This window comes from Eumetopias jubatus, unplaced genomic scaffold, assembly GCF_037043125.1.
Source record: "Eumetopias jubatus isolate StellerSeaLion01/CBP00866 unplaced genomic scaffold, mEumJub1_p1.0 scaffold_3, whole genome shotgun sequence".
Classification (NCBI taxonomy): Eukaryota; Metazoa; Chordata; class Mammalia; order Carnivora; family Otariidae; genus Eumetopias; species Eumetopias jubatus.
The window spans coordinates 101,609,379-101,720,437 of NW_028274809.1; the positions used below are offsets into that span (position 1 = coordinate 101,609,379).

General features: G+C 44.4%; 1 protein-coding gene and 1 non-coding gene across 3 annotated transcripts; both read left to right on the plus strand.

Annotated features, from left to right (window-relative positions):
* The first annotated feature begins 5,751 nt into the window (after positions 1–5,751).
* Positions 5,752–96,466, plus strand: CFAP221 (cilia and flagella associated protein 221). 2 transcript variants are annotated; one of them, XM_088021763.1, is made up of 24 exons: positions 5,752–5,890; positions 8,311–8,411; positions 15,840–15,926; positions 16,049–16,147; positions 17,650–17,750; positions 37,867–37,970; positions 52,387–52,546; positions 55,712–55,832; positions 55,923–56,034; positions 56,235–56,343; positions 59,202–59,289; positions 63,472–63,561; positions 64,499–64,597; positions 67,903–68,008; positions 70,446–70,579; positions 72,982–73,079; positions 73,179–73,212; positions 73,640–73,747; positions 73,837–73,968; positions 82,989–83,147; positions 84,455–84,546; positions 90,037–90,129; positions 91,429–91,524; positions 96,358–96,466. In XM_088021763.1, exons 1-24 carry the CDS (start codon positions 5,752–5,754, stop codon positions 96,464–96,466), a joined length of 2,571 nt encoding a protein of 856 aa, XP_087877889.1. The 2 variants fall into 2 exon arrangements, with proteins under 2 accessions (XP_087877889.1, XP_027957178.1); XM_028101377.2 differs by lacking the exon at positions 73,179–73,212 and having other exon boundaries at positions 72,982–73,062.
* Positions 77,888–77,991, plus strand: LOC114207375 (U6 spliceosomal RNA). Its single transcript, XR_003608849.1, has one exon. It is a non-coding gene; the product is annotated as a U6 spliceosomal RNA (small nuclear RNA).
* Positions 96,467–111,059: the final 14,593 nt, after the last annotated feature.

Sequence of the window (111,059 nt, forward strand, 5' to 3'; positions counted from 1 at the left end):
ATATGTATATATAAATTTAGATCTCACTTGGCATAACTCATTAATGACTTTATCTACAAATATCTTGGAAGTTCTACCATGTGCCAGACAGTGTACAAGGTGATGAGTATACAGTGGTGAACAAGTCAGCCTTCCTGAACTGATAGTCCAGGAAGACAGACATCGAGAGGTAAGCCCATTGGTCTAGAACCACATTCTCCAGTAAGTGCATTGAAGGGAGAGCAGCCAGTGCTGGGAGACAAGGTGGTGGGGTAGGGCCTGATTTAGAAAGGAAAGCCAGGGAAAGCCCCTCTAAAGAAGAGATCCTTAGGCTGAGCAGGAATTAGCTAAGTTTCCGGTTATTTATCACTGCAGTTGTATATATGCCAAAGCCTGCAGGCTGGAAACAACAACCATTTTATTATTTCTCGTGAATGTTAGGGTCAGAAATTCAGGCAGAACTGGATTGGGCAGTTAAAGCAGTCACAGACCCACCCACATTCAAGGGGAGGGCACAGGGACCCCATGAGAGGAGCCTCAGAATTTCCAGCCAGCTTTAACCCACCACACCAGGCAAAGGGATGTGGTGGGGTGGAGCCTGTGGAGTGTGTAGTAAGAGAAGGTGGAGAGAGAAGGCCGTAAGTAACGTCCTGTAGGCCTTGCAAGTTTTGTTAAGGATTTTATATTTTCTTTTCTGTACAATGTGAAGACATCGAGGAGTTTTAGGCAAGGAACTTACCTGTTCCCCTTGTGCTTCTGAAGCTGACGCTTATAGTTTGTAGCTTCTGTGCCTGTTTTCACACCCATTTCATTCACTTAGTTTGGCAGAGCCTGGGATACCTTTGTATTCTTCTCACTGCAAACTCTCAGCAAAATAAATGAGAAATACATAAATGAATTGGTTAAATAATTGATCATTGAAAACAGCTATCATTGTAGGGCATCAGTTTAGTGATTCTCAAATTTTAATGTGTCTGTGAATCCCTGGGGGATCTTATTAATATGCAGGTTCTGATTCAGTAGGTCTGGGGTGACCTGAAATTCTGCATTTCCTTTTTTTTTCTTTTTAAGATTTTATTTATTTATTTGACAGAGAGAGAGACAGTGAGAGCAGGAACACAATTAGGGGGAGTGGGAGAGGGAGAAGCAGGCTTCCTGACTAGCAGGGAGCCTGATGCAGGGCTCAATCCCAGGACCCTGGGATCCTGACCTGAGCTGAAGGCAGACACTTAACGACTGAGCCACCCAGGCGCCCCGAAATTCTGCATTTCTAACAAGCTCCTGTGCTACAGTTCATACTTTGAGTAGTGAGTGTTTAGAAATCATTGTATCTCAGGGGCAGCTGGGTGGCTCAGTTGAGCATCTGCCTTCAGCTCAGGTCATGATCCCAGGGTCCTGGAATCGAGCCCCTCCTTGGGCTCCCTGCTCAGTGGGAAGCCTGCTTCTCCCTCTGCCCTCTTCTCTCCTCCTCTCTCCCCTCCCCCCCTCCCTCCCCTCTCTGCTCCTCCCCCTCCCGCTGCTCGTGCTCTCTCTCTCTCAAATAAATAAATAAAATCTTAAATAAAAAAAAAATCATTGTATGTTTTCAGTCAAAAAAAGAGATAATGGGATGTGGGTACCAGGCAAGCAGAGGTGAGATGATGTCATCCAAGTCCAGAATCTTCTTCCTGTCTCCTTGTTCTGCTAATCCTGCTCACCAGCTTCACCTTCACGCTCAGGCTTGCCCTGGCTTCTGATGGCTGCTGCACTTCCAAGGAATCACTTTAGGAGACTACAATGTCCAGTAAGAGAAAGGTACTGTATTTATGTGTGTCTCTTTCTTAAGAGAGAGGAAGCCTTTTCCAGAGGTTCCCCCAGAAGGCTTTCCCTAATGTCTCTGTAGCCAGAATTGGTTACATACTCAATGGTAAATCAGTCATTAGCAAGAGGATGGGGAGTTCTGTGACTGACATAGACTAATCAGCATCTATTGCTGGAAGTGAGGATCTGGGGAACTGGGGCTGGGGAGGGTCCCAAGCTAGAAGGTGGGAGTAGACAACCAGCAGTGTCCACTACACTATAATATGCAATTTGGTGAATTGTACAGAGACCTACATATTATACCTATATCTATATATCTATTTATATGTCTATCTTTACATATAAAATAGGGAATTAGGCACTTTTTCTAAGAAAAAAAATTTTAAGACAAATTAAAACGTGTTACCCAATACCCATTAACAAGTGTACGGAAACAAGCATTTGATGATTTCAGCGGGAGTGGAAAGGTCTGGGACTGTGGGAAACAAAGTCTTTGTTCTAAAATCTACAACCTTGTTGGGGCAACAAAACAGAAAGAACTGAAACAACCTACTATATAAGCAAATGGATTTTTTTCACGCACTTGTCCAACAGTTACTGGGTAATCACTATAAACAAAGATCTCTGTCAAGGGCTGTGGGAGATCTAAAGATAAGGCACAGTCCCCTTTTGATAAGAATTTCACAGTTTAAGACACACAAGTAATAATGGGTGCAACATATAAAAAGATAAGTGCCAAAAAAGATGCTAGAACGAAGTGTATGGAAACAGTCCTTTTGACTCGGAGGGCTATGGGGAGGGTAGAAGATATCTCCATACTAGCCTTGAAAGGGAGTTGTTTTTTTTTTTTAAGATTTTATTTATTTATTAGAGAGAGAGAGAGAGAATGAGAGATAGAGAGCACGAGAGAGAAGAGAGTCAGAGGGAGAAGCCCACTCCCCGCTGAGCGGGGAGCCCGATGTGGGACTCGATCCTGGGACTTGATCCTGGGACTCGATCCTGGGACTCGATCCTGGGACTCGATCCTGGGACTCCAGGATCATGACCTGAGCCGAAGGCAGTCGCTTAACCAACTGAGCCACCCAGGCACCCGAAAGGGAGATTTTTAATCAGCGCTGTTGGCATCGGGGAGGGACTGGAGAATAGGAAGATGGGAAAATGAGTATTCCCAGTGTGCGTGGGGGGGATCCACATACAGCACAAGTGATGTGGGTGTGGGGAAGGCAGATATTCTTACTGGATTCCTACTATAATGTCTTATCAACACGAAGCCATAAATAATATCAAGCAAGGGTCAAGGCATACAATGAAAAAAAAAAAAGAAACACATATAACAAACAAAGCATACAATGAAAACTCCTAGGAAAAGAAAAGCTTGAATCATCTGTGTAAGGAATAATGTCCGTGGGCGAGCAGGGTGGAGGAGACAGGACAGAAATTCTGGGGAGCAAGTTATGGTTTATGACTCCTAAATATCAGTATCAGAACAGAAACAGTTTCTTCAGTGAATAAATTGCAACAACAACAAAAAGATATGGACGGAGACTCTGTCGATTAAAAGACACCTAAAGGACATATCAGTCTATTGTAATGTGTGGGTTTTATTTGAATTCTGATTCATTCAACTCTAAACATGACATTTATGACATTCGTGGGGCCGTTGAGTATTGGGTATTTGAAGATGTTAAATTACTTTAATTTTTTAAGGCACTGGCATTGTGGTTATGTTTTTAAAGAACTTTTATCTTTTGGAGGTATATCCTGAAATATTTACGGATGAAATGATGCCTGGGATTTTCTTCAAAATAATACGGGGAGTAGGGGAAAGGTATAGAGGAAACAAGATTGACCGTGATTTGATCATTGTTACCGATGGGCGTTGAAGGTTCATCATACTATTCTGCCTACCTTCGTATATGTTTTGAAATTTACCACAACAGAAAACAAACTATACTTAAGTATTAAGTGAATCCGTGAACGAAAAGTCTGTGAGGAAGCTCTGCCCACGGAGCTGGGGAGGCCCCGCCCCTTTGGGCCAGCCCCTCTCCCGCCGTCGGCTCTCGCAGGGTTCCACTTTATAGTGTCTCCCGACTTTCTCACTTCCCCTCGGGAATCCATTGCCCTCGCACCTCATAAGTCGCTCTCTCTATTCTTCCCCAGGCCCCACAGACTGCTCCGAATCCCCAGAAGTCACCCGTGGCCCCCGGACCTCGAGCCGCCGCCGCCCGGCTCCTCCCTCCGCCCCACGTCCCTGGGGAGTTTGGTCGCGTCCCGCCGCAGGCCACCCCCCCCTCCCCGCCCTGGCGCCGGGAGCGCGTCCGCGTCGTCATGGCGACGCTCCGAGCTGGAGCTGGCGGCTGCGCCCGCCGAATCCCACCCCGGAACCACCTCCTGTGTGAGCGGCCTGGGACCCGGGGTCAGGCTTGGCCCCCTGGGCCGCCGCTGAGCAGGCTTGAGGCAGCCCGAACCCCGGGCGCGTGTCCCGCCGCAAGTCAGACTGGGCTGGGGTCAGAGGAGAGGTCAGGACTAAAGAGTTAAGTGAGGAGGGGGGTGCTCCGTGGATCTGGCGTCGACCCTTACTCCTAGCCCGAGATGGAGTAAAGGGGCGCTGAGGGGAGCAGGCGTTTGGCTAGGGGGAGAAGGCCTGCCGGGTAGAGGATGGGGCGAGGGGACCGAGGATGGGGGTGTGTGAAAAGAGACAAGGTTCACCCCACCCCGGAGGGAGTGAGCTGGAATAGGAGCTCTCGTGAAAATGGTTTAGCCATTGTTCCTGCCCGATGTACAGGCAGAGAACTTGAGGGAGCCAAGAAGAGGGAGCCTGAAAGTGAACTTGAGGCAGGTGTTGAAGGGATGGAGGGGAACGAAGCGGGCGGCGTGGTGTAGGCTGTGCTGAGGAGTGGGGAATCTTCAGAGATGCTAGGAAGGGGCGGGGGAGGTGGTAAGGGGAAAGGAGAAACTTTCAGAAAATGATTATTAAACATTTTCTTCTGTGTAGTCAGTGTATTTTGCTTGATGCTGTGGACTGTGGAGAATCTAAGGCTATGAGCCTTCTCCAGGAAAAAAAAAAAGCACATAAAGATCCACATATGATTTTACATTGAATCTCAGGCATTGCAGAGCAGCCCCCCAGCATGTACAAGGATCCCAAATTTAGAGACTTAGCTGTAGAAGATTGCAAGATGTATAGGCTTTGTAAAGTGCCGTATACAAGGCAATAATCATGAATACCCAATGAGTAGTAGGGGCTGTAATTGCTAAAGAATGTTGAAGGGTGTTGCGGTCAGTGTGGATTTTATGACGAGGGTGGAACTTAACGTGAATGTTAAGGAAAAGCAAGTCTGACATGAACCAGGACCCTAGATCCTATGACAGAGCTCCTAGGAATGTCTTTGTGGCGCTGGAGAAGGTCCATTGGCTACTCTCCCTCTTCATCACCCCAGAGACGGGCCCAGGAAGGTGGCCCAAGAATGCCAGTGTCTCCAAGTGTTAAAGGGTTTCATGGTCACCTGCAGCTAAGAGACTGATTTGGAGAAATCTCAGAAGAGGCCTGTTTAACTATTTACTTCAACCTTTTCCAATTTTATTTGATTGTGAGCACCTTTATTTTTCCCTTCAGGTGCCTCTCCTAATAGCTCGAGAGCATCTCAGGACTACATTTTGGGAAAAGCTCTTGAGGAGAGAGAATTAAGGACCACGGAAGGGTTTTGAGCAATGGCACGATATTGGGTTGTGATGTGTGACACAAGATTAATGGGACATCCCTGTGTGGGAATGGAATGGCTGGGAGAGGCAGGGAGGCAGGGAGGGCCTGGTCCACACAGTCACAGAGGTACATTTGTCAAAGATTGAGGAAAAAAAAATGTGTGTGGTTTCTCATACTGCTACTGTTTTTTTGTTGTTGTTGTTGTTGTTGTTTTTAACCCAGGAAATGACCTTTGGCTCTAAAAAGAAGACTCGATTTTTCATGATAAAATGGCAGTGGTGAAAACCCCCAGCAGAGAGCTAAGCAATGCTGAAGAACCATTTACTAACATATCCCCCCTACTTTTGAAGAGCCTAGTGGAGGAGCCTAAGAAAAGAAGAGAAGTACCTAATCACCTTCTAGAATCAAGTAAGTGAGTAGAAAAGAGATTTGCTTTACAATTTACATCTTCCCAGAGGATCCGAAGTCCAGAAAGCACAAAGGGATTTTTGGTGCTGATTTCTCTATATTGTTTTATGGGCTCACAATAGCTTTTATTATTAAGAAAAATGGTTCTATTTAGGTCCATCCACTCATGTGATGGATTCTTGTGGTGTGAGTCACCAAGTTCTGTTGCTTCTACTTCCTCAAATGTCTTACCCATCTGTCCACATTGCCTTATTCTTCATCCTCAGCAAGGTCACTAGGATATCCTGGTGCTCTCCTCGGGGCCACCCTTCATACTCCATCAGTTTCCTTTGTGCAGTCATGGCTGGCCCTGTCCCTATTCTGCTAAGATACTCTCAGTGGTTCCCTTGCATTTGGAGGAGAGTTGCAATTCCTTCACTTGAGATTTGGCCCCCTCTGCTGTGGAGGCAAGCCTGTCCACCCAGCTCCATCCCCACACTGTGCACCACTCATCCCCAGCTCCAATCACACCGTTACTCCTCCTTCAAGACCACATGCACTTTATAACTTCTTGCCTTTTTCTGTGCACATCCCTTCCCTGCCATGCACGTGGAAAGCCTAGTAAAATCCTGTAGTGATTCTGTAAGAGGCTAATCATTTGCCTACATTATTCTCGCTTAATCCACACAACATCAACGTTCTACTTTTATCTTACTGGTGGGGAAGTTGAGATTCAGAGAGGTCAAAGGAATTCCCCAAGGTGGCACAGGTGGGTGGAGAGGTGGTGTTCAGTCATGGTCGCCCGGTCTCCAGCTCTCTACCATCACATTAGGCTGCTCCTGACTCATCTTTCAAGGCCTATCGCAAATGCTGGAAATGTAGTATTTGGGTGTGGCTCTTTCGTCACCGTAGAACTTACTGAGTGCAAATTAGTATACTCGACTCTTTCTGGGTATTAACAGAAAAATACCTGTTTTAAGGTCCATTTTGTGGCACTAAAAACAAAAGCAAAATGTTCGGCATTTAAAAACTTTACCAAAGGGTGCCTGGGTGGCTCAGTCGTTAAGCATCTGCCTTCGGCTTGGGTCATGATCCCAGGGTCCTGGGATCGAGCCCTGCATCGGGCTCCCTGCTCTGCGGGAAGCCTGCTTCTCCCTCTCCCACTCCCCCTGCTTGTGTTCCCTCTCTTGCTGTCTCTCTCTGTCAAATAAATAAAAAAAAAAAACTTTACCAAATAATGTTCATTTCAATACTTAAAAAATGATCTAATAACGTATAGAGATTGCCCATCCCCCAGAAACAACCATCCGGACCCTATTCCAGCCCTCTTCGGTTTGGCCCAAAGCTGATGACAATGTCAGCATGTCAGGTCACTTGGTGAGGAGCAAGAGCTCCAATTGTTTCAGATGTTTACAAGAATCACAGTGGGCTAAGCAATGAGGAAGGGTGTCTGTGGCTCACGGGGTTTGGTGATAGCCAAAGGTGAAAGGTCATCGTTTTTAAGAAACTGAACAGTGCATTCGTATTGAGGGAGGCAGTTCAGTGGTTGGAATCGGACAGACCGGGGTTTGATTTTTAACTACCGGCTGTGGGCAGGTTGTTTGATCCTGTTGAGTCTCAGCTCCTTCACCTGCACAATGGAAATAATACCACTGCATAGGCCTGGAGTGAGGATTACGAGCAAAATGCCTGACGTAAGCACCAAAGGCACAGAGACAATTGTGTCTCAATTGTGTCAAAGTAGAAAAACAACACCAACAGGTTCTCGGTGCCTCCTCTACACATCTCAGCTCCTGCCTCATAAAGAGCTTGGAAAAGTTTTGTAGACCTGGACACTTTTGTGAGATCAGCTGTTTTAACCTTCTTCTCAGAACTGGAAGGGAAAAAAAAAAGACATTCACATTACGCTAATAGCAGTTGGAGACTTTACTGTCCAGAGCGATAATTATTCAGAGCTCTGCGATTATTCTATCACATTGTAATTCTATTCAGAGGAAATCCAATGATAACAGGTAAATACCCGGTAATGAAACTAAACACTTGATGTTTGGATTCTTTGAACTGCGTATTCATTACATCACAAGTCATCTCGGTGTGATACAGAGCAGCAAAGTTAGGGTGCGTGCTCTTGCAAGCTCGTGTTTTAGGATGAAGACTTGTACAAAATGTGAAGAGCAGAGTATTTTAGTGGGTAATAAACAATCCATGTGAATTTGTACTGTGATGATAATATCTCCCAAACGATGTGTAAAAATAGAGGGAGAAGCAGTACAGTTTGTTTGGCATAGATCATTAATCTTGTTGACATCTGTACCCTCTGTCTGAAGTTTTCATAGGCTTAAAATATCCTAAATTAAAGAGAGCCCACATTAATAGGATCTTCATTTATTTAATATTTTATGTCTCAGCTCATGGTGTACTTATCTACATTGTTTTTATAGAGATTTATGCAAAAGTTCTGAACAATAAGGTCATACAGGCAAAACCTGGCATACTGCATTTTGGAGGCTACAAAGTAGAAAAACAACACCAACAGATTCTGGTAGGTATTTTTTAAGTGGGGTAATTAATCATAGTAATGAAATGACATGAGTGTTCTGCATTTATATTACTCATTCATTTAAAGTGCAGCAGCATCCGCAGAAGCACAGATGTAAGTTGGGCCAGAAAGGTGGTTCTAGGATGAGAAATTTTAAAGCCACACCAGTGTCCTTGGACAAGCTACTTGCCCCCTGCCAAAGGCTCCTCATGGCATTCTTTCCAAACAGGTGTCATTGCTGACTGACTCTTAGGGGCTAGCAACTGTGCTTGCGGTGTCACAATGATCGTGTCTCACATGATTCGATTTCGTCCTTACCCTAGCTCTGTGGAGGTTGTACTATTATTCTCATTATATAGATAGGAAACCAGGATTCCAGAAGGTTCAATAGCTAGTAAGTGATAGGGACTGACTTTCACTCTTAAGCTGCCTTCTTCCAAACCAGGGCCTGCTTGCTCCAAGCCTACACCACCAGGGAAAGGGGTATCCCTTTCCTAGGAGGCTTCCGTAGGTGTTCTCTTTCACCTGCTCGGGTCCGATGCCCATGCCTAAATTAGTCATTCTGGCCAGAGAGATTCTAGCCAGGTCTGGGTGGCAAGGGTCAGTTCCACTGGACAGGCTTCAGAAGGGGCAGTTGAAAGGACGGACTGCAGTCCACACGGAGCTTCCTGGGTCCCCTTCATTGACCTGCAGGTGGGCTCAGGTGGCTACAGCATTCCTGATGCTATGCTTATTAAGGACCTGAACAGTTTTTTGTTTTGTTTTGTTTTGTTTTGTTTTAAGAGAGGAAATGGGGAGGGACAGAGGGAGAGGGAGAGAGAGAATCTTAAGCAGGTTCCATGCCCAGCCCATAGCCCAACACGGGCCTCAACCTCACAGCCCTGAGATCATGACCTGAGCTGAAATCAAGAATCAGACACTTAACCAACTGAGCCACCCAGGCGCCCCGGGACCTTAACATTTAAATCCCCTGTACAAGCTCGGTGACCTCACATCGATCCCCTAAAGTCACACTGAGCAGGACATCTCAGAACTACTCCCACTGGGCTCTGGATCTGAGCAAAATGACCTCTACGCATGGTTGGAGAGGGGTAGAGGCAGGCTCCCTTCCCATGAGCCCTCCGAGACTCTGGCTTTGTACACGATGTTCCCCCTCTGGCTCTGTCACCGGCCACCACAAGACTCTCTACTTTTGGAGAGGGGAAAGAAGCTGAGAAATGCTAATGCTGTCAGGAAGTGAAGTTAGGTTTCTATCAGGCACTCCCCGCAAACTAAGGATGCCGTTTCCATGCATCTTAGTGCATCGAAGTGGGTAGAGAGAATAAACCCAGAGAGAAACCTGTTAGGTGCCAAGTGTTGCCCCTCAGGAAAAGGGTTAGGATTTAAAATGGTGATTAGGAAATCCACCCATTAACCTGTAAGGATGCATTTCTTAGAACACAGCATGAAAGATCAAGGTTAATAAGTGATTTTGGAGCTTACTTTTTCTGGTATTAGGTTTGCTGTCTCAATGGTGATTGGGTAGATCTAAAATAATTATCTTTCATAATTGCTCATTGTTTATAATAAATAATGAATATAATGAATAAACAGTTCACTCCCCAGCCCCCAGCTCCCTTGCTATCCTTATTCCCCTACCCAGTCTACTCCTACCCTAGGCAACAATTCATTGGGTTTTTGTTGGTATAGATTTAACTCTTCTGGACAGTTCATGTAAATGGAATCTTATAACATGTAGTCTTTTGTGACTGGCTTCTTTCATTTAGTATAATGTTTCCCAGGCACCTTGTATCGTCTATCAGTACTTCATTCCTTTTCGGGACTGAATACTAGTCCATTGTATGGTTCTACCACGTTTTGTTTATCCATTCATCAGTTGATGGACATTTGGGTGTCAACTTTGATGCTATTATGCATACCACTATTATCAACATTCATGTATGTATTTTTGTGTGGACATATTTTTAGTTCTCTTGGATATATACCAAGGAGTAGAATTGTTGGGTTGTATGGTGTGTTAGTTTTCTATGGCTGCTATAACAAATAACCACAAATTGAGGATCTTTAAAAAAAGCAGAAATTTATTCTGGAGGCCAGAGTCCAAAATCAAGGTGTCGGCAGAGCTGTGCTCCCTCCAGAGTCTCTGGGGAGAATCTTGTTTTGCCTCTGGCAGCTTCTGGCCGGTGTTTCTTGGCTTATCTTATGGCCACATAACTCCACTCTTTACCTCTACCTTCACATGGCCTTCTCTGACTCTGTATCTTCTCCTCTTCTCTTAAAAGGATACATCATTGGACTAAGGCTACCTGGCTAATTCAGGATGATCTCATCTCAAGGTCCTTAACTTAACATCTGCAATGATCCTTTTCCCAAATAAGGTCACATTCACAGGTTCCAGGTGTTAGGATGTGAACATAACTTCTTGAGGCCACCATTCAACTCACTGTTTTTTTTTTTTTAAGATTTTATTTATTTATTTGACACAGAGAGAGAGAGTGAGAGAGGGAACATAAGCAGGGGGAGTGGGAGAGGGAGAAGCAGGCTTCCCGCCGAGCAGGGACCCCAATGCGGGGCTTGATCCCAGGACCCTGGGATCATGACCTGAGCCGAAGGCAGATGCTTAACGAGGTGCCCCTCACTATTTTTTTTTTTTTTTAAAGGAGAGAGAAGCTTATTGAATACACCACAGGGAAGTGGCAGGCAGGACACCAGAGGAGAAGCTGTCTGCTCAACTCACTATTTTATTTGTATTTTTTTATTTGCATGTTTTATTTGCATTTCCCTAGTAAATAAGGATGTTGAACATCTTTAGACCAGGAGCTTGTGGGTCATGATGTAAAAAAAGCTTATGGGAGCTTCTGGCTGGCTCAGTCAGTAGAGCATATGACTCTTGATCTCTGGGTTGTAGATTCAAGCCCCACATTGTGTGGAGAGATTACTTAAAAATAAAATCTTAAAGAAAAAAAAAAGTTTGTGGAGGAGAAGCCACTTGAGATAGCCCAAAAGGAAAGAGAAGTGGGCAGAAGATATTCAGGGCATAAAGGAAGTCGTTGAGAGAGGTCCAAGGTGCATGTTACATATTTGGACACTAGTGTACAATCTGGTTTACCTGGATCGTAGGGTTTGGCAAGGGAGATAAAAGCTTCATTCTGTTGAAGAATAGAGACCATCTCTTTGATACAGCATGATGCCTAACACATAGAAGGCACTCAGTAAACACTTGTGAATGACACTGAGTTCACTTTATTGGAAGACAGTGCTTTGATGAAGACTCACTCACTCCAAGTAAATACAGTGTAAAGTCTAAATAATCATACTGCTTCTATCAGGCATTATAACAAGCAGGCACGGATAAAAGTACAAAATGATTTCATCTTAATAACATTCTGGGAGATCTTGGGAGGGTCAGCCTCCTTTATCCACCAGCAAATTTAAGCGGAAGCCTAAGGCAATTACCTTGAGATTCTTGCCAAACAAAGGGGAAAATCCAGCTCTGCTTTTATCTTGGTTTTGTTACAGGAAACTATGCAAATTGCCCAAGAATGGAATGATTGAATGTGGGTTTAAAACCACAATAAATTGTTCATTAACATTTGAGATTGATCCAGATCTGGTTAAAGGATTTAAAGCATTTTACGTGGATTCATAGTGAGATCAATGCTTTGACTTACTTTAAAATTTGAAAAGAGTGGTGCCCAAGTTTCTCAAAACAAAGACCTCTTAAATTCTTTTTTCCCTCTGCAGAAAGATTTTGTTTGTCTGGAAAACTATATTTATTAAGTAAATAATTAGTTAGGTTTCTCATGAGACAACCACTGTTGATGTTGCCAACCCAAAACAAAGTTGTTAGCCCGTATAGCCTTAGCTCACATAAATTAACAGTTTCTTTAGGCTTTCTGAAATAATGATATTAGTTTTCTATTCCCTATTGCAGCCTTTAACACCCCCCCCAAATATAGCCAAATAATAACATCTTTTATTATCATGAATGGGATCTATGTTGTTTAATTCTTTTTTAAAATTTTTTCTAATGATATATCTATCCATTTTAGAGAAAGAGTGTATTCGCACAAGCCGGCTGGGGGAGGGGCAGAAGGAGAGGAGAGAGAGAACCCCCAAGCGACACTCCGCTGAGTGTGGAGCTGGATGTGGGGCTTGATTCCAGGACCCCAAGATCATGACCTGAACCAAAATCAAGAGTCGGAGGCTCAACCAATGAGCACCCCCAGCGCCCCTTTAATTTTTTTATTTTTATTTTATTTATTTTATTTTTTTTTGAGAGAGAGAGAGAGAGAGAGAGAGAGCAGTGGGGGGGGGGGCAGTGGGGAGGGGCAGAGGGAGAGGGAGAGTGAGAATCTTAAGCAGGCTCCATGCCCAGCTTGGAGCCCAACACCAGGCTCTCGATCTCACAACCCGGAGATCCTGACCTGAGCTGAAATCAAGAGTTGGATGCTTAACTGACTGAGCCACCTGGGTGCCCCTATGTTGTTTAATTCTTTAAGAAATGAATTCAGTATTTCCTTATTGGTAATTTTTTATTCATTTGACAATGTAGATATTATCTACTGAATTCTAGTGCTCGTCCTGCAAATGAGTAGTGGGCATGTTTGAATTTGTTCTGCCACACTCAGGTTGGAGGAAGTGTCAGGTTTCTATTTTTTTTTTTTTAATCAGGATGTGGCCCAGCCATCACCCACAGGTGCTGGCTGCATCTCCAGTCTGGAGAGCCAGCTCCTGTCTCCTCCCTTGGGACCATTCAGGAATACTGGAACATCTGAGCCGGCTCAGTGGCTTTGCTGAACACAGACCTCTTGTCTTCAGCCCGTGACACTGCTTGTTGCAAATTGACCTAAACCCACGAACTTATTTCTAACTGTCAGGTAGATATTGAGAATCTGACCCTGATGGGAGGTGGGAGCCAAAGGTCCCCACCCAGCAGCCTTGCTACCAGGTATATCTGCGGTGATGAAAACAGGTCCGAGAAGAAATTCTGCCATGCATATGACACTTGCTAGCATGCAGGCAAAAAAGAATGATCATACTTGCCATCTCCAGGAAGGCCTAGCCATGACTCCTTGCAAGGGAGCTTTGCTGACCACAGATGTAGTGGCATCCATTGGTAGGATTGGCCAACCTTCCACCTGGCTGACAGAATTTTTTTGTGCTGTGCAAAACGCAAGACCTAAGGGAGCCCTGCATCTTTGAAGGTCACTCGAAAGGATACTGGGTTCTGTGCTTACCAGATTCTCAGATCCCTTTGGTTTAAAAGCGGGAATGCCTGTATGAAAGTTCTAGTTAGTACATCTATCCCGAACATCCTGTATGCTAATATTGTAGACCTTCTAGTACCAGTTCAATGAGGAGGATTGAAATGCTCTGAGTAGCCACCTCTAGAGTATGGACTCTGGATTAGGATCTTGCAGTGTCTACTGAGTACTCCGGGAGTGCAGATTATTGATTTCTTCTAAGGTTAAGCACCCTTGGGATACATATTAAAAGCAGTCCCGACACCCTTGTTTGTTGCCCTGTCCTTACTGGATTTTTTTTTTTTAAGTGACAACCAATATAACTGCCTCTCCTCCCAGTTTTTCCTGGACTCTGACTCGAGGCCTCCAACTTGAGGGTCCCCGTTGATGACAAGGATGGGGACAGAGTTCTCTGTCAAGGCTTCCAGGCCCTGGGGCTTCGTGGCTACCTCCCCATCCGCAGCAGGTCCCACCATCCCAGGATTCTGGGTGTGATGGGCACAGGCCCCAGGCATCCTGGGTCCCAGCATACCTGTCCCTCCCAATCTTTCTTGGAAGGACCATCTTGTGGGTAGAGCCCCAGGAGTACACCCCTTCACCAATACTGCCCCTGTGCAGGGCCCTTTGGTGTTCCAGAGCAGCCTGGAGAACTTTTTTTTTTAAGGCTTTTAGCTTATATAAAAAAAGAAAAGATATGCCAAAACAGGGTCACTTTAGGAATGTTCACAGGTGACAAATAAGAACTTTTAACAAATGCAAACACCACTGTAACCTCATCAGGAAATAACATCTGAATTTTAATTTTGGGCTTCAATGACCATGAGGCCTTGGGCAATGGGCCCCATGACAGGTCCAGCCTCTGGCCTGGACTTTGGAAACCAAAGGCCTCTTAACTGTCCCCTGGCCCAGATGAAGCCCAGATCCCCAGATCCCGAGGTTCTTGGTCCCATCTGAAGCAGAGGGGGAAAAAATCCTCTATCTAGAGACACAGTTAATTTATGCAGCAGGTTGTCCTGCCTCACAGGGGTGGCCTTCTGTCACCATAGGAGAACTCCTGACTTCTGACTTCTTTTCCATTTGCCCCAGGGATGGATTGCAGGCTGCCCTAGCCACACTTTTTCCTGATTTTTTGACCACCTTAGTGTCACCGGTCCCCAGGGTAGGTGGCATATAATTTGAGAAATTGTGGGAGTTGGTGGGTGGTTGACTTTTTAGTTGAATCACAGGATGAAATGGAATTGTGAAAATTCATTAATGAAAGGAAACCTGGTTCATACTGGAGTTGGTTGGCTGTCACACCCCACCACTCCTCTGTGATTACAGACCCAATAAGTAGAGATGTACCTTGCAGGTCCATACTTTAGGTACTGCTTTATTACCCCAGTGGGAGGAAGGAAGGTTTTCCTTCTGCCCTGGCAACAGCCCAGCCAATGAGAGACAGTCACAGCTCAGCCATTGAAAAGTCCTTATACTTCAAACTCCCAATTTACTGCAATGGACTTTTTGTTTATAATAATCCCCACTCCCTTCCCCCCCCCACTCCCTTCCCCTCCCTTCCCCACTCCCTTCCCCCCACTGCAATGGACTTTTTGTTTATAATAATCCCCACTCCCTTCCAAGTCCCTTGGTCTGGGACTTGTCTATGGTTTTGCAGCAACCCACTTGTCCTGGTTTGCAATTCTCTGCTGTTCCTGAATAAACCCACTTTTTGCTAGCAGAATAACTGGCAGTTTTTGTTTTGTTTTGTTTTTCAAAAAGGCACACGTGTTAACTGGTCAGGATTGGGACAAGCGGTGTGTAGATGAGATACAGTCTGGGGGCTGCAGGCTCTGGTAAAGTCCCTAATCTGGGCAGAAGGCACTTGGGTATGCTTTATTATCCTTTAAAGGGTGTTGTTTTCAGGGTACCTGGCTGGCTCAGGTGGTAGAGCATGTGACTCTCGATCTCAGGGTTGTGAGTTCAAGTCCCACATTGGGCATGGAACCTATTTAAAAAAATTTTTAAGTAGTGCTGTGTTTATTTTATTATTCTTTAAATGATATATGATGCATTTCAGATCTTCTAAAAGTTAAACAATAAATTCTATCTCTTCAAATCCCTTTAGGTACAAGAAGAGAGATAAATGAGGTGAATATGCAGAGAGCTAAAACAATGTTTTCTCTGAGTGCTTCTCTTTCTCTCACAGTATCTGGTCAATATTTCCAATGAAGATGTACATGTGCATATTTTACCCCCTCAAACCAAATACTTTCAGATCAAGTATGTGAAAAAGGTAAGCATGGCCCGGTTGCCTGTTCACCATGGTGTTCTCTGTTGGGTTGTGGCTTTCTGTGTGGTGGGTCTGCTTGGGACTGATGTGTAGTGTGCTGTCACCATGGCCCACTTGTCTTCTAGGAACACTGCCTTGTCCCCGGCTTGTCCCTCACAGTCACCATTACGTTTTCTCCAGATGAGTGGCGATACTATTATGACTGCATTCGGGTTCACTGTAAGGTAAGTTTTTTTAAAATTGGTTTTTTAGGGGTAAGGGACAGGACGATGTCAAAACTTATATCCTGAGGGAAGAACAAAGGGAAATGGAACATTAAGTGTGAAATTTCTCACCCAGCACGTGTGCTCCTTGGGCAGCCAGCGTGAGTGGCATGGAGGATCCATGTCCGATGACGTGGGTCCCGGGTGTGAGAGCCATCAAGAACCAGGGCAGAGCCATGAGATATCATTTGCTTCAGATTTCCTGCCTGCCCTGGCCCAGAAACCTTACTTATCATGACGTGCTAAGAGTTGATAAAGACTTATTCAAATAGCTTAAACAAATTCCTTTAAGTGCTAGGCTACCAAATTAGCAGGACCCCTGAATTGTGATTACAAACCCAGGGACTGGATGGTGTCATGTGGGAATGTCCTCAGAGGCAGCCCTGGGGCTCTGCAGGGAGGTAGGAGCCTGGGTGGCCTGACCCCAGATGGCTGGGCCGTGTAAGTCCCTGTGAGCTTTTCTAGGTCACGGAATTCATCCTGTAGCCTCCAGCCACGGCCAGCTCTCCATGCTGTCAATCCCTCTCTTCAAACGGTTCCCCCTATGCTTCCCTTTGCTCTCCTAGGTCCCGGCTCTTGCAAGTTGAGAAGCCTTAAGGGGAACTAAATTTAATTTTTCAAAACTAGAATGGAAGAGTATGCTTTGGTAACCAATGAGTTTCAATCTTTAAAAAGAAAATTGAAAAGCTAAACTAAAAACAAAAATTTTCAGGCCATCATCTGCCTTGATTCTTAAAAATACCTTTATTTTTTTAAATGTTTTAAGTTTTTAAAAAAGATTTTATCTATTTATTTGAGAGAGAGAGAGCATGAGCGGGGGGCGGGGGTAGAGGGAGAGGGAGAAGCAGACTCCACGCTGAGCAGGGAGCCTGATGCGGGACTCGATCCCAGGACCTGAGCTGAAGGCAGATGCTTAACTAGCTGAGCCACCCAGGCACCCCTTAAAAATACCTTTAAAATAAGGCAGAAGTATTCCCATTTTGCAAAGGAAGAAACAAGGCTTGGAGGGGTCTTGTTTGAGGTCAAATATTAAGCAAGATGGCCAGCAGGCCTCTGTGCCTGATGTCAGTTCATGGTTAACTATTCAGTGCTATCTGGATCAGCTGACTCTCTGATGGTTTCTGTTTCTCTCAGGCTACTACAGATTGTGTTTGCTTATAATTTTCTCAAATAGAAGCAAGTAGATTACTGTCTTTGTATCTACATGAAGGCATCATTATCTTTAGCTTTCCCGGATAATAGTGAATATCACTTCAAGGAAATGTACTTAAAATTTCTTGCACTTTGTTTATACTTAGGAAAGCTCAATATTTCTAATGCTATATGTAAGCCCTCAGGTTTCTTAAGGAAATGTTTTTTAGTGATAGAAAACAACATAAGAAATAAAGTATCTAGAAATTCATTTTTGAAAATTATAGCCTCCAGTATGGTAAACTTGACTTTCCCCCCGCCATTAATTTTAGGGAGATGACACTTTGCTTATTCCCATCCATGCCTATCCTGTCGTGAAAACATTGGACTTTCCCTCATTTATAAATCTATCCAACGTTTTCCTTGGTGAAAGGTGAGTTACCAAGATGAACTACCAAAATGTCATATTGTGAAAAGTTAAGAGATATGCATATAGGAACTTAGATTTGTAATCTTACTAATGGCAGGTTATGCTTATAGCTGAGTTAGACTGGACTTATAGTTGAAAAGGCAAAACAAGGGGCACCTGGGTGGCTCGGTAGGTTAAGCATCTGCCTTCGGCTCGGGTCATGATCCTGGGGTTCTGGGTTAAGCCCTGCATCAGGCTCCCTGCTCAGCAGGGAGTCTGCTTCTCCTTCTCCCTCTGCTGCTCCCCCTGCTTGTGCTCTCTCTCTCTCTCTCTCTCAAATAAATAAATAAAATCTTTTAAAAAAATTTTTTTAAAAGACAACACAAAAGCAAAAGCCCATGTCAAAATATCATGAGCAAGAAAGAGAATTTATTGGGCCATTTAACTGAGAGGTGCAAAGTGGATCTTCAGTCATGCCTGGGTCTAAGGGTTTAAATCAGCTTGCAAGAACCTGACTCCATTTCTTGGTTCTGCTTCTCTCTCTGCAGGCTTCTTTCACAAAAGGCTCCCCCATCATGGGGGTAAGAAAGCTGCCAGAAGCTTCAAATACTATTGGCAACAAGGGTTGGAGGGGTTGGAGGGATTGGGGATGTTCAAGCAAAAGTCCCAGAATTGAGTCTTATTGGACCAACTTGGATCCCATGCCCATCCATTAACCAATCTCCATTTTGAATGAGAAAGCAGAGAGAACAGAAAGTCACTACCCAAGCCAAATCTCAGATTCCTCACCTCTGTCTTATTGGAAAAATAGTTAAAGATTCCAATTGTAATTTAAGATATGTCTTGGTTTTTTTGTCACTAAATATTTATTAAATACCTACCACTTGTCTCTAGAGATAGAAAAAATGGATATTGAGCTGTTAGATAGAGATCTATAATGGCCATGCCAGTTGTTAATACTTCTGTACTGGCTGGGAAATACATACTGTCCTGGGCTCCCCTCCCTCCATCCCAGCTGCCCTGGCCCCTGTCCTGCCCTCCATGCTACCTCTCAGTGATTCAACAACTATTAAAACCTTGCAATCGGGGGGTTGGGGGAGGCATCTGCAGGACACAGCCGCAGCCTTAGAGCCACTCTAATTGAGTATTGCCCAAGAGTCCCAGTTGATTGATACTTTGAATGTTACCCATGGCAAAAAAGATAAATAGACAAAGATTCTCATTCTGAATGTCTTAGAGTCTAATGGGGATGGAACCATGGCCTCAGTTAATTACACCAATTGCTAAGTGCTCTATGTGCTAGTGGCAGACACCAGGTCCTGTATGGGCCCAGAAGATGGAGCTGACTGGAGAGATGGGGTGATCACTCCTCACTCCTCTGGGGGTGACATCTGGTTATCCTAAGAGGACTCCATAGAGTGCTGGAATGTGAGGATGACATTTGAGGCAGGGAAATAGTATGGTGGCATAGTAATAGCGGAGAGCATGAGCATGGACTGTATCCTGTAGGTGTTACAGCCACCGGAGGATTTTAATCCACCCAGGACCTGGCAAATACCAGGCGTCTCTCGATACAGGCCCAGATAGTGAGCAAAGACTAGGCTTCAGCGTGCTTTGGGGGTGAAGGCAAGTTCAAGTGCCCACAGCAGCACTGAGCCAGGGGGGTACGATTTACTAATGACCAGACAGCAGGATTAGATGGAGAGAGAGCTGGCTGAACCCTTTGGGATGGGGTAGGGGGTGCCTATGGACTAAGGTGTATGAGCTTTAGGGCCCTTCCTTTTTAGTTCTATCTATTCCAACTTTCTATCTAAAGTGAAACCCCCTATTCTGGAACAATTGCCTTAGTTCAGCGGATGTGTGACCCTCCCCCACTGCCGCACACATACCTTCCCATGACCTTCTGACTCTTCACCTCTCTTTACTTATTTTTTCTTTGACAACTCTTTAAGAACTATAAATAAATAATACATACAAAAGGATATCTAATCATTTGTAAGGTTTAAACAGTAATAATATAAAGAACACTAGCTTTAAGACATAAAACATTACCAGTAACTTTGTAGCTACTATTCGGAATTTTATGATAATCTTTTCTTTGATTTATTTTAATAGTTTTGACACATACCTACGCACCTGTAAATGACAATTGTTTTCTCTTGCCAATGTGTGCTCTTTATATAAATGGGATCACACTGCATAGAATTTCTTTTCTAACTTGCTTTTTTAATTCAACATTATGGTTTGTGGTTTCAGTCATCACTACTGTGGTGTCCACTGAATAGATTGACCACAATTATTTTTTCTGCTTTAGTGCTAATGGACCTATGGGTTGTTAACACTTTTTTTTTTTGGCTGTGACCAACACTGCTGTTGTATATTCCTGTTCATGGTTTGGGGCATGTATTCTGGAGTTTCTCCAGGGTAGACATCTAGAAGTGGAACTGTAGGTCTAGCACAAGTTCAGTGTTACTGTATAGTGCCAAATTGTTTTCCAGAATGGTTGTACCCATTCACACGCCCACTTTCAGCGCGTGAGAATTCCCATTTTCCTACGTCACTGCCAACAATGGGTATTATCAGACTTTGACATTTTCACTAACATATATTTTTGACCCCTTGCTCTCCCATCCCTGTATTTATTTTGCCTCCTCCCTCCCCCTCCTCAATCTTTCTGTTTTCATCTAGGCCTTGTCAGTAGTAAGTGGTCTGCAAAGATGAGTCCCTCCTGGCAGGACCCACTCACTGTGCATTTTGAAGACGACCATAGCTATGTCCTTTAAATGGGTAAATATAGCAACTTTTACAAAAACAGAAGTGGCAGGAAACAACGAACTTCCTAGTTCATGATTCCTTCCTTTCTCCTTCCCCCCCTCGCTTCCTTCTTCCTTCCTTCCTTCCTTTTCTTTTTTCCCTCCACAAATTTCAAATTACTTTTTGTTTGGATAATAAGCCAGGCTTAGGAGTTGAGAACAATGGTTTAATAAACTGGCGGAAACAATGTGACTTATAATGCAGACGTCAGTCTCGGTTCTTAATACATAAATCTACCAACTTCCCTAGAAACTTCTCCCAAACTATTTTGTACATAATTCCCTTTATTTATAATCAGAATGAAAATCTCAGCTAAATAGTTTATGAAACCGAGTTATTGTGTATAATGGTGTGAGATTTTTAAAAATCCTTCAAAAGATAAGCATGCTTCTCTTTTCTTCCAAAAATTCTGGCAGCAGGCAATGTCTTCCCAAGACTTTATGCACTTTCCTTAATGGCTTTTGACCAAATCTTAACCATCCAAACTGTCCTAGACTGCATTTACTCTAAAAAATGTCGGGTAGCAGGACAGGAGGGAAGCATTTGAAAGGGCTTTCACCTGAAATGTTCTCTGTTCATCCGAGGCTACCTTGAAGGTTGAAGGTATCATTTGAGTGGGTTCCTTATTCAGCATTCACTCATTCATCAGACGTTTACTGAAAGCCAGTATGTGCCAGGCACCATGTTAGGTCCTGAGGACACAGAGATGCCTGAGAGTTGATATCATGACTAAGCAGACAATCCTAACTTCTAATGTGGTGTATTCAGAGGAAGAACACCTAACCCAATGCAGTGGGAAGTAAGCTGGGGACAGTTGGGATGGGGGAGCTGAGATACCACTTCCTAGAGGAGAACATGTCTGAACTGAGTTTTTGAAGGATGACTGGAATCAGTCGGCAGAAGAAGGGAGCAGAATAGGAGAAAAGAGGGGTATTCCAGGCAGGGCAGTAGCTTGGGTTTAGCCTATCTAGAACATTTGTGCAACTAGACGTGGGTTACAAGATCCATGGCAGGGGAAGCAGGGTGGGGGCTGAGCAAGAAAGACCTCACAGGCTTTGCTGGGCAATGCAGATTTTACTACTGAAATATTTAAGCAAACAAATGGCACGGTCAGATCTACCTTTCAGAAAGCTCTCTCTGGTGACTGGGCCTGGGGAAGAGAATTGCAGGAGGCGTGGCCAGGACACCGGTGAGCCAGGGCACCTGGGACAGTTCATACAGAGGCAGTGGTTGCAAATATGTAAATATAGCAGGAGGGTCTCAGGCCAAGTTTCCTGGAAGCAGAAACAAGGATTCATTGCACATGACATATTAAGGCATAACCTACCAAAGAGTGAAGGATGGGGATGGGAGGGTGCCCAGCCCCCAGCCAAGGGCACTTCCCTGGAGAAAGGCCAAGCAACAGCAGTCCCAGAGCTGGGTGGATGGGTGCACCAGCTAGGGAAGGAAAGTGCCAACAGCATCTACTAGAAATCTACGGCAAGCACACTGGCCCTTGATTTATACGTCCACTCATCAACACTCCATCTGACTTCATCTAGCTCTGGAGCTGCACTGCTGGATAGGGGTTTGGATTCCATGAACAATTGAGCTGATGGAGGTGTCTCCCGGCATAGGTGACAGTCTCCTGGTGGACTATGCCGGGATTGGATAGTGCACGAGGTCAGCTGTCTCCGGCTGTCTTCCCTCCCCAGGACAGGACAGGGCCTAGGAAGGAGGTGGCACAGCAAGACGTGGGTATTGGTCTCACCACATAGAAGCAATAACATGAGTTCATTGTCTGCAGAAAAATTTTAAAGACAACAAAACCTTCTAGAAGTCAGTCTGCTTTTGACTATCACCATGCGCCGACAACTCTAAATATTACCGTTGATGAAATGCTCCTCCCTACAAGGGCGGACTTGCTCCCGGGCACTGCTCAGATGCAGGGGAAGAAGCGATCACCTCTTTTGTGATCTCCAGTCTCTGTGAGGTCTCATTTTTGTTCCTATCACAGTGTTCCCTCCTGGGAGACCCATCGGACCATCTTCGGTGGTGCTGAATTGCAGTGGGCTCCTGCTCTTGCTGTGCCTCAGCGTGAGGCCCTCCACCCCTATGCACACGAACACCCCGACCCCGCTCCGTTCATTTCTGCAGGGGCTGCTTGTGAGATCAGAGCACAGCAGCTCCTGTGCTGTGCTTGACACTTGTCCCAGCTGCCTGGCAGCTTCTGTGTTGCAGTTAGTCCTAGCCACCCACCCCACCCAGGGGCAACTCCAGCCATCATCTCCTTCCGCTTTGTCATTCATGTGTCACTGTGTCTTTTAGAGATGGGGCGCCTGGCTGCTTGCAGTCTTGCCTCTGGCTCTGTCTGCTCCCATCTTAGCTCCTCAAACTCAGTCTTTCCATTTGTACCTCCTCATGGAAAACCCAAAGCCCAGCATGGTGTTCTAAGGAAGTTTTAGATTGTTGGAAGACAATGAAGTGGTCCACCAAATCTTGTCTGTCGAAGGCTGTTTTTAGTCCCTAACTCATTGCTTCATTCATTCATTTATTCATGCCCTCTGACCCCCAATTTGTGGCTTCTGATGTAATGAAACTGCCGACCTGTTTGGTTTCATCCAGATGGTCGTAGCCCACACCATTTATTTATTTATTTTTAACCTTGAATTTGCTGTCAACATTTAAAAACCACAAGATTTCACGTGAAAATTTAGAGTTTTACTTTTCTTTAAAAAAAAAAAAGAAAAGGCAGATCCAGCCTTACGGGGCCTGTATTCCTGCATGGCCACCGTCAGTTCAGTAGGGATGAAACAGAAGATGCCTCTTTAGAGGGCAATACCTTTGCCAGTGCTCTGCAGTCCCCACCACTCCCTATCACCTCACATGCAGCCCTCTTCTCTCATTTCTGTTACCTGACTGGCTCATGAGGACTTTCAATAAAGACACTGAAAAGGAGACAAGGCAAATGAAGTGTTGTGTTTAACAGCATAGACCACTGAGGCTCTGGAGCTGTTCAGTCTGGATTCTAGTCCAGGCTCTGCTTCATGATGGCTGTGTGACCCTCTGTGCCTCCTAGAATCCTCTCTGTGCCTCCTAGAATCCTCATCTGTAAAATGCAGTTCATAAGAGTACCTACCTGGTAGGGGCGCCTGGGTGGCTCAGTTGGCTAAGTGTCCAACTCTTGATTTTGTCTCAGGTCATGATCTCAGGGTCATGAGATCGAGCCCCACGTTGGGCTCCGAGCTCAGCGTGGATTCTGCTTGAGATTCTCTTTCTCTCCCTCTCCCTCTGCCCTTCCTCCCCGCTCATGCGCTCTCTCTCAAATGAATAAATGTTTAAAAAAGAAAAAGAGTGCCTACTTGATAGAATTGTTCTGAGGATTAAACAGGTTAAAGTAGAACTTATCAATAGTTAACAATATTTGAATATTTGAATGAAGCAATATTTGAATGTTTTAATAATAGTAAAAACAGTGCTTAGCATGTAGCTACTGATTTAAATTAGCTATTGCCATCATCATCATCACCACCAAAGAGATTTTTACCTAAGTAATGTACAAGTGAGACCCAGACAGGTTGACTCACACTTTAGCCAAGGTAGACAACATATAGAGAAATTGCGATGAGAAACTTGGAATGGGAAGGCCGGCGGCCAAGTTGAAGGTGGGCTTCCAACACTGAGTGATGGGACTAACAGCTGAGGGGCATGTGTGAAGCTCCAGAAGAACCAGTCAGGGACTGTGCCCCAGCTGGGGAGAACGGCCCACCGGCAGGTCCGCAGCAGGGCAGGGCACAGAGGAGGAGGTCTTTTCTCTTGGCCATTGTACTTAAAAAAAAAAAAAGTTTTACTGAGATATAATTCACATACCATAAAATTCACTAATTTAAAACATACAGTTCTAACAATAAAAAAATTAAAAAAAAAAAGAAGTGGACACTGCAAAAAAAAAAAAAACAACAACATACAGTTCAATGGTTTTTAGTATAGGCAGCCATCACCACAATCAGTGTTTGAACAGTTTCATTACCCCAAAAGGAAACCCATTTCTCATTTCTCCTTCAAACTTCTAGTCTCAAGCAAACTCTAATTTACTTTCTGTCTCTATAAATTTGCCTATTCTGGACATTCGTATAAATGGAAGCATATGTTAGGAGGTCTTTTGTGACTGACTTTTTTCACTCAGCATAATGTTTTCCAGGTATCAGTACTTCATTCCTTTTTACCGCCATTTAATATTCCATTGTGTGCATATACCACGTTTTATTTATCCATCAGTTGATGGACATCAGGTTGTTTCCACTTTTTGGCTACTTTGAATTATACTGCTATGAACATTTGTGTGTATGTTTTTATTCAGATATATGTGTTCATTTGTGTTGGGTATATACCTAGGAGTGGAACTCCTAGGTTATATGGGAATTCTATGTGTAATGTTTTGAGGAACTGCCAGACTGCTTTCCAAAGTGACTGCACCATTTTTAATTTCTACCAGCAGTGTGTGAGTTCCAATGGCACCTATATTTGTAAATGTCAGAGGAAAGCAACCATTTCTATACCTAAAGAAAAATTAAAACAGACAAAGGTTATGGGAAAACACAAATCTAACAGAAGGTAGATTCAGAGAATGTGCTTTCTCTTTGCATGTAGAATCCATTCAGACAAAATTGCCAGAAGTTATAGGATCTACATTTAATACCACCAAGTCTGCTTTCTTACTTTGAGGTTGCTTCCAGGGAGAAGCAACTGTGGTCTGGGTAGTGCCTCTCAGAAGACTGGTTAGCCTTCGGTACCTTTCCCTACAAGATCATGAAGTAGACTTGTATATCTTCATCAACTACATTTTCAATTAGCCGGATTTGATGGTTGTAAATTTTCCTTGTTGAAATAAAACTCCATGTGGACATTTGCCATCTACCTCTAAACAACCATGGTGGCTTAAGATCTGGTAAAATGTATTTTGACAGCTTCTGTAAATAACAAAAAGTTGCATTCCAGTTTCTGTCCAACATCTCTAAACCAAACACTGTGGGATGCAGAGGACTTTCAGCTCTCTTTCCCTTTTGTAGGTTGAAATCCTGCTTTATAACTAGTCTAACCACCATGGCTGATTAAATTTCATAATCACTTTATATCTTAGGGAGTACTATAGATAAAATACAACTTTCCACTGGGGCACCTGGGTGGCTCATTTGGTTAAGTGTCTGCCTTTGGCTCAGGTCATGATCCCAGGGTCGTGGGATCAGGCCCCACTTTGGGGGTTCCTGCTCAGCAGGGAGTCTACTTCTCCCTCTCCCTCTGTCCCTCCGCTTGTGCTCTCTCTTTCTCTCAAATAAATAATTAAAATTTAAAAAAAATACAATTTCCCTCTTCCTATAGAAGCAAGTAAATAAGAACATGCTTCTATTAGGTGCTGAAATTTGGTATCTTTCCATTCCTATGGTTCTAAAAAGACTTGTATAGATTCATCAAGCTCTGTAGTTTCTCTAGCAGTGTCTACCTGGTACCAAATAACTGGCTGAAATCTCTAACAAACCCAGTCAGCTGACCAGTTCTCTCCATGGGGCGTCAACTGATCTTCCTTGCACCAAGCTGACCGTTGACTAGTTGGTTAGTGTGCTCTAGACAAGCTTACATGAAGTCACCTGGGTTCTCTCCTGGATTCCCTGTCACTTCTCCATTTTCCACTCTGGACCTGGTTGGTCCCATGGGCAAGAGAGTCATGTTGCTTCAAAGCAAGTGGAACTGTGAGTTCATTTCAGGGCTACAGATGCTGTGTAGACCACAGGGTCACATTAACAACACCAGCAGAACAGGTCCCTAAGCGACAGAAATACCCCACCTTTCACTACTGCCCCTGATACGCACATTCATTTGCTCTAGGTGCTGGCCAGACATTGGTGCTGCTCTGTCCCTTAGCCCCATGCAAACCAAGCGAGCAATTTTGCAAATCAAATTTGTACAAAATCTAAGGGAGAAAAAGTAGAGTATTACAATATTCAAGCCAGGCTTTAATAAGGTCAATAATGCTTTCCCCATTTTCAGTTTTCTAGCCTTTCCATCACTTTCTCCAGTAGTCAAAAGTCTAGAACTCAACATTTTGTAAGAAAAACTTACAAAAAAAATTATTTAGGGGCGCCTGGGTGGCTCAGTGGTTGGGCATCTGCCTTTGGCTCGGGTCATGGTCCCAGGGTCCTGGGATCGAGCCCCGCATCGGGCTCCCTGCTCGGTGGGGAGCCTGCTTCTCCCTCTCCCTCTCCCACTCCCCCTGCTTGTGTTCCCTCTCTCGCTGTGTCTGTCAAATAAGTAAATAAATAAAATCTTTAAGCCAGGATATTTTAGTCTCTGGAACTTTTACATTATAGTTTGAGAATTTACCAAAGGATACTTTTCTTTAGGCAGTGAACCTCATGGCTCATTTCAGAAAGGGTGGGAATAGCCAAGGTCAGAGCAGGATTGCCAAATGAAACCTAGTTCTCTCACTGCCCAATGGTTGAAAGTATATGGGCCACAGGAGAAGGTGCATCCTCAGAGTGGCACTGGGAGGGAAAGATCAACAGTGAGGGTGACCAGCATAGACAGCAACCAGGTCCTGTTTCGAATTGTGCCAGTAAAAAGCCTCTGTGTGAGGGGCCCATGAACCAGCTATAACTGGGTTAGAATGAAGGGGGCAGAATGACTACAACAGTGATCTTCAGAAGGATTTTTTTGAAGCCCTCCCTACTCAAAGAGAATAAATTCACATTGTTCAACTCATCCAGGGAAACACACTCCTTACACTAGGGACTCATTTTTTTATTTCCGAAAGTCCAAGCTGATCTAAAGGAGCAGCAGCATTTTAGGGAACTATTCTGACAAGGGTGACTTGAGCTCATCGACACACTTGTGCTCTATTTCAGTCTCTACTCGAGTTTATCGAGCAGCAGTGAACTTGTATTTCAAAATTGATATTCAGAGAAAAAAAAGTCATTGTCACTGAACAACAGCCTGAATTTTTACTATATGAAAAATTCTATCATATTTTATAGTTAAAATTGCTTTGATTTAATATCCCTTTGCTGACCTAATATCTTGACCCAGTCTCTTTTTATGAATTTTAGCAGGAAAAGAAAATCATCCCACTCCTAAACCTTAGGGATCTATATTAATGAAAGGGCATAAATGCTTCCCCCCTTCATTCAACAGAGGTGGGTGCCAACTTGAGACAGTCAACGAAGGGAACTTTCAATGGAAGGCCTAAATTATTTATTTTTTTATTTTTTTTAAAGATTTTATTTATTTACTTATTTGACAGACACAGCGAGAGAGGGAACACAAGCAGGGGGAGTGGGAGAGGGAGAGGGAGAAGCAGGCTCCCCACCGAGCAGGGAGCCCGATGCGGGGCTCGATCCCAGGACCCTGGGGCCATGACCCGAGCCAAAGGCAGATGCCCAACCACTGAGCCACCCAGGTGCCCCTAAATAATTTTTTTTGTAAGTTTTTCTTACAAAATGTTGAGTTCTAGACTTTTGACTACTGGAGAAAGTGATGGAAAGGCTAGAAAACTGAAAATGGGGAAAGCATTATTGACCTTATTAAAACCTGCTTGAATATTGTAATACTCTGCTTTTTCTCCCTTAGATTTTATACAAATTTGATTTGCAAAATTGCTCGCTTGGTTTGCATGGGGCTAAGGGACAGAGCAGCACCAATGTTTGGCCAGCACCTAGAGCAAATGAATGTGCGTATCAGGGGCAGTAGTGAAAGGTGGGGTATTTCTGTCGCTTAGGGTCCTCTAGTATTTGTTTTTTGTTTTTTTTTAAAGATTTTATTTATTTGAGAGAGCGAGAATGAGAGAGAGAGAGAGCACATGAGAGGGGGGAGGGTCAGAGGGAGAAGCAGACTCCCTGCTGAGCAGGGAGCCCGATGTGGGACTCGATCCCGGGACTCCAGGATCATGACCTGAGCCGAAGGCAGTCGCTTAACCAACTGAACCACCCAGGTGCCCGGGTCCTCTAGTATTTGTATACATACTTGGAATGATTCCTTGAACTCCATAGCATATACATTTTGTGACGTACGTGAAACTACCAAGCTGGTATCATGAACTAAGCAGTACGAACTTTTAAAAAATATATATATTTTATTTATTTATTTGAGAGAGAGAGAGAGCACAAGCAGGGGCAAAGGGAGAGGGAGAAGCAGACTCCCCGCTGAGCAGGGAGCCCAACACGGTGATCCCAGGACCCTGGGATCACAACCCAAACCAAAAGCAGATGCCCAACTGACTGAGCCACCCAGGCACCCCAGCAGTAAGAACTTTAAAATGTTCTACATTTTAAATTCTTCAAAAGAATATTCACTGGTCAGTCCCAATTCTGATATTTAAGAATACAACACAAAGAGTTTCTGGGTTTACCCAAAGCACATTCCTGGAAGAAGCAGAGACAAACACTGTGGCTAGTTTTCGGTGTTGGAGAGATGCCCCTAAATGGAAAGTGTTTTCTGGACACTTCTCCTCCTTGCTTGGTTTATGCAGCACATTTCACACCAAGCCCTGTCCAAGCAGCCACATCTGGTGAGCTCTGCTGCTGTTTTCCATGCTCAGCGTCCAGGTCTGTGATATCTGCATGTGTGCGCGCACACATGCACACACACGCACACACACTCACTCACACGCACACACAGTGGGCACATACATGTTCGCTTTTCACATGGTTTCTAGAGGGGCTCCTGGGTGGCTCAGTCAGTTAAGTGTCCACCTCGGTGTCAGCTCAGGTCCTGATCTCAGGGTCGTGAGACTGAGCCCAGCGTTGGGCTCCATGCTCAGCAGGGAGTCTGCTTGGATATTCTCTCTCTGTCCCCTCTCTCTCTCTCTCTCTCTCCCTCAAATAAATAAATAAATCTTTAAAAAAAAAAAAACATGGTTTCTAGAATGTGATTATTTAATGCCTGTCAGAATACGTAGGACAGGGGCGCCTGGGTGGCTCAGATGGTTGGGCGTCTGCCTTAGGCTCAGGGCATGATCCCAGGGTCCTGGGATCAAGCCCCGCATCGGGCTCCCTGCTCAGTGGGGAGCCTGCTTCTCCCTCTCTCACTCCCCCTGCTTGTGCTCTCTTGCTCTGTCAAATAAATAAATAAAAATCTTTAAAAAAAAAGAATACGTAGAACAGAGTAACTAGCGGCCAGTCAACCGAATTGTGACTCTTTTTTCTTAAATAGTTGCTTTCTCTTCAACATGCCCCAAATTTCTCACAAAAATTCCTTATCTACTACCATTTCATGATCGAAATTATTTGAATGTAAATTGCTTTGCTTTAAAAATTCATGTCTTACTCCTCTTCCGAGTGAGCTTTTTGTTCTAATAGCTGTTGGTGGGTAAGCCGCAAGACCAGAAGCTGGCAGCTCGGTGCCCTGCCGGCCGTGTCAGGCCGAACATGACAGGTCCCTTAGCTCCAAGGAGGTATGTTTTGAATGCAGTCAGCATGTGGTTCCTTGTGCCCTCTATTCTAAAAGAAGAAAAAGCCAGCAGTAGTTTTTAGCGTATCCTCTTATCTTCTCTGAATAGATGCTGTATTTTTCTCAATAAAAGAAGAAATCAGCCTGCAGGAGGCTTTTCATCTCCCTTCACAATTCAGTTGCTTCCTTTCCCTTGAACGTGACTTTCTTTCTGATGCCAGATGTAGTTTAGGAAAAGGTGGAACCCTAGGGAAAAACCCTAGGGAAAAAGTCCCTGTTCTCTGGTCTCGGCCAAAGGTCCTGCTCTGACTCAAAGGAGCCACCCCTGGATTTCACTCCTTACCCCATCTTATCCCACATTATCTGCAACTCAAGTAAGTTGTAAGGTGCTGTTTTCTCTAATATGTATTATTTATGTGAATACTTTCATTTTTAAGTGAAGTTAATGTTTAATTTTTCAAAGCTATTTTATATTGTATGAAACCACTTATATGAAGTACTTGGAGTAGTCAAATTCAGAGACAGAAAGTAGAAGGAGTCGGGGTTGCCAGGGGCTGGGGGAGAGTCAGGGAAGGGGGAGTTCGTGTTTACTGGGGACAGAGTCTCAGTTTTGCAAGATGAAAAGAGCTCTGGAGAAGGATGGTGGTGATAGTTGCACACCAGTGTGATTGCGTTTGATGCCACTGAACTGTATACTGGAAAATAGTTAAAATGGTAAATTTTATGTTATGTATGTGTTACCGTATTTTGTTAAGGTGTTTTAAAAAGAAAATATGAACAGGGCATGTGTTATCTCTGCAGATGGCAGATAGTATGTCATGCTCACCTCTAACTTTTTCTGAATTCAGTTCCATTCCAGCGCCTAGAGAAATGCCTTAGCTTCTTTTACCAAGATTGCAGAGCTGACCTCATTTAATTCTGGTTTTTCCCTAGGGTTCCACCTTTTCCTAAACTACAGAGGCATGAGTGATGGCGGGGAGTGGGGGCTTTTACCAACAGGGAGGACTAAGCATTTAGGTTGAGGAAAGAGTTGAACCAAAGGCAAGAAAAGAGCTCAAAGGCCAGGACAGCAAGGGAAGGACTTTGACCCTCCCTGAATCTTTGACTTCTTGCTCTTTACTTCCAATACTGGTCTAAGCTTAGGCTAAAATGAGGGTGGTGTTTAATTCTCTAGGCGTAAAGAAATAATTACATGCCTGTTCCTTTATGTAAATCTGTTTGTCTTTATTTGACTATGTCATTAAAGATCGTGGGTCCACTCTGCTTCTCGTTTGAGGTTCCAATCCTGGTGAGATTAATTGTGTCTTTGAAAATAAGATAAGCAGCACATGAAAGTTCATAAGAACATAAATTATCTTAGATAAAAGGGCATACTTTGAAATTTGAAGCATAATTTACCCTCAACTCTTTGTATCTTTTCAAATCGTTGCCTGTTTGGGGGGTTGGGGGTCTGGCTTATCAGGCAACTAATCATTTTGTCTGATTTCTTTCTGGTTTTGGGGTCACATTCTGAATACAACAATTTACATCTAAAGCATAAAGGAAAATAACTAGCCAGGCCCCAGATTCCTCCCTTTGTCTCTATGTGCATAGCAGTGCTTGAGAGGAGGTTGGTAATATTTGAGAAAAGGTCTTGGGATTTTATAGGCTTTTCTTGCTTATGGGATAATTAAAGGAAATGCCTTCTAAAAAGCTCAACAAATAAGGCACAAAGGGCTCAGTTTCAAAGAGAATGTCAATAGAGAAGAGGACTACAGTGCAAACAATGAGATGTCCTGAGCTAGTCCTTGATATTAGAGACCAAAGAGAAGTAATAAAGTATAGCTTAGTGAATAGCTCAGGATCTGGGGTACTGCCTTTAATTTCCACTCATCTCTTATGAACTGCATGCCCTTGAACTAGCCTGTAGGTCAGCTCATTTATCCATAAAATGGACATAGTACATATCGAGTTGTCAGGGGAGTTAACCAAAATACAAGCCTAGTGACTGGTACGTATGAAGGGCTAGTACAAAAAAAAAAAAAGACTTTAAAATTGCCAAATTAAGATTTGCAACCAGAAATGCGGGATAAGGTGATCATTCACTAAAGAAGAAGCAAGAAAGAGAGAATGCCGCTTGGGTCCATTTTCTATTGCTTTGTAACAAACCACCCTAGAAGTAGCAGTTTTAAAGAACAACAATCCCTCGTTTTGCTTGTGGGTGGACCACGTGGGCAAGGCTCAGTGGAGAAGGTCGTCACTCCATGTGGAGTCAGTTGGGACTACTCAATGGGGAGCTGAAAGATCCACTTTCCAAGATGCTGCACTCAGATGCGGGCTGTTATCTGGGTCCTCAGCCGGGCCGAGGGCTGGGAGCCTTGGTTCTCTCCCCAGGCTGCTTGGGCTTTCTTACAATATGGTCAGTAGGCTGCAGAGTGAGTATCTCAAGAGCAGCACGAGGTGCCTGTTTCTTAGGCTTGGCCTCAGGAAAGGAGTACAGCATTCCTTCCACGGCATTCTGGCAATTAAGCCATCCTCAAGTCCAGATTTCAGGGAAGAAGACCTAAACTCCCCCTGTCAATGGAAGGAGTGTGGAAAGAGTTCACAGAGTTGTTGTAAAGCTGCTCCAACCTGTGATCCCAAAGCGTGCCCAGATGCAATTTTTTCATGAGTCTTGTGCACATTTGCACGGGAAAGACTGTGACATGGATACGTCGTTGCTGCCCACATCTTTCGATCTATCCGTGAGCCTTCATCAATGAGCAGTTGACAGAGGAAAAGTCCTACAAAATTGACATGTGATGGTCAATGTTATAGTTTAAATTATCCATACGTCTCTCTGTGGGGAAGCCTCTCTTTAATCTCGAGGGTGTTTCCCTCAGATTTTATGCAGGCATTTATTGTGCCGTAGGAGTCCAGCATCCTGTCATAAGTTAGTGTTTGTCATGCTGTTGTCAGTTAACCTTCATTCTCCCAAAAGGAGTCAAAGCCTATGTTTGGCAAGGGCTTATTCCACTCTCGGCACACTGAGATTTTGGAATTAGGGAGGAAATTTGATTTTATGTTATCTACAAATTCACAAGACCATTCCTTCTCTCAAAAAAGCCTTGATTACTTCCTTCCTCAACAAATACAATATTAAATTTTAGGGTAAATGATAAAAAATAACATCAGACGAAGGTAGAAATAAATGTTATACAATAAACTAGAAATCAATGGGATATTTGGCCCTCTACTAGCATTTATTTAGAGAAGGGAGAAGGAGGAAATTTGAATTTATTTTTTATTTTTTATTTTTTTAAAGATTTTATTTATTTATTTGAGAGAGAGAGAGAACGAGAGATAGAAAGCACGAGAGGGAAGAGGGTCAGAGGGAGAAGCAGACTCCCCACTGAGCAGGAAGCCCGATGTGGGACTCGATCCTGGGACTCCAGGATCATGACCTGAGCCGAAGGCAGTCGCTTAACCAACTGAGCCACCCAGGCGCCCAGGAAATTTGAATTTATATTGTTATTTTATAATATCTAATTTCCATAAGGCAAATTTGTACTCTCTTCTCCTTTTTTCTTTTTTAATATATTTATTTATTTATTTATTTATTTATTTATTTATTTGAGAGAGAGAGAGCATGAGTGAGAGGCAGAGGGAGAAGCAGACTCCCCGCTGAGCAGGGAGCCCGACATGGGGCTCAATCTCAGGACCCTGAGATCATGACCTGAGCCGAAGACAGAGGCTTAACCAACTGAGCCACCCAGACACCCCTGTACTCTCCTCTTCTAATAGGCATACAACTTGTACATAATCATGATATAAGTCTAGTTTTTAAAAAGTTTGGGTTGGGAGGCACCTGGCTGGCTCATTTGGTGGAATGAGAACCCTTGATCTTAGGATTGTGTGTTTGAGCCCCACGTTGGGTATAGAGATTACTTACAAAAAAATCTTTAAAAAATGTGATATAATGAGCACTGGGTGTTATATAAGACTGATGAATCATTTACTGAACTCTACCTCTGAAACTAATAATACACTATATGTTTATTATTGAATTTAAATTTTAAAAATAGTAAAAAATAAATAAGTAAAAGGTTTGGGTGGGATTTTATTCAAAATAGGGAATAATTCTTCTAAAGTACTTGGTGTATTTTTATACATCATTTTAAAGTATATTTATACATAGCCTTAGTGTAAGTGATAAAATGTTTAAATAATAAAGTAACAGAGATAAAGAGTTGTGGTTAACTTCAAAAGTACCAGCTTCTATCTGCTTTGATATTTTAACTGGCTGCTTCCTATAAGTTAGAAGAACTCACGGTCCTGTTTGTGCCTCAGGAACCATAAGAATAAGATATGTATATTCAGGGGCGCCTGGGTGGCTCAGTCGGTTAAGTGTCTGCCTTTGCCTCAGGTCAGGATCCCAGAGTCCTGGGATCAAGTCCCACATTGGGCTCCCTCTCCTCATGGAGCCTGCTTCTCCCTCCCTCTGCCCCGCCTGCTTGTTTGCACTCTCTCTGGCAAATAAATAATCTTTAAAAAAAAGATATATATATTCATGTTTCTTCGGTGTAGATCACTTTTAATGGTATTTAGCATGGTTGTTTAGTTTAGAATCTCTAAGTCCCCTTAGAATCTAATGGGATTCTGGTTTTTTCAAATACGAAAAATTTCTAAATAAATTAACCTTTATATTTGTTGAAATTCCTTGTGACCAAAATTCTTCTAGACTGTGCTGGATTTATGATTATGGTGTTCATCCATGCTGATTCGGCATCCATAATATGAGCTGCAGTAGTGAAAGCAAATCTGTGTTACTTGCACTACTATGTCTCCTTCTGAAACAGGTTACTTGGAATTCTGTGCCCTTCAGGAATTGTTTGTTTTTCCAGACTGGTTAATGCATCAGGAACTTGGCTTCACATAATCATCACTAAACAAATACCCTGACACATTTTCTATGGGAATTATCAGAGCTCTGAAATTAGTTTAAAATTGGGCATATATAAAAAGCCCCAGCAGTCCTTTTTCGGTTTTAGTTCAGGAAAATGCAAACATGCAGCTCTTAGCAGAACATTCTTGGGCAGCCGGCTTTACCTTGCTGGGCAGCTCTGAGTCGACCACTGGGGTTACCAACCCAAGCGCCATCCAGCTAGCTCATGTGGTGGTGAGAGTCACTGGCCTGATCTTCAGATACCATGTTGTGACAATTTAGACTTCACACTGACCATCACCCAAGGCTACTCACTTCTTGAGGAGCGTATATGACTTGTACTGTTAGTTTTATCTCCCCAGTGCTGTGGCATAGCTGATGTTCAGTGGGGCCTGAGTGTCTATTAGGGTAAATTGCCTGAAAATGTAATGACCTTTATGTGCCCTGTGTTTCAGAATTAGGAAGCATCTCAGAAAGTTAAAATGGACTGGGTACTTCTAGAGAGCCTGAGTGAGGACAGAATTGATGAGCTTGGTAAAAAAACCTATGAAGGGCTGGTCTTACTGTTGGCTGAAGAGATTACTCTGTATAATGATCCTTATCTTAAATTTATATCACTGGATATAATTGACAAAATTAATATCCAGAATTTACAAATTAATAAGAGAACAGAACAACTTCATAGAAAAATAGGCAATTCATAGAAGCCAGAACCCAAATGGATACATATGAATAGAAGAAGCTCAACCTCAAAGAAATGAATATGAAAATAAAATGAGATACCATTTCACCCTCATCAGGTCAGAAGAAGTTAAAATGTCTGAAAACCCTGTGTTGGTAAGCAACAGAAGCTTTCATAGGCTGCTAATGGAGGTATACATTGGTAAAAGGGCTTTGGAGAGCATTTTGGCCATATCTAGTAAAGTTGACGATTTTACTTTACTAGTACCCAGCAATTCCACTTCTCAGGTATACCTAGAGTAGCTCTGGTATAAGGAGTCACACATAAGAATTGTCATTGCCACGTTGCAATAGTGAAAAAGTGCAAACAACCTAAATGCCCTTCGGCAAGAGAGTAGGTAAGTGGCAAGAGATAGTCATGGGATGGAATACTCATCACTAGTGAAATGAGTGAACAGTACTTCATATTATCATGGATAAAAATCGCATATCATGAATAAATCTCAGAAAGACAGATTGAGCAACATTAGCAAGTTTTAGAACGATATTGTTGAAAACAAATAATACAATATTATAGATTTTGTGAGTCCCTCCATATGTAATGGTATTATAAAAATGCATGGGAATGACGGACAGTGGAGACAGGGTAGGAGTCAGCCCAGGGGAGGGACAAAGTGGAGGAAGGGGAGAGGTGTATAGGGAGTTTCAAGTGTTCTGCAACGTTTTATTTTTAAACATTTTTAACATTTTTATTTTATTTATTTATTTATTTTAAACATTTAAACATTTTTGGTTTACCCAAAGCAGAAGATTTGAGAGCTTGGTAGTGGATAAAGGGATCTCTATTATATTATTCTCTGTATCTTTCTTTATATTTAGAATATTCCAGAAAGCCAAATAAAAATGCTCTTGGCATAATTTTTAAAGCCACATCTGAACTATACTGTATCCCCAGAACTACTACGGAAAAAGAGTTATTTTACTTTGTTCCAAAAAATATTTGTTGAATGTCCCCCTGTGCGGGACTCTGGAATTTTGTTGAGGTTATGCTGGAGAAGCAAGTAGACTCAGCTCTGCTTTCATAGGATTTAGAGTCTCCTGGGTAGACAGGTGCTGGGCAGGTAAGGAAGTGGGTCCTGAGGGAAAAGTCCCCAGGCAGACGAGGTCGGGATGGGCACCACCCAGAACGCAGCTTGCTAGCCGGCCTGGCAGCTCTGCTCAACACGATTTCAGTCACATTCTCCCACACAGCCTGGGAAATGGGAGGGAGAAGGGCAGTTGGCAGGAAGGCTCCCACCGAAAGGTTAAGAGGTAGAGACCAACTGCTGGGCAGGAGGGCAAGAAGGGCCATGAGGGCACGGGAGTTAGATGTAGAGAAGGGAGGAAGCAGAAGGAAATGCAGGGATGGAGGGCAGGGCTGAGTCTCATAGGGGAGGAGCTCAATGTCCAGCTGCTGAAAGGGGCCCAGATAACCACCCCAGCTCTGCGTCTGTGGGGATGCCAAGTGACAGCCAGAGAACTCAGCTTCTCCATGCCTCGGTCAGCCCGCAAACTCTGGCCCACCTGGGCTTGGCCTGATAGAAGGAGAGGACCTGAGGAGAAGCTCAGGGCTCTCTGAGCAACACCACAGCCGTAGCAACTCCTGCAGTACCATGAAGGACAACCTCAAGCACACTCAGAAGTCGGACTAGTCTTGGTGAGGGAGCGGACACTCTCCGGGTCCTCTACCGCTTGTTGGCCTTCTTACCAAATAAGGAGTCTCTGGCACACTTCCGTCAGACACAACCGGCAGTATGGTTTCTTCAACACCGTCTAGGTCCGAGCTGCGGAAAGACCAGGGGCTTCCCAGGCTTCTCTGTGTAAAGCCTGCTCATGCAGTGTTCCCTCAGTTCCCTGGGGCCCATTGTGTGGCAGAGAAGCCCTTTCCCTGTGACGGTGAGTGTCCACGGAATAAACCTGACAGTACTCGAGAAGCAGCGTGGACAGAGGTATTTGGAGTGTGGAAACTGGGCCCAGCTGACCTGCCTTGAATCCCACTTCTGCCACTAACTAGCCGGGTCACCTGGGGCAGGACCCTTAGCCTCTCTGGTGCTTTGTTTGCCTTGTCTGTAAGTGGGGATGATCACAGCGCCACCACATGGCACTGAAGAGTTAATAGCTGGGACATGGGTGTGACAGGTGGCGCCCAGGGGTTACTCTAGCTGCACTGACCATCGTCACTGTTGTGGTTGTTTATTATGTGACTTGAGTCTCTATTCCTTGATATCAAAAGAACTAATTGTCAAGAAATTTTTTTTTCCTTTTTTCTTTTCTTTTTTTTTGCAGCAAAAAATACATTATCCCTTTGCAGTGCAGCTGCCCTGTAGATTTCGAGTTTCATATCACTCTGATTCAGTCTCATGAAGCCTTTACTGTTGACCCGATATCAGGTAAGGAGAGTCAAGATTTCAAGTTTCCAATTTCCTTAGAGTTCTCAGATCAAAGAGGATTCAGAGAGTAGGTCTCAAGTTATAAAAGAGAATAAACTACATTTGAATATGGTATTTTCACATGTGTAATAGTAACAAATTTGATGTGTCTGACATAGTACAAATTGGGATTGGACACTTGAGAATGAGGACACTTTGGGATCATTTGTATCGTGCAGATAATTTGTAACAGTGTTCAGGTAAATTTCTTCCAAGATCAAAACATGAAATCAGAAGTTAATCCATTCCTCTTCTAATTTTGGCTCTTGGTGTATCCTTGGTGTATCCTTTTCACTCAGTTTCAAATAAAATGGGAATAGTATCTCTTACCAAGCTTTTGGGATGTTTTTGATGGCTTTCGGTATGGACAGTCTGTCTTTGCCTGCCCCAAAGGGTATAGATCCTAATGCTGCTCAGAACTTTTGAAAGTGAGAGCTCCATCTGAAGTGATTTCTGCTTCCCAGTTTCTGTCTCTTGTTGTTTGGGTTTGGTCTTTAAATATCCGTCCACGGTGTTCTGCTGTGAACACTAATGTAGTTTTGTTTTTGAATGTCTGGGTAGGTATCCATTAATCTCCTGATTTCAAGTGCATATATGAGTGCTCAAAGCAGAAATTTTGAATGACTTCTAAATTATGAGATGTATATGGATTATTTCCTAGAGAACCAGGAGCCATTCTGCGATTTTTGAAATACAATGTAGCTTACTATTTATATTGCAAAAAACCAGTACTTGATTCTCTTTCCAGAGAGAAGCTTTATTACTTTTAGGCTTTAAAGAGAAGAGAGAATAAGTGGTTACCAAGATTATACTAAATAAGATTATATTTCTACTTTTAATTATAGTCGGTGTTCTCACCGTAGGCCTTTTGGTAGAATAATAATAGTAGCACTTACGTAGTGACTCTTTTGTGCCAGACACTATTCCAGGTGATAGATATTTATAAATACATATATACTTAATCTATACCACAATCATGTAAGGTTGGTATAATTGTATGTCCATTTTATGGACATAGAAATGAGGCACCAAGGGCACTCAGGAGTAAGTGGCAGAGGTAGGATTTGAAACCAGTCATTCTGGTTCCAAAGTCTATGTCCTGCCTCCTAAAATACAAATTGAATTTTCACCTTAACTCTGAAGAGGTTATAAAAATTTGACCTACGAGGTAAGTTGGTAAAGTGAACTAGCTCCTGTGATCTTAGTCTAGACTCTACTTGAGAGATGATGGCAAGCCAGAGAAGGGACTCCTGTCCCGCACTGGGCCATCAGACTAGATGCTGAGACAGATCCAGATAAACCCCAGGGAAAGAGCATCAGGTCAGTGTAGGAACGGGGAGAAGAGAAAGGCACTGGAGGCAGGCCAGCTTTGTCAGTAACAAGAATCACTATGGTGTAAGGGTGCCTGGGTGGCTCAGTCGGTTAAGCGTCTGCCTTTGGCTCAGGTCATGATCCCGGAGTCCCAAGATCGAGCCCCACTTTGAGCTTCCTGCTCAGCGAGGAGCTTGCTTCTCCCTCTGCCCCTCACCCTGCTCATGCTCTCTCTCTCTTGCTCTCTCATCCTCAAATAAATAAAATCTTTTAAAAAATTGTTTATGAAAAAAAAAAGAATCACTATGTTGTAAAAAGGAATGGCCTTGGGCCTGGCAGCTCCTGGTGCAGCACCAAAGATGCTCAAATATGAAATTGGTCTCTTATCAAATAGCTAGTTCACCATCACTGAAGACTGGTGGGAATGTTGCAGAGGGGAGTCAGCAGATGGGGCTCAGAGTAGGGCAGTATACCCCAAGACGTTGAACACTTATGATAGCTATGAAGCCAAGGGACCCATCCCTGGTGATTTGCTCTGGGAATGGCCTGGTTTTCTGTACTGTTAACACGCACCTCCCAGTGATCCTGATGTGGACATTCCTCAGAGTGGTGTTTGGCAATCACTGGACTAGGTTCATCTATATGATCCTGCCCCCACTTGATGGTTTATAATTCTGTGAACCTCCATAGGCAGTAGGGAACCACTAAGATTTCTGAGCAATTGTGATAGGAGCTATTTTTTAGAAAGGTCAGTACAACTGCAATGTGCAGGTGTGACTGAGGCGGGTAGAGGCAGGAGACCAGGAAATCACTGTGTTGGGAATGAAATCATGTAGGCCTTGAAAGCCTGAACTAAACTGGTGTCAGTGGCAAGGAAAAGGCAGGGGGAATTGGAAAGAAAGCGAGAGGTTCTTACGGCCAAGGCGTACTTCTGCAAAGAACTATGTCCCAAGATACAGACTATTAATCTACTAAAAGGGTTTTGAAACACAGCCTAGTCAAAACCCGAGGACTACATACATAAGCAAATACAGTGTTGAGCATAGATGGCTGACAGCTATATACAAAACACTTAAAAATTATGCAGGCGTGTCTCTGAGCCCTCAGATTATAAATTGCACAGCCACATAATTCAGACAAATGGGTGATCCATGAGCACTTTGATCCATCTGATAAGCTTTCTAGTTGTTCCGGTGCTTTGTTTGTTGCTTGTCTTTTAAATTCCTCCTTTAAGTGAAATTAAGTTGAATATACCAGTTTGGAGATAGGAGAGAGGTATGAGCGAAGGACAGAAATTTCAACGTCACCTAGGTACTGATGGAATGTACAGCCGTGGGACAGAGAGGAGGTGGCCCAGGGAGTGGGTGTGGCTAGACAAGAGAGGTGGATGAAGCACTGAGCCCTGAGCACATGGGCCCTCAGAGGCCACCAAGGAGAAGTGGGTCTGGGACGGAGATCCACGAGGAAAATCAGGAGAGTTTGATGCAAGCGAAGTCATGAGTGAGGAAGGGAGCGAGGGAATGAATGAACGAACAAATGAGAACAAGCCAGGGCTCTTGAAGTTTGGGGACCCCACCTTTACGATTTGAAATGTTCTACATCATGTGGATGGCCTTGCTGATGTGGCTTTATAAGCCGGTCTCCTAGGCTGGACTCTTCAGCCTCCCCAGGAGCCGTTTTATGAGGCTTAGTGCAGTCCTCAGTCCACTGGTCTCTCAGGCATTTTCTTGCTTTGACTTCCCTTTGCCGATGTCTCCATGCATCTGGTATACGTCTCTGAGGCTACGGAATTTACAAAGACTTTTATTCACCTGCCCTAAAAAGCTCTGGCTGCACGGACAGTGAATGCAGTTAGGGTGGCACATAGCCCAGGCAGGCTCTGGGCTCTTCTGACTTGCCAGGCATCTGACTTGACTCATAGGTCTCATACAGTTGGACAGTCATGGATCGCTTTTTGGACAGTAAGTCCTTACTGCCTCCATTTTACAAATTGGGCCCCGACAAGCTAAGAACCATGGGCAAATTGTACATAGTTAGAATGTATACATATAGACACTCTTTGGGGCAAATCTTAGTAACTGTGGAGACATGCCTGGTCCACAGGGTTATAAAGCAGTGTCTTCTCTAGGAACTAGAAGCATCATTTATCCATGCCTTCCAGGCATTTTGTGCTCAGGCTTGCCAAATGAAAAAATTTGAATAAAGCTAATTCCACTTACAAGATATGACTCTGACATAGGGCCCCCAACTTTAACTCAACTGGCCATTTGCCCACTGGACATCCTTAGGATGCATGTGTGCTCTAGAGCTGTCAGAAACTGGATCAGTTAATGGTGCCAAGATCTTCCTGATACTGGGGAAAAGAAGCAAAGGATTTTATGACCTTCTTTATATTGCTGACAAGAAATTGTATACAATTAAAACATCAAGAACACTGTTGATAATTTTGGAAAAGCCAGCAATACATGACTTTGGCCAAGATCTTATTTGTGTTGGAGAACAGTCAAATGCCACAAAAATGGTTAAACTTGTTTACTTTCGATCACTTTGAGATTGTGGACATTCTCTTGATGTCACATACACCAGGAAGAATGCATGCATTCTAGCATGCAAATTGTAGCATGAAATAGCAAATTGTAGCATAAAATGGCTACTTAAGAGTTCCTGAGGACTATTGTCCAGAGTTCTTACAGAAAGTTTTAATACTTTTATTCTCTTTTTTCCCCAATTATGAGGAATATATCAGCCATTATAAATAATTTTGTATTTTGCATTTTCTTATGAAATGCCAATTCGTGACAATTTTATATTGATTTGGGAGTAATCCCAGAACCTCTACCCTTGCTTTGGACCCAGACTACTTTTTGGTTAATAAGCATTACCTGTAGGCCCAAGTCCACCAACACACCAGACAACACATCCTGGCAAAGAAGAGTTTCCTATCCCCTGGAATGAGCACTAAGACACCGTAAACACTGCACCCTACCTGTCAAAGTCCAAGGAACCTCCATACACCTCCTACTCGGGGGGGCCATAGGCACTTGACCCCTAGTCCAGTCATGTGATCTCAGTTAGATTCATTCACACTCCTGCAACACCTGCCCATACCCCAGCATTTACCTGTTTAGATTTCAAAAGGAAGTGAATGTTAACCCATTTTTTTTGTTTCTTTCTTTTTCAACCCCCCCCCCACTGAGGTATTTTATCATATAATAATCCTCACCAACAGGGTCCAGATGCCTTTGGGAATCCATGAGCAAACCCATTCCTTACAGACAAGAACATGAATAGGGAAGACTGCCCTGCTTCTCTTCCCCACCTCACTATACACCTGTGGATGGGTGAGACAGAAGAACCCCAGACCCCAGCACAAACTATGCAGGGGACAGATCAGGATTGTCAAGAGGATGGTATGACCTTTGGATCTTTGGCACACAAAAGAGGCCCCCATAAAATGTTTCTTATTGGTGGCTAAGACCATCATGGGTAGCTCACCCAGAAAATAATACTGATTTTATGGCTATAGAGAGAAATGGAGACATACAGATATGTCTTTGGCAAGTGATAGAAATGAACGAGATATACCAGCAAAGTGCTTCTTTCTGATCACCTTCCGGTTCAGCAAATTTGAGAAGAGCCAGAGGCCATATACCAGGTTGGAAGAGAATGCTTATGAGAAGTAAAATCAAGAGATTGGGTGTTTTTATGACTTTCTAAAGCACCAAACTTACTAGTGAGGAAGTGAGAACAATTAGGGACAGTTAATACATCAAATGCAAATGAGTTCCCTATGCCCTTTATGTAAGGGCGTATGTAACTGATTAATAGTAGCATACTGAAAGAAAGCAGGAAAACCTAGATAGGCGGGTGGCAATTCTTTATCCACAGGCCCTGAAGCAGCTCTTTCACGTTGGTAGCAATGCTACATTTTGCCTGACAGTCGGTGTATCCTTGATGGGTAGCAGTGGTTATACACAGGGTAGCTGGCATAATGCTAATAATCGCTCCTATTTACTAATTGTTAACCACGTGACAGCACTTCGCTAAGCCCATTGCATGCACCACCCACTGCATCCCACAACCCTACGAGGAGGGAACTAGTAGCACCACTTTTTATAGCCAACACCACCAAGACTCAGGGAGGCCAGATGATGTGCCAAAGGCAACAGGGTCTGTCTGACTCTAGACTCGAGCTCTCACCCCCTCCCCTAAGCTGGAAGAGTAATGATACGGGGACACCTTGAAATAGAGAGGAGGACAAATAGAATTGTATCACAGACTAAGAGTTCAGGAAAATTCTGTTTTGTGAGAGAAAAGCTAGGGAGATTAAGAATAGCTCTCAACCAGGCCTTCTGTATTCTTCTTGTCTTCAGGATGCCTAGGTATCTCCTGTTCAAGATGACCATTTGGTGGCATGTCAGTCTGGGCTGGTTTGAGCTCAGTTGACCAACAGCGTTCAGTGAACTTCACCCGGAGACCAATTCCTGTACCTTGACCAAGCTCTGTACCTCTGTTGCCCATCCAGAGGTGCAAGTCCTAGCGAGGCCCAGGGAGGGGCCAGGGATGGCTTGACCCAAGCCTTTCTCCTACTGGAAAATCCCATCTTCCAGGAGACTGAAAGGGAACTCCAGCTTTGCTTGCAGGAGAGCAGGACTTTCTGTGGGTCCCACAGGGCTGGTCCGAGAAAGGTGATATGCCCCAAACCAGGCAATAGCAACAACAGAGTTAAAAAAAAAAGAAAAGCTCTGGGTTGAAATAGTGTGGGAGATAGTGGGTTGAGCAAACATAAATATTTCTTTAAGAAGTGGCTTTATAAAAACGAAGTATGTTATACAAATATGTTTCATTACTTGTTACTGATTCACGAAAAAAACAGGTGAAGCCTAAGGAATTGATGAACTACATTGATATAAGTGATATTCTTTACAATTTACCACTACAATTAAGAAAAGAGAGTATAAAAACATAAAGAGGTCAGAGCCACTGCCTTGCACACTTCAACTTCAGCTAGAAACTTGGTGGTGCAGACGGGGGTGGGTAGCATCCATGCTCTGTCTCTCCCTCCCTCCTTAATGGCTTCGCCTTCTGTGATATTATCTTACCTTATCTGGGTTTATAGCATTTGCATTCTGTCTTGTGACCAGAAATAATGCAGTTACTTAGTTTCTGTTTCAGTGGAACCGGGGTGTCACCTCCATTCTTCGCTCCGCAGTTTCTCCATTCTAAGTTCTTTATGTCCGTTCTTTCCCTGGCTTGTCTGGAATGTGTAAGCCAGCAGCTTCTTAACCAAAGGTTCCTGGAGGCTACACACGGAGAATGCCTGCATGTTTGACCATGTCTCTGCTGCCTGTCATCTTGAAGGACAGCATGACTGGGTCGAAGAGTCTTGGTTTACAACTCTGTTCACCTCAGAACTTTGTAGACCTCGCTCCACTGCCCCTTGCTTTGAATTTGCTAGGAACTCAGAGGCTGGTCAGAATCTTTACCTGCCCAAGGTGAATTCTGGATGCCCTTAGAATTCTCTGTTTTTGTTTTTTTCAGTCTTGAGGTTAAGTAATTTGCCAGGTTATGTATTGGCATTGCTCTGTATCCTTTGTTTTCCTCGAACGTGCCATGTCCTTTTGATCTGGAGAAAAAGGGCTTCCGTTATTTTAGAAAATTTTTCAGCTATTAAAACTGAGTATTTTAATCTTCTATTTGCTTTGTTCTCTTGCTCAGGAACATAAATTGTGTGTATGTGTTAGCTACTCTTTGCCCTTGGTATCTGTTATCTTCCTTAAATAATTTAATTTTGTGTGGATTCCTCATCCCTGCCTGCCACGGGCATGTGTCCATGCACGTGCGTTGTATATGTGTGTGTGTTTTGTCATTCCTTCTAATGCAGTGTCTACTTCAGTGACCCTTCCTTTTCCTTTTTCTGTGTGTCTCCCGAGCCCACCGACTCCCTCTTCGTCTCCTTCTGGTGTGTTCTACCATTGCTTCCTTGAATCTGGTAACTCTCGCTGTGGCAAGGTCAGGCTGGCTGTCATTTCTTAAGACTCTGGTGAACCACCCGAGTTCTGAGGTCATCCCTCTTGTGATGTGTGTTCTTCACCTGCTTTTGCTTATGTCCCCTTCCTCCTTCAAAGTGTATTAATCTTTGAATTTGCAGTTTTCGTGCATAATACCTCTGTTGGTTCTACTCAGCACTTTACGCAGCTTTGAGTAGGGCCTGCTGCCGGCAGAATAAAGTGGGAAAGGAATGATGATGGTGAAAATAATTATAATAGTAGCTGATGTTTACCTGACACAACCTGTGCCAGACACCAACACCGCTCATTTCATACTCCCAGCGATGCTCGTGAGGCGATGCTCTTAATAGGTCCACTTTGCAGATGAGGAACCCAAGGCATGGGGTGTTGAGGGAAGTTGTCCAAGGGCAGAGCTGGGATTGGAAGCCAGGGTCTGGCCACAGTCCGTGGGCTCCCGCATCCTGAGAGAATATCTCATAACCGCTGTCCCAGGCTCACGAAGGCCAGATGAGTCATCTGTGCCATGTGCCTGCTGTTCCGGGGTCACCTGCTCCCCTCTGTGCCCATCAAGTCACCTCCAGCCTCCGGATCCTAGGTCTGAGGCAATAGAAATGTCAGGGCAACATAGTTACTTCTTCAGCTGCCTTCCTGCTATTCCAGGATGCTGAGGTCAGGTCTTTTCTGTCCTCATGCCCACTTCTCTAGGGCCCAGCCGCATTCCCTGTTTTGTCACTTTAATCAAAGCGTAGGTAGATGTATTTTTTCAGGGCTGTTCCCCTTACCTTTGGGGAAATCTGTTGCCTTCCCCGCTCTCCGCTCACTCCCACGCCTTACTGGATCCACTCACTCCCACGCCTTACTGGACAGTATTTGGGAAGCATGCTGCTTTGTCGGGCTTTGGAAGTAGAGTCATTTCCCTTGTTTAACAGATTTTCCTTCTCTTCAATTTTACCCATTTTTTTCTTGTTTTGGTGAGTTTGACAGGAGGGTAGTCAAGTTCAAATAGCTTCACTTGACCATCTTTTACCAGAAATGCTGCTGGGCTTGTTTGCCCTGCTGCTGGGTTGAGTCCCGCCCTGTGGCCCCACATTTGCTTTCCTTCTAGAACTAAGCACTCAGCGCCTGCTGTGCATCAGGTGCTATGATAGGCGCTGGGCTGCCCCAGGGAGCAAGACAGACCTGCTCCCTGCTCTGACATCCCAGTATGGGGGAGAGAGACAGGCACCCAGAGAGGACATTGCCTAGGGTCGACATGGTGACTGCTCTCATCTGGTGGTCAGGAACTAGGGAAGAGGATTTCAAGCAGAGGAAGCCCCCAATGCCATCAGGTTAGAATAGGCTTGGCAGGGTCACGTTTGAGGGACGTCCCAAAGCCCGGAGTGTTTGGATGGTGCACCCAAGGGGGAGAGGGTGTGCCCAAAGGGAGACCAAGTTGGAAAGGCCTCGGGGATCTGAGGAGGGTAGGAGTTAGGGTTTGGCTCTGAGCTGGGAGGGAGTCCAGTAGAGGGTTCTCAGCAGGGGCTGGTGTTTCGGCCTCATGATGCTCCTGAGGGGAGAGTGGAGCAGACTGTCCCCTTAGGAAGGAAGCCCAGGTTGGCCTGGATGGGTGCCGGCCATGGAAATGGCAAATGGTGGCATGGACAGGCTTTGCTGAAGGGTTGGTGAGGCTGGGGGCGTGGTCAGGGGGCAGCTCCTGGTGTCCCTGTGAGCCATGGGAGAATGCAGGTGCTGTGTGTGATGCTTCCTGCAGCTCTTGAATTCAGGATAAGCATTCCCGTGCAGTCTCTCTGGCCTCCCTGAGTGGTCCTTCCATGCTGGACAGCGCCCAGGAGAGGGGCATGTGATACCCGTGTGCAGGTTACAGGCTTGACGGAAAATGCACTGCTGACCTGGCTTGGCCCTCCCCAGCATCCTTCTACTCAGCTTCTACTCAGCTTCCCATCAGCATGGGCAGGGCCCCAGGCTGTTCTGCTCCTGCTCCCAGTGTCTGCATTTTGGGTATTTGGTGGACCAGGAGGAAAAGGAAGATCCCCGAAGACTCCATTTTACTGATTATTTCTGGCTTCAGTCACCAAGGCTTGCTGGGGGAGGGGAAGGGAATTAAAGATTAAAATAAGTGCTGGGAGGAGCACCTGGGTGGCTCAGTCCGTTAAGCATCTGACTCTTGGTTTCAGCTCAGGTCCCCATCTCAGGGTCCTGAGATCGAGCCCCCTGTTGGCTCTGCACTCAGCAGGAGTCTGCTGGGACTTCTCTGCCCCTCCCCCCACTCTTGCATGTGCGCAAGCACTCTCTCTCAAATAAATACATTCATTCTTTAATAAAATAAGTGCTGGGGGGCGCCTGGGGGGCTCAGTCGTTGGGCATCTGCCTTTGGCTTGGGTCGTGGTCCCAGGGTCCTGGGATCGAGTCCGACGTCGGGCTCCCTGCTCAGCGGGAAGCCTGCTTCTTCCTCTCCCACTCCCCCTGCTTGTGTTCCCCCTCTTGCTGTCTCTCTCTCTTTGTGTCAAATAAATAAATAAATAAATAAATAAATAAATAAAATCTTTTAAAAAATAAGTGCTGGCGTAATTAGCAGTCAGAATCTCTGTTGCGGCTGAACAAGTTGGTCCTTCCCTGGGAAACTTAGAAATGAGCTGGTAACTGAAAGCCTCAGGGCTCATATTTCACCCCTTTACAGAAAGTCCGAGACCTAAAATTTTTTTTTTTTTTTGAGAGAGAGAGAGCACGCATGTGTGCACTCATGAGCCAGGTTGGGGAGTGGGTAGGGGGAGTTGGGGAGGATGGGGATGGAAGGAGAGGCTTAACTGACTGAGCCACCCAGGCCCCCCATGGCCTAAATTTTAAAGTAGACCTTCCCAGAGGCAGCCCAGTCCTTGTCTCGTGACTGGTAGAATAGCCTGCGTTTGAGAAAGTCATCCCAGTGGCTTGGCATCATGAGGCAATTGTGTCTTCCTTCTTTAAAACTCAAATGGGTCAGGTACAGTTAACCCTTGACAACACAGGTTTGAACTGTGCGGGTCCACTTCTACACAGATTTTTTTTCAGTAAATACAGCACAACTGTAAATGTATTTTCTCTTCCTTATGATTTTCTTTATATTTTCTTTTCTGTGACTTGCTTTATGGTAAGAATATAGCATATAATATATAGAATGTGCATACAAATATGTGTTAATTGTTTGTTGTTGGTATGACTTCGGATCAATAGTAGGCTATTAGTTGTTAAGTTTTGGGGGAGGCAAAAGTTATACATGGGTGTTCAACTTCACAGGGGGTCTTTGCCCCTAATCCTCATGTTGTTTCATAGTCAACTATATAAATTTTCTCAAGAAATACTTCCTCTTCCTGACATTTTGTTTATTTTTTCAAGACTTATTGTAGAGAGAGAGAGAGAGTGGGGAGAGGGGCAGAGGGAGAGGGAGAGAATCTCCAGCAGACTACCTGCTGAGGCAGAGCCCGATGTGGGACTTGAAGCAGGGCTCAATCCCAGGACCCTGAGATCACAACCCGAGCTGAAATCAAGAGCCAACTGCTTAACCAACTGAGCCACCCAGGTGCCCCCTGAAATTTTATTTTTTTTAACTTTTTTTCTTTAAATAGGCTCCATGCCCAATGTGGGGCTCCAACTTACAACCCCAAGATCAAGAGTCACATACTCCACCAACTGAGCCAGCCCGGAGCCCCCTGTTCCTGACATCTTAATGATAATTTAATACACAGTAGATTATTACTCATATTATTTGGCACAAACACTGGGAAGGACACATTCATAGGACAGACGCTCTGTAATAAGTAAGCATTATCCCAGACCTTGTATACTCTTCTCTCCTTTAAACTTTGTCCCATTTTACAGATGAGAAAACTGAGCCTCAGGTAAAGTAACAAGCCAAGTCACAGAGCTCATGCAAGGCCCAGCGAGTCAGGGTCTGCATTATCTGCACACCCTGTGTGGTGGTCGCGGCCTGCGAGTGTCCCAGTGGGTGACATGTGACTCATGGTGGTGAGTCGGATGGGAGGAGCACTCTTGAAGCACCCCTGCTGTAATCCAGGGAATCCGAAACACTGAGTTCATCAACGGCTTGTTCATGGACAATTTTTAAACTATGCAGCCATTAAATTCCCACCCGAAACTTAGATTAAGAAATTTACCCAACACCACACAGCTCATAAAACCCTAAATCCTGGAAGATTAAGACCAATACTTGCTAACACTTCAAGCATGTGGCTTATATGGCTCTGTGATAATTTAGGGAGGATGATCTGTGCTTTCTGAGGATTTCACAGAAAAAGTTATTTTAAAAGTACAAGAATATTGTAATGATGCTGTATGGACATGAAAGAAGAAATGTTTAAAAAATGATCCCCGTCCTGAGCCTAACCACCCTAACAAATAACGTACTTTTATTTTTCCATCTCCTTTTGGTGACTGGCCATATTTATGCATACTTTATATAAATATCATCAAGGCAAAGATCCAGTGGTATTTTCTGATCATTTCATTAATCATTATAGCATTTTTCAGTGTTGTTACGTTTTCTTCATTATGCCCATTTTATTGATAGACTAGGATTTTCTTAGAAAGCCTTTAGTTTATTTCTCAGTTTTTCTCTCCTCTCTCCCTCTGCCTCACCAGCCTCCCTGCCCTGTGATTTCACATGATCCCGGCTGATGTTAAGGGTGGTGATCCGAAATTGGCCCCAGATGAAATTGGACTGAAGCCATAAAATAGTGGTTTGGGTTTTTTTAAAACGAAGTTGGAATTTGGGGGTGGGGGAGCCTTCTCACTTTTCAAACATGAGACTTGCTCTCCCTTCTCCCACCATTAGCTTTTGCCAAGCATCAGCTGCAGCCAAGTTCCGTTAACAGAGCCTTGCTGACTGCTATCCCTGCTAATGGAAAAAGCAGTGTACCCTGGTTGCCCGGGCTACCCCTCCAGTGTGCTTTAGGTATTAGGTGCGGGCTGGGAGCACTTAAAAATAAATCAGCCAGGTCAAGGCAAACATTAATCCTTGCTCCAGAGCTTGTTATTATTTTTTTAAGTTAATGAGCTGGAGCAAAAGCAATAGAATGTTCGTATTCTAAAGCCCCCAGTGAGCTGCAGGTCAGATGGTGTATTTTCTGACCTAGTGGGTGGTCGAGGTACTGAACTGCATGCAGGACACCTTGGAGTTTCTGTCCCGCAGATCCTAGGTTGGCCAATAGAACTGAGCTCTTCTGTTGATTCACTCTCCCCTGCAGTGAGCTCTTGGGTCACTAGTGGGTGTCATTTAAAGATTTGGACTTCAGGGGGCTCCTGGGTGGCTCAGTCAGTTAAGCATCTGCCTTCCACTCAGGTCATGATCCTGGAGTCCCAGGATCGAGCCCCACATCTGGCTCTCTGCTCAGTGGGGAGCCTGCTTCTCCCTCTTCCTTCTGCTCCCCCTGCTTGTGCTCTCTGGATTACTGTCTCTCTCTCAAATAAATAAAATCTTAAAAAAAGAGAGAGAGACTTGGACTTCAGCTCTCAGGAAGTTGACAAATACCTATTTCTGAAGCACTGCACTAGGGGTCCGGGAAGGTGAACGAGCTTTGGGGCCCGGTGTCAGCTCTAGGGGCTTGCAGTCAAGTGGGAGAGCTCTAAACTCGAGAAGGCAACAGTTCGGGTGGCACATGGTACTGCGGGGCTTACAGAAGTGTAGGGGAGTGAGGGCTCCTAGGGCTGGAGAGTGAGGAGGAGTTTCATTCACTTGTTCAACAAGTATTTATTGAGCGGGGAACATCATAATGGGCTTTTGTCAAACTGCATTTGAGTCTAGGGGAAAGCAGATGGCAAGATGGTGATTTCAGAAAGTAGGATTAAAAAAAAACCGAAAAGATCTGGAGAAAGGGTTTTCCAGGCTGAGGGAATAGCAAGTGCCAAGGTCCTGAGGCAGCAGGAGCCCAATGTGGGAGGGTTGGCACGAGGGTCCCTCTCCGCCTTCAGGTCTCGGCTGCAACATCTCACCAGAGAAGCCTTCTCTTCATCCTCTCTCAAATAGCACGTTACGTTTCACTTGCCTCCCCCATACCCTGCTTTACTTTTCTTGTTGGTATTCATGACATTCATTTTTTGTTTGCTTGCTTGCTGTCCCCAGCTAGAAAGTAAACTCTGTGAGATCTGGGACTTTGTTTTGTTTATCCCTATTCCTCAGGTGCCTAAAATGTTGCCTGGCACAGAGTAAGTACTTAGTGAATACTTGGATGGCCGAGTGAAAGGTTCATGTGGTTGAGCATAGAGAACGAGGGAGACAGCGGTACAAGATTCAGAGGAGGGCATAGGTGGGAAGGAGGATACGCGCAGCATTTGTGAGGGAATTGTGTAAGGTCTCTTTAGGGACCGTGCAAAGACAAAATGCCCAGGGCCATAAGAAATCATCTAGAAGGCAAACCAAAGAGCCGTCAGTGGAAATCAGAGAGAACATCAGCCCTCCTTGTACCTTCTACATTGATCCTTCCTTTTTTCCTCCCTCTTGCCCTCCTTTCCTTTCTCCCTTTTATTTTTCTTTTCAAGTTTGTTGAGCACTTAACTATGTTCCAAGCTCCGTTGGCCCCAGAGATACAAAAAGGAACAAATCATGGTGGGATATTTGACTTCCCAGGGAGCAGTGGTCCATCCCAAAGATTTGGAAGGAGAGCTTCAAATGACACCAAAATGTAGGGAACTGAATTATTTGGACAGAAACTTGTATGTGTGTTCCTAGCTTTTCTTGTTGCTCCCAGCATTAACACTGACATCTGGTAATTGGCTTAAAGATTATAGTTCTAGGAGTTTATGTCTGACGCACTAACGCTGATGGATGTGTATATATTTATATAACCGAGAGCCAAATAATTATTATAAAGAATTAACGTAGCGGTTGGCAAATAAGATCAATGTAAACATGCCATAGTTGATTCACATGGATTTAATGGAAAGATTATATGAAGATAATAGAAATACTTAGGCTTACCAGGGGAAGAATGTGTTTGTGTGCGTCAGCCTCTTTGATGGGGCTTCGCGGGAGAAAGAACCGTGTTGTCTAATTTCCTTCCCCTCAGGAATAATCCCGGCTAATGGGAAGGTGAACGTGACTGTCAAATTCACACCGTTCCAGTATGGGATTGCGCAGATAAAAATGCAGCTGTGGATCTCACAGTTCAACTGTCAGCCATATGAATGTGTCTTCACCGGAACGTGCCGTCCCAACATGGCTTTACCGTATGGCTGCTTTGGAATGTCTTTATTTCTTCCTAAAACTTTGTAAAAAAGATCCGAGCCTCCATGTCTTCCATTCTGTCTTTCTTTCCTGTAGCAGAATGCCATCAAACCATACTTAAAATGATGAACTTTCAGAAAATACTCTTTAAAATATAACAATAATGCATAGAATAGCTCTAGGCTTGTGGCAGTGTGTTGTTCCTGCCAAGAGGGGAAGAGATGGCCAAGAAAAGGTGGATGGAGGGATACTTGCCTTCACCGATTACTGCTGCTGTGCTGGTTGAGTTTTGACCATATGTATGTATTATATCTACGTATATTACATATACGTATATATATGACCATATGTATTACGGTCTTTCAAATTTATTTTTTAAAGATTGATTTATTTGAGAGAGAGAGAGAGAGCATGTGCACAAGTGGGAGGGGCAGAGGGAGAGAAAATCTCAAGCGGACTCCACACCGAGCACAGAGCCTGACGCGGGGCTCCATCCCACAACCCCGAGATCACGACCTGAGCCAAAATCAAGAGTCAAATGCTTAACCAACTGCGCCACCCAGGCGCCCCCCCTCTTTCAAATGTAAATCATAGGACAGGAACAGCATAATGTTTTTCAAAATTTCGATATAACATCATCCTTAGAGTTATAATTAACTGAGTGCCTGCTGTCTGCCATGTCCATTGCAAAGCCCCATGGGACACAGTCCACACTCTGAAGATGCTCACAGCAGAGGAGCCTGAATCAGTCATGGATCACGAGTGACTTCAACATAAGGCAAAAATGAGAACATGCCACATGGGAGGTTTTGTTGGATTTTTCTTTTTTAAGAATCCTCAGCATTCAAGTCCACATAAAGGTGTGAAATGGGATTAAGTTTTACTTCATAACAAATTTTTTCCGAACTCCTATTTCTATATGAATGTGAGCTTGTATTTTTATATCCCAATGTACCTGGTTAAAATGATAAGTTTTTCCCAATATGCATGAGTCTTATAAAAGCTAAAGGAAAACTTGTCACAGTATCAATCCTAATCTTGGAAAATCCTTACAGATTTTTGAAAACGATAAAGAAATAGCTGGCTATTCCTTTTCTCCCCTCACACATAGATACACATCACATATTAACCTCATTAGGCATATTAAAAGAAGAGTATATCAAAATATGAACTAACTCCATGACTTATTACATATTTATATCATGATCTTCCTAAAAATTCAAAGCAGCCTAAATCCACAATGGGATGTTAGTGTGGCCTGCTGAACTCAAATCCTGCAGGTAACCGTAGGAGAAATAAAATCATCCTGGCAATAAACAAGTAGCAGTGGCTATAAATAAAAGACAGTAGTAATTTTTCTGGTATTTTCTGGCCAAGAAAATGCAGTTTGCCCTGTCACATCATATGCTGCGATGTACAAATGACTTTCTTAAAGACATCACTTGAGTGGGATTTTTGCTTCCCACAGACATGTTCTTAAATACACAGGAGTGTTGTATGGAAGAAGCAGCACACAAATGCAGACATCCACTCTTTCTAAACTATTATGTTTGGGCCACCCAGCCGGAGTTTAATATCTTACTTAGCGCACTCTTGATGTTTTCAAGGACTCCATCTCAAGACCCGCATGTCTCCCCAGACTGCAGAATAGTGCGAGAACGTATGAGTTCCACCGTGAAGGAAAAAAATTATCCTGGCCACAGTGTTCTCTGAAAGTGTCACAGGTAGTGTTTTGCTGTTGTTTCAGAATACGGTGCTCTACTGACTGAGCCAGCCAGGATTCCCCCAGAATATGGTGGAACTTACTCAAGTTCCACGAGTAACTCCTTATTAAAATGTATCACTTCCCTAGACCCCTTCATTTCCGTTGTCAGCCTTAGATCCCTTAAGGAGCCTGTTCTTTTTTTTTTTTTAACACCTTCAAAAATTTTTTGTTGTTCCCCAATATTTATAGCAGAGGTGATGTCAAAGTTCTGATGATACGTGGGTACTGGACCACCACGAGCTTTGTAACCCAGTGCCTCCGCCCCGCACACTACAGCCTGTCAGTCAGTGGGTATCTCACCAAAGGACACATTCTCTCAGGTCATTGACCTTTCAGAAGACTCTTCCACAGATGATGTTAGGTTTGAGATTGCTGGCATGTCCCCTGTGTTGTGCAGTGGGGTCCGTTCAGTAGGTATTCAGCAAATGGTTTGTGACCATCAGAATGAATGAATGTTACTGTATTCATATTTCTGTAATATCATGGACATACGTAATCCTGCAAAACTAGTGTTCACATATTCTCACTTAAAGGAATGCTTCATAGCATTGACCATGATGTAGTTCTACTACATCCCATAATAAACGACTCCAGGAGCTTCTGTAGGCAGGGTAGTAGCCCTGTCTGTATGTCCATAAATGTCCAAAAACAGTTTTTAGTTGCAGAAAAGATCTCGAACATTAGTCTGAGTCACTTGGGCATAATCATTCTTTTTCTAGGAACATACATCAGTGGAGGAATTTTTTTAAATGTAGTAGATTTTGCTATTGAAAACCAACAGCCAAGAAATGAATCACACTAGACCAGGAGAGCATTTTTCAGCATGTCATATTGTCCATTTGTTATGTTCTTTGAGAAGGTAAGGAAGGGCCACCATTGGTAGACGATTTTGTCATACATGTTTATAGTCTGGTATACTAACATTACTTTTATTTTAGCAGACCACTGTTTTGGCACACAGATTTATTTTCAGTATAGTTATAGTCATTAATGGATTGAAAGTCATGATAGTATCAGAAGGAACATATAAAAATAGGAACCTTGTGGGACACCTGGCTGGCTCAGTCAGTAGTGCACGTGACTCTTGATCTCAAGGTTGTAAGTTTGAGCCCCATCTTGGGTGTAGAGATTACTTAAAAAGTCTTAAAAAAAAATAGGAACTTTGGGGCACCTGGGGGCTCAGTTAAACCTCTGCCTTCGGCTCAGGTCATGATCCCAGCGTCCTGCGATCAAGCCCTGCGTCGGACTTCCTGCTCCATGGGGAGCCTGCTTCTCCCTCTCCCACTCCCGCTGCTTGTGTTCTCTCTCTCTGTCAAATAAATAAATAAAACCTTAAAAAAAAAAAGTAGGAACCTTGAGTTGTTGGATTATATAGTAATTTAATATCTGTTTTAAACTATAGATTAGAAGAATTTGAAAGATTAAATTCTCTTTCTAAGAAAGTAGACGTTCCTCCAGGAAAGGCAATGACACACATACCTTTCCAGCGACCGCCACCCAAACAAAAGCCTCCAAAGATTAAGGTAACCTGGGCATTATGCTCAACATGACGATGACAGAAGGAATGATAGAGAAGCAAAATAATGAATTTTCCCTCCTGATTTTGCTCTCAGGAAATCGAATATCAGAACTTGAGATTTCCAGTAGATTTATCGAATCCATTTGCTGTGGCAACTGTTTTAAACCAAGAACCAGGAAAACTGAAGATTAAAGAATTAAGAGAAGGTAACCAGTTGATCCATTGTAAATCAGCCGCTGGCCGAATAGGGAAGAATTATTGCTTGTCGCATTTATACTATTTATGAACAACAACAGCAAAACTCAGTTAGATGGCTGTTATGTTTTACCATTAGAAATGTGGTTTTCTCTTGGCAAATGCTTCTGATTTGATTACTGGCATAATCATTGTTTGCTCTTGCCCTCAGTTTTGGACCAAGGCAATGAGATTTCAAAAACAAGACAGATGAAGGAAGCACTCTTTGAACAGAAAGTCAGACAGGACACTTATGGAGAGATCGAAAATCACCTTAAGTGGTAAATATTGAGCAATTATTTATATCAAGGGACAGTACAGTGTTTGTAGTAATGGCTTTTTATACAGTGAGACACGATGAAATGTAATCGCTTTTTGTGCCCTTTGGAAAGTTTGATTAATCCCTCTTCTCCCCTGGACCTTAGAAGTTTCCATTCGGCATAAATCACCGTGACCAAACCATATTCTTCCCTAAGTGTGACCAGACAGTGGCAGAACTGGAGTGAACTGTGGGAGACGTCGGGACACTGCTCCCTGCTGGCCACTGCTGTCAGCACCCCATCTCTCCCTAGGGGCCCGAATCTCACCACCCTCCCCCCCGCGCGCCCCTCAGCCCCATGTGCCCCAGGCTATCTGCTCCAGGCGCCTCTGGGGAGCCCAGCAGTGCGCAGGCTGGGGTGGGAGAGGCTCCGGGTGGAGGTTCCAGAACTCAGCTGTGAGACCTCTGTCTCGTGCTCCTGCAGTCAAAATGCAGCCCTGTCCCCAGGTTTTTACCGGATCATACCAGAAGTATCCGTGTGCACAGACTCCACTAAAGTAAACTTTAGAAACTCTTGAACCGAGCTAAAAAAGAGACTCTTAGAAAGAGTCCTGGAGAGGCCCCTTGCCCGTGCCCCACGGCCGCACTTCCCAGACAGAGAGAACACGCGCTGACCTCCCGGGCCTTCACAGATGTCCCCCAGCCCGCCACCCTGCTTGCTCAGGGCAGTGCCCTTCATGTCTCACAGAAGCAACCTCTCTTTCCACAGCAGCCTCTGTTCCTGGTCTGGCCCTGGTTAAATGGGAAGTACTCCAAGTCACTGCCGATCATTTTTTTTTTAAATCCTCTTTTCCCTATTATAAAAAATGGCCACACTGTCATTGTAGAAAACCTGAAAAAAAATATATTGTTTAAGTGGAGAGAAGGGAAAAAAATCCACTATAATGCAATGACCACTGCCAACACTGGGGTATTTCCTTCCTTCTTTGCTTTGTAGCACGCCTGAAATCACATCCTCAATTCAGTTTTGAAGATTCTGTCATTCGCTGAATATTTTCTCCCGCCTTTTTTTGTCGAAAGATTTTTAAACCTGCCAGCAACACCCATACACACTTGACATCAGTTCACTAGTTGTTGACATTATGCCACATAAACTTCCCCTGTCTACACACGCGCACACACACACACACACACACACAAAGGCACACTTCACACACACCTGCTTTTGAAGCATTTGAAAGTAAGTTGCAAGCATCACGAAGCTTCGCAATTAGAGACCTTAGCACGTAGCTCCTAAGGACATTCTCCAACATTAGCATCATCACTTCCAAGAAATCTAGCACTGACACCATAATATTAGAATCACTAGCCTATCTGCAGATTTACCAGGTTGTCTCAATAATGTCCTTTCTATCCGGGCTTTTTGTTGGTTTGTTTTCAGAGAAGAAGAAGCCAGCATCCAAACAAAGGTCAGACCATTTGTATTTAGCTTCCAGGTCTCTCCAGGCTCCTTTAGTCCAACAGTTCTCCAGACACCCTCTCCCCTTTTAAAATCATAGCTACTATTTATTTTGAACACGTGCCAGGCTCCATGATCGATATGTTACATACTAGAGTTTTCAAAACTGTGCTAAAGCTCACAAAGCACAAAATTCACCATGTTAACCATTTTAAAGTGGACAATGCAGAATTTTTTAGTGTATTCACAGGGTGGTGCAACTGTCACCACCACACAACTCCAAAACATTTGCATCACTCCAGAAGGAAACCCTATACCCATTTAGCAGGCACTCCCCATTCCCTGTCCCCTCCCAGCCCTTGGCGACCACCAATCTACTTTATATCTCTATAGATTTGCCGATGCTGAACATTTAAAATAAATGGAATCGTACATACATATGTGGCCTTTTGTAACTGGCTTCTTTCATTTAACACGGGTTGAAGGTTCATCTGCATCATAGTATCTATCAAGACTTCATTCCTTTTTATGGCTGCATAATATTCCATTGTATGGACCTACTACATTTTGTTTACCCATTTATCAGTTGACAGACATTTGGGTGGTTTTCACTTTTTGGCCATTGTGAAGAAGGCTGCTGTGAACATTTATATATGACCTTCTGTGTGAACACAGCTTTTCAGTTCTCTTGGGTACATACCTAGGAGGGGAATTGCTGGGTCATATGGTAACTCTATGTTTAACTTTTTGAGAAACGGCCAGACTGTTTTCCACAGCGGCTGCACCATTTTATGCTCCCATCAGCAATGTACAAGCGTTCCAGTTGGTCCACATCCTTGGCAATGCCTGTTATTTTCCTTCCTTCTTATCATCATCATCATCATCATCATCCTAGTGGGTGTAATATAGTACATCAGTCATTGTGGTTTTGATTCGCATTTCCCTAATGACTAGTGATGTTGGGCATCCAGATTTTTTTTTTACTCATAAATATTCAGCCTGAGGGCGCCTGGGTGGCTCAGTCGTTAAGCGTCTGCCTTCAGCTCAGGTCATGATCCCAGGGGCCTGGGATCGAGTCCCACATCGGGCTCCCTGCTCAGCGGGAAGCCTGCTTCTCCCTCTCCCACTCCCCCTGCTTGTGTTCCTGCTCTCACTGTCTCTCTCTGTCAAATAAATAAATAAAATCTTAAAAAAAAATAAAATAAATATTCAGCCTGCATGGCTAGGAGAGAAGCTTCATTTTGTAGAACACAGTCTTCATCTCAGTTATGTTGCTGAAGTCTCTACAACTTCTCTCCCCCGTGGCCCTCCTCTGGTATCTCTGCACCTCCCTTCAGTTGTGGAGAATCTAAGCTACTCCATCCCCCAACGGGCCATGGTATTCTGATGGGTTCTGGAAGCTGGTTTTTTTTTCTCCCCAGGCAGGTGCACCTTGGTAGAGATCCTATGTCTTTTAAATTTAGAAAAGACCTTACTGAAGAGCGGCAAAGAGAAAACACCAAATATAAGGTCAGAATCAATGCTAATTCAATGATGTTGATTGCACTAAATAGTTTGAATTCCTGCTATATGCAAGATGCCACATCAGAAGAAAGAACACATAGTTGGGAGGGGAGGAGGCTGATGACAAGTTAATTGCTAACCATAAATCAAGGCTAGCTGTAGATGTCACAAGAAACCTCTACTAAATATTGTGGGGAGTCAAAGGCCAGAGAGGAGAGAGAGCTCATCTAATTGGAAAGCTTCTTGGAAGACATGGTATGATTTTGGGAAAGGTAGTAAAGAGGACAAAGGCATTCAATTCAGAGGGAGGGGAATGCCTCAGATTCAGGGTGGAGTTCTGGTGTGAGGTACACCTGTCCCATGATCTGCAGAGCGTGAGAGTAAGAGGAACCCAAAGACAGAGACCAGGAGTGACACCAGAGCCAGAGAACAGTTCCAAGTCAGAGACGCTCAAGGGTTTGAGCAGAAAGGGGGACAAACTGGTTGAGGGGAGGTGCCCACGGCTGGGTTGTCGAGGCAGCACGTGTGGATTCAGGAGGGGTAGAGACGGGAGTGGTGGGACTGTGCCACACCCCTGGGCTCACCATGGCCTGTGAGACCTTGTTCCCTGAGGGCAGGTGCAGGGGACGCGGGGGCGGGGGGGACAGGCCCATAGTCACTGAAGCGCAGGACACACGTCAGCCGGAGGAGCTCAGCTGGGGCTTCCTGTCTCAGGGGCTCAGACTTGGTTGGTAGGACTTGCAGAATCACCCCGTGTCATATTAGTCTGCTTGGGCTGCTATAACAAAGTACCGGACTGGGTGATGTAAGCAACAGAAATGTATTTTCTCACCATTCTGGCAGCCCAAGATCAAGGTGTGTGATCTTCTAAGGGACATGAGGGAATGCTCTCTCTTCTTGACTTTTAGACCATCTTTTCCCGTGTCTTCACATTTTTTTTCCTCTGTCCAAACTTCCTCTTATAAAAGACACCAGTCACATTGGACTAGAGCCCTCCTCATTTTAATTGGATTACATCTTCAAAAACTGTATCTTCAAACACAGTCACTAACTAGTGAGCTAACTAGGGGCTAAGATTTGAACATAGGAATTTTGGAGGGACATGATTCAGCCGTAACACATATATTTAAGAGCTTAGGAGCATGAGCTTCCCATGCTCAGTGGCAGCATTGGGTAGGAGGGATTGTGGAAAAACATGTATCTTGTCAGATATGAATATATTTCTCATATAGAATACATTTTTCTTCCTAGATCTTCTTTCTGATTGGAGCCCAATCAGATATTTGAATAAATTTATCTTGCCTTTCTTTATTTTTTATAAGAGAGACAAAAGAATTAGTAAACCTCAGCATTTAGGGACGGCACATATTAGATGGGCATTGAAATTTAGTTTGATTGTAGTTCTGTTTCTCCGCACTGGATTTTAAAAACAAAATATTGAGTTTTCTGTCTACCCCACAATGGGATGATATTTTCTAACTATTCTAAAGATGAAGGTGACACAGACATGGCACGACCAGGTAGGTCAGTGTGACAGCGAAGTCTGGAATTGCCAGCATTTGGTCGCCAGGCAAACCCAATTGTGTGTTTGTTTCACAAGTGTGTTTAACGAGTGCCCTTTGTAAGACTCTTAGCTAGTGAATGAGCCACCGTCCCTGCCCTCAAGAAGGGCACAGTCCAGACGGGGCACAGAAACATTAAGAGAGGATTTAAAATGTGCCAAGTGCAGTGACTGAGGGGAAAGAAAGAGGGAGAATAGAATGGCTCCTAGGGGTCCAGCTTGGGTGAGCGCTGGCGATTTTATTTATTTATTTGTTTTTAAGATTCTGTTTATTTATCTGACAGAGGGAGAGAGAGCACAAGCAGGGGGTGGGGGTGGCAGGCAGAGGGAGAAGCAGACTCCCCGCTGAGCAGGGAGCCTAACGTGGGGCTCGATCCCAGGACCCCAGGATCATGACCTGAGCTGAAGGCAGACGCTTAATGACTGAGCCACCCAGGCGCCCCCGTGCTGGCGATTTTAAATGAGATCCCAAATACCAAAGAAGGGGGAAGATGAAAAGTTCAACTTGGGACCTGTTACATCTGGGGGCGGCTGGAGGGCATCCAGGTGGCGGCTGTAGGAACAAGTGTACCTCAGCAGAGAGGTAGAGAGTAGAGCACAGAACAGCGCCGTGACCTGGGGAAAACGAACGGCGTGAGAAGCCGGTAGCTCAAGGTGGGAAAGCCACAGAACCTCATGATTTGAGGGGAGAGCAGCAGATAGCGAAGGAGACAGAAGGGAAATGGTCAGGGAGGTCAGGAGAACTGGACGACACTAAAAAAGCAGATGGGGAGGGGTCCAGGTTGGCTGGGCCTGAGAAGTACACAGTGTGGTTGGCCACTTGGAAGCCCTTGTTTGCCTTTGCGATAGCAATCCCAGGAGAGAGGTGGAGGTAAAAAGCCAAATGGCCAATGGCTCAAGGAATGCAGGGAAGTGAGTAGCTGGTTTCTTGAGAAGTTGAGATGACCAGGGGCTAAGAGTCGAAGGGGATGAGGTGTCAAGGAGGGGGTTTCTAAATTGGAAAACTCGAGAGCACTTGTACACTAAAGGCAAGGGGCAATCGCAGAGGAAAGGGCTGAAGAAGTTTGGGAAGACGCCATGGTCGGAGGGGAAGATTGACCTTGAACAGGAGGAAGGACCATGGTGTCGTCAGGCTCACATGCAGAGAGGGGGCCATTGAAGGCTGCAGGTGGCCTTGTCCTTCCGAGTGCCCCTGGAGGCCAGGCCAGCTGCAGAGACAGCCATGAGCAGGGACTAGAGAGAGGACTGCAGAGAGGAGCGAGCAGTCACAAGGGTACCCAAAGGGCAGCAGAAAAGGAGCGGTCACGTCCTTAACATCACTCCCTGGGCCCCTGAGCCCCGGTGCAGGTGGACTGCAAGTGTTACGGAGACCCTATTCTGTGTGTCTGTGAGATCTCATCAGGCAGCTGAATCCCGGCAGGTGACCCAGTGGCAAGGAACACCTGGAGGCCCAGGCCATGTGGCAGAAAGCTGAGAAAAGAGAGCTGGGGAGGGGGAGCGGAAGAGGGAGTGGGAGTCACAGCAGAATGATGGGAGATGGTCATAGTAAATTTCCGAACATTCAACATAAATAAGTAGAATATCGATAAACATATAAGACCTCGCCCTCCTCTCTCTTCCAGCTAACAACCTATTTGCCAATCCCTTCTTTAAGGTATTTTATTTTATTATTTTATTTTATTTTATTTTATTTTTTTTATTTTATTTTTTTTTAGTGGTTTATTTTTCTGGGTCTCTCCCCACAAAATCTGTCTTTCGAGCTAAGGTCCACAGTCTCAGACTCAGCTCCCTGATAGGTGCAAATCAGAGCTAAACAGCTCACCACCTGATGACAATCATACAACTCTGTTGTTTCTCTTGTTAATGTGGTGATCCGAATAGATTGCTTCCAGTTAAGTCTTTAAAAATGATTGCGAACAGCGTACCTACAAGCCAAGCTAGATTTGAAAGTAATTTAACAAGTAATAAAAACCACAGATAGGTAAAAACTAACAAGCTTTTGCAGTGGACACAGCTCCTTTTTCCATGGAGTCAGGTGTATGCAGACACCAATCAAGCTCAGGCAGCCAGCCTTCCAGGGGAAGTGTCCCATGGCTCCTAGGGTATAGGACAGACAGCTTCAGGGCCCAGGGGAAGCAGGACGTGGGGGTGGGGAGCAGCCTGGAGGAGGACACTAACTCCAGGGAAGGGGTGGATCCCAATTCACCTGCACCATCCAGGAGAGGGGAGGAATTACGCACCTTTGTTAAACCCCATACTGGGGTAATCAGCTCCAAGGAGCTTGAAACTTTAAGTTTCTTTCTAAATGAAATCTCTGCACTCCCATGGTTACACAGTTTCTTAAAATCCTTCCTGTGAGTTTTAAATGCTTGGGAAATGATTTCCCAGAGCCACTGTCCGCTGGTGATGAAAATAAAGTTCTGGGTCTGCTCAGCTGTTACAACCCCCTATGTTTGAACAGTGAGTGTAATTATAATGGTCACTTTAACCCTCTGTCACCCACTCCCAACCAGACCTCACGTCTGGGTGTGACTGATCCTTTGATGGGTTTCTGTCAGTTTTAAAGAGATATACAGTTGTGTGTATTTGTATTCAATTTTAATATTTTTGGTGATTAAAAAACCCAGCTAGATAGAGGAGATCCTGTTTTGGATGAGGAATTTCAGCGCATCAAGACAGAAGTCAACCAGAAACGGGTTGTTCACAATCTAGAAGAAGTAGGTAACTTTCCTTTATTTGGGAGCTAATTATCAGCAGCCCTTTATATTTTTATTTTTAAAACACTAAACAATTTTATAGAAATGCTTTTACCAAGAGATATTTACTAAGTTTTAATTTACATTTTAATTTATATTTTTGGAGTGTTTTTTTATTATATATTTGCAAGTGAAACATCAAAAATCATAATTAATGTTTCCCTTGAAATCAACAGCATTAAATTCTTTGGCTCCTGGAAGCCCCTCTACTTTCACCTTCCTAAGTCTCCTTTTTGGTTTCCCTTTGCTCTCCAAGCCTCCGTCTGCAGAAGGTCCTGGGCCTCTGTTCCTTGCCCCCTGCCCTTGGCGGGAAGGACACACGACAGGAGGCCAGAAGCCAGAGTCCTGGTCCCAGCTGTCTCACAGATTTGGGACCTGGGAAAAGCCCTCTTAGCCTCTGTGCCTCAGTCTCCTCAAACATAAAATGGGGATAGTGCCCCCCTCACCTGAGCGTCCTCTGTCATGTGATAGTGTCTAAAACACTAATTTTTAATCGTGACAATGAGAAAATTTGAGAGAGAGAGAGAGCGCAAGAATGGGGAGAGGGGCAGAGGGAGAAGCAGATTCTTCGCTGAGCGGGGAGCCCGATGCGGGGCTCGATCCCAGGCCCCTGGGATCATGACCTGAGCTGAAGGCAGACGCTTAACCGACTGAGCCACCCAGGCGCCCCTACACTGTCAATTTCTTAAAACCCAAATCTCAAACCCCATTTCTAGCCCCCAACCCAAGAAGTATTCCCTATACCGCTATGTACTCTAAAAGTGTGGAATAAACGCTCGTTCCATGGCAGAACAAATCATCACTTGATTTAGAATCAAACTCAAGAACATTTTTATTAAATGCTCCTACCTGGAGTTAAAATTTAAATCTAAGATGTGCCTGTGTTCTGTTTTCACAGAGAATCAAGGAATTCCATCCTAATTTTGATCCACTCATTAATAATACCTGGGTCAACAGGTTCAGGGCACAAAAGCGCTTTCAACAAGCCGCACGCAAGGTAAGTCCCAGTACCAAACAGAAATTTTAATTTGTTTAGTCCTCAGCACAAGAAAATCGAAAAATGAGGGGTTTTTTTTAAACGGTTTTATTGAGATATAATTCACTTACCATAAAATTCACTATTGTAAAGTATACAGTTTGGTGGTTTTTAATGTATTTACAGAGTTCTGCAGCCATCACCGCGGTCTAACTTTAGAACATTTAAAAAAATTTTATTGTAGTTAGCACACAATGTTATAGGAGTTTCAGGTGTAAGACATAGCGATTCAACAATTAATTTTAGAACATTTTTTATCACTGCAAAGAGAAACCTGGTTCCCATTAGTGGCCTCTCTCCATACCCCAGTCCCTGGCAACCACTGATTGGCTTTCTGTCTCTGTGGATTCACCCTTTCTGGACATTTCATAAACATGGTATCATAGGGCACATGGCCTTTTGTAACTGGCTCTTTAACTCAGCTGGGTTTCGAGGTTCATCCATGTACTGTACCAGTACTTCATTTCTTTTTATGGATGGATACTATCCCATCATCCCATTGTGTAGATACGCCATATTGTATCTATTCATCAGCTGAAACATTTGTGGTGTTCTCGCTTTTCAGCCATTATGAATAATAATGTTATGAACATTCGTGTACACGTTTGTGGACATGTGTTTTCAATTCTCTTGGGTATATACCTAAGAGTAGAATTGCTGGGTCCTGTGGTAACTCTAGAACAATTGGATTTTGATCAGTTACTTCTAGAGAGAACTATTGAGAATTCCTGTGGGATCTTATCTCATCCAGGCATATGGCTTCCCCTTCAAGAAGTGTCATCTCACTGCTGTGGCTTTTTCACCCTCACGTTGGCTTTCCACCCAGCTCCTTAGAGCCTCCAATGGCTTCCTATGATCAGGATAAAAAATAAAGGGTGTCAAGTGACTCCCTGGTCTAGCGGCAGCCATACCTCTCTAGCTTAGCGCCACCCTCCCCCCACTCCCCAGCTCCATTCTCTGTGTCGTCCCAGCCCTCATCTCCCAAACACACCAACCCATTCCCTACTACAAACCTCCTCACCTTTCAACTGAGAAGACATTCCATCTCCCTCCATCTGTGCATACTTGTCCTTTGGGCCAACGCAAGCCTATTTTTTCTTCAAGAACTGGCCCTTATAAGCGTTAGCACTGAGCCATCTCCGTGGTGCCTCTTGCATCTTATGCTGCCTGTAGGTCTCTTGTCCCAGCCACTGGAGTGTGGCCGCCTCGTGGAGGAGAGCCGTACCTCAAGCAGGGCAGAGCAGTGGCTGAGACCTGGACTCTGGAGCCAGCCTGCCTGCCCTTAATTCTTTTTTTTTTTTTTTTTTTAAATGGGCGTATGAGCAGTGGGGAGGAACAGAGGGAGAGAAAGAAGCAGACGCCCTGCTGAGCAGGGAGCCCGATTCGGGGCTTGATCCCAGGACCCCGGGATCATGACCCGAGCCCAAGGCAGACGTTTCACCGACTGAGCCACCCAGGCAACCCTGCCCCTAATTCTTGATGCCACTTATGAGCTTTCTGATCTTGGACAAGTTATAAAACCTCTGTTAGTTTCCTCCTCCGTAAGGATCACAGTAAGACCTGTCTCGGAGTTGTTGTGAAGATTAACTGGGTGAATATGTATAAGGGACTTGAGAAGTTTATGTTACAGCTTATCCATCAAGCAGTGTTTTCAGTCTGGACTGGGGACAGTACAGGGGGAGAAAGGCAGAACTCGCTGATCAGTGACCTGCGCACCAACCTCCAGGGCCCTGGGGGACCCTGTCCCTGCCGAGGTCTGTCTGGGTGGGCTGCTATGTGCAGAAGAGAGGTGGCCACAAGATGCTCAGTGTGGGGAAGAAAGTGGTGGAAAGAGGCAGCGTAAAGCTGTGCTCCGAGGGAGGAGGGCACAGCTGTTGACAATGGGCCAACAGCAGCGAGACTGGCCAGGCGGGCTTCCCCACAAGTGGGACCACCTGGCCTTTCTGGGCTGAGCCCTCCAGTGTGAAAAAAGCATTGTCAGCCATTATGTGCTTTGCTCTGAGCTATGGCTCAGTCTTTCCCTCACATCCCAGCAAGACTGTCAGATCAGGGTGCAGATACGTCCCCAGCCTGATGGCTTCCTGTCATCTCCCCAGCTCAGCCACAGCCCCGTCACTGCCCCCCCCAACCCCGCCTGGACCAGTGCAACTCCCCCTGCCCTCCCTGCTTCCAGGCCCCCCATGGCAGCCAGAGTAGTATTCCCAAAGCTGGAAGGTGATGATACCCCTCCCCTGGTAAGCCCCTCCAAAGGCTTCCCATTGCAATTGGAATGAAGTGCACAACTTTTTTCATTCTGGACTTCTCTCTGTCCCTTAAACATGTCTCATCTCTTCCTGAAGCGAGATCTTCATCCCTGCTGGTTCCTCTACTCTGAATTCCCCGGATCATTCTCTCCTCATCATTCCAGTTTTAGATCAAACCTCACCTCCCCAGTGAGGTCTTCCATCATTACCCTTGCAACAGTGGCCAGATCACCCCCTTTCCCAGCTTCCCCGCCCCTGTCATGCCCTCATGCATTTACTCTCTTTTATTTTCTTCATGATATTTATCTTGTTGATTCATTTAAATGTTTATTGTAACCAGCCCCCAAACACACACGCGCGCACACCCTCACACACACACACGCACACACTTAGAACGTCAGTTCGGTGCCAGCAGGAACAACTCTGTTATGCCTTGAACAGAACAGGCCACAGCATTGGCACTTCATACTATTTATTTGTTAAATGAGAGTCCCTTACGGGATGGAAAGGGGTATTCATCGTGGACAAAATGGTCCTTCGGCCACAGCTTTGAGCACCGGTACCAGGCCCTTCCAGTAGCACGCACTCTGAACACAAAGCACAGTGGCATACAGTTAACATTGCTCATAATCCACAGCTCGATTCCTATAGAACCATCCGTTTATTTGGTCCCTGCACTCTGAAAATAACACGGCGGGAGCATTACTACTCAGATACACTGAAAAGAAGCAATGTGAAACTATTCATTTTTTCCACTCTGGAAATAGAAAAACAGGGCTCATAAATTGGGCGGGACAAGGCCAGATGACAACTTGGTCTTTTTTTGTATTCAGGCAAGTCAACATGGCCGAGACCTTGAAGTCCCCATGGCCTCCATCTAGGGCAGCTGGCCATGGTCCCTGTGCGTTCTGACTTAGAGCGGGGGCCTTAGCCCTTAGCCGTGGTTGGGGAAAGGGAATCAAGTTGAATGCCAAAATGAGCGTGTACCAATGAATACTTGGAAATCATCCCTTCTAATTCCAGGTCATGGTTCATCGAAGGTTAATCAGTATGCTGACTGCTATTCATAACATGGACAAGGAGACCATAAGCAGGAAGCTGAGCCGAGGAAGACAGTCAGTAATAACAGGTAGAGCACATCTGCCAAGTGCAGCAAAGTTTCGACCCTAAGTCCTCTGAGCATGACTTTCCTGTATAAGGAGGTTAGCTGTGTAGAGGTAAAATATTTTCATAAATCACATCCATTAGGTTTTTTGTTTGTTTGTTTGTTGTTATGGCTACTGTAACGAATCACCACAAACTTAATGGCTTTAAACAACACAAATGTGTTATCTCACATTGCTGGAGGTCAGAAGTCTAAAAACAAAGGTGTCAACAGGGCTGGCTTCTTCTGGAGGTTCCAGCGGAGAAGTCTGTTCCGGGCCTTTTCAGCTTCTAGAGGTCCCTTCCTCACATCACTCTGACCCCTGCTTGAGTTGTCACATTGCTGCCTCTGACTTTGGCCCCCCTGCCTCCTCCTCACATGGATCCTGTGAAAACATTGAGCCCACCTGGACTACCCAGAACACTCTCCCCATCTCCAGATCCTTAACTTAATCATACTGGCAAAGTCCCTTTCTTTGATCATGGAAGGTGACAGAGTCACAGCTATCAGGGACAGAACGTGGGCATCTTTGGGGGGGCCACCATCAGGAGGCCTACCCGGAACATAAATCAGACCTCCAGGCCAGGTTTGGCTGAAATGCCTGCCCAACTGATAGTTAGCCAGCCCGGCTGACCCAGCCAAGTTGTGACAGCTGTGGAGTTTGGCCGTGGTTTGACCCCTTGTTTTGTGCCCTCGGTTCTCTCTGGTCACCAGAGAGACTAGGATGGTCAACATTCATATTTGTTGACTCACCGGCTACATCTTGTGTTGTCACAATCTAGCATTTTCACATAAAGCTTTTTTTTTTTTTTTGAGTAGACTCCATGCCCAGCATGGAGCCCAACACAGGGCTTGAACTCACGACCCTGAGATCAAGAGTTGGCCACTCAATGGACTGAGCCACCCAGGTGCCCTGCAAATAAAGCTTTTTATCTCATATGATCTTTGCTACTTAAAGGAATTCCAGTCCTCGGATGCCTGGGTTGACTGGGCTGTTGATGGCACACTCTCAGTGGCTTTTGGGCTCCCATCACCCATCTTCTCTGCCCCACGTAGACCCATGGGCAGGTCCCCATCCTTCCAAACCCTGCCTGCCCCTCCCTAGCCTGAGCCCCAAGCCTGCCTCTTCATTCTTCCTCTCCTTCAAGATCTAGATGGGTGGTTTGGTTTGGTTTGGTTTTTTAAAACATTTTATTGCATTTTAATCTTTTTTTCCCCTCTTTTTGGCCTGATCCAGTGCTGTTTATTGAGTCCATCATCAGAGGCAAGAAAAGACTTGCCATTCATCACAAAAAGGGGTGGGCTGAGCTTCCCCTTTGGTACACCCTCTGAGGAGGGTGTACCAAAGAGGTGGGCTGGGGGACAGCAGGTGCAGGGTGTGGAGTCCTGCAGAGGACAAGCAGCCTGTGCAGCCCTTCCCTGTGGACATACCCGACATCCAGCAGGACCCTGTCCCTCCTCACAGATAGCACCCCCAAACTACGGCTGGGGCACAAGACCCACAAGGCCCCAAGGGAAGAAGGAGCTCTGGTGTCCCAGGCTCAGGCCCTGAGTACCTGTTCCTCGTCTTCCTCCCCTTCAAGATCCAGATGGGTATTTTGTTTTTCATAACCTTTTTTTTGCTCTTTAATTATGCTTTTTAAAAAATCCCTCCTATGTTATTCTTACGTCCAGTATTGATGTTCCTAATGAAGAAACGCTTGTTTAAAATATTGTAAAATTTATCTGTGAATTATGTATGGACCCCTGTAAAATGTCTTCATGCGCTTTTTTTTCTTTAAATTTTTTTGTTGTTACGTTAATCACCATACATTACATCATTAGTTTTTGATGTAGTGTTCCATGATTCATTGTTTGTGCATAACACCCAGTGCTCCACACAGAACGTGCCCTCCTTAATACCCATTACCAGGCTAACCCATCCCCCCACCCCCTCCCCTCTAGAACCCTCAGTTTGTTTCTCAGAGTCCATCGTCTCTCATGGTTCGTCCCCCCTCCGATTTCCCCCCCTCATTCTTCCCCTCCTGCTATCTTCTTCTTCTTCTTTTTTCCTTAACATATCTTGCATTATTTGTGTGAGAGGTACAGATCTGTGATTCAACAGTCTTCATGTGCTTTTTTTTTAATGTAATCTTTTTCTTTACTGACAAGGACAAAGAATATTCATTAGAGATCCTTTCATCTAATGAATTGTAGATTTTTTGGAAGTAAAAAATAAATCTTTAAAAACTGGAGAATGGGTGGGATAAAGAACAAAAGAAAGCTAGGAACGGGACCGGCTGCGCGCACACACGTATATTCCTTCCAAGACGGCATGTGGCAAGTGCCCACTGACTGGTGTATGGAAATATGAAACGAAAGATGGTGGTTTCACATAAAAATACTCCAAGAACTCCCCAGAAGTGCTCTTTTGTTCCCACAGACAAGAATGCCTCCAGATTCGTCCTGGCTCAGATCAGTCAAGATGATTATTCCAGCCGGTTCTCTGTATCACCCAAGGAAGTGCTGCCCTTCGCCTTCCCGTCCTACAGTCCTCCTCAGAGCTCCAACGAGTTGGTGGGTGATGTCAGGCTCTGGGGTGGGGACTGGGCACAATCAGATGGCTGTTAGGTGGAATCCCTAGCAAGACCTACCTCAGTCTCTGTGCTTTTGCTTCCTCCTGAGAGGCTCCCTGGACACCTGTGCCCAGGGACTTGTGATCAATGGGAAACCAGAAATCATCTACTGCCACCTGCCTGGCACCTGATTCACCTGTGCCGAGCTCCCTGGTAACCTGGGCAGGGTGCTTTCCAGCCTGGAACCCAGCAAGAGCCCCTCCTGACAGCCCAGGAACAGGACCTGAGAGCAAAGGGGCAGATGGAGAATCCGAGAGGTCCTGGACTAGGGAGGCGGGCTCTGCTCAGCTGGGCCCTTCTGCTTTATGGGCAAACGGAGAGGCCAGAGAAGGGTGGCCCCAGGATCTAATACTCTAACCCATGAGACTCACAGTTCTCTCTCTCTGGCAAGAGGTATGACAGTTCATTCTCTTGCCTTCTGGGCACAATGATGTGTTAAAATAAAAATAAGGGGCACCTGGGTGGCTCAGTTGGTTAAGCGTCTGACTCTTGATTTTGGTTTGGGTTGTGATCTCAGGGTTGTGAGATCAAGCTCCATGTTGGGCTACACGCTGGGTGTGGAGCCTGCTTAGTATTCTTCTCTCCCTCTCCCTCTGCCCTTACCCCCTCCCCCCAGCTCACACTCACACTCTCTCTCTTTCTCTATAAAAATAATAGCTAACTCTTACCATGAGTCAGGCAGTGCCTGAAGTGTTTCACTTGTATGAGTGCATTTACTCTTCGACAAATCTATGTGATAGGTTTATCATCTTATAGATGAGGAAGGAACTGAGACACAAGGTCACATGGCTGGTAATAAAAGGTTGCCTAAGCTCATGTAGTTAGCAATAAAAAGCGTGTTTAAATTGATTTTGAAAGCGCACATGCAAATTAATTTTTTAGTTTCAAAGAATAAACTTGCTGTGCACATCCTACATTATATATTACACATTGCAAGTTAATCTACTCAAGAATTGCAGGACCAACTTTAGATATTCCATGTGTTTTCTGCATTAGATCAAATGACTTAAGAGATCAGACTATGTTGTTCCTAGGGAATAATAAATCTGTGATTTTCAAGCATTGATAAACACAATTAACGGGGTGGAGGGGCACCTGGGTGGCTCAGTCGGTTAAGCGTCCTGACTCTTGGTTTCGGCTCAGGTCATGATTTCAGGGTCATGAGATTGAGCACCGCGTGGGGCTTTGTGCTTATCAGGGAGTCTGCTGCTTTCCCTCTCCCTCTCCCTCTGCCACTCCGCCTCTCCCTCGCCCAGCCACCCCTTACATGCACTCTCTAAAATAAATAAATCTTTAAAAAACAGATTCTCTCCCTCGGCCCCTCCCCTCCCCCACTCACAAGCGCACTCTCTCCCCTCTCTAAATAATAATAATAATAATAATAGTAACTACTAATGGGTCAAAAAGGATGATAGTGATGAATAGATCACTGTGCTGTGCAGCCCATCTCATTATTTTTAAGTAGTTCCCATCTTACACATTCATTTGGTGCCTTACTTAGTTCTACAAAGACTTCTCTGCTGTTCAGGACTGATGAAAGACAGAATGCCCAGCATTCCTGTCTATAAAGAATTTTGTAACCCATTCCATAGGTAGTTTATTTCATCAATTCTTTTTGTATTTAGCAGCTTCAAAATCGGTATGTGTCATATAAGAAATGGTATATTAGTAAGGCAGCATATTGATTTAATGAGGGTGTCTTAGATTAGGCAAAATACAGTATTTATTGAGGGTCCGTAGTATGTCAGGCGCTGTTCCAGGTTCTCTGGGTGACTGAGGCAGATGGCATGTAGGAAAGTAGTGCTTTGGGGATGAGCCCCTGTGGAAGGGAAGCAGCGGGAGCTGGGGTGGACAGGGAGAAGGAGAACGGCCATCCTGGACAAAGGCCTCAGCTGGACTCCTAAGGAGCCCCGAAGCTGGGATAGGGTGAGAGGACCCGGCATTTCTACCTTTGTTTCAACTGTGGGTGGAGGCAGGCTGCCCTAGGAGGGGCACATGACCTGGAGTGAGGCAGCTCCCTTCAGCCAAGGCAGCTCCTGAAGAGGGCTGACCCCTGAGAGTTGTTTCTGTCAACAGGACTCCTCGAGCGAGGTAAGGAGACTGAATCCTTTCAGCCCACAGGGGATTCTGGGTGGCACATGGCAGCACCCACAACTGTAGAAAATAAAAAAGGATCCCATACACTACGAGACAAGGAGGAGAGGTTGGCCAGTGGCCTCCATGCCCCACACGTCGGGTAGAACTGAAGTCACAGGAAGGTTACGGAATGTGTGACAGCAGAAGCACAGCGACTTTTGCTCAGCATTGATCATGTGTCTCTGTTTTTGAATTTCCACACTTTAGGCTCCTGATGGCCTTGGACTGGTTCCAATTAAACCTTCAGAAACTCAAATCAAGCAGAGTTTTTCCTTCCTCAGTCTGCAGGTCAGACCCGTCATACGGTATTCATTAATGGGTTTCTCATGAAGTGAACGAAATATTCTGGGACTTGAATTGTACCATTTTATTAATTTTGTTCTGTTGAACATTAGACACCATAGCATACTGTGTATATTTTTCTGCTGTTATTTTATGGTACGTGCGGGGTATAACATCTGTAGTTTCTGGAGACCAGGATCTTTACTCTGTGGATATATGATATATTATGCTTACACAAAGCTACCTGAGCTACATAGATTAGAAGCTTTAAGAAAAAACACAAGATGAAGTAAGCCAAAGTTAGTTGGCCTTCCTGGACGTATATAGCCACTCCTGGTTTTGAAAATATAAATATTTCAAATCCACAAACCAGTGTTCAGTGTATTTCTACAGGTAGGCCCTGTGGTAGAGGACAGTAATTGCAAATGCCCAACATGTGTACAGGGACCCAGAGCAGGGACCCGGAGCAGGGCTGGGACTTTTACCATCAAGCAACTCAAAAGTACGGTTTTTGAGAATTAGATCCCATTAATTGGTGACGGCTGTTTAAGAACATTCAATCGGTTGTCTTCTTTGACCTCAGGTTCCTCAACTGTACAGAATTAAAGGGTATCAGCCATTCTGTGTCCAGAAGTCGTCAACAAGCTACAAACCTCAAAAGCTTGCTCGAGCTCTGAAGCAAGGGGCTGAGGTAGCACATCCCCACCTTTAAGAATTGCTGTCGCGTTTCCCCTCTTTTTCCTGGCATCAAGGCCAACGCACCTCTTGGTCCCTTCATAGGATGAAGCCACCGTCATAACTCTGCCCAAGCAGGACGCCACACCTCAGCTCCCTGGCAAGACCTCAGTCTTGGGCATGAAACCACCTGAGGCCTTAGCTGTTTCTCCAAATTATGACCCGCTTTATATTTTTGTAAGTGACAACTGGCAGAAGTCTCATGTTCTATGTGCCTCTATTTCAAGCCTTATTTCATGAAAAAACAGAAGCATTAGTTAGGAATATTTTTCCGTCTTTGGAGTTACAAGCGTTAAATGGTATCTCACCTCCGAAGTTGCTTACCAGCATTTATCATTTGAAGAATATCAGTGCTTCTGTCTTTTTGACAATTCCGGCATTTATTTATGTTTATGACAATAGCTTTATGGTCCTTTCTAATTTCATATAATTATATATATGATATATATGTGTGTGTCTGTGTATATATACATACATATATATGTGTGTGTATATATATCTGAAGCTATCTGAACTACAGATATTCAAAACTTTAATGTATATTAATTTAATTATAGTTTAATATATAATATTTTATATTCATGTTTATATAATATATAATAATTACATTAATTTTTATTTGTGTGGAGAGAGAGAGAATGTGTTAAAAAAAAGAAGAAAAAAAAGCAAAAAGAAAATACAACAGAGAGAGAAAGTAAAGCAGCCCAAACCTCATCAGTCAGAGCTTTATTGATTCCTTATTCCATCCTTGGGCAGCGCATCCCTTCCATACTTATACCTCTGCCTCCCAGATTTCTCTGTTCCACTTTGTTCCTGTAGCCACATTTAATTAACTTCCCTGAAGCACATCCTAACCATGCCACTGTCCAGCTCCACATTCTTCACTGACTCCCCATTTTCTTCCAAATTAAGTCCAAGCGTATGTGAGGCCAACAACATAACCGCCGCCCTTCTCTGCACCCCTGCATAAGTCTCTGCCAAACTTTGTGCACTTTCCTCCTTCCCCAGGCCTTCACTTATGCCAATCTGCCCTCGTGGGGTCCCCACTCCTACCCTTATATTTCCTGCTACCCAAGTCCTAGATGAATGAAACCCAGACAGGACATCTGATGAGCTTCTATGTAACAGTGGGATCGTCCGTGAAATGCCACAGTAGTTGCCCAAGTTATGGTTGACGTTTTTAAAGACGGACACACACATACACACAAGAAGAACCTTAGATACTAGTTGAGAAAGGCTCCTTTTGAGAATCTCTGAATGAGAATCGGTATCTCTAACATGAGCAGAGATGCTGTTAGTCTCCCTCAAGGTCTCTCGGCCAGTCAGTGGGAGAGCTACGAGCTAGAGCCATGACAGAGAGCTGCCTGTTGCCTGGTTGTGTGCCTCAGGGACTCTTCATCTGAATTGTGCTGCTTTCCTACTGAGATCTTTGATGTTTGCTTTTGCCGTTATGGGGCGTTTTCTCAGAATTCTCCTTGGTTGAGAGGAGTGGTCCTTGGAGAGACTCAGAATCTTGGAGCTGGGATAACCTCACAGGATGTTTAATTCAGTGCTCTTCAAACTTCATTTAGTGCCAGAGCCCTCGAATCAGCTGAAACTTGACATAAAAAGTCAATATGTAAAATACCTAGAGTCTTACTTACTTGCTGGGATGGCAGTGGGTAGGGAGCTCTCCTGAGGAGGGTGTCCCTGCAAAACTGTGGGGTCCCCCACAGCAAGGTTTGAAAAACACTCTTCAATCTCTTAACCCCCCAGATTCACCATTACCATCCCCTCCCCATTCTAAAAGTGAAGAAACTGGTCTAGAGGAATTATAGGAATTTTCCAGAGTCACACTCATACTTCCTTGGAAAATATCAGTAGTTACTTATTAATTCATTAATTCCACAAACACTTAGAGCATGCCTTAGGTTAGGAACCTAAGGTTGGGGGCAGTTCATCAAGGGACACAACAATTCCAAATATTTATCCACCTAATAGTTTCAAAATACATGAAACAAAAACTAATTGAACTGCAAAGGAAAAAAAAATAGGCAAATCCACAATAATGGTGATTTCAACACCTCCCTCTCAATAATTGATAGAACAAATAAATAGAAAATCAGTAAGGATATAAAAGATTTAAATACCATTATCAATCAACTTGACCTAATTGTCATTGCTAGAACACTCTATCAGAAACAACAGAATGAAGATTCTCTTTAAGTATATACAGGTTTGTCAAGATAGGTCATATTTGGGGCCATAAAACAAGGCTCAATAAAATTGAAAATATTCAGATCATACGAAGTATTTTTTCTGACTTTGAAGAAGTTTAATCAGAAATGAATAGCATAAAGATATCTAGAAAATCCCCCCCCAAAAAATTGGAAGCTGAATTAAATACTTTAAAACAGCCTATAGTCCAAGGAAGAAATCAAAAGAGAAATTGGAAAGTATTTTTAACTTAATGAAAATGAAAGCACAAAAAATTTTGTGGGAAATTTATAATGCTATACACCTACAGTAGAAAGTAAGGGTGGGACTTAATGTCCTCAGCTACCCCTTTGAACTCAAAAAAGAAGAGCAGATAAATCCAAACTAAGCAGAGAAGAGAAATAATAAAGATTAGATTGAAAACCAATAAAATAAAAAAAAGATGGGGCGCCTGGGTGGCTCAGTCATTAAGCGTCTGCCTTCGGCTCAGGTCATGATCCCAGGGTCCTGGGATCGAGCCCCACATCGGGCTCCCTGCTCTGCGGGGAAGCCTGCTTCTCCTTCTCCCACTCCCCCTGCTTGTGTTCCCTCCCTCGCTGTGTCTCTCTCTGTTAAATAAATAAATAAAGTCTTTAAAAAAATAAATTAATTAAATAAAATAAAGAAAAACAATAGAGAAAAACTGGTTTTTTGAGAAACAACAATAAAATGGATAAACCTGCTCTAACTGATTGGGGGGGAAGGTAAAAGACATGAATTACCAATATCAGTATTGAGAGAGGTACCATTACTACAGATTCTACAAATATCAAAAAGATAATAAGTGGGCGCCTGGGTGGCTCAGTCAGTTAAGCGTCTGCCTTCAGCTCAGGTCATGAGCCCATAGTCGTGGGATTGAGCTCCCCGTCAGGCTCCCTGCTCAGCAGGGAGTCTGCTTCTCCCTCTCCCTCTGCTGCTTCCCCTGGCTCATGCTCTCTCTCTCTCTCTCTCTCCCTTAAATAAATAAATGAATTTTTTAAAAAAAGATAATAAGTTAATATTATGAAAAACTTTATGCCAGTAAGTTCAACAAGTTAAATGGACAAATTCCTTAACAGGCACAAACTTTTAAATCTTATTCAAGAAGAGATAGATAACTCCACTAGCTCCATATCTATTTAAAAAATTGAATTTGTGGTTAAAAAACTTCCCACAAAGAAAACTCCAGCTGCAGATGCCTTCACTGTGGAATTCTGTAATTCCTCTAAGGAAGAAATAATACCAAACCCACAAAAACTCTTCCAGAAGATGGAAGAGATTACTTCCCAACTCATTCTAGAAGTCAATGTTACTCTGATGCCAAAGCCAGACAGAGACATTACAGGAAAAGAAAAGGATAGACCAGTATCCTTCATGATTTATGAACATAGAGATAGTAGATAGATAGATAGATGGATGGATAGATATTAACTAACTTTATTCATCATACAAAAATAATGTATCATGAGCAAATAGGAACTTATGCCAGGAATTAGTTTAACATTCAAAATTCAGTGTACTTTACCACATTAACAGACTTAAAAGAAAAACCATATAATCATCTCAATAGGTGCAGAGAAGTAATCTGTCATTCCTGATAAATGCTCTCAGCAATTGAGATACAGAAGGGAAATTTCTCGACCTGATAAAAAGCATCTGTTAAAAACCTGGAGGACGCCTGGGTGGCTCAGTTGGTTAAGCGACTGCCTTCGGCTCAGGTCATGATCCTGGAGTCCCGGGATCAAGTCCCACATCGGGCTCCCTGCTCAGCAGGGAGTCTGCTTCTCCCTCTGACCCTCTTCCCTCTTGTGCTCTCTATCTCTCATTCTCGCTCTCTCAAATAAATAAATAAAATCTTAAAAAAAAAAACAAACCTGGAGCTGTGCTCACTTCAGCAGCACATATACTAAAAGTGGAATGATACGGAGATGATTGCGTGGTTCCTGCACAAGGATGACACAAATTTGTGAACCATTCCATATTTCATTTTTTTAAAAGATTTTATTTATTTATTTGCCAGACAGATAGAAAAAAGAGAGAGGGAGAGGGTATGTGCGTGCACAAGCAGGGGGAGGGGCAAAGGGAGAAGCAGGCTCCCTGCTGAGCAGGGAACCTGATGCAGGACTCAATCATGACCTGAGCCGAAGGCAGCTGTTTAACTGACTGAGGCACCCAGGCATCCCGCATTCCATATTTTTAGTTCACAATAAATGTGTTTAACACCAAACAAGCAAAGAAACCTGGAGCTAACATCATACTGAATGGTAATCGACTGAATGCTTTCCCCCTAAAATCAGTAATAAAGCAAGGATGTCTGCCCTTACTAATTCTTTTAAGATTGTAATTATAGACAGTGTAACAAGGCAAAAAAAAAAGAAAGAAAGAAAGAAAGAAAGAAATAAAAGGCATCCAGATTTGAAAGGAAGAAACAAAACTATCTTCACAAAATTATTGTCTATATAGAAAAGGAGGAATTTGGAAACCCTAAGAAAAGAAAAGAACAAGAAAAAAGGAAAGAAATACATGTCACGACTGGTAAAGCATTATAGCGAAGTCTTGGAATGATATTCGTGCATTCAGCCTGGAGGAGGAAAGGAAAAGTGCTCTGGGAGAGAAATATAGAGGGAGGGGTAGACTCCACACACTAACAGTGCAGTTGAGAGGATGGAAATATTCAAGGATTTTTTTTTTTAACATTGTGAAATATAACTTATTGAAGACAATATAAATCCTTGACACATTCAAGGATTTTATAAATGTCCATCATCCAAACAAAAAAAGAAAGGCCATTATAAACTCTTGGGGAAGGGGAATCAACTAAATCAACTAAAAATTGATACTAACTACACCAAACTAAAATTTGATGTGATTTTTAAGAGTTAATCGCAGGGGGGCCTGGGTGGCTCCGTTGGTCAAGTGTCCAACTCTTGATTTTGGCTTAGGTCATGATCTCAGGGTTATGAGATCGAGCCCCACACTGAGCTCCATGCTGGGCATGGAGCCTGCCTAAGATACTCTCTCTCCCTCTCCCTCTGCCCCACTGCCCCTCTAAACAAACAAACAAACAAACAAAAAAGAGTTAATGGCAAATAAAAGAAAAAATAGAATCCATTTAGCCTTACTACCACAACTCTTCTCTATCAGTGACCCGATATTGAACCTTTACAAAAAACTAATCTGAGCCTCTACTTGGCCTGACAAAGACATATATTTACACAGTTAAGACAAAATAAAAGCTCTTTACTAGTTTCCAACTTTCAAAGACAACTTATGAACAAAGCATGAGGTCTTGGTTGTGGTTCCAGAATGCAAATGTTAACAATCTCCATAACATAAAAGCAAAACTGTGGAAGAGAAGAGGAAAGGTACAAGAAAGCCTAGGAATGGTCATGTTTTCATTTCACAGGAGTGGGGAGTTGAAATACACACCTAAAGATGGTGAAATAAGAAATAGGGGTAGTAGTGCATCATTTCAAGTCACAAAGATAACTCACAGCAGAACTAAAAATAACAATGTGATTTTCAAAATTGGAAGGAGGAAGTTTGGAAGGAGCATTTGTGTACATGAGCAAAATCCTTATCTTGCATAGGAATGAGTCAATGGATACTGTCTGTCTGAGGTTGGTAATAGAGAAATGGAAGAATAAGCATAATGTTTAGAGTAGTGACCATCAGAGACACAAAACTCAGAAATAATGGAAAGAAACAGCCTCTGGGATATGGGCCTGGGGATAGGAAGTGTCCTCAGGAGCCCCATTGCTTTTCATCACATCCTTCCAGCCTGAGTGAGTCGCTACCACATGCATGCATTAGTTTGAGGAAAATGAAAATCATTATGGAATGACCACTCAGACCACGTACTCTGGTAGCCATGGCCTCCCAGGGGAATCTGAAGTATGGCGACTACTAACGACAGTGACATTGACATTTCCAAAAATAGTTCATTCAGCACACTTGACCCAAGGCAGATCGAGAGAGTTGGCCACACAGCAACTTCACACACCCTCAGTATAGGGGATACTCCTGAAGGCCACACAGCTAACTTCCCCTCCCCGGTGTTGTGCATCTTGTCCCCATCACCACCAGCCTAGGGTGCAGCCAGCCCCTCCCCCATCACACCGTCTCCTAGTCTCAGGGAGACTCAGCCCAGCTGGAGTCTAGGTCACTCCTCCCCCATTCCGTCCGTCCGGAGTCCCTTCCCAGGCGCATTCCTGATTGGCCTTTCATCACTTGGCGGGCTGGGGGACTCCTGGTAGTGGGAGTCAACAGTTATCAGATTGTTGCACTCCAGTCACTCCCCTTACCCAGGAAGTGGAGTTGTGTTCCTTTTTCCCTTCTTCAGTCCTGCGGGTCTCCCCCACTTCCTGGCTGGGCGTGGCCAAAATTCTCCTTGCTCTCCTGCTAGGCATCTCTGTGGTGTAATTATGCAGAGGACCTGGTCCCCCCAGGGAGGATGGGAGTGCTCACTCTGTCTTCTGTCCTTGGGTTCTCCTTCCATAATACACCGGAAAGGGAAATGTCCTCTACGTCCCCCGCCACCTCTTTCCTTGCCCTCCTTCCTCCTCACCCACCTTCCTGTATATTCTCAGACCTCCCTTGCTTTGTCCCCCTAGGGCCCCCACCTTTCACCTGGTTCCCTTCCCCCACTCCAGCCCCCATCTGGGCAAGGGGTCTTCCCTTGAGCTCCAGGGGGTAGAATGCAATGTTTACATTCTCTTCTGTCTCTGTCCCCACCCCCACGCAGTGCTTTGAGGAACCCGAAAAGAATCTGCTGCTGTCAAACATACATATGTGGATGTGTACCCTAACTCTTCCTCCAACTGCAAGTGCTCCCTGAGGGCTTTGCTTGTTTCTCCATTGCTGTGGGTGATGCAAACTCGGTCAGTGGGCATCCTCCTCTCCCTGCCCCCTGCCTTCCTTTGTATCCTCAAGTCCAGGCAAGGGCCCCCTCCCCATCTTCCTCCCTGGCTCTAGCCACAGGTCAGCCTCTGCACCAACAGCGGACACTCTCGCAGTGTTCTTGACGGGACCACACTTGATTCGAGGCTCTCCCACCCCCAGCATCTGGGTGCTGCAGTGCTCCTCCCCGCCCCCCCAGTCGAGCTGCATTTTCTTCGTTGTGGGAGACATTTGTTTCTTGGCAGGGAGATGGGGTTTCTATAAGCCATGTGGAGTTTTGTTGTTTTGTAAAAAAAAAAAAAAAGCCTTTAAAAATCATACGAATGAACAAAAAGAACAAAATGCCAACTTAGTGCTTCTTAAACATCTGATATGAAACAGCGGTGAGGGGCAGAAGCTCCGTTGTTGTGTGGGACAAGAGGGGGGTTTGCTGGACTAACCCCAGAAGGGACATTAAAAGGCTCTCTATTTTTGTGTTTTGATGTAATCGCTCTGGGCCTCTATCAGTTCTGTTGGAAAGTTAGGAAAAAACAGTCTCCCTTCAAACCAGATACTGCATCCAAATGGAGCCTTCCTGAATCAAAAACATGACCAAAACAATATTAAATGTTGGCATTTCCTGATCTATCAAATGTCACCCTCTTTGTCTTGTCGGTAAAGTAGTTTTTAAGAAGCTTTTTTTGTTTTCAAAACCAGGAGCTTATTTGCTTTTTATTTTTATTTTTTATTTTTTTATCTTTAAATTGTTTTATTGTTATGTTAATCAACATACATTCCATCATTAGTTTTTGATGTAGTGTTCCATGATTCATTGTTTGCGTATAACACCCAGTGCTCCACGCAGAACATGCCCTCTTTAATACCCATCACCAGGCTAACCCATCCCCCCACCCCCTCCCGTCTAGAACCCTCAGTTTGTTTTCAGGGTCCATTGTCTCTCATGGTTCGTCTCCCCCTCCGATTTACCCCCCTTCATTCTTCCCTTCCTATCTTCTTCTTCTTTTTTTTTTCTTAACATATATTGCATTATTTGTTTCAGAGGTACAGATCTGTGATTCAACAGTATTGCACAATTCACAGCGCTCACCATAGCACATACCCTCCCCAATGTCTATCACCCCGCCACCCCATCCCTCCCACCCCCCACCACTCCAGCAATCCTCAATTTGTTTCCTGAGATTAACAATTCCTCATATCAGTGAGGTCATATGATACATGTCTTTCTCTGATTGACTTATTTCGCTCAGCATAACACCATCCAGTTCTATCCACGTCATTGCAAATGGCAAGATTTCATTCCTTTTGATGGCTGCATAATATTCCATTGTGTGTGTGTGTGTGTGTGTGTGTGTGTGTGTGTGTGTGTGTGTGTATATATATATATATATATATATATATACACACCACATCACCACATCTTCTTTATCCATTCATCTGTCGATGGACATCTTGGCTCTTTCCATAGTTTGGCTCTTGTGGACATTGCTGCTATAAACATCGGGGTGCACATACCCCTTTGGATCCCTACATTTGTATCTTTGGGGTAAATACCCAGTATGCAATTGCTGGGTCATAGGGTAGCTCTATTTTCAACTGTTTGAGGAACCTCCATACTGTTTTCCAGAGTGGTTGCACCAGCTTGCATTCCCACCAACAGTGTAGGAGGGTTCCCCTTTCTCCACATCCCCGCCAACGTCTGTCGTTAGCTTATTTGCTTTTTAAAACTAGTTTGCTTATTTAATAAATTCCCCTAATCCATCAAATGTAAACATAAATACAGAACTTGAAGAGGTTTTAAGCCCTGCTTTCAGTGGTACTTGTATCCACAAGAACTTAGTAAATCCACATGGCATGTACTGAAACTCTTAAACCAGAAGAGTGAACTTTATGAATGACTGTGACTGCCAGTTTGAAGAACACTCTCTTCAGTGGCTTCTCTTTCCCGGACGAGCTGACAGGGACCCAGAGTGTTAGTGCTAGCGGGAGCCATGGGCGACAGTGGCTGTCGCCCACCTGGCCTGACTTACAAACCGGTAAACAAAAGGGGATTTTTTTTTTCTTCTCTCTCTCTCTCTCTCCTGCAGAATCCCAACCCAGGACTATTTGCTGTGAAGCACCCTCTGACCTACGCAGAAACCCTGATAGATTACCATCTGTGCCCTCACCCCAAGTACAAGTTCATCAGGGAGCCCCACAGGGGGTCCAGCATTCCTCTCACCCAAAAGCAATTTCTCCATCACACGGTAATGGCAGCGGCGGGCTCACCGGTGGAGCTGGCCCTGGGGCCACGGGGAAGGGCAGGGGGACAAGGGTGGAGGGGCTGGGATTGAGGGAATGGTACCTTCTCATACCGCCGGACTCGGCTCTGCCCTTGTCTTGCCCGGACCCCACCACGCAGGCTGCATGCGGCCCTTCCTCCAACCTTCTTACTCTCTTTTGCACTCGAAAGCTGTGCCTAATACTCATTTTAGTCCCATTTCCACCATGTAAAAAAATGATCACACGCCAGGCGAAACCCCATGATCTCACCTCCTCTTTCTTCGACTCCAAGTGTAACATCAGAATGGACGAGGTGCACAGTACGGGAGAGGTTCCAGAGAATTCCTTCTGCCCTGAGATGACCGACCTGACCTGAATGGCCAGAGTCATTTCTTGGAGGTAGCCCTCAGGCCCTGAAAACTCACTAAGTCCCTAACGGATCATTATCTCTGCCCTGCTTCTGCCGACCACACCTCATACCACCTGCTCTTCCTGGGCTACCCGCTCGCCTTTGTGATCTACATGTTCTTGTGCAGGGACCCACGTTCCTGGGATCCCTCCCTCTCCTTCTGTCCCCATTTCTACCCATCACCGGATCCCCCAGTCTGCCCCACACAGCAGCCGAATCTCCTACTTCACCCCATGGGCCACCACTGTGCAGTGGGCCCTCCCTGGAAGCCTGCCTTCCCTCGGCACAAATCGGGTCTCGTTTTCCAGTTTAAAAACCCCCAGTGGTTCCCGCGGCTCATGGGAGAGGCTCCAAGCTCATCGGCTTGGCCCACAGGAACTTTGTGCCCTGCCTGCCCGTGCAAACTCACTTCCCACCAGTCCCTGTCTGGCCCCGCACTCAGCCCAGCTGGTGGTCCCCTGACAGCGCCCTCCCTCGCATGTCTGTGCATTTGCAGGCACTTGGCCGTGCCAGGAATGCCATCTGATGTGCGAACGCCGCTTTGAATATCGCTTTAGCGTCACATTCACAAAACAGATTGTAAGGCCCGATCTGTCCTCCATCACCAGGCCCAGTTTCTTGTGTGCCTGATGAGTCAGGGGGAAGAAAATCTCTCCTTCGTCCCTGCTTTAGTTCCCTGTGGAATTGTTTGATGTCTTCTGCTAGAGAAGTTGTCTTTTAGCCTTAGAAAAATTCAGTCAAACTTAATGGAATTAGACACTTTGGAGCTAAACTTTGAAGACTGCCAAAAAGCCAGTTGAATGAAATGGAAGTCCTTCCTAGACTTGACCTCACCAAACAGTTCCCTTACATGTGGGACCCCATGCCTGGCTTTCACTGCAGGACATTATTCCTGGGATAATGCACTGGAAGAAGTTCCAGCCCCTGACTCTCTCATCCCTGCCCGAAACCTCGAAGACAGAGACAACACAGAGGTAAGCCATAGCTCATCTATTCGTCTTTCAGAGGTATGTTTGCCCCACAGATTACAGAGACTGTGACCCTCAAAGTTAACCACCAATATTGTGTCAAATCCTACTTTTGGGATTTTAGGGAAGTTTGCTAGTTAGAGAAGTATGATGATGTATCACTGATTCACATATTTTGAATTGTCCTTTTTTTAAATTTTTATTTATTTGAGAGAGAGAGAGAGCTTGTGCAAGAGAGTGCATGAGTGGGGGGGAGGGGTAGCGGGAGAGGGAGAAGCAGACTCCCCGCCGAGCAGGGAGCCCGACGTGGGGCTCGATCCCAGGACCCTGGGATCAGGACCTGAGCCGAAGGCAGACGCTTAACCGACGGAGCCAGGTGCCCCATATTTTGAATTCGCTTGAGATATACTTCTTAAAAAAATTAGTATCACAAGTGGCCGATCGTCCACATTTCAATAAACGTGGACAACCAATCCATATAATTCAGCTGAAATATTCATGGTCAATTTTTAACATTCTTGAATTGCCAAAATTAGCCTTCTGCGCCCTTCATATACAACTGCAGTGGAGCTGCTTCTCTCTCTGCTGCAGCCTAGCATTGTCTGCGAGGCCCCAAAGCTACCATCCTACACAGACGGAGCTCAGCTGCAGAAACGGAACAGGCAGATGAGCATATTGTTGGACCGAAGAAAGAAGACATCTAGAGTAAACACATTTTTGCTAGTTTGCTCATTTAGCACCTCTTCAAAGCCCTAAGATCTCAAACAAGGAGTCTGATGCCTTTTCTTTAGGACTCTGGCTGGTCAGAAATCCATTCCTGAGCCTCTGAATTTGCTTCTTTAGTCGGTTGTCCTTACAAACATTGTTAAATAGGTTATTGGCGAGTGGATGTGACTCGTATCTAGAACAATGGCCATCAGCAGTCACCTTTCTTTCAAGTCCTTTAATCCAAAATGAGGCCCACCCCCAAGGAAACCTGAGCTCCGCCCACTATGTGGGATCAGTAGGTGAGCTCTGTACCATCCCCCCTCTTTTCCTGGATCCTCTGAGGCAGGAACTCAAGCCCCTACCTCCCCAGAGTGCCCTCCCTGGCCTGCGGGAGCTGCGTGACATCAGCCACACCCCTCCGCCTCTTCTCCCAGTCTTCTTGTCCATTAAAACAAGGGGATGGACATGTTTATTTTAGTAGGAGTAAGAAAGCTCACTGGGTGTGCTGTGACCCTGTGTACACTAACTAACTACCCACCCTCCCCAGACATTTGAGGGGGTCGCTGAAAGCCAGTTTGTGACTCTAGAACACTGAATTTTACTTCTTCCTTCGTTGCCAGAGGAAAAGCTCCTCCTGAATTAAGCAACATTCAGCCTCCCTTCCCTAGGCGTTGCCACAGGCCCTCCCTTTCGGGCTATTTCCTTAGCCCTCCCAACTGCTGCCCTCTGCCTGGACATTTAACAGGAGACAAGCAAAAAGCACCCCAGGCTGGGGTTTGCGACCTGGTAGGAGCTCCAAAAAAATACGAGTTCCTTTTCTGTGGGTTCATCCATCCTTCATCCCTCCTGGAGCCATCTAGAAGCAGCTCAGTCTCTTTGTTCTTCACTTGAGCGCATTTCCAAAATCTGAAAGCTCCAGAATCAGGGAAGACAGTGGAACTGTAGAGACAATGAACACCTTGGGGGGCCTTGGAGACCTCCCCTGTTCCTCATGAGCTGAATCACCGGCTCTGGGTCCTTGGGAGAGTTACTTATTACTGAAGCCTGTTGAACAATACCTTTCTGGTCTGCAAAGCAGGGACAACGATGGCGTCCCCTCCGGGCTGTTGTGAGGATCAGAGGGACATGATGATGTGAGGCGTCTCACACCATCCTTAGTAACTACCTGCCCTCCTACCCTCCAACCCCCAGCCACTAAACCTTGCGGTGGTTCTGCTGCCACCAGATGGCGATAGTCTGCCACCCGCCTGCCTTCGCTGTGGGGGTGAGGACGCTTCAGCCCCCCAACCCCCAGCCCATCCCCCCACCCCCGTACTTGGTAAACCAGGCGTAGCTGGCTGTGGGGTACAGTCAGGAGACTGAATAAACAAAATGACAAATGGATAAATGGCGAAAAGTGGCCACCAGCTGTCGGCACGCAACATGCACAGGTCTCAAGAATTAAGGGGGGACAAATCCTATTATTTTTTTTTCCAAAGCAATGTCCTTAGAAAAATCTCCCGAGGCTGTTCTTTCAAAAAGCAGGCAGCATGCAGTTACCTTGGGCTTGAATTAACCATGAATTAAACATGAATTCTACATGAATTAAAGAAAACTCTCCAACTATGAGTTGTTACTTTCCACTTCTGTGCCTGAGTGCTCTGTTGGGCCAATTCGTTTCAAAATAAACCATAATTGCATAACAGATGATAAAATCAAGAGAGGATTCTACATTTCCTTATCATAGATTTCCAGGATGTAAGATTCTAGACCCTGTTTTTATTTTTTAAAGTAGTTACAAAATAATAATGGTATTCTTTCTTAAGTTCCTACAAATCCATTAATGATACTTCATCCTTGCGGTCATCTTGTTTGAATAAATTACCTATTACTTATGAGGCATTGCCTTTGCCCCTGAGAATTATGTGTTTGTTGTCAAACCATGCGATATAGTTATTTAGTATTTATTTATTCCAAGTCATTTTTGTATTCATAATAATCGAAACAGCTCACTTGGCTTCTTTGCTCTTTAATAAATTCAATGAGAACTTGAGTCTCTCTAGGACTTCCATAAAAATCTTGCAAATCAGCAGCGACAGAAGAAATTATCTAATCCAGTAGCACCCCGACTTTCAGATTTTATAGACGAGCAAAATGTCCAGAAGAATTTATTTTATTTTATGTAAAATCAGTTAATTAACATATAGTGTTATCCAGAAGAATTTTGAGGACCGTTTTAGGACCTTCAGCGTTTTGCTTTGCCAAGAAAAGCATTAAAACAAAGGAAAGCAAAACAAAGCTCCCAACAACCATCTACAGTCTCCGTGATTTCGATTTCAGAAGAACAAATTAACACACACATGCAAAAGTGAGAGGAACATGGTCTCAGAATTTACAACTTGGATAAGTTTAGTCTCAGGAAGAACGCTTGGTTGCTGCCTGGCTGTCTTCCCAGACCAGCCCGCTCTCTGGGGAGTGGTACGGCCTCTCCACTTCTCAGTACCTCTGCTTGGCAGGAATCCCCCCTGACCACCGCGCTCTAAAGTGGCAGTGGGCTTGTCAGGTAGGACCTGCACGCTTTGTCAGGACGTCAGTAAATAGGACTAATCGCAGAGTGGTGGCGCCCACTAAAGGTGGTTCCCTTTAGTGAGGAATGGTATTAAAACCAACACCTGGATCCTAGGAGGACACATTGCTACTCGGTGCATTATTTCTTGGCCTCCTCAGCAGACAAGCCAGACACACACACACACACACACACACACACACACACACACACGCGGGTGCATCCGCGTGCACACATAAGCACATATACACACACACATTTCAGAAATGATGAATTCACACCAATGCTTATAATTCCAGCCCACATCCATAAAGCTATCGCCTACTTTCCCCCATTCCGTATTTGTATGTTCCTTCTGCCACTGAGTTCCCTGGCTCCTAACACATTTACTCATTACTCAGTTTCATAGAATGTCCAAAGTAGTTTCACAATTGCTTCACCTATAACCATGTTAATAAACAAGCATGATAAATAGAGTTCAGCCTTATTTGCAGTTCCCCCCATACCCACATCCCACCCAAACTATGACTAGATAGTCAAATACTATATTTATAAGTTTCTTGGATTAGTGCTTTCTTTTCCTTTTTCTTTCTTTCCTTCCCTCCCTTCCTTTCCTTCTTTCTTTTTCCTTCTATGACTATGGAATCCATGTGAAATATTATTTGCTTCAGTTTGGGGTTTTTCCCTCTCCTCTGTTATTGATTTAATCTTTTTTTTTTGAATAGGTAGAACAATAACATGCTTTCTTTTTTTAAAGAATTTATTTATTTTTTTTGAGAGAGAGCAATCGAGAGAGAGCCCGAGCTGGGGGGAGGGGCAGAGGGAAAAGGGACAAGCAGACTCACCACTGAGCAGGGAGCCAGACGTGGGACTCGGTCCCAGGACCCTGGGATCATGACCTGAGCCGAAGGCCAGTGCTTAACCAACTCAGCCACCCAGGCGCCCCATCAAAGACATATGTGCACATGCCAAGGAGGCTTCAATTAATCCCCCTGTTTTTCCACATCTGCCTCCTGACTTACCCTCAGCTCACAATCTTTCTAGGATCTGGGGGGAGGTCGGTTTCTTTCCCGTGTGTTCTACCTCTGTCACTGTGTACTCTTCTTCATGAGACAACACTCTTCCCAGCTTCCAAAATTTATTCCGGAAAACTGTTGGAAACTTTTATCCATGTAAGTTTTTTCTCCTCTTCTTCCTTGTTCTGTGTTCAATTTTTATTCCTTTAAAAGGTTTGTAAGTAGGGGCGCCTGGGTGGCTCAATGGGTTGCAGTGTCCGACTCTTGATTTTGGCTCAAGTCATGATCTCAGGGTCATGAGATGGAGCTCTGTGCTGAGCATGGGGCCTGCTTAAGATTCTCTCTCTTGCTTTCCCTCTGCCCCTCCCGGCTCATGCTCTCCCTCTCTCTAAAAAAATTAAAAATAAATAAAAATTTTTAAAAAATAAAAGTTTTTAAGTGGTTGAGACAAAAAAAAAGCAAATCCTTGTTCTACCATCTTTTTTAAATTTAATTTTATTGTTATGTTAATCACCATACATTATATCATTAGTTTTTGATGTAGTGTTCCATGATTCATTGTTTGCGTATAAGACCCAGAGTGGTCCATGCAGTACATGGCCTCTTTAATACCCATCACCAGGCTAACCCCTCCCCCCACCCCCTCCCCTCTAGAACCCTCAGTTTGTTTCTCAGAGTCCATAGTCTCTCATGGTTCGTCTTTGTTCTACCATCTTGAAACAGAAGTCTGCTGCCAATTTCTAAACTAATAATATTTTTTCTCCCTATTTTAATTCTTTTAATGTGCTCGATTCCCAGGAATTTTTATATGAAGCTCTAAATATATAATACCAAATAATATACCAGGGGGTGGGGAGGAAGGTTTGAAATTGAATAGAACAACTAAGAAAGACTGTAAAGATGGGGGGGAAATATTAAGAAAAGTGAACTATCCAAATACCACATTGTGCCCCCCAAGAAATAATATTAGACACTACCATCTTGAAAATTCTGTTTCTAAACTCCAGAAAATGGCTTATTTGGCCACATCCTCTAGGATTTGACTGGTACCTATCATACCCCCTGCCTTTGTCCATAGGGAAACAGGAGTGGGTGTTCGGGAGTGAGGGACAGGAGAGTAACGGCCTCCCCAGTGGGGAAGTATGAGCACTTTAGCAAATTGGGCAAAGATCCCAAGACTGCGAATGTGAGCATTTATCCTCGGCTGCCTGTGTGATTCTTCCACAGCTGTGATTCCTTCAACTTAGTCATGCTTCCTAAAAATGTCCCTGCCCTTCTCGACGCCCTGCCAGAAGAAGACAGATTGGAAACAGCTGAACGGTACTTTCTCACCTTTGGTTTCTAATGTGGTCTGTTCTACAAAAACATGCTAGGCGCTGCAAGAGATTTCAGAAGAGCACATAGTGCCCGGGTCTGCAACCCAAATGAGTTAAGGCTAACACCCAACCAGAGCCCTAACTAGGGGATAACAGGCCAAATTCGTGGTGGGGAGTAGATGGTCTCTGCGACCTCGCATTCGCTGATGGGTAGGTGCTCCAGGAGCTCGAGGGAGGGGAGGGCAGAGGTGGTGCTCAGGGGGCTTGGGTTAGTACTTGAAAGAGGGTGGGATTTGGAGAGGCATAAAAACCCTAGGCCTCAAACCAAGGTGCTTACGTTTCATTTTACTGGTGAGCATCCAACAGCCTTGAGTCTCCTGTCACTATGCGCATTTCAACATTTTTCCATGTAAATAATCAATTAGTGAAATCCTAAATATCTGAGCTGTCTATCCAGTTCTAAGACTTTGCCCGCACGCAGTGACACTTGGCAATACCGCCCCCCTCCCCCCCACCGAGGAAGGTCCTACTGCCTGAGGACACCAGGGAGGAATGGTACCCAGCTGTGTGAGGTTCGGAGGAACAGGTCCTGTCTGGCAGGGCCATGCGGAGATGCCCAGCAGCCCAAGGCCTAGCTGACCCCTCCCCCACTCAGCACTGATGTGGGGACCATCGTGACCCAGTTTCCCCATCTTCGAAATGAGAATAATAGAACCTATTTCCTGCAAGCTGTCAGTTACAGGAGATAATGCTGACGCTGACGACGAGGGTGGTAATTGTAACAAACATTTACCAAGGCACTACCTGTGTGTCAGACACAGGGCTTTGCATGCAGTCTCATTTACCCCCCGTGATGAGGTCTTGCTCTTATCCGCACCTTAGAGACAGGAAACTACTCGCGGGAAATTGATGCTTGCAAAGCACCAGCATGCGGCTGCTTAGCAATCATTAGTTTTCAATCTCAGAAGACTGGAACAGCTTTCGCGGCTTCCAAGGGTAAGGCTTTCTTTACAGTCCAAGATATGGTCAGCATTGGTAAATACACGATGTGCACTTGAAAAGAATATGAATTCTATAACCCCACTTTAAAAATTGCTTTTTACTTTCTGGTTATAGTGATTCCTGCCATTGTTGGTGGAAAGCAGTTTATCAGCCTTATGCTTCTCTTAACAGGCTCAACAAAATGGGTAGAACTAACACTGAAAGCCACAAGAATTGCATAATTCTTAAACGATCACAATATTTCTCTATTTTATTTTGGGAAGGAAAACCCATTCTAGCTAAGCCTCGTCTTCCTTTTCAGTGAGCTCTGCGAACAGAATATAGAAGTTATATTGACTCCAGAAATGATTGAAGCAGAATTCCCTATGTTGGACCACAAGGACACCAAAAAGGAGAAGTAAGTGGATGCTCTATGCCTTAGGAAGAGGCAGCCTTCTGATAGAATTTGTCCTACATGAAGTACAGAATTGTCATGTCGTCCAAATCTAAATATCTCAGGCTTAAAAAAGAGAGAGGTGTGTATCTCTCTTATTTTATGCACAATTACGTTCTCTCAAGTGTGGTTGGCAGGCAAACATTTAAAAACTGAACCCAGTTTTTCCACTTCTTATCATCTAATTTCAGAGGTGTGTTTGTTTGTTATTGATAACTGAATGAGTTTCGTCCGGTATCAGGAACCCGGGCTCCGGAGCCAGAGGAGACCTGTGGCCGAGTCTCAGCCCCACCATTTATGACATGTGAGGTCTCCAGCCAAGTTGCTTACACCTCAGTAACTGAGCTGCAGTGTCCTCATGTATGCCATGCAGAAAATAAAGTCTCCCTCACAGGCCGTGTGAGGAGTGAATGAGACACCAGCGCAAGGACATCTAGCCAGTTGCTTGATGTGAACTGGGTGCTCAGCAAACGTGAATGCTTCCCTTCGCCTCTCCCCTCAGGGGCCAAAGAGCTAAGCAAATACATCATCATCATCCCTCAAAAAATTGGTTTCTTTTTTTTTTTAATTTTATTTATGTATTTGAGAGCAAGAGAGCATGCACGGGGTGAGGGGCAGAGGGAGAAGCAGGCTCTCTGCTGAGCAGGGACCCTGACATGGGGCTCGATCCCAGGACCCTGGGATCATGACCTGAGCCAAAGGCAGATGCTTAACCGACTGAGCCACACAGGTGCCCCCCAAAATTAGTTTCAATGAATATGTTTGTAATGGAAATAACCACATATAGTTCATATGGCTTGTAGGTTTGAAATTCCAGGTATGCTTTTGAAACTTCTTTTTCTTTTAAAAAATGCCTTTTTTTATTATTAAAAAATCAGAAAATACAGAAAAATATAAAAAAATAAAAACAATAGGGTCTCTTGGCTGGCTCAGTCGGTAAAGCATGTGACTCCTGATCTCGGGGTTGTAAGTTTGAACCCCAGGTTGGATGTAGAGATTACTTAAAAAAAAAAAAATCTTAGAAAAAAAATTTTTAATTAAAAATAAAAATATAAAAATAATAATACCACCCAGAGGTATTATTGTACCTTGTACATTCTGATGTCTGGTCTTCCAAATATTTACTTATTTGATACATATATATATACATATATTATTTAACATATATAATATGTTAATATATATTACTGTTAATATAATTATATTGATTATATATTATATATGTTTTAACAAAATTTAATCATGTTATTCATATTGTTTTTATCTTCTGCTCTTATATTTGGCAAGATACTATAAATACATATTTATAAATATACAAATACATCCTTATATTTCACCATAATTTACCAATTCACCAACCTTTTTCTGATGATAATGTAAACGCTTTTCAGTGTTTTCCTGTTACCAATAGTGCTGTAGTCAACCTCCTTGTGCCATAATTCCTTGCAAACTTATCAGGGACTATTTCCTCAGGAGAAATTCCTAGAAACATAAATGCTAGATCAATGTGCATATTAAAGTTTTACTGTATATGATTTAATTCCATTCAGAGTACATCAACATACCTCCTACCAGCAGAGGTCACGACTGCCCACATTCAAATGCCCTGAATAACATGGAAAAGTGTCATTTTTTTCTCTTCTTTAGCAATAGGATTTAAAAAGGACCTTCTCATTGTCTTAATTGTAACTTCTATGTTTACAAGTGATATAATAGGGGCACCTGGGTGGCTCAGTCAGTTGAGCGTCTGCCTTCGGTTCAGGTCATGATCCCAGGGTCCTGGGATCGAGCCCCGCATCGGGCTCCCTGCCCAGCGGAGAGCCTGCTTCTCTCTCTCCCTCTGCCTGCTCCCCCTGCTTGTGTGCTCTCTCTCTCTTTGTCTCTGTCAAGTAAATAAAAAATTAAAATTAAAAAAAAATCTACAAGTGATATTATAAATAAAGTTTCTTATGCTTACCAACTATTTTTCTTCTTTAATGAGGAGTTTGCTTTGCCTTTTCTGTAGGAAGCATTTATTTGTTTCTTATCTATTTCTGAGTCTCTCATACATTAAGGATAATTACCCTTTCTTAGATATGTTATAAATATCTCAGTTTTTCTTGTCACTTTGTTTGGAGTGGTTTTGGGAGCCCCTTCCTTTTCTGAAATGAATTCCCCCCACATGTCTTAAAGTAGTGTGGGGTTCCTTCGGCTTGTTTGTGATGGTTTCAGAAGCCTACAGCAACCAACACTTCTCAGAAAACTGATTAGCAGTTTCTAGGAAAAGAAAATTTAGGAAATAAAAATGTTAAATAGAATTTCAGTGAGCCTCTGTTTTGCTCAGGTAATTACCAATAAAATATCATGTTCTACTCCATAACACATAAACTCTCATATACCTTAACAAATAGATGCACTTTGCATTGCATCTTGTTTCAGTTTTCAAACAACAGACGGAGACTTTTAAATAAAAACCTTTTTTTCTGTTTCAAAACTTACCCCTGGAGAAACAGGGGCGTGTCACATGAATGGAGAAATATCCAGTACCCTCTCTGCTTACGTGCTGTCAAATGTGGTTTTTCACCCTTTGTGCTACAGAGTAAATGTTGAATACGACTTGATTATCAAATTATTATTAAATGAAAGAGAAGTTAGAAAATAAACTAACAGTGAACTCTAAGCATTTCCTGCACATCAAATTCGCTTCTAATTTTTTCAAAATACATATACATTTGACCCACTTTCAATAGACATATCATGGCATTTTTAATTCACCCATTTTTCAGTTCAAATTATTTTATGTACATTTTTTTCACATGTCAAAATTATTAACATAATTATCATTTTCTTGGCTGGGGAATATTCCAACAGGTTGATATCCCCTAGATGGTTTTGGAAAGTTCATTGGTTCAGAAATTCTCTTCAGTTCATATCAAGCATCATCCGGTGCTCAGTTTTGTCTTCTCCGTTCCTGCTCGGTCCCTTTCTCACCTCCTTCAGCCTCAGCCAGAAGCTACCAGCATCCTCACTGTCAGACACACACACACAGAACTTGGACAGAACAAAAAGAACACATCAATGGTGTTTCATTTCCCATGAAGACTATCTATTTGGTCTTTGGAAAATGCTGTTTTCATGGATGCAAAGAATCATATGTTCTCCCTTGACAGCCGTATAATTTTTTTTTAAGTTTTATTTATTTATTTGACAGAGAGAGACAGCGAAAGAGGGAACACAAGCAGGGGGAGTGGGAGAGGGAGAAGCAGGTCTCCCACAGAGCAGGGAGCCCAATGCGGGGCTTGATCCCAGGACCCTGGGATCATGACCTGAGCCGAAGGCAGATGCTTAATGACTAGCCACCCGGCACCCCCGACAGCTATATAATTAACCCAAGAGATTCTTTGCTGTCCTGGTGGTGATCTCAGCCCCCTCAAGACCCACTAAAGGGAATCATGTAAAATGTCCAAGAAACTTCGAGAGTGACTTTAGTTGCTGACACATCATTCAACATTTCTTCAGTTTCCATGGGATCACTCAACCATTAGTATCTTTAAAGGGAGACATGAGCTATATATATATTTAAAATTGCTTCCATTAAATGATGCCAATTAATATTTTTATGACATGTATCAGGGAAGATTTTATTTTATTTTTTTAAGATTTTATTTATTTATTTGACACAGAGAGAGAGAGAGAGATCACAAGTTGGCAGAGCGGCAGGCAGAGAGAGGGAGGAGCAGACTTCCCACTGAGCAGGGAGCCCAATGTGGGGCTCGATCCCAGGGCCCCAAGATCATGACCTGAGCCGAAGGCAGACGCTTAACCTCCTGAGCCAACCAGGCGCCCCCAGGGAACATTTTAATTCTTCATTTTCAGATATTTCTGCTTTTTCAAAACTGCCAGGCATTTGCCAGAACTTTACATTTCACCCTGTTTAGAAAATGGTCCAGAAGCACTTGAGTTCATACTGTATTCTCCTATCTAGGCAGATCATAGAGCTGAGCTCACAATCTTCAGACATCTGTCCTCTCAATCAAATGCACTCATCAGTTCCTTTCCAGAGATTTGGAAAGTTCTACCCAGAAACCCCCTTGCCACACCCAGCAAAGGTCTGGGCTCCACATCAGCCACCACCTGTCCAGGGGCACAACCCTCCCTGAGTCCCCTGGAGCCACTGTCAAGAGTCAGAGAGACCACAGGTCTACCTTATTCATAAATGTGAAGAAGCCACTAATGTGACTGAACGTTTAGAAGACATCACGCTAAGATGTCCCTGAGTGATTTCTCACTGCACCTTCTCGACAACACCGGGAGATGGGAATCACCACCGTCTGTCCATCTGGAAACGGAGCCGGAGTTAGGGAACTTGGCCATGCTAAGAAACTCATGTAAGCTGACATCAGAAGCCAGGTTTGAATCACTTACCAGCCAAGTGTTTTCACTAGTAACTAAATTATCACCAAGTATAGTTTAAAATAGATGTATGTGATATCAATCTTATATAAAAACATATAAAACAAGTCCTCCAGGGGCGCCTGGGTGGCTCAGTCGGTTAAGCGTCTGCCTTCGGCTCAGGTCATGCTCCCAGCGTCCTGGGATCGAGCCCCGCATCCAGCTCCCTGCTCCTCCCTCTGCCCTTCCTCCTGCTTGTGCTCAACACACTCTCTCTCAGATAAATAATAAAATCTTTAAAAAAAATAAATAAAACACGTCCTCCAGGCTTCACCATCCCTGCAATCCTGAGCCAGCATCCGGGCGCGCATGGGTGAGCTGTCACCAAGTGCCCTAATATGTCCTTGTCGGGTGTCTGATCTGCAGAGAGGCCAAAGAACAAGCACAGCTGACGGAGAAGCCAGGAGAAAGGGTGCAGGAGGAGATGAAGATTCTGCGGGGCAAAGCTCTCAACTCGTACCTGATTCTAGAATAACAACCTCCAGGAGGTCAGTTCCTCTTGTTGGCTTTCTGCTGGTCGCTGGGTCCATTGACGTTCCAGTCATTTTTGGAATTAAATGCTCTAGAGAATAAAATTGAAATGTAGATGATGTATGCATTTGTAAGTGATCATTTTTCTTTTGAAAAGTAAGATGTCACCCATGGGACGGCAGTGTTGGAAGCTCCTTGGTGCAAGATTGGGTGCTGGCACCAAGATTTCTGGAGCAAGCTACGAGCCACCCACGGTGCCGAGAGCCCCAGAGCCGGTGCCGATGGCTGTTCCCAAGAGCCTTCTGCAGGTGGTGTAGTGTGGGGGCCGGAGGTGGGCGGGGCCGGAGCAGGGCTACTCTCTCACCTCGGCATGGAAGCAGCCCCTCAGCCCTGAGCACCCCAGCCTTCGTGAGGACGCTGGCTCCCCAAGCATCTAGGTGATGGCCCACACTCGCGAGCAGGGACTAGAAGTGGAGGGGGACGCTACGGGGGGGACTCGATCTTGCAGACTGGTTTGGAAGCAACTGGACAATATCCCTCTGGAAACTCTCAGAAACACCTGAGGCAGAAGGTCATTGCCATTGGGTCAGCAGTGAAAACCAGGCATTCTGATTGTGTTTGTTAACAGGACCCCATTCATTTGCACAAGCCGGGAAGACTGAGGGCACTTGGGTTATAGGCTAACAACCCATAATTATCCAAGTATATTTGGAGGTATTCCCACCATCCCTTTTTCTGTGCACACGTTTAGGTAGCTGATATCAGACTATTTGCACAGTTTTGAAAGGGCTCTTCATTAACTCATTGATTCTGGCCTTTTTTCTGGGATTGGTTTCCCCATTATGAAACCAAAACTCTTTAGGGACAGGACCCTAGCTACAGTGTGTTTGAGGCAATTCACATGCACTAGACAATTAAATGTTGTTAATGACCATTTCCGCGTTGTCAATATAATAGGTGCACAAGCGAGTTTGGGTCATTTCTTCGGTGTTCTCAAAGACCAACCCAGTCCATGTGCAAAACAGAAGTTTTCATCACTCAGTTATAGGCCAGGTCCCTCTGGGGAATGCGTTGCGGAGAGAGAGGGAGGGAGACACCAACAGCACAAGGCAGATGCCATGGCTTTCCTCAAAACTAGGGTTGGCAGATACGACTGTGTTGTATCTGAACTGAAACTGAATTTCAGATATCCAACAAATAATATTTATTGTAAATATATCCCAATAGGGTATGTACGCACTATTTGGGACATATTCCGCTAAAAAAAAAATTCATTGTTTATCTGAAATTCATATTTACCTGGGCATCCTACATTTGTATTTGCCGAATCTGCCAACAGCGTTCAACGCCCAGCAGTCTTATGAGAGATGCTGTGCGAATGAATGATGGATGGCTGCCTGAGGCAGAGAGGCAGAGGTTAATGTGGAAGTCGTGTGCGAGGTGTGAGGCAGGCTTTCTGATCGGGGACGACAGTCCCTTTCCCCTGGAGTCTGCCGCGTGCCAGGCCCCCTGTTATGGGCCAGTTCTTTGAGTCCTCACATCCTCCGGGGCAGAGAATCCCGAGGACCCCAGAAGCCAGGGGGTTCCTCAAGCTGGTGAAAACCCACAAGGCCCATGAGACTTCGAGGCCCGGCAGAATCAGGGAGGGACTCTTCAGGCGCCCAGAACTCCAGCTCGGTCAGCTGTGCTGGGCAGGAGGGGCAGTGGGAGACAGCGACCCTGCCGGCCTTGGCCTGGGACACCAGAGTCTTCCTTCTGGAGTCACCCACAACAGACCCACCGCCTTCTCCTCCTTTCTTACGCTACCGATTTGTCCTGCCTCGTCTGCTTAAGGGACACAAGGAGGTCACATTACTTTTACTATTCAAAGTTCACAATTTGTATCTCCCATCCCACCCATAACAAGAATGTCACACTCGCCTTCCAGGGCTTCCTTTTTCCTCCCAGGATAAGGCCAAGCACCCTGGGGAGTCCTACTCAGCCCAAGAGGCTGGTCCTGATGAGCGAGCGCTAAGGAGCCAAGACCTTTGACTGCCCCAGCTCGGTGTCCTGCAGGACGCTGTCGGATGGATGCCCATCTGCTGTGGGGCCAGAGGCACACGCCACCATGACTGGACATATGGTGGTTCTCCAGATGGAGGAGAGCAGAGTGGCCTGGGGTATGGCGCGCGCGCGCGCGCGCACGCACACATACACACACACACACAGATGTACACACATACACACAAAATTCAAAAGAGTTACTGAGGGCCATCCAAGAGCTGGGCCTGGTTCCAGGTCCAGCAAGGGATACTACCCCAAGCCTGCCCCGTGGCAAAGAGGACACACCATCAACAAAACAAGATTTTACACGTGTGATAGAAAACCAGGGTGTGAGAAATGCTACAGAGAAAGACGAACATATGGCACGAGGAGAGGGAGTGGCTGCAAGAGCCATTTAGAGGAGCAAGCCGGCTGTCATTTGGGGACAGAGCCGTCCAGGCAGCTCGGACGTCATGTTCAGAGGCCCTCAGAGGAAGTGCGTGTGGCCTGCGGGAGGACTAGGGAGAAGAAGGCCCAGGTAGCTAAAGCAGAGGGAGCTGCAGGGAAAGGGGTAGGGAAGGAACACAGAGGTGGCCAGGAGGCTGGTCATGTGGGATCTTGCCGCCAGGACTTTGGATTTGGGATTTCATCCTAAGTCAGGGGGGTCCTTGGAGAGTTTTGAGTAGGGGAGTAACAGGAGCTATTTTCTGTTTTAAACACACTTTGAGGGACTATGTGGAGAACTGGCCACAGGAGCAGGGGTGCAATGAAGACCATGAGAGAAAGCTGGCATCAGAATGTCCCCAGTCGGAACTCCTGCCATCTGGCACCAGGGCCTTTTGTGAGGGTGGGCTGGTCGGGCTCATCCCAGAGTCAGGCATCTTGTGACACCAGCAGAGGACAACAAACGTGGGTGCTCCTGCTGGAGTCAGGGAAGAAAGGTGCAAAGAAGGGCCCTGGGACACAGCTCCCCTGCCCGCCACCCTAAGCCAGGCATCTGCAGGGTAAGGGCCGTGCTCTACGGCTGGGACATGGGGTGGACGGTGGGCCAGGCTTTATTCTACTTATTCGTCTGAGAGAGAGTGAGAGCAAGAGAGACCACAGAGGGAAGGGGAGGGGGAGTCTCCCTGCTCAGCGATGCGGGGCTCAATCCCAGGACCCTGGGATCATGATCTGAGCGGAAGGCAGACGCTTCCCCGACTGAGCCACCCAGGCGCCCCGGGCCAGGCTTTATTCCGGGAAATGATGCTGCTGCTCTTCCTGGATAGAGAGATCTCAACCTGGCTGTGTGTCAGAAGCACTTGGGAGACCGTAAACACATGATGCCTGAGCCCTAGCTCAGACCTAGCTCAGACCTAGCTCAGACCAGCCGGGGTAGGACTCGGGTAATAACAGTTTTTCAAGCTCCCCGGATGAATCTGCTGTGCAGACAGAGTTGAGAAGTCCTGGCCTCTAGGATAAAGTCCACATTCCTTACAATGGGGCTCCAGGCCATTGCTTCTCCATGTTCCATCTCTAGTTTTCTTTGACAACCTCTTCTCTCCCTTCGGGGAAGCGGGGAGAGCCTGGCCTTGGTGCTGATGGGGGTTGCAGATGAATCTCCGCTCCTCTCTGACAGTGTGGCTCTCTGAACATGTCCGAACTTCCATTTTCTGGTATGCAGTCTCCAGTACGCCCTTCACTGTGGGCTCTCCCCCACAATGGGGGGAAGTGTGAAAATTAGGAAGTGTGAAAAGTGTAAATTAGAAAGTGTGAAAAGTATATCTGGCATTAACAAGAGCTCAAAAATAGGAGAGCCCCTTACCTCACAGGGTGGGACCTAGGCATCAGTAATTTTTAAAAATTATTTTGAAATCATTTTAGACTTAAGGAAACCTTGCAAACTTCGTACAGAGAGTCCCATGGATATTTTATCCAGCTTTCCCTGACGTTCATACCTACTATGGCACAATTATCCCAAACTGGAAATTAAAATTCTCACAGTGCCGTTGATAATCTTCGACCGATGATTTCCATGAGCGCCCCTCTCCCTCACTTACTTGTTTATTTAGTTAGTTAGTATTCAGTGTTTATTTCTATCAGAATGGAACAATGGATGTTTATTTTATTATATGTGCTATAACACTATCATTTATTCTGTTGCTCAAATTGTTCCAGCTTTGGCCAATGGGAGCTCCTTCAGCTTCACTCTGTGCCCTGTCAGCATGCCCCCATCCTTTCCAAAGTACTTCCTTGCTTTATTAAAAGATATTCCAGGGGTGCCTAAGTGGCTCAGTTGGTGAAGCGTCTGCCTTTGGCTCACGTCATGATCCCAGGGTCCCATGATCCAGTCCGGCATCCAGTTCTATGCTGTGTGGAGTCTGCTTAAGTTTCTCTCACCCTCTCCCTCTCCCCCTGCCCCCTACCCCTCTCTCTCTTTCCCTCTCTCTCAAAATAAATAAATAAATCTTAAAAAATAAAAAAGATATTACAGGTTCATCTTGTATTTTCTCTGCCTCAGCTCTGGAGTCAACTATTTCTCCAGAAGCCCGTTTGTTGATGTTATTATGAAGGATGCTTAGAAACTAATACCTGGGTGCTCATTGCTCCTGGGGTCTCTGCTTCTGGGCTCTCTCAATGGACAGAGCTGGGAAGTCGATGTATTTTTCCCAACCCACACATATACACACATCCATATTTCTGTCTCTCTCCCTCTCCCCCTGTATACATCAAGAACATAAAATTGATAGTGATACTTCTGATTTTTTTTTTTAAGACTTTATTTACTTATTTGACAGACAGTGAGCACAAGCAGAGGGAGCAGCAGAGGGAGAGGGAGAAGTGGGCTCCCTGCGGGACTCGATCCCAGGACCCTGGGATCATGACCTGAGCCGAAGGCAGCCGCTTAACCGACTGAGCCACCCAGGCGCCCCTTCTGATTTTAATCACCAGTTTGTTTCAGCCTTCCTTTTAACTCCTTTGTAACTTTTTTTTTCTCCCACAGTGATTAATCCCACTCTCATTATCTACAGTGTGTTTATTTGTTCACTTCTAGCACATCCGTGAAGGAAGGTCCAAATTGCTCACCTATCTCCCTGTGAAAAAAACACGTGTTTTAACTAGATTACAGTATTTGCCTCCTTCTTGTCATTAGCATTACAGAGTCCAATTAAAATACAGTTTTCCGAAGGTAGGGCTTTTATTTTTTTTCTCCACTCTTGTTCATGTGGTTACGCCATGCATTTGGGATAGAGTTAGGCTCGTCTGTTCCTGTTTATATTCCATCCGTGGTTCCCCCACATCCTAGTTGGGTTTAATTATTTGTTTATATTCAGGGTATGCACAGGGTTTGCAGAACACTACCATGGTTCTGAGAACCAGAGCCACAAAAAAAGATGCTCAGGGAAGCGTCTGTCCCTCCCCATCTTACCACACCGTTCATCCCCACCCTGTAGGTAACCAGGCTCCTCAGTTTCTGGCTTATCCTCCGAACTGGTAATTTTCATAAATTTCTCTGGGACTGAGAACCCCACTCTCCACCCTGCACTCCTCCTCCACACTCTCGCCTCTCAGAAGTTCCCCAAACACAGCCCACTCGGGCACACCCTGAGCCTTGGCCCTTGCTGTTCCTAAGGTGCTGTTCCAACCCTTTCTGGCCTTCCCATCCCAGTTCAGACTTCCCCTGGCCCCCTTGGCCTCTGGTTCTCTGGCACTGCACCCCCCCTCTAAGGTAGGGGTTCTTTCATCCAGGCACCTAGTCCCTGCCACGACGGAGGAGGGAGGGGTCCGGCCTTGCTGCTCCGGGGACTCCCGGCCCTCAACACCCAGATTCAACACCACTTCGTCGACTTGTCTTTGTTCCGCACCTCCAGCCTGCCATTAGTGAGCCCCTGGCTAACCCCACCTACGCCTTCCCCTTCCTTCCCGGGCGCCCAGCACGGCTGCTCAGGGCTTGTTACAGGGCTTTGAAGCTGGGTTCCTGTCAGTGCATGTATTTACATCCATCTCCGGTTCCCCACCTACAACAAGGGCCAATTTCTTTTGTTTTCTTTCCCTGCTTTCCAAGGGTCATTTTACAGCCCTCGCGAAGATTGTGTGACTGTGTTGGGGATCTGGCGCCACCTGGTGGATGCCACAAGAAAGGCCTCATCTGCCTCCCAAATGCACTGTGGCCCACGATTTCCACCAAGAAACAAACCAGCTTCAAAGGTCAAATACTGTCTGTGCTTTTCTTCCTTTTTTTCAGACCACCTTTAGATGGGAAAAGGCAAGGAAACCTTCTATGCATTGTCTTCCATGATCAATCCCATGGGAAAGATTTCTTTAGCGGAATCCCTGACCCAGTGAAGTTTGGGGGCTTCCTTATGGGATCAGTTAGCCGGGTTCTCCAGGGATTGTGAATATAGTCGAAGGCTGGCTGCGTGAGTGAGGAGCTCAGGGTTAAACAGTGGTCTCTCAAGACCTGCCAGCTTCTTCTCTCTTGTGTTTACTCAGATTATCTCAGCTCTCCCTTTAAAGCGGAGAAATAGAAAACCACAGAACCGCAGGATAATTCACTACCGTTACTTCATTTTACAAGTAATTATAATTGCTTCCTTTTTTAGGACTTTAAGTTTGTGAAGCATTTTCTCAATGATCCTCAGTGTTCTGAGGCACATAGACTGGCTGTTATTATCGTGACATATATGGGGAAACTGAGGCCCAGAGAGGTTCATGGACTTGCCCAATTAACAGAAGAGCCAGGTCTGGGCGGAACCCGGGCTGCCTGATTCCAAATCCACTCTTCTCTCTACCACATGAAAAAAAATCAATGGAAATGGAAATTTTACAGTTTTATATTTCTTTACTTTTTATTTAAATGTTCAGATTTGGGGTTTCTAAGTGTCACATAATGTGATTTAGGGACACCTGGGTGGCGCAGCGGTGAAGCGTCTGCCTCTGGCTCAGGTCATGATCCTGGGGTCTTGGGATCAAGTCCCACATCAGGCTCCCTGCTCAGCGGGGAGTCTGCTTCTCTATCCCTCTGCCCCTTCCCCTGCCTGTGCTCTCTTGCCCGCTCAAATGAATAAACAAAATCTTTTTAAGAATGATATTTATATTTTACTTAATTATTTGTGCTTTAAAAATATGTAATATGGAAAAAGCACAAGTTAGCAAATTTCCTAGCTCTAAAATCAGTTTGGATCTAAAGAAATCAGACAGTATGTTTACCTCAAAGGGCAGTGGCCACATTTATGTGTCCCCAGCACACAACAAGATGTTTGGCACAACATAGGATCTCAATAAATGTTTGTTGAATGAAAGAATATGAAAGAAATATGAAAACTATGGGTCTAATATCCATTTACATTCTCATGACATGTGTTTATAGAGTGCATTCACTATAGAAAAAAATAGGAGTTGAAGATAATAGATGAATTTCGAATCTAGAACATCAGAGATGGAAGGATGTGGAACATCATGTAACCCCACCCAGGTAAATATGGGTGTATCTCTGCAAAACAACAAGTTCGTGCAATCTCCTTGCCCTTTATTAAACAGGGGAAATAACAATATTAACTTTATGGGGTGGTTGTGGAGTTAGATGATTCTGACAGTGCAGTGCACAATAAATATTAGCTATTATTAGCATCTCAGTATTTGTCGAGAGAGTGAAGCTGAGTCCTTACCTGCCACCCTACCTTCCTCAATTCCCCTGGCCACCCTCTACCATCCACCTCCCATACTCCACTGGCTAAGCCGAGAACTGCACGTGGAAGAGAACCTTCCAGATGGCGAGGGGGGGGGTGAAACATTGCACTAAAGAACACTAAGTCTCTCTCTTCCAGCAGGGTTTGGGAATATGGGTTTGGGTAAATGTTTAAAGAGGGAGATGTTTGGGATGTGGGTCTCCTTGAAAGTGGGGAATGGACTGATTGGCTCAGTGGTCTCTCATATCCCTTCCAGAGACGGAGGGCTTTATCTCAGGTCTCTGTCCAGACCTTACAGCTTCCCTTTCCTACTCAGATCATAGGCCATTCCCCTCCACCCAGTAAATGGCATCATGGAGAGGGGTTCATTATGAAGTCAAGGAGAGCTACCTCTCCCAGAGGACATCCAGAAGGTCCCTTTATCCAGGGGGTAGCCACTTATTTCCAAGGTGGAGAGCCCGTAGCACCGCTCCCTCTCCTTCCTCCTTACAGTGAATCCAATCAGAGCAAGCAAGCACCTTACCCAAAGGCTGTAGGTCAACAGGAGACCAGGGACCAATAGTCTCTCATTAAAAGATAGGCTGAGTTAGGGCACCCGGATGACTCAGTCGCTTAAGTGTCCAACTCTTGATCTCAGCTCAGGTCTTGATCTCGGGGTCGTGAGGTCAAACCCTGCGTCAAAAAAAAAAAAAAAGAGCTAATCTGATCCCTTCTCTCAGGAATGTGAACCAGGAAGTTAAAAAGAGATTGAACAACTTAGCAACAGGGAGAGAACCTGGATAGTTATGAAACAGAGAACGGGGCATGGGGCAGCAAGGGGATAGACCCTGAGCAACTGAACTTAGGAAGCAGTGAAGACGGGTTTATGGTGTTTGGAAAACATAAGAATAAAACAGAGACAAGCGGCAAATCAGGATGGAACCCAAGCTTGCCTCTCCCTGAGCTGCCCCAATCCCAGCCAGCCCTAGGAGTGGGGTCCCTGCCTTATAACAACCCCTCTTTTACGTAAGAAGAGAACCTGTTCCTTAACACCAAAGAGCCTAATCAGATCTCAAAACTTGGCCAAGGCACAGACACAGAGGTCTCCAACAGCAGTGCCTTCAAAAGAAGGTTTCATTTTAGATACTCTGTTTGCAGGAAGTGTGTCAAAGCCATCGTGGGAAGACTTTAGAGGAAGCAGTGCAAAACAAAGACTTTGCGATGTATACAGAAGGCTGTCAGATGGTGCTTACTCCCCCAGTAACCAACAGTGCAAGCCCTTACATACACACACACGAGCGCACACACACACCCTGCCCCAGGTCCCACTGCCAGTATCTCCACAACTAGATAACAGCAAAAGCTAGAGCCTTGGAGCGGGGTGGTCCACTGTCTCTCCCAAAGCTCTTTCCCTTGGGCTTACTCTTTCAGTAGGAAGGATGGAAAGAGAAACAAAGATGTTTGCTTACATGTCCGCTCATTGGCGGTCCTCCTACTTGTGGGTGATGATGTGAACAGCTGATGCTGGTAGTCACCAAGTTCCTGTGGCCTTCTGTTAGCCTCTCTGCTCATCTAGCTTGATTTGTGGTGGTGGTATGGCAATAAGGGAAGTTGGTACCTCTGAAAAGAAAATATTTTATATTAAAACAATACTTAAGGGGTGCCTACATGGCTCGAGTTGGTTAAGCGTCTGCCTTTGGCTTAGGTCATGATCTCAGGGTCCTGGGATCGAGTCCTGCATCATGCTCCTTGCTTGGAGGGAAGCCTGCTTCTCCCTCTCCTACTGCCCCTCTCTCACTCTAATGTGCTCTCTCTCACTCTAATGAACAAATAAAAAATCTTAAAAAAAAAAACCAATATTTAAGTATTTGGGTTGGAGTTAAGTTGCAAATAATATGGCTCCATGATATTTTTTCTGGGTCTGCCTCTACAGTAGTCTGTGGTGCTGTAGCCCACCCCCAGTATCAAGTAGAGTAGGGCAACATGTGCCCAGAACACCTGGATTTTGGTCTCATACAATTCCCCAGCAAGAACCGAGGAGCCTCGGAAAGTTTCGGATTCTGTATCTTGGAGCAAGGATAATTCAGATGGATCTGGAGCATCACTTTGTTGCCAGAAGGTGTACCTCCAAAATGATCCAGGGCAATTAAGGGATAAAGGAGCCAGTTAAAAGGGCTCCCACGAGCAAACTGTGACAATTATGGCGTTAGAAAGAAAGCAGAACTTCTCTGCACAACCATATGAGGCATACAAAAAAAAAAAAGGAAAAGAAAAAAAGGCACATACAACTTTTTAATGATGTTTACAGTACGTTGACAGAGCCAAACTATGTGTATATTATATTCAAGTTTTGGTCAATGTCAAAATTTCATCATTGCAAATCAAACAGCTAAAAGATTAATTGGAATCCTGGCAAGGGATGCAGAATCTCATCAACTCTACTCAAGAAATGAAAAATTATGGAAGATTTACTATTTAAAAAAAAGACAAACCACAGGAGCACCTGGGTGGCTCGATAGGTTGAGTGTCTGACTCTTGGTTTCAGCTCAGGTCATAATCTCAGGGTCATGGGATCAGGCCCCATGTTGGGCTCCCAGCTCAGTGCAGAGTCTGCTTGAGATTCTCCCTCTCCCTCTGCCTCTGCCCCTCCTCTCTCTTGCTCTCAAATAAATAAATAAAATCTTCTTTAAAGATTTTGTTTATTTATTTATTTAAGAGAGAGAGAAAGAGCACGAGTTGGGGGGAGGGGCAGAGGGAGAGGGAGAAGCAGACTCTCCGCTGAACAGGGAGCCTGACGCCGCAAGACTCGACCCAGGACCCTGTGATCGTAACCTGAGCAGAAGGCAGACGCTTAATCTACTAAGCCACCCAGGCACCTCTAAATAAATAAATCTTTAAAAGAAAACACACACACACAGGTTTAGAAAGTCCAGTTATCCCCACAGAGACTCCACCTGATAAACACAAACTCTTGATGAGTCTTCCTGGAAATCACAGTGGACCTCCACCTTGGCAAGAATATACCACTAAAAGTTCAACCCAGAACTCAGCAGTATGAAGTGCCTTAACAGGATGGTTCTGTGTCCCTGGGTTGGAAGACTACATTTGTCAAGTCAGGATGAATAAAAGATTCTACCTGAATTGATACTTTGGTGCTGGTTAGGTTATCTGTAATAAAAAGTTTCATTCCACAGTTTCATTTGTACTTTAATTTAAGAGGTTTAAAACACCTCAGAGAATTTGTTACATTTATGTGACTGTTTTATTAGATTTAGAGTTGCTTAAGGGTTTAGAAAGATTTTGCTTATTAGATTTGAAAAGCTACATTTTGGGGATAGTACATTTAAAAGAATCAGCTAAATTAAATTTGAAAATGTGATTTGAAATGTCTAAGGGAATTTGATCAATTAAGTACAGGAGTGGTGTGGTATAATTAAGAAAGATTTAATCTGTAAAGCCCATGGTTAATTGAAAGTTAATCGAAGAACAAGTAGAAAAAATTCTTATTTTATATAAAAAATAGTACTGGGTTTATTAATAAGATAATATTTGTAAATCGAGGTTTTAGGCTTAGGAGACTTGGGATATTTAAGCTTACTATTTTATTTATTTTTATTTTTTTATTTTTTTTAAGATTTTATTTATTCATTTGACAGAGAGATAGAGCCAGAGAGCACAAGCAGAGGAAATGGCAGAGGGAGAGGGAGAAGCAGGCTCTGCACTGAGCAGGGAGCCTGATGTGGGACTCGATCCTAGGACCCTGGGATCATGACCTGAGCCCAAGGCAGATGCTTAACAATCTGAGCCACCCAGGTGCCCCTAAGCTTACTATTTTAATCAACTAAGTAATAATTAAAACACAAATCACTTTTAAGTATTCCTATCATGCCCAAAAGCCCCCTCAGAAATTTTTTTCATGAAGAAATAAAGAAACTGAATAGACCAGTACCAAGTAAGGAGATTGAATCAGTAATTTAAAATCTCCCCACAAAGAAAAGCTCCAGAGCTGTTGGTTTCACTCGTGACTTCTACCAAATATTTAAAGAGATAATACCAATCTTTCTCAAACTTCTGCCAAAAAATTGAAAAGGGGGAACACTTCTTAACTCATTCTGTGGGTCAGCATTACCCCACTAACAAAACCAGAAAAAGATACTACAAGGAAAATTCAGCAAATATCCCTTATGAACACTGATGCAAAGCCCTCAACAAAATACTAGTAAACGGAACTCAGCAGCACATTAAAAGGATTATACACCACGACAGAGTGGGATTACTTCCTGCAATGCAAGGACGGCTCAACATATGAAAATAGATCAACAAATACACCACATTAACAAAATAAAGCAAAAAAGCCAATTGATCATCTCAACAGATGAAAAATTTGGCAAGATTCAACACCCTTACGTGAAAAAAACACTCAACTCTTAGAAGGTGGAGGAGAGTCAGTAACGTATCCTCCAGACTGAGAAGGTACTTTAATACCGAAGCACAAAGCAAGCCACTCCATACCACTTACCCTGCCAGTAACTTACTAACAGGGGCAATCCAGAGGGCTGGCCGCCGTGACCGATCCAGGTGGCACTAAGCTTTTATTCTGCACCCATTCTCTGCCAGGCCCTGACAGCAACCCACAGCTTTTATTTTTATTTTTTTATTTTTTTTAGATTTTATTTATTTATTTGAGAGAGAATGAGAGATAGAGAGCACGAGAGGGAAGAAGGTCAGAGGGAGAAGCAGACTCCCTGCTGAGCAGGGAGCCCGATATGGGACTCGATCCCGGGACTCCAGGATCATGACCTGAGCCGAAGGCAGTCGCTTAACCAACTGAGCCACCCAGGCGCCCAACCCACAGCTTTTATAAAGCAAGGGGCATGGTGGTGAGGTCCCAGGGTAGTTATCTAAAGTGGTGCCATCTGTGTGCCTGACTGGCCTTCTACCAGTCATCTAAAGTCATCTGTGCCAAGATGGAGGACCAAAGATGGAGTCAGTGTTGCCAGCACTCCTACACTCAACAAACTAGGAATAGAAGTAAACTGCCTCCACATAATAAAAAGCCCTATGAAAAACCCACAGCGAACATTATATTCAATGGTGAGAAACTGAAAGCTTTTCCTCTAAGATCCAGAAAAAGACAAGAATGCCTGCTTTCACTGGTTCTATTTAACATCGTACTAGAAGTTCTAGCCAGAGCAATTCAGTCAGGCAAAAGGAAAAGAAAGAAAAGACATCCAAATGGAAAGGAAGAAGTAAAATTATCTCTGCTCATAGATGATATGATCTTATAAGTAGAAAACCCTGAAGATTCCACACACACACAAAAAAACTGTCAGAGTTAATAAATGAATTTAGGAAAGTAGCAGGATACAAAGTCAACACACAAAATTCAGTTGTTATACACTAACAATAAACAATCTGAAAGGGAAATTATGAAAATACTTCCATTTACAATAGCAACAAAAAGAACAAAATACTTAGGAATTAACTACAAAGGTGAAAGACATATAATGAAAACTACAAAATATTGCTGAAAGAAATTAAAGAAGACATAAATAAATGGGAACACATCCCATGTTCATGAATTGAAAGATTTCGTATTGTTAAGATGTCAGTACTATCCAAAGCAATCTACAGATTAAATGCAATCCCTATCAAAATCCCAATGACATTTTTTTTTATAGAAATAGAAAAACCCAACCTAAAATTCATAGGGAATCTCGAGAGACCCTGAATGGCCAAAACAATCTTGGAAAAGAAGAACAAAGTTGAAGGACTCAGACATCCTGATTTCAAAACTTACTGCAAAGCTACAGTTGTCAAAACAGTGTGGTACTAGCATAATGACAGATGAACAGAACGCAGAGTCCAGAAGTAAATCTTCATATATACAGTCAAATGATTTTTGACATGTGTGCCAAGACCATTCAATGAGGACAAGGACAGTCTTTTCAACAAATGGTGCTGGGCAAACTGGATATCCACATGCCAAAGAATGAAATTGGACCCTTACCTAACACTGTATACAAAAAAATTAACTCAAATGGATCAAAGACCTAAATGTAAGACCTAAAACTATAAAACTTTTTTTTTTTAAGATTTTATTTATTTATTTGAGAGAGAGAGAATGAGAGATAGAGAGCACGAGAGGGAAGAGGGTCAGAGGGAGAAGCAGACTCCCCGCTGAGCAGGGAGCCCGATGTGGGACTCGATCCCGGGACTCCAGGATCATGACCTGAGCCGAAGGCAGTCGCTTAACCAACTAAGCCACCCAGGCGCCCAAAACTATAAAACTTTTAGAAGAAAACATAGTTGCCATATGGCGAGAGGGCTTCATGATGCTGGATTTGGCAATGATTTTTTTGGATATGACACCAAAGACATAGACAACAAGGGAAAAGAGACAAATTGGACTTCGTGAAAATTTTAAAACTTCACAAAAAAACATCAAGTGACAATGTCCACAGAGTAAAATGGTAACCAACAGAATGAGAGAAAATATTTGTAAATCACATATCTGGTAAGGGATCAATACCCAGAGTCTATTGAGAACTCCTAAAACTCAGTAACAAAATGACAACCCAATTAAAACATGGACAAAGCACTTGAATAGACATTTCTCCAAAGAAGATATACGAATGACTAATAAGCACATGAAAAGCTGCTCAATATCACTAATCATTAGGAAAGTACAAATCAAAACTATGAGATACTATCTCACACCCATTAGGATGGATGCTATCAAAATTCTCGGAGAACAGCAAATGTTGGTGAGGATGTAGAGAAATTGGAGCCCTGGTGTACTGTTGATGGGAATGTAAATGGTATAGCTTTGTGGGAAACAGTATGGCCGTTCCTCAAAAAAAAAAAAAAAAATAGAATTGCCATTTCATTCAGCAATTCACCTCTGGGTCTATATAAAAGATTTGA

What these genes read in the sequence shown, in the direction of transcription:
- CFAP221 (XM_088021763.1), top strand. Translation starts at nt 5,752, where the DNA reads ATGGCAGTGGTGAAAACCCCCAGCAGAGAGCTAAGCAATGCTGAAGAA. An exon ending in GATTAAAGAATTAAGAGAAG is followed by an intron (nt 56,035 to 56,234) that starts GTAACCAGTTGA and finishes TCTTGCCCTCAG; the next exon opens with TTTTGGACCAAGGCAATGAG. An exon ending in CAGGTCAGACCCGTCATACG is followed by an intron (nt 73,080 to 73,178) that starts GTATTCATTAAT and finishes TAGACACCATAG; the next exon opens with CATACTGTGTATATTTTTCT.